Source organism: Neoarius graeffei, chromosome 16, assembly GCF_027579695.1.
Source record: "Neoarius graeffei isolate fNeoGra1 chromosome 16, fNeoGra1.pri, whole genome shotgun sequence".
Taxonomy (NCBI): Eukaryota; Metazoa; Chordata; class Actinopteri; order Siluriformes; family Ariidae; genus Neoarius; species Neoarius graeffei.
The window spans coordinates 6,999,586-7,125,401 of NC_083584.1; the positions used below are offsets into that span (position 1 = coordinate 6,999,586).

Here is a 125,816-nt window from a genome sequence, read left to right on the forward strand (position 1 = left end):
GTCCCCTGTGGAGACCACCTCTCCCCGACCCAACTCACCGAGGTCGCCCAGTTGCAGGCCGAGTTTTCGGATGTGTTCTCGCCCCTGCCTGGTCGCACTAACCTCATAGAACACCACATAGAGACGCCCCCGGGGGTGGTAGTGCGTAGCCGTCCTTATAGATTACCCGAACACAAAAAAAAGGTGGTTCGGGAAGAACTTCAGGCCATGCTCGAAATGGGCATCGTCGAGGAGTCCCACAGTGACTGGAGCAGCCCGGTGGTCTTGGTTCCTAAGGCCGACGGCTCGGTCCGGTTCTGTGTGGACTATAGAAAAGTCAACGCGGTGTCTAAATTCGATGCGTACCCAATGCCTCGTATTGATGAGCTGCTCGATCGACTAGGCACGGCTCGCTTTTACTCGACACTGGATTTGACGAAGGGATATTGGCAGATCCCCTTGACTCCATTATCCCGGGAAAAAACGGCCTTTTCCACACCGTTCGGTTTACACCAGTTCGTCACACTTCCGTTTGGGCTGTTTGGGGCGCCCGCTACGTTTCAGCAGCTGATGGACCGGGTCCTCCGGCCCCACGCCACCTACGCGGCCGCTTACCTTGACGACATCATTATTTATAGTAATGACTGGCAGCGGCACCTGCAACACCTGAGGGCCGTCCTTAGGTCGCTGAGGCGGGCGGGGCTCACTGCCAACCCGAAGAAGTGTGCGATTGGGCGGGTGGAAGTACGGTATCTGGGCTTCCACTTGGGTAACGGGCAGGTGCGTCCCCAAATTAATAAGACAGCAGCGATTGCGGCCTGCCCGAGGCCCAAGACCAAAAAGGGGGTGAGACAGTTCCTGGGGCTGGCTGGCTACTATCGTAGGTTTATACCTAATTATTCGGATGTCACCAGCCCGCTGACTGACCTCACTAAAAAGGGGGCGCCAGATCCGGTCCAGTGGACGGAGCAGTGCCAGCGGGCTTTCTCTGAGGTAAAGGCTGCACTGTGTGGGGGGCCACTTTTACACTCCCCTGACTTCTCTCTCCCTTTTATGTTGCAGACGGATGCGTCGGACAGAGGGCTGGGGGCCGTTTTGTCCCAGCAGGTGGAGGGGGAGGATCGCCCCATCCTGTACATTAGTCGGAAGCTGTCAGTGCGTGAGGGGCGCTACAGCACCATCGAGAAAGAGTGCCTGGCGATCAAGTGGGCGGTCCTCGCCCTCCGTTACTACCTGCTGGGGCGCTCTTTCACCCTCTGTTCGGACCACGCGCCCCTCCAGTGGCTCCACCGCATGAAGGATGCCAACGCGCGGATCACCCGTTGGTATCTGGCACTCCAACCCTTCAACTTCAAGGTGGTCCACAGGCCGGGGGCGCAGATGGTCGTGGCGGACTTCCTCTCCCGTCAAGGGGGGGGGGAGTCGGCTGCGGGCCGGACGGGCGCCCGGCCTGAGTCGGGCGGTGGGGGTATGTGGAAGCGGGGGCGTGGTCAAGCGCCGGTCTGTGACAGGAGGGCGGAGTCAGGGAAGGTAAGTGGCAGAATCGCTTCACCTGAGGGTAATTAACCTGTTTGTGTGTGTTTTCCCCAGTAAACCGCCCTCTACTTAAGGAGGGAGAGGGAGAGCGGAAGGGAGCTCTCTCCCCAGCCAGACGACTTGTGTGTGTGTGCGCGCGTGGCTGAGAGAGTGGTGCATGCGTCTGAAAAGAGCAAATAAAGTCATTGAATTTTACTCTGTCCTGCCGTCCTCTATGCTCCACCCACACGCGATTTTCGCTACAAACTGTTACAGTGGTGCTGAAACCCAGGATCTGGAGCACAGAAGCCGAACAGCCCCATGGAGTCCTCCCCGTTCGCCGAACTGGTCCACGCCCTCACCACGGCCCAGCAAAGCCAGCATCAGGTGCTAGTCACCCTCCAAAAGGAGCAGGAACAGCGGTTCGAGGCCCTGGTGCTGGCCCAGCAAGAAGATCGTCAGGCGTTCCGGCACTTCCTCACATCGGCGGCATCCCCCAATGCTCCCACCGCGGGCCCGTCCCCCCTCACCCTAACAAAGATGGGCCCGCAGGACGACCCCAAGGCATTCATCACGCTCTTTGAACAAGTCGCGGAGACCTCGGGGTGGCCGATGGAACAGCGCGTGGCGCGCCTCCTCCCCCTGCTAACGGGAGAGGCACAGCTAGCCACACTACAGCTCCCCGCCGACCGCCGGCTGGCCTACGCGGACCTTCGCTGGGCCGTCCTCCAGCGTGTGGGGCGCACCCCTGAGCAGCAGCGTCAGCGCTTCCGCACTTTGCGCTTGGAGGAAGTCGGCCGGCCGTTCGCGTTTGGCCAGCAATTCCGGGACGCCTGCTGGCGGTGGTTGAGGGCCGACAACCACGACGCCGAGGGGATCATTGACCAGGTGGTACTGGAGCAATTCGTCGCACGCTTGCCAGCAGGAACCGTGGAGTGGGTCCAGTGCCACTGCCCGGCGTTGCTGGATCAGGCAATCGAGCTGGCGGGGGACCATTTGGCGGCTGTCCCGGCGGCAGGACAGCAGATGGCCTCTTCTCTCCTCTCCTCTTCTATCTCTCTCTCCCCCTCTCCTCCTGTGTCTCATCCTTGCCCCATTCCCCCACTGTGGAGGCAGGGGCCAGCGCCACCCGTGCCGGCCCGCCACACCCGTGGTGCCCTCCTGTTTCTCCCTTCTGTGTCTGTCCCTCCCCTCCCCTCAGGTGAGTGAGCCCCAGAGCACCGGTGCGGAGAGGAAGCCCGGGCCGGTTTGCTGGCGCTGCGGGGAGCCGGGCCACCTCCAACAACAGTGCATGATAATGGAGGTAGGCGCGGTGGTTCGGATCCCCGATGAGCCAGGAGTCGCCCTCGAACGGGCTGGAGCATATCGCATACCGGTGAGTATTCAAGGGGAGACATATCAGGCGTTGGTGGATTCTGGTTGTAATCAGACCTTAATCCAACAAAGCCTGGTGCAAGATGAAGCATTGGGGGGAGCACAGGGGGTGAAGGTGTTGTGTGTGCACAGGGATATTCACAGCTACCCTTTGGTGTCGGTCCACATTTTTTTCCGAGGGGAAAAATTTATAGTGAAGGCGGCGGTTAATCCTCGCCTCACCCACTCGATAATTTTGGGGACTGATTGGCCGGGATTCGGGGAGTTGATGAGCCATTTAGTGGAGAGTGGGTCCTGCCATACTTCAGTAGGGGGAGGTCCCGGTGTCGCCTTGGAGGGAGCAGCTGTCACAGAGCTGTCTACGTCATCTCCGAGTCAGAGTGAGGAGCCACAGGCTCCTCCTCCGTCTCCCGGGGAATCCCTGGCGGATTTCCCGTTAGAGCAGTCACGAGACTAGACTCTGCAGCATGCATTTGACCAAGTGAGAGTAATCGATGGTTAAATGCTCCCGCCGAACGCCACCCCGTCCTTCCCCTATTTTTCTATTATGAAGGATAGATTATACCGAGTGACACAGGACACTCAGACGAAAGAGCAAATCACACAGCTTTTGATTCCAAAAAGCCACCGGGAATTGGTATTGCAGGCAGCTCACTTTAATCCCATGGCTGGACACTTAGGGCAGGATAAGACACTAGCCCGAATAATGGCCCGATTCTATTGGCCGGGGATTCATGGCGATGTCCGTAGGTGGTGTACGGCATGCTGCGAATGCCAGTTAGTAAATCCAGCAGCCATTCCAAAAGCGCCTTTGCGCTCTCTACCATTAATTGAGACCCCGTTCGAAAGAATTGGGCTGGATCTCGTCGGGCCATTAGATCGGTCAACACGAGGGTACCGCTTTATATTAGTTCTGGTGGACTATGCAACGCGATACCCGGAAGCAGTGCCTCTCCGCAATATCTCAGCATGCAGTATTGCGGAGGCACTGTTCTGCGTCATCTCCCGAGTTGGAATCCCGAAAGAGATTCTGACTGATCAAGGCACCACGTTTATGTCACGGACACTGAACGAACTGTATAGGTTATTAGGGGTTAAGCCGATCTGCACCAGCGTGTATCACCCACAAACGGACGGTTTAATGGAACGGTTCAATCGCACCCTCAAAAATATAATTAAAAAATTCGTAAGTGAGGATGCATGTAATTGGGATAAGTGGCTCAAGCCCTTGTTGTTTTCAGTGCAAGAGGTCCCACAAGCCTCCACGGGGTTCTCCCCGTTCGAATTAGTATATGGGCGTAAGCCCCGCGGCATCCTAGATATGCTGCGTGAAAATTGGGAGGAGGGACCTTCACAAAGTACAACAAGGGTACGCGCCTTAGGGAGTTTGCACCGGGAGATAAAGTACTCGTACTGTTGCCCACATCGAGTTCCAAATTGATCGCCAAGTGGCAAGGACCCTTTGAGGTCACACGGCGAGTCGGGGACGTCGACTATGAGGTGAGGCGAACGGACAGGGGTGGGGCGCTACAGATTTACCACCTCAATCTACTCAAACTGTGGAACGAGGAGGTCCCCGTAGCATTGGTGTCGGTGGTTCCGGAGAAGGTGGAGCTGGGGCCGGAGGTTCAAAAGGGCGCATTGGCATCGCATACCTCTCTGGTCCCTTGTGGAGCCCACCTCTCCTTGACCCAACTCGCGGAGGTTACCCAGTTGCAGGCTGAGTTTTTGGACGTGTTCTCGCCCCTGCCCGGCCGCACCAACCTCATAGAGCACCACATTGAGATGCCCCTGGGGGTGGTAGTGCGTAGCCGCCCTTACAGGCTACCCGAACACAAGAAAAAAGTGGTTCGGGAAGAACTCGAGGCCATGCTCGAAATGGGCATCGTTGAGGAGTCCCACAGTGACTGGAGCAGCCCTTGGTACCCAAGGCCGACGGGTCAGTCCGATTCTGTGTGGACTATAGAAAAGTCAACACGGTGTCTAAATTCGACGCGTACCCAATGCCTCGTATTGAGGAGTTGCTCGATTGACTAGGCACTGCTCGCTTTTACTCAACACTGGATTTAACGAAGGGATATTGGCAGATCCCCTTGACTCCACTATCCCAAGAAAAAACGGCCTTTTCCACACCGTTCGGTTTACACCAATTCGTCACACTTCCTTTTGGGCTGTTTGGGGTGCCCGCTATGTTTCAGCGGCTGATGGACAGGGTCCTCCGCCCCCACGCCACCTATGCGGCCACCTACCTCGATGACATTATCATCTATAGTAATGACTGGCCAAGGCACCTCGAACATCTGAGGGCCGTCCTTAGGTTGCTGAGGCGAGTGGGTCTCACAGCCAACCCGAAGAAGTGCGCAATTGGGCGGGTGGAAGTACGGTATCTGGGCTTCCACTTGGGCAACGGGCAGGTGCGTCCCCAAATTAACAAGACCGCAGCAATTGCGGCCTGCCCGAGGCCCAGGGCCAAAAAGGGGGCGAGACAGTTCCTGGGGCTGGCTGGCTATTATCGTAGGTTTATACCGAATTATTCGGACGTCACCAGCCCACTGACTGATCTCACTAAAAAGGGGGCACCAGATCCGGTCCAGTGGACGGAGCAATGCCAGCGGGCTTTCTCTGAGGTAAAGGCCGCACTGTGTGTGGGGCCACTTTTACACTCCCCTGACTTTTCTCTCCCCTTTATGTTACAGACGGATGCATCGGACAGAGGGCTGGGGGCTGTTTTGTCCCAGGAGGTGGAGGGGGAGGACCGCCCAGTCCTATACATCAGTAGGAAGCTGTCGGTGCATGAGGGGCGCTACAGCACAATCTAAAACGAGTGCTTGGCAATCAAGTGGGCGGTCCTCGCCCTCTGTTACTACCTGCTGCAGCGCTCTTTCACCCTCTGTTCGGACCACGCGCCCCTCCAGTGGCTCCACCGCATGAAGGATGCCAACACGCGGATCACCCGTTGGTATCTGGCACTCCAACCCTTTAATTTCAAGGTGGTCCACAGGCCGGGGGCGCAGATGGTCGTGGCGGACTTCCTCTCCCATTGGGGGGGGGGAGGGCGGGGAGTCGGATTCTGTATGCTCCTGCTCGATCAGGGGAAGCCTGTGGTGTGTGAGGAATGCGAATCAGTAGCCCTGCCTCCTTGTAGAATGGCTGATTCCCTGCCTTCCCTCCATGTCGACAGACCTGCCTGGGCTTGTCCTAGTCATGGTGGGCATGGATGAGTCCACCTGTGGAGTGAGATACAGGGTTAATGGTGGTACAGACACAGAAGGAGAAGGGAGAGAAGAAACATGAGGACAGACACGAGTGCGGGGAGTAGGTTTTGGGGGAATTGGTCCATGTTTCTGCAGGGCTGGGGTAGGGGAGGTGTGAGGAGAATGAAAGGGAGGGGAGAAAGTGAAAGTGAGCGAGTCAGAGGAAGAGAAGCTGGAGGAACGCCTGCTCCCAGATACGCCCTCAGGTGGTCCTTGGCTAGCCGGACCGCCTCCTCCAGCAACGCCGCTTGGTGACACCGGGCCCATGTTGATATCTTGCTCAGCAGTTGGGTGATGAACTGTTCCAGCATCATGCAGTTGATGATGTCCTCCATGCTGCATTCTGTAGCCCCAGTTATCTTTGTGATCCATTGTTGACTATGTTAGAAAGACTGCTCTCCCATTTCAATATTTTATGGGCCTCACACCTCCAGTCACACACTGGACACACACACACACACACACACACACACAAACTGTTTTAGCTTGCTAACATTATTTTTCTGAGAGCAGGTTGAAATTTTATTATTTAGCAATAATTTTTATGATTGATATACAAGGTATTTTAACATCAAGTTAAAAGTGGTGGAGGACATCTTGTGTCCTCCACCACAGTTTATCACTGTAAAGACATTTCATCTGACAAACACAGACTCCTCATAAAGTAGTAAAATCTTTAGAATACCAGAGGGTAAATACTATTATGTTGGTTTTCTTTTGAAAAATAAGCAGGAAATATGTTTTAGCCAATCAGAATTCCCATATTGGGGCAGCCACTCAGAAGTCTGTGTTTCAAACAAAGAAAGTCCTTTTACAATGATTTTAGTAGGAGCTGGAATTTTGTTTTGGGGCGGTCTAAGGGTGGGTCTCCCAAAAAGGGACCCAACTTAAATACTAATGGAAGCAAGTCAATGTTCTCCCAGGAAATCACTCACACTTGCATTGTTTCTGTACAATAAAAGCATTTTATGGAAGTACAGTTGTGGTCAGAAGTTTATATACAGTGACATGAATGTCATCTTGGATGTGACTGTCATGGCAATATTTGAGCTTTCAGTAATTTCTTTGAACTGTTCTTTTTCTGTGGCAGAATGTACAGCATACATCATGAATTAAAAAAAACACTCGAATTTGGTGCACAAGTTTTAATTTTCTTTGGGTTTTCTGAAATCAACACATGGGCAAAATTATACATACAGGGTCATAAATATACATACAGTACACCTAATATTTGGGTAAAATATCTCATCACAAGATTCACCTTGACCAAACGTTTTTGTTTACCATGAACAAGATTCTGGCAGAATTCTGGTTGAATATTTCACGACTCTTCATGGTAGAATTGGTAGAGTTCAATAATTTTTTTTTTTCTTGGCATGGACTTGACTTATAAGTATGGTCCATATATTTTCAATAGGGTTGAAGTCAGGACTTGTTTTAAGCTTAATGGACTTGTAACACCAACCACTTGTACAGGAAGGGACAGAGCAGGCTATACTTCCTGAGGAGGCTGCAGTCCTTTAACATCTGCAGGAAACTCCTGTGGATGTTCTATCAGTCCGTGGTCGCCAGTGTCCTGTTTTACACCATGGTGTGCTGGGGGGGCAGCACATCCAAGAAGGACACATCCAGGCTGGAGACTCTGGTGACGGTGGCAGAGAAGAGGACTATGGACAAACTACTGAACATCATGGACGATGCCAGTCACCCTCTGCACACCGTCATCAGCAACCAGAGGAGCCTGTTCAGTGACAGAATGCTCCTTCCCAAGTGCAGGACGAACAGACTTAAAAACTCCTTTATCCCTCATGCCATCAGACTGTACAACTCCTCTCTGGGGGGGGGAGGGGTAACAGGAGGACAGAGGACAGGAAGGAGCACTAGCCTAGCCTGACAAAAAGCAATACTGGACAATGTGCAATATAAATGTGCAATACCTCTCCTGCTGGACTTTTTTTTTTCTTTCTTCTTTTCCCATATCTCGTTCTTTTTTATATTTGTATATGTAAATTGTAGCCCAGGCTGTAAAGCATCATAATTTTGTTAAGACTATCCTCTTAAAATAATCCATTTTATTTGTGAACGAAAAAACCATTCATTGAAAGTAATTGATCAGTTATTTAAATTCTAAAAGCAATTCATTGTGTTTTGAAATAAATAGATGCTTTATAAATAATTCATTGAAATTGATTATATGCACTAAAAACTATTGGAAAGTGTTTAAAATGGAGAAAAGGAGAAATAGAGAAAAAAAAGGAGTTGCTGCAGAAGGCTATGTAGAACGAGCTTCCCGAATAGCCAATTAGTGCATCTTGTGCGCCCCAGGTGATCAACCTCGTAGGTTACGTCTGGTCGTAACTTCCTGTTTTGCGGCCATGTTTATGGTTGCTACCTCGTGCGTTGTCTGATCCAAATGCAGATAAAACCTGTTTTCATCCATGGGGTAAGACCTGAAAATAATGTTTTGAACTGAGTTGGAATAATTCTTAATGATGTTAAACCCTGGTTGACCAGTATATTGTTAATATTTAAACTTTATAGAGCAGTGTGAGACCGGACGATTTCTGCCGATCGGGCAAGGGTAATTGCTGGAACGCTCGTTCCTAAATTGATCACTCGGTGAGTGGAAAAAAAAAAAAACACTCTAACTTGTTTGGTTGATTTGTAAAGCATCTGAAAGTTATGTTAATCAGCACAGCAGCCATGAAAAAGGTGCTAATGGTGCTATAGCCGCCTGAGACTGTGCTGTGATGCTAATGGGCCATTGACCTGAACTTAGCAGTTTAGCTTGTTGATGTTATATCTGAATAATCATTTCAGTGTTGTTTATTGTTATTTACTAAGGAATATTTTTCTAAGCTGTTGTTCATTGCATACATAAAGAAAAAAAAATAAGGTATTGGTGAGACTGCTTGATGAAAGTGTGTGCTTGTGGTACTTAAAGAGGTAAATATTTAGTGCAGTTTCTCATTGTTACCGGTGCAAGGAGAGACAATTAAGCAGGTTAGGCCTTAATGCCTCTAACTACCATGGGGTTTCTGAATTTAATGCAGTTTTCTACCAAATTAAAGGGTACTATGCAATATATTTATATTTATTTCTTTTAATTTTGAAAAATTATATTTTCTTTGTTATTAATGTAACTACAGTACTTGAATAAAAAAAGCACTTTGAATGTATTTATAGTTTCACAACTACAAATTAATACTTGAACTCTTGAACTAGAGATATATTTGATTTTTGTTGTACAACTAAACCTTTTGAGAGCATTATATATACTGGTTAATACAAATTAGTATTATTGCTTGAGGATAATCAACATGCTATTTGGATCTGCTTTGACCTCTCTGTAGGTCAGGTTTTTCTTTTCTGTGACTTCATTTGATGAGGTCCCAGCCAAAGTCCACCGTCTATCGGGGAGTTTCCAGCTGGGTTCGTGTGAAGTTTCCAGAGATCCAGAGAGATTGTCTCTAGAGTCCATGATCCATAGATTCCCAGTGTGAGCTGGGTGGCGAGCCACATTGAAACCACCGATATTGAACTGAGAGTGGTGAAGGATTCCTTCATTCCCCCTTTCTTACGGACTGTGTGGTAGGACATAATACACATACACTGATACACTTGACACGGATCTGAAGAAAAAGGGCCCCAATGCTAACTTTGGGACAGAGGGTTTTATTTTGCTGGCTTATTATTTTTAGTTGTTTTTCATTGAATGCCTTGCAACAAATTGTGTTTTTTAATTTTTATTATTATTGATTATTAATAACAAGTGCATACACAACAAACCTCAAACCATTGTTTCTTGTGTTTTTCCGACTACTCAACGACAAAGGCTCTCACAAGCTTATAGTCTTCTGTTACTGGTCCATCTATTAATATTGACTATTTACCTGTGCCCTGTTGCTACAATCTGTAACAAGGGGGTTACAGATTTGGCAAGCCAGCCAGGAGAGCTGTGTTGAGTGTCTAATTGTTAAATTTATTTTGTGTGTACCAGCTGCTGAAATTAAAGGTAGGTCCCCCCCCAAAACAAAATAATAATAATAAAAATAAAATAAAATTAGAAAAATAAATACGGCAAAATGGAAACAGTAATGCAGGAATCAGTTGCAATTCCCTGCTCTGTAGTGGTTAGTGGATTAACTGAGACAGATAGTGATGAAGTATCTACTTACCTTCAGAAATATGGTTCAATCAAACGTTTTCTTTGCATAGATGATCCCAAATCAGATTTCCACAGACACATCATTGTAGAGTTCACACATAGCACTGCTATGGAAGCCTTAGAGCCCCTATTGCCCCTTAAGCTTCAAAGCCCTACCCAGACCAACATGGTGTATGAAGTGAAGAGCTTGGCAGGTGTTTACACATTAGATGCCTGGAGCAAAGCTACCAAAGCATACATGGAACAACTTTGTGATATTGCCAAGCTGAGTGGAACATCACTAGAGCAAATGCTGAAAGAAGAGCTGGCACATCTTACTTTGTCTACAGCTAGCACACTGTCCTCTTCTCCTCAGCCTCACCAAGATCTCTCACCTGAGCAGAGCCCACTCTCCAAAACGGAATCACCTCACCTGGAAAATGTCTCATCCTCTCCATGACTTTCTTTTGTCGACCCACCTGATCTTGCAGCTAAGAAATCTTCTCACGATGAGGGTCAGCCTCATACCTCTTCAATCTTCACAAAAAACCTGACCAAGTTAACCTTGTCGCCGACTCCTCCAGTTGTGACTGGTAGCATGTCCCAGTCCACCATCGACTTGAATCCCCCCAGCATTCGACGAGTGGTGATTGAACACATTGTCCACAGCAGTGAAAGCCCATCACACCTGGCTACACCAGGTAGGCTTCGAGCTTTCTCAGGGAAATGTCCACGGTTTAATAATGAAGTGGATTTCGACACATGGCGTACCAGTGTTGAAGTTCTCATGAAAGATCCCTCAGTCTCTGAATCATACTGCACGCATCGCATCCTTGACAGTCTCCTCCCTCCTGCTTCTGAGATGACTAAGCATCTTGGCCCACATGCTAAACCTTCGGCCTATCTTGAACTACTGGACTCTGCCTATGGAACAGTTGAAGATGGCGATGAACTATATGCCAGGTTCATGAATACACTTCAAAATGATGGGGAGAAGCCATCTGCTTTTCTGCAGAGGTTGCATGTGGCACTGGGCACAACTATGAGACATGGTGGTGTGTCCTCTCATGATTTCGACCAGCAGCTTTTAAAGCAGTTCTGCCGTGGCTGCTGGGAAAATTCCCTAATAGTCGACCTCCAGCTTGAACAAAGAAAGAGAAATCCACCATCCTTTGCAGAACTGTTGCTGCTATTAAGGACAGAAGAGGATAAACAGGCGGCGAAAGTGAGTCGCATGAAGCAGCATTTGGGAAGCACCAAGCCTGTTTATAGTGCCAGTAAACAGCGTGTCATGTCTCATCTTCAAACAGCATATGCTGCTACTGATTCTGACTATTGCACTGAAGTCGAGATGCTGAGGAAAGAGATATCAGACATTAGCGCCCAGCTTAATAGCATGACAGTTGAGAGTAAAAAACAGAAATTGCCCAAACAGAAAGCAAAGTCCCTTGCTTCTAGTGCCAAAGCCGAGGCTCACCTCGTGAAAAAGAAAGGAACAACTCAGCAGAGCCCCGCTATCAAAATGAGCAGCAAACCACGCCCTTGGTACTGCTTCCAGTGTGGGGAGGATGGTCATATCATCTCGGCATGTGACAATGAGCCAAATCCTTCCCTCGTAGCAGCAAAGAAAAAACAGCTGAGAGAAAGGCAGGCTGCATGGGAGTCTTCCAATCCCCTTGGCAATCAGGCATATTTAAACTGATATCTGCTTCCATAGAGGGACGTATGGGAGTGACACCTGATAAATCCAGTCCCACAATTGAAAAACCTGCCTGGAAGAGAGCTCGAAATAAGAGGAAACCCAGTGCACTTCCTTGTGGCCTTGTGGGAACTAAAACCACAGCTTGGGTAACTATTGCGGGAAAAGACACCAGTTGTCTTTTAGATACAGGTTCGCAGGTGACTACAGTGCCCTGGTCTTTTTATGAGCAACACCTTCCAGATCTGACCATCCATCCATTAGGCAATCTTCTTGACGTGGAGGGTGCCAACGGCCAACTAGTCCCCTACTTAGGATACATTGAGCTCTCTGTCAGATTTCCAAAAGCTTCGTAGGGACTGACATTGAAGTCCAAACTTTGGCGTTAGTTATTCCCCACCTCAGATCTACAGTCCATGAACAGGTACTTGTTGGCACCAACACTCTTGACACCCTGTATGCTGACCTTCGAGATGACCCAAATTTCTCCACCTTCCAGCCATTGCCTTATGGCTACAGGGCTGTCCTCACAATCCTTCAACTGCATCAGAAAGGCTCCACCAGTAGTAGCCTTGGCTGGGCTAAGACTATTGGAAAGGCACCTGAGGTTGTTCCAGCAGGACAGACAGTTGTCCTCGAAAGCATGGTTAATGTCTCTAGTGCTCATTCTGAGAAGTACGTCATTATTGAACAACCATCAGCATCCTTCTTACCCAGCGGCCTCCTGGTCACAGCTAGCTTGGTCAGCTTGCCAACAAAACAACCTTGCCACCTACCTGTTGTGTTGAAAAATGAAACTGAACATGACATTACAATTCCGTCCAAGACAATATTGCCAGATGTTAATGCTGTTGTGAGAGTGTTACACAAAGAACAAAAAGTAAAAGAACCAAACCCCCCTGACCTGGAAAGGGAGTCCCCTCAACCGACAAAACTGAGTTTTGATTTTGGAGACTCACCTTTACCCCCCGAGTGGAGAGAACGGGTAACAAACATGTTGAACTCCATGCCAGACATCTTCTCCCATCACGACCTGGATTTTGGACATACAGACAAAGTTAAGCATCGTATCAGGCTCAGTGATGAAACCCTTTTCAAGTTCAGACCACGTCCGATACACCCCCATGATGTGGATGCAGTGAGAAAACACCTACAGGAGCTCCTTGATTCAGGGGTTATTCAAGAGTCTGAGTCCCCGTTCGCATCTCCTATTGTTGTTGTCAGGAAGAAGGATGGTTCTGTTCATCTTTGTATAGATTTCAGGAAGTTAAACCTTCAGACAATTAAAGATGCCTATGCTCTCCCAAAGCTTGAGGAGGCATTCTCTGCGCTGGCTGGGTCGAAGTGGTTCTCCGTCCTGGACCTTAAATCAGGGTACTATCAGATTGAAATGGAAGGATCAGACAAGCAGAAGACAGCGTTTGTTTGCCCGCTAGGATTTTGGGAGTTCAATAGAATGCCCCAGGGTATTACCAACGCGCCATCAACATTCCAATGACTGATGGAGAAGTGTATTGGAGAGATGAATCTTAAAGAGGTTTTAGTGTTCATTGACGACCTGATTATTTTTTCATCTTCCTTGGAGGAGCACGAACAGCGCCTGAAGCGTGTCTTAGAACGGCTGAAGGAATATGGACTGAAGTTGGCACCAGGGAAGTGGAAATTTTTCCAGACCTCTGTCAGGTATCTTGGTCATGTGGTTTCTGAGAAGGGTGTACAAACAGACCCAGAGAAAGTAAAGGCCCTGACAACGTGGCCTGTCCCCACCAACCTAAAGGAACTCCAGTCCTTTTTAGGTTTTGCAGGGTATTACAGAAGGTTCATTCAGGGGTATTCTCATGTCATCAAGCCCCTAACTGAATTAACCTCCGGTTATCCACCCCTTCGGAAGGGCAAAAAACCTAAGAAAGCTACAGGCCGAGAATATTACAACCCAAAGGAGCCTTTTCATCAGAGATGGACACCCCAGTGTCAGGAAGCATTCCACCTGATAATCCAGAAGTTGACTTCAGCTCCGGTCTTAGGTTTCGCAGACCCCCAGCTTCCGTATGTTCTACATACAGATGCCAGCACCCTCGGTGTTGGGGCTGCACTGTACCAGGTTCAGGATGGCCAACCGAGAGTTATAGCCTTTGCTAGCCGAGGACTCTCAAAGAGCAAAAGGAAGTATCCTGCCCATAAACTCAAATTTCTGGCCCTGAAGTGGGCCGTTACAGAAAAAATTTCGGATTATTTATATGGGACAGATTTCACTGTGGTTACCGATAGTAACCCGTTGACTTACCTTTTAACCTCAGCCAAGCTTGACGCAACAGGTTACCGGTGGCTGTCCAGCCTGTCGACGTTCTCCTTCCGACTTGAGTACAGAGCTGGCAAGCGAAACTTGGACGCTGACGCCTTGTCTCGCCGTTCACATGGACCACCAGAGGATGACCCTGTATCACAAAAAGAAAGTGAGATAATCCGGCAATTTGCTTTGTACCACCTGAGTGATGCTGACACATCACACACTGTTCCTCAGGAGGTGATTCAAGCGATTTGTGATCGACACATGGTCACCAGTGTCGGAGGTGCAAAGGCTGAAAGCTCCAGCCCTGGGTTGACTTTAGTTGAATCTCTTTCTCATCAGCCCATAGCCATTCCAGACTGTTTTCAGGAAGAGCAAATGGATGGGTTTCCTTTTGTACCCTCATTTTCCGAAGAGGAACTAAGGAAAAAGCAGAGATCAGATCCTGCAATCAATGAAGTGATTGTTCAAATGGAGACTGGTAAAACCCCACCTCCCACCCTCAAAGCAGAGCTGCCTGAGCTCCCTTTGCTACTGCGAGAGCTCAACAAGCTGGAGCTACGGAATGGAGTGCTCTATCGACAGCGGCAAGACGGACCCAATGTCACCTTCCAGTTAGTGCTCCCTGAGGAGTTAAGAGCAGCAGCCCTGCAGAGCCTCCATAACGACATGGGCCATTTAGGAGTTGAGTGGACAGTCGATCTAGTAAGAGCCAGATTCTACTGGCCAAAAATATATATGGCCATTGAAAAACTGATCAAAACCTGCGAGCGATGTGTCCGCCGTAAAACTCCTCCTGAGAAAGCTGCTCCACTCGTCAATATAAAGACTTGTCGGCCTCTGGAACTCTTGTGTATTGACTTATCCTTGGAGCCAGATCGATCCAACACAAAGGATGTATTAGTCATTACCGATCACTTCACAAAGTATGCGCTAGCCATACCAACTCCAAACCAGCGAGCCCGTACGGTAGCAAAATGTCTTTGGGATAATTTCATAGTGCATTATGGCTTCCCAGAGCAACTACTCAGCAACCAGGGCCCAGACTTTGAGTCGCACACCATACGGGAACTCTGTGAGCTGGCAGGGATAAAAAAAGTGCATACGACTCCATACCATCCCAGAGGAAATCCGGTTGAGAGGTTCAACCGTACACTTCTCCAAATGCTCGGGACATTGAGTCAACCTGACAAACTGCATTGGAAAGACTTTGTGAAACCTCTCGTGCATGCCTATAATTGCACCAAAAATGATACGACTGGATTTTCCCCCTATGAATTGATGTTTGGGAGACAGCCCAGGCTTCCCATTGACCTAGCCTTTGGCCTGCCCACCAACACCAATGAGCTGTCTCATTCCCAGTATGTCAAAGACCTAAAATGTTGCTTGGAACAGAGTTACAGGATTGCAACATCCAATGCACAAAAGAATGCTGATCGAAATAAGACCCGGTTTGACAGACGAGTTGTGGACTCATCCTTGGAAGTGGGTGATAGGGTCCTTGTTCGTAATGTCAAGCTGCGTGGAAAGCATAAACTGGCAAACAAGTGGGAGGACGATGTCTACACTGTTCTCAGGAAAGCTGGTGACATGCCTGTCTACACTGTTAAGCCTGAGGGCAAAGATGGGCCAGTGCGCACCCTACATCGTGACCTGCTCCTCCCTTGTGGCTTTCTATCTGCAGCTGTGATGAATGAACCTGTCAAACAGCTCCCGGTCAAAAGACCTAGGACAAGACAATGTCCCACCACTGAAAGTGAGGAAGAGGAGGAGGACTCTGACTTGGAAATTGTAGTCACTCGGATGTTTTCCCCTTTCCAGACACCAGAGCCCAAGGTCAATGAGACTTACATGTTGAGGAATCCCCCATGTGCGATCAGACAGTCAAATGAGCCGGATGTGTCATCTGCTCCAGTTCTCTCTGATTCTCCGGCATACGAGCTCCTGGCCGAGAACAGAGATAAGCTATCCATGCGGAACCCACCTGAACAAGTCAATCCACCTGAACAAGACAATCTACCTGAACAAGTTAACTCACCTGAACAAATACATAAAACAGATCAAACAGAAAGTGACTTACCTGAAAATGTAAACCCTGTAGAAGAAGGAAACTTACCTGATAATGTCATCCTGCCATGTGATGTCCATGATGAACAGCTTCCGGTGCTCTCTGATGTAACAGCAAGTGAAGAGGACATGGATAGGACTGGAAGTGGAGAATCTGAGGAGAAAAGAAAGGATGAGTTGGATGAAATGGAGATAGAGAGACAGACAGAAATGGATACCTCTGTCAGGAGATCAGGGAGGACACGACAACCGCCAAAGCGACTTGACTATGCTGAACTTGGGAATCCCTTGGTCACAGTGGTTAAGTCATTCTTTCATGGACTAACTACAGCACTGGCCGATGCTTTGAATGAAGAAGAGAACTCCCTATACCCCTCTGACCTGCCCACTCAGATAAATTATATTTGATTGCTGCCATGTACAGGGACGTACATAAGATCAGGAGGGGAGGGTGTAGCCCAGGCTGTAAAGCGTCATAATTTTGTTAAGACTATCCTCTTAAAATAATCCATTTTATTTGTGAACGAAAAAACCATTCATTGAAAGTAATTGATCAGTTATTAAAATTCTAAAAGCAATTCATTGTGTTTTGAAATAAATAGATGCTTTATAAATAATTCATTGAAATTGATTATATGCACTAAAAACTATTGGAAAGTGTTTAAAATGGAGAAAAGGAGAAATAGAGAAAAAAAAAGGAGTTGCTGCAGAAGGCTATGTAGAACGAGCTTCCCGAATAGCCAATTAGTGCATCTTGTGCGCCCCAGGTGATCAACCTCGTAGGTTACGTCTGGTTGTAACTTCCTGTTTTGCGGCCATGTTTACGGTTGCTGCCTCGTGCGTTGTCTGATCCAAACGCAGATAAAACCTGTTTTCATCCACGGGGTAAGACCTGAAAATAATGTTTTGAACTGAGTTGGAATAATTCTTAATGATGTTAAACCCTGGTTAACCAGTATATTGTTAATATTTAAACTTTATAGAGCAGTGTGAGACTGGACGATTTCTGCCGATCGGGCGAGGGTAATTGCTGGAACGCTCGTTCCTAAATTGATCACTCGGTGAGTGGAAAAAAAAAACACTCTAACTTGTTTGGTTGATTTGTAAAGCATCTGAAAGTTATGTTAATCGGCACAGCAGCCATGAAAAAGGTGCTAATGGTGCTATGGACCCTTTTCACGTGACGTCACGACAAACGCGGCCGCCATTTTGGACGTATACTACCAGTAGTTTACTACAGCCAGCATTGAGGAACGGCAGCAAAGAAAGTGTTTATTTTCAGCAAGACTTCCATCATGCCACTATATTGTTGTGCACCTGGATGTAGTAACCATCAACAAACAAGGCAAGGGTCATCATTTTATCGGATCCTGGTAGATGCTGACCGACAGAGAAGATGGATAGCGGCATACCAACGCTTGTGTAGTGACCACTTTGTTGGAGGTAAGACGAATAAAATTAGCCAGAAAAGGCATTACATTGCTGTTAACATTCTGTGGCGGCGAGTGTGTAACCAAATAGGCTAAAATAACCCATTGTAACCTCTTTGTTCTTCTGTAGTAGCTATTAGCTAACGACATTAGCTAGCGTTGTTTTCCTTTGCTGTTGGTAGACTGTAGGACAGATCAGAGGCAGTGTCCTACAAACAGCGCTTAATTTGAGGGGGAGCAAGCCGGAGCGCGCTCCGGAACCTCGGGCGTTGGCTCCGGCAGCTATTTACACTGGATCCGGTGATCCAACACCTCTTTTGACTATGTAACAAAAAACAAACAAACAAATAATTAAATAAAAAAATGCAAGTTTATTTAGTGTTAATGTCTGATTTTGATATCTGTCTTGTTGGTGATTTCTCTCATGAAACGACATCCACAAAATATCTGCAGATGAACTTAATTTGCAGTGTTATTACAAAACATGCCCAGAAGCGCAGCGCTGCGCCCCTCTCCCCCCCCCCTCTTTTTTTCTGCACCGGAGCCGCTCATCCTCTGTGCTCCGGGACCTCCCACTTTACAAATTAAGCACTGCCTACAAATAAGTGTTCAAAATAAGAGGAACATGTATTTGTCTCTTAAATCCAGGCCGTTCCCTGTAATCTGTAACAACGGTTGGAGAAAGTAATGGCAAATAGTGAGTGCACAAACCATAGAAGGTAAACTGTACACAGCGCCAGGGCAGTGTGATGGTATGTCTACTTTTAGATTGTCTTAGCTTATCAATGAACACACTCGTCACTCGATGAGTTTCACGTCTTTACGACGGAAACTTAAATGTGTGTTAGGTATTATTGTTGCAGTCTAAGCAGTCATTGTAGCAGCTAGATGAGCGAGAACCGAAAGGGTCTGTGCCATAAACCGTTATTTCTGTACGGCGTTGCTAATGTGTCGTTACTGTTGTTATTTCTTCCTCTGCTCGCCCTGTAAATGCCCTACGTCGCTGGATAGTGAAGGTGTTTTCTGCATCTCGCTCCTTTCTCTTGTATGTTCTCCATTTGTCGCCTTCCTCGCATTCAAACCAATTCGAGCCGAAGTCCACTACATGTCCAAAATGGTGGTCGCGTTTACGAAGGTCACATGACTGAAAAGGGTCTATAGCCGCCTGAGACTGTGCTGTGATGCTAATGGGCCATTGACCTGAACTTAGCAGTTTAGCTTGTTGGTGTCATATCTGAATAATCATTTCAGTGTTGTTTATTGTTATTTACTAAGGAATATTTTTCTAAGCTGTTGTTCATTGCATATGTAAAGAAAAAAAATAAGGTACTGGTGAGACTGCTTGATGAAAGTGTGTGCTTGTGGTACTTAAAGAGGTAAATATTTAGTGCAGTTTCTCATTGTTACTGGTGCAAGGAGAGACAATTAAGCAGGTTAGGCCTTAATGCCTCTAACTACCATGGGGTTTCTGAATTTAATGCAGTTTTCTACCAAATTAAAGGGTACTATGCAATATATTTATATTTATTTCTTTTAATTTTGAAAAATTATATTTTCTTTGTTATTAATGTAACTACAGTACTTGAATAAAAAAAGCACTTTGAATGTATTTATAGTTTCACAACTACAAATTAATACTTGAACTCTTGAACTAGAGATATATTTGATTTTTGTTGTACAACTAAACCTTTTGAGAGCATGATATAGACTGGTTAATGCAAATTAGTATTATTGCTTGAGGATAATGAACATGCTATTTGGATCTGCTTTGACCTCTCTGTAGGTCAGGTTTTTCTTTTCTGTGACTTCATTTGATGAGGTCCCAGCCAAGGTCCACCGTCTATCGGGGAGTTTCCAGCTGGGTTCGTGTGAAGTTTCCAGAGATCCAGAGAGATTGTCTCTAGAGTCCATGATCCATAGATTCCCAGTGTGAGCTGGGTGGCGAGCCACATTGAAACCACCGATATTGAACTGAGAGTGGTGAAGGATTCCTTCATTCCCCCTTTCTCACGGACTGTGTGGTAGGACATAATACACATACACTGATACACTTGACACGGATCTGAAGAAAAAGTGCCCCAACGCTAACTTTGGGACAGAGGGTTTTATTTTGCCGGCTTATTATTTTTAGTTGTTTTTCATTGAATGCCTTGCAACAAATTGTGTATTTTTTTATTTTTATTGATTATTAATAACAAGTGCACACACAAAAAAAAACCCTCAAACCATTGTTTCTTGTGTTTTTCCGACTACTCAACGACAAAGGCTCTCACAAGCTTATAGTCTTCTGTTACTGGTCCATCTATTAATATTGACTATTTACCTGTGCCCTGTTGCTACAATCTGTAACAAGGGGGTTACAAAATACTTAATTTAATTTATCTAGAAGTTTTCTCTATTTTCTATTCTCTGTTTATCCTGTGATGATGATGCTGGAATTTTAATTTCCCTGAGGGAACCCTCCCAAAGGGATCAATAAAGTTCAATCTAATCTAATCTAATCTAATCTAATCTAATCTAATCTAATCTAATCTAATCTAATCTAATCTAATCTAATCTAATCTAATCTAATCTAATCTAATCTAATCTAATCTAATCTAATCTAATCTTAGCCTGCTTTATCCTCCACAACCAGCTCTGATGCATGTTTTGGTTCATTGTCCTGTTGTAACTTCCAAATCCCAAGACATGTTCAAGTTTCTGATGGTTTATGCTAAAGAATTCTAAGGTAGTCCTCCTTCTTCATTATTCCATCCACTTTGTGCAATGAACCAGTTCCACTGGCAGCAAAACAGACCCAGAGCATGATGATCCTACCACCACCACCAGCTGGTGCAGTGTCCCTCAGTACATTGTCCCTGTTGGTCATTGTGGCCAAACAACTCAACCTTTGTCTCATCTGACCATACAGCTTTCCTCCAGAAGGCTATTTTCTTTGTCCGTGTGGTCAGCTTCAAACTTTAGTTAAATCGATGACATATACTGCAATGTGCAAGCAGTCATTTACATCCGGCCCTTTGAGGTATGAACACAAGGGCAGCGAGTTTTTCTACCTAAAAATGTAAGATAATCTGTCAATCATTGTAATGTTCGCAAGAAATAACATAAGCATTCTTCAGCTATGTATTTGATTGCATTTGATGGTGATTTCTGTCTAGAAATGCCTGCAAAATTTGCCTTCACTGTGACCTTCGGTGTCTGAGTTATGAACACTTAAAGGCCAACTGGAGCCATGGATCAAATAGAAACTTAAGTTGCTGAGCAGCACTTGTGTGGTGGCGAATAATGGACCGACGCTGTCCTACCGGGCCATGCCCATGCTGGTTCAAGAGGGCTGGGGTAGAGGGAGGTGCCTGTAAAATTTGGCTTTGCTGGCAGCACCAGTGGCCGAGTAATAAACGTTTAAAAGCCGGCTAGAGCCATGGATATTTTTTTTTCATAGCGTAGTGGATGGACCAGGGTGTTCGGCCCTCTGGCCATGGCCGACGACGAGTGCTCTTGATGGGCTTGGCGGCCGATCGCCTGCTTCCTGGAAGTACGATTCAGAAAAAAAAGACAAAGTCCCACAGTTCAGGGGGGAATAACAAAGTCCTACTGCTCCATTATACCTAATGCTTTTATTTAATTTAATTTTATTTTTATATGCGCATACTTTGGTTTAATTAGAAACTTTTTTTCAAGTAAATCAAATTGATTTACTTTTATCACCAAACCCACAGAGATGAAATAATTTGAAAAATGCAGTAAATTTGATGTCTCTCAAAGATAGCCACTATGTATCTGATCACACACTATTAAAGGAGCAAAAAGTAAAAAAAAAAGGCATGCTTGCTTTGCCCTCAAATCACAAGTTTTCCATCCATGTAACATTAGCATTATGATCAAACTTTTAAATCCACTTTTTCACCAAAATATCAGTGATCGAGGTCTAAAATTTGTTTTGAACATTTGTTTTTTAAAAAAATAATGAAATAATTCACAATTATGCCTTTTTAAATTATTATATCAAATTTTGTTCAGTGGGACATCTTGGACACACTTTCTGTGGAATCTGGCCGATTCCTCAGTCATTGCCCCAGGCTTTTATGCACTGGTCAAGTTTTACTCTGCAGCGCAGGCGTCCAAGGCTCAAAGAGCCACCGATAAACAGCATCTGTTCCAAGACGCTCCACTCAAAGTAACGTAGCACTTCCTTTCTTTTCAAGTCAAGTCAGTGTGGTTTATACAGGGCCCTCCATGATTATTGCCCCCCCTTGTAAAGATTAGTAAAAAAGGCTAGAAAAAAAATCCACCTTTTGGTGAAGTCGCTTCATCTCACACTGAAAAAAAAGAGAAAAATCCAACCTTAAATTGAAATAAAGTTATTCAGAGAAAAACAAATCCCTCATCAAGAAATATATTTTCAACAAAAACACATCATGATTATTGGCACCCCTGCATTTAATCATTTGTACAACCCCCTTTACCAGTAAAACAGCACTGAGTCTCTCCTCTAACATTTTATAAGGTTGGAGATCCAGAGCAGGGCATCTGAGCCCATTCCCATTTACACAATCTCTCCACATCATCCAGGGTCCTCGACCCTCTCTTGTGCTCTCTCCTCTTCAGCTCAGCCCACAGGTTTTCACTGGGGTTCAGCTCAGGGGACTGAGATGGCCAGGGCAGAAGCTTGATTCTGTGCTCAGGGAACCATTTCTGTGTTGATTTGGACATTGGATCATTGTCCTGCTGGAAGATCCAATGACGACCCAGTTTTAGTTTCAGCCAGATTCTGATTTAAAATGTCCTGCTATTTCATGGAGGCCATGATGCCATGGATTCTAACAAGGTTTCCAGGGCCTTTGGAGGAAAAACAGCCCCAAAACCTCACAGAACTTCCACCATATTTTACAGTTGGGATCAGGTTCTTTTCATTATAGCCGTCCTTCTTTTTACACCAAAAAAAAAGCTCAATTTTTGTTCCATCAGACCAGAGGACACAGTTCCAGTTAAAGTCATGAGGAGGATTTTTCTTTTCTTTTTTTGCATGGTTGCAAATTTAAAAAAATATATTACATTCTTCAAGGCTGCTTCTAAAAAAGATCGAAACAAAAGCCCAATTGGCCATTTTTAATGGTTTCAATTCAATTCAATGAAGAGAAATCTCCAGTGCAAGCTTGAAAGTCAGAGTGACTGCAGTGAAGATGAAGATGTGATTGTCATTGTACTTATGTATTTGTTGCAGATCAGCAGCAGTGTGGCCTGGAAACATAAAACCCCATTCCAAAAAGAAAAAGATTAAAAAAAAAAAAAAACCAGCATATTTTCCAGACGACATAGTGCAGTGTTTTTTACCTTGTTGTTGCTACAGTACATTATCATATTTGCATCAGGCTTATGCTGAGTCTTATTGTGATTATTTTTCTAAACAAATACAGAAACTGAAATCACACATTTCAACAATCATGCTTAAACAATAGCAGCTGTCCTGGTGGAGACAAATCAGCAACTTTTAGCCAAATGGAAACCACCATGCTCAACATGTTAGGTTTTTTTTTGTTTGTTTTTTTGTTCTTATTTTTAACTTATAGTTGGGAAAATACAGCAAACATATAAGACCCTTAAAATTCATTGTCAATCCAATGATTTTTTTTCTCGTTCCAATTATTTCTCTCTCTCTCTCTCTTTTTGTTATCTTCAGAGGTGGCCATGCTGATTTGTTTCCACTGGGAGGCACTGTGTTAGATGGTTTTTGTCTTTCACCTTTCATTTCTCCACTCATTTGTCCAAAATCAGGCGTCAAAAAAAGGTATTAAGACTCACTCCCCTTTTTGAGCATGTTTTACTAAAAGATTAATGAATGTGAGTGTTAGTGGTTAGTGCATGTCAAGTCAAGTTTATTTGTATAGTGCTTTTAACAATAAATATTGTCGCAAAGCAGCTTTACAGAATTTGAATGACTTAAAATATGAGCTAATTTCATCCCTAATCTATCCCCAATGAGCACGCCTGTGGCAACGGTGGCAAGGAAAAACTCCCTCAGATGACACGAGGAAGAAACCTCGAGAGGAACCAGACTCAAAAGGGAACCCATCCCCATCCGGGCAACAACAGACAACATGACTATAACAGTCCGAACAAAGTCAGCTTCGTTGATGCTATAAACCCCCCACCAACGGAAACCCGAACGCAAAACCGTTCACGACAACGGCAGTCCCAAAGTCAGCAAATCAACTGCAGTCCCCAGCCACAAAAGCACACTGCAAGAGTCCAGAGCGTCCTCTAGGCATGACCCCAACTGTCCACATGGGGCTGCCCTCCACAGGAACGACGCGATGAGACTCCAACCAGACACAGGGCACCAGTGTGGACATGAAGCTCAGCTCTCGGATCCTCAACTTTATCAAAGGCTGTTAAAGCTCATTTTGTTTGGCAATTAATTTATCCTTTAAAAACCAGGTGATTCCCAGTAAAAAAGAAAAAAACACTTTTTTTTTGCAAGGGAGGCTGGCCAAGTTGTTCAAATGAATATTAAACTTATTTCATATTTAACTGAAATTGACTAGTAAGTCCGAGGCCATGGTTCTCGACCGGAAAAGGGTGGCTTGCCCTCTCCAGGTTGGTGGAGAAGTCCTGCCTCAAGTGGAGGAGTTTAAGTATCTCGGGATCTTGTTCACGAGTGAGGGAAGGATGGAGCGTGAGATTGACAGGCGGATCGGTGCAGCCTCCGCAGTGATGCGGTCGCTTTACCGGTCCGTCGTGGTGAAGAAGGAGCTGAGCCAAAAGGCGAAGCTCTCAATTTACCGGTCGATCTACGTTCCGACTCTCACCTATGGTCATGAGCTTTGGGTAATGACAGAAAGAACAAGATCGCGGATACAAGCGGCTGAAATGAGTTTCCTTCGCAGGGTGGCTGGGCGCTCCCTTAGAGATAGGGTGAGAAGCACAGTCACTCGGGAGGAGCTCGGAGTAGAGCCGCTGCTCCTCCACATCGAGAGGAACCAGCTGAGGTGGCTCGGGCATCTTTTTCGGATGCCTCCTGGACGCCTCCCTGGGGAGGTGTTCCAGGCATGTCCCCCCGGGAGGAGGCCCCGGGGAAGACCCAGGACACGCTGGAGGGACTATGTCTCTCGGCTGGCCTGGGAACGCCTCGGTGTTCTTCCCGAGGAGCTGGCCGAGGTGTCTGGGGAAAGGGAAGTTTGGGCTTCCATGCTTAGACTGCTGCCTCCGCGACCCGGTCCTGGATAAGCGGAAGAAGGCGAGTGACTAGTAATGTTGCAAGTATATTTTATTTTAATACTGTCAGAAATAAAAGAATATAAAAAATACCCTATTATATAGTGCAGTATGTCACAGACTGGTTTATGGAAAATTGCCACACAATTTTTCATTGTTTTCTTGTTTTGAGGGGGAAAAACAGTATGTGAGATATTCTTTACCTGTTATAATTATTTTTTGTCTTTCTTCATGGAATGAAAGCTTGTTGTGGTGAATGATTTCAGTCGAGCCACATTATTGAACAGATCTAACTGGAGAGGTCAGACCAAGAGCTATTCTAATGACTCCACCCACCCAATCCTACAACCACACACAGTAGAACATCTGGTGACTGGGCCACCAACATAATCTGGTAGGGTTGAGGATCACCACCTGCAGAATGGAGGGTGGGTGTCAGGGCCAATGCCAGTCCTACAGCAGACTTGTGTTGGACTGATGGACTGCACCCTTTAAATGGAAGCTGGATTGGGGAACATGAGATGGAAAGATAAGGAGATTGATATATTTGGTCTTATGTCCACACACAGTTAGGGCTCTTGTACCAAACCTCTAGATTAGGAGTCGTCTCTCCTACGACAAAGGAGATAAGCCTCAGGTGGATGTGGAGATCCTCACTAGTCTCAGGCTGGGGCCTTAAAGTTGGAGTTTTTACAAGTGGACAAGAGGGCTTCCTCCATACATTTTCAATGCTCAGGAAAGAAACCTCTGACTGTTTTTTGTGCTTCTGCACCCAATCGCACTTAGAAGTATTTAACGTTTGAGAGAGTAAAGGTTTGTGGCTTTTGGAAGAGTAAAAATTGACAGGTCTCAGTCAAAGGCCACCATAAATCAAATCAGTGTTGACAGGTTAATGATGATCCGATCCCACTGAAAATCTAAATGTTTTTAAACACAGATGTAAAAAAAAAATTGTAAAAGAACATCACATTATTTTGTTGACTTTATTTTTTCCCAAGGAATTGTTTCAATTACACACACACACACACACACACACGTACGCACCCCAATGGAATTTAAAATGTATGGAGTTGTGAATGAGGGCTTCATGAACATGAATATTTGTTGATTAGCTGATAAGTGGTGGGTCTCTGATCCACTGTGTACACGTCTCTGCAAAATCACCAAAATGTTCTTCATTCTCCAATGTGAGAGAAAACTGTCCAGGAAATGCTGCTGTGAGTCGAGCACATTTCATTCAAAAATATCTTCACTGGAGTCGGTATCAGATGAAGATTCTTCTTCAGACACTAAACATGAACAAAAACAAAATGTTTTTTTTGTTGTTGTTTGTTTTTTTAAATGAACCTGACAGGTTGAACATGAACATTAAACGCCAAAGTAAAAAGGACAAAGTTTAAAAAATCCCCAGTAACTCACTGAATATGAACCTGTTTAAAATCAATAGCTCTTTATAGAAATAGGACCAGGTTACAGAAACTTTCTTCAATAAATAAACAGCATCAAACAATGTTAATGAGTCTAAATATTTGTGTATATATTTTTGTCAATGTTTAACTGAAACACGAGCAAAATCACAAGTTCCGTAGTTTAAGACTGAAGAGTTTCTTCTTTCCTGAATCTCTGAGTTTATTCCCAGTCAGGTCCAGTTTTCTCAGGTGTGAGGGGTTTGATCTCAGAGCTGAAGTCAGAGCAGCACAGCCTTCATCTGAGATTTCACAATAACGCAACCTGCAGAGAGACAATGACACACTCTTCACTCTCTCAGTTTATATAATTTGCATGGATTACTGCACTTTTATATTTGGAATATACTGTGGAGTTTAAATTACTTATTGTTATTATGTTTACAGCATTTAGCCGACGCCCTTATCCAGAGCGACTTATAGAAATGTGTGTGTGTTTGTGTGTGGGCAACACTACATGCAAATCAGTTGTGCTAGGAACACGCTTCACACATTATGGGTGATCAACTTAAGCACAAAAGTATGAAGAAAATCAGCCTTTCTGTCAGAAATATTTAGTTCAGTTTGGTTTAGACAAATATTTACAGACAATTTTATGAAAAGATTGATAAATAAGGCTGTGTATGTGTGTCTGTGTGTTTGTGAGAGAGATCAAATTTAAAAGATGAATCAGGGCTGAATTTCCAAAAATCACTGCGAAGTTGAGATCATTGTAACTGGGAGAGAGAGAGTTCAAAGTGATGCTCGCTCTACCATTAAATGAGGATGTTTGTGCTTTTGGGAAACTCGGCCCTGATCTGTTTATACTACTACAAACACTGAATACAGAAATACTGTGATCAGATCAGGAAAAAACATCAATGTGGAATTAAATGTAATGATTTTCCTCCTCAGGATATTTGATGCTGAACCTAAAACCTCTGCTTCAGTCTCACTATTAGAGAATGTGTCTTACTGAGGATCAGGTCATGTGACTCTCAGAGAGATGATCTTACCCCAGTGTCTCCAGTTTACAGTGAGGATTCTCCAGTACAGCAGAGAGACGCTTCACTCCTGAGTCTCTGAGTTTATTCTGAGACAGATCCAGTTTTCTCAGGCGTGAGGGGTTTGATCTCAGAGCTGAAGTCAGAGCAGCACAGCCTTCATCTGAGATTTCACAATCACGCAACCTGCAGAGAGATAATGACACACTCTTCACTCTCTCAGTTTATAGAATTTGCATGGATTACTGCACTTTTATATCTGAAATATACTGTGGAGTTTAAATTACTGATTGTTATGTTTACAGCATTTAGACGACGCCCTTATCCAGAGCGACTTATAGAAGTGTGTGTTGGCGTCACTATGTTACTGGTTTCTGGTAGACTCTGCGTTGTGTTCTGAATGAAGACTCCCAAGTGGATGAAGCAGTTTATTCCTGCACATGGGTTGGTAAAATAACGCATTGAGGATGGGAATACATGTGGAGTCCGCCTGCAGCAGTGAAAAGCTCTTCCTGCTTATTGCACACCTTACTACAGCATGAGAACTTTACTGTACTTAATCTTATTACATTACTACAGTTTTCTAATAGTATGGATTGTGTTAACAAAATAAAAATTCCAAAAGGGAAAAGTGTATTATAAAACATGAATATGAAAGTGAGTGTAAATGCACTGAAAAAACAATTATATTTCTTATCTAAATGTATAAATTCTCAAATTGTGATCATATAGTGTAGTACATAATTACATAAAAATATACAGATCTGAAAATGTTCAGAGAAAACAAATCTGACATACACTGTACAAGAAAAGCATTGCTTCATCCATTCTCAATGTCAAAACGTGCAAACAGCGCTCATACAAAGCTAAAGGTACACTCTTGTGGCCACTACTGGTACTGCAGCTAGAATGCAGTTGAGACATTCCAGGCTAGTCACATTCTCGATCGCGGATGCTAGCGAAGCCACGAGGTAAACTTAGAACGTTCATAAAACAAACAACTTAAACGATAAATCTGATTGGTGACCTGCACATGGGTTGGTAAAATAACGCATTGAGGGTGGGAATACATGTGGTGTCCGCCGAAACAAAATCTCATCTCATCTCATTATCTCTAGCCGCTTTATCCTTCTACAGGGTCGCAGGCAAGCTGGAGCCTATCCCAGCTGACTACGGGTGAAAGGCAGGGTACACCCTGGACAAGTCACCAGGTCATCACAGGGCTGACACATAGACACAGACAACCATTCACACTCACGGTCAATTTAGAGTCACCAGTTAACCTAACATGCATGTCTTTGGACTGTGGGGGAAACCGGAGCACCCGGAGGAAACCCACACGGACACGGGGAGAACATGCAAACTCCACACAGAAAGGCCCTCGCCGGACCCGGGGTTCGAACCCAGGACCTTCTTGCTGTGAGGCGACAGCGCTAACCACTACACCACCGTGCCGCCCCGAAACAAAATAAATGTCATATTACCAGATGCACTTTTCAATACAAATGTGTTTCAAGGTCAAACGAGAATACAAAACTACATAAAAACAACAGTGAAAAAGATCACACAAATGCGATTTATAGGTGACCTTTTACATTATACTTAATTGGGCAAATGGCTGACTAATGCAATACAGTGCAAATATGACTTTTATCTCAGACCTATGATATCCCAACCTACCTGCAGCAGTAGAAAACTTCCCGCTGCAAAATGCCCATAATGCAAAACTGTACAGAAAAACTACAAAATAAAAGTCTCAGCCCATTTATGCAGGATTTAATATAAAATTCAAATAACTATTTATTAACTCCATTACAACTGCATGCAAATCAGTTGTACCAGGAACACACTTCAAACATTATGGGTGATCAACTTAACCTTCCTCTAGTGTTCGGGTTGGCACCGACCCGTTTTTCGGTTTAGCATGCATAAAAGTACTACATAAATTTGTTTATTGCATCAAGACTTTTTGACTTTGTCAGGAACTTCTATTTAAACAAAATAAAATCCAAAAATTTTTTTTACTAAATTATAAAATGCTCTGGTGAAAATTGTGACCTTTGTGTTGTTAGGGTCAATTTCGACCCAGTTAAAATATAAGATTATAAAACAATAATAAATGCCAAAACTGAAATCATAAACACACAATCAGCCAACAGCCTACAGCCAGCTCTTCCTCCAACCACTTGAGCTTCAGTCAGGGGCTTTTCTCTTTGCCTGTTTGACAGAACAAACAAAGACAGACATGTCCAGGCATGTAAGGCCAATTGAGTTTAGAGTTGGTGACTTGCAGAGTACACATCTCCAATTTACAGCATGCAACAATGAGAAGAGGACTGAATGTAAGCCAAGCTCTGGACCATATCTTTGCTGATAATGAGGCAGAGGACACAGAGCAGTATAGCGATGGAGATGAGCAGGTCTCTGAGGAGGAAGATGATGTGGCGTACCAACCGGAAGACACAGACACATCTGGAGGAGGTTACCGGTGCTGAAGCTGCTCCTGCTGAAACATTCAGATCCAAAAGTGGCAACATCTGTTGGAGCTCAGTACCTTCTGATGTATATGGCAGGACAGCTGATGCAAATGTCGTCAAAATGACCCCTGGGATCACAAGGTTTGCTGTGATAAGAGTAAGTGACATCAAGTCATGTTTTGATCTGTTTATGCCAGTGTCACTAAAAAAAAAGTTATAATTGCTATGACAAACCTTGAAGGAAAAAAAGTCCATGGCAACATGTGGAATAACATTGATGAGGAATGCCTGGATGCCTACATTGGTGTTCTTCTCCTTGCTGGAGTGTACAGATCCAGCAATGAGGCCACTTATAGTCTCTGGGATGCATCAACAGGCAGGAATATTTTCCGGACAACAATGTCACTTCAGACCTTTCGAATGATATCAAGAGTCCTCAGATTTGACAACAGAGACACCAGAGCAAAATCTGACAAGCTTGCTCCCATCAGGGATGTCTGGGAGAGATGGGTGCAACTCCTTCCACTGATGTTCAACCCAGGGCCAGAGGTGACAATAGATGAACGTTTTCTCCCTTTCCGTGGAAAATTCCAGTTCCGGCAATACATGCCCAGTAAGCCAGGCAAATATGGCATAAAAATCTGGGCATGCCTGGATGCCTACATTGGTGTTCTTCTCCTTGCTGGAGTGTACCGATCCAGCAATGAGGCCACTGATAGTCAACAGAAAAAAAAGACTTGTTTTTTGCCCTTTTCTTGAAGTAAATATATATGGGTCGAAATTGACCCAAAACACCATAGATGTTACTATAGTCGATAATATTAAAATCTTTTTTCTTTTGAACATTTAAGAGATGTGATCTAATACCCCTCAGTAATAGTCAGGTAACAGAACAACCTTTTATTTGTTTACATTATTCTCTTGAGGTTCATTTGACCACTTTTTTATATTGAAAACGAGGGGTATGCTGTTAAAAGAAAGGCCCAGGGGGCCACAACAAAAATATTAAAATCAATCTTTTCATGGATAAGGGAGCCTAACAAGGTAACCAAGAGGTAAGAAACAAATTGGATGATAAATAATTGTTTTTAGGGTATTTTATGGCTGATTTAAGACATGGGTCAAAACCGACCCGTTAACATAAGAGATGGTAACAGAAAGTTAACACCAGGGGAAGGTTAAGCACAAAAGTACAAAGAAAATCAGCCTTTCTGTCAGAAATATTTAGTTCAGTTTGGTTTTCACAAATATTTACACACAGTTTTACGAAAAGATTGATAAATCAGGCCCTGTGTGTGTGTGTGTGTGTGTGTGTGTGTGTGTGTGTGTGTGTGTGTGTGTGTGTGTGTGTGTGTGTGATCACATTTAAAAGTTGAATCAGGGCTGAGTTTCCAAAAATCATTGCAAAGTTGAAATCATTGTAAATGGGAGAGAGAGATTTCAAAGTGATGTTCACTCTACCAATAAATGATGATGTTTGTTCTTTTGGGAAACTCGGCCCTGATCTGTTTATACTACTACAAACACTGAATACAGAAATACTGTGATCAGATCAGGAAAAAACATCAATGTGAAATTGAATGTAATGATTTTCCTCCTCAGGATATTTGATGCTGAACCTGAAACCTCTGTGTGGCAGCAGGGGCGTGGTCAAGCATCGGTTTGTGACCGGAGGGCGGAGTCAGGGAAGGTAAGTGGCAGAATCACTGCACCTGATGTCTGTTAACCTGTGTTTGTGTGTCTCCCCCAGTGACCGCGCCCTATATAAGGAGAGAGAGAGCAGAGGAAGGGAGCTCTCTCCCCAACCAGATGACTGATGTGTGTGCGCGCGCGTGTCTGAGAGAGTGTACGCTGAAAAGTGCTATAATAAAGAGTTTTGGAAACTCAGTTCTGGCCTGCCATACTTCTGTGCTCCACCCACTTGCGCAAAGTGTTACACTCTGCTTCAGTCTCACTATTAGAGAATGTGTCTTTCTGAGGATCAGGTCATGTGACTCTCAGAGAGATGATCTTACCCCAGTGTCTCCAGTTTACAGTGAGGATTCTCCAGTACAGCAGAGAGACGCTTCACTCCTGAGTCTCTGAGTTTATTCCCAGTCAGATGCAGTTCTCTCAGGTGTGAGGGGTTTGATCTCAGAGCTGAAGTCAGAGCAGCACAGCCTTCACCTGAGATTTCACAATTACACAACCTGCAGAGAGACAATGACACACTCTTCACTCTCTCAGTTTATATAATTTGCATGGATTACTGCACTTTTATATCTGAAATATACTGTGGAGTTTAAATTACTGATTGTTATTATGTTTACAGCATTTAGCCAACGCCCTAATCCAGAGCGACTCATAGAAGTGTGTTTGTAGGCGTCACTGCATGTAAATGAGCTGTGCTTCATACATTACGGGGTAGAGAGAGTTCGACAATTGAGCTGCCCTATGATGAGTGTTTTACCAGGGTGCATAAGACCTTTCCTGGGCTGGCGATCAGACAGTGACCTCCCCTGGGGGTTTGGGGCACTGTCGTCATAAGATGTCTGACAGGCATCGACAGGCACAGTACCAGGTGAAGTTAGAGCACGGGCTTGAACCGTGGTGCAAGTATTGGATATCATCATCAAGTTTTCAAATTGCTGTAAAAAACTGGGGTGATGCAAATACTACAGGGATTTTCTGTCTGGGTTTACTCCCATAGGTCCACCACGTTCTGCAACATTGGGGCGGTGCTGAGAGCCACGCGGATGGTCTTCGGCATGTGAGAGGCTAGATAGAGGGACCACTTACTGCAGGGCCGTAACCATGATTTTTCAAATACCGAGGTCAAACATTGCGATACATCTTATTTGCCCCCCCCAAAAAATGTCCTAATATGGTGACTTTTCATACATTTTGGAAACGAGTCAAAATCACAAGCCCAACAAGGAGATGAACATGTAGGTGAACATGTTTATTTTAACAATTTCAAAACTGCACGACCACAACAATATGCAGCATCCTCAGATGGAGAGTACCATAGCCAGGGGTGTTTTTTTTTCCCACTCAGCACTGTATCTCAGAAGCCTTTTCCCAAATTGACGCTGGGGGTATTTATACTGGTCCCTACTCCATCTACCCTGAAGAATGTTCTTTTTCTCCTCATCTGTGTAGGAACTTTTGTTTTTATAGCTTGCCGAATCATGGATGGACAAACTTGTACTTGGAGTTTCTTGAGCTTCACCTGTTATTTCCCTATCTTTATCTCCTGATTCTGTTATCTCTTCCTCTCATGACCCAGTTCTTCCCTTTTCTTCCTCTACTGGCTCTGCTCTTCCCTTCTCTTCCTCTACTGACTCTCTCTCTTCAACTCGCTGATCCTCACCCTCTCCAGTGTCCTCTATTTGATTTTAAAACATTATTATTATTATTATTATTATTATTATTATCTATTATTATCATCATTATTACTACTATTATTATTATTATTGGTGATCGGAGGAGGAGCTGTGAACGCGGCTGGGCTGTTCATGATTGACAGAAAGCAGTCAGAGGTGGTACATCATGTTGTAAATAAAATGTGAACATAAGTTTGCTACCCATTTTCATTTCTGTTCGAAAATACAACCAATGATCAAAACATCTTGGGTTCACGTTAGCCTATAGTCTGGTAAGTTAGCAAACTAGCTCAAGTCTCGTCAGCACCCAATAACTTCATAAACAACAGGTCACGACTGTCCAGCCTTTTCTGATCTGAAACGCACCAAATCAAATCGAGACGAGAGAGACAGAATAAAAGAGTTTGTGCCGCCTGGAAAACGAAAATCCTATCTATAAGTGGCTTCGACTGTTGTTGCTTGAAATGCTAATTAAAACTGCACTGTTAATGATCATAAGCATTCCGGCACATAACTGTCAGTGACTGGCAAAATTAACTCACCTTCTTCCCTCTTTCTTTTTCTCTCACTTGTTGACTTTCCAAAGCTGAGTTTGGTTTGTTTTAGTGTAGTAGACTTCTTCATCTTATGTCAATTTTCAGATTCCACGACTAATTGACAAACTGACTGGCTGCGGAGTCAGACCTTGATGAGAACACTTCTCAACTCTTGTATATCCCGCGGTGCTTAGCTGACTATCGCGAGGCTGCCTAATATGAAATGTTTCCAATGTCGGATATTTCAGCTTCGTTTAAAAATGATTATGTGGACTTTATTTTTAGACAAACAAATGAGAACGGGGGATGCAAGCTGAATTTAGAATTTTCCACCGATCAAAGTCAGAACGATTTTCATCATATATTAATTTCACATTTCTGAGTGAAAAAAAAAATACCGTGGAAAAAAAATGCTGAGGACATGACCTCGGTGTCCTCAATGGTAGTTACAGCCCTGACTTACTGGTGACGAGTTGGTCCTATATTCCGCATCACATGCCGCTGGTATGGGGAGACCAGTCTGGGATCCCAGGATGACGATTGGCAACCAGAAAGGTACTACTCCTCCAGGGACCTTGCCCCAACTGTGAGCCACTCACAAATATCTAATATTGGATCATTTTCATCAATAAATAAATGACCAAGTATAATATTTTTGTCTCATTTGTTTAACTGGGTTCTCTTTATCTACTTTTAGGACTTGTATGAAAATCTGATGATGTTTTTCGTCATATTTATGCAGAAATATAGAAAATTCTAAAGGGTTCACAAACTTTGAAGCACCACTGTAAGTCAAAGAGTTCGACGACAAATTGAAAAAATCTTGATTGATGAAAATAAAAAAGCTATTTCTCTATGTATTCTCCATTTAAGTCTAAACACTTCTGCAAGCAGTGTTTCCATCAGAGAATTCCTTCTTTGTAGAATTCTGGGGGGTGTCTTTGACACATTTTGAAATTATAGCATCTGCCTTCGAACATTTTGACTTACCCTTGTATAAAAAACAAAATGGGGAAAAAAAAACAACTTATAACAGCACTATTTCTTTCACTGTACTGCTTCCTCTGTACCTGATCCCACTGTTAGAGAGCACTACAACTGCAAATTTGTAATCATTGTAACTGGGAGAGAGAGAGAGTTCAAAGTGATGCTCGTTCTACCATTAGACAATGATGTTTGTGCTTTTGGGAAACTTGGCCCTGATCTGTTTATACTACTACAAACACTGAATACAGAAATACTGTGATCAGATCAGGGAAAAAAAAAGCAATGTGAAATTAAATGTAATGACTTTTTCCTCAGGATATTTGATGCTGAACCTAAAACCTCTGCTTCAGTCTTACTATTAGAGAATGTGTCTTACTGAGGATCAGGTCATGTGACTCTCAGAGAGATGATCTTACCCCAGTGACTCCAGTTTACAGTGAGGATTCTCCAGTACAGCAGAGAGACGCTTCACTCCTGAGTCTCTGAGTTTATTCACAGACAGATCCAGTTCTCTCAGGTGTGAGGGGTTTGATCTCAGAGCTGAAGTCAGAGCAGCACAGCCTTCATCTGAGATTTCACAATTACACAACCTGCAGAGAGACAATGACACACTCTTCACTCTCTCAGTTTATATAATTTGCATGGATTACTGCACTTTTATATCTGAAATATACTGTGGAGTTTAAATTACTGATTGTTATTATGTTTACAGCATTTAGCCAACGCCCTTATCCAGAGCGACTCATAGAAGTGTGTTTTTAGGCATCACTGCATGTAAATGAGCTGTGCTTCATACATTACGGATGATCAGTGTAAACACATGAGTCTGAATAAAATCAGCCTTTTTGTCGGAAATTTTTAGGTCAGTTTGGGTTACACGTACATTTGCACACAACTTTATTCCAAGATTGATCAATGAGGCCGTGTGTGTGGGGTGTGTGTGTATTTCAATTTTATCAAATTTACAAGAACAACAATCAGGGCTGAGTTTCCTAAAAGCATTGTGTAATGGTGATGGAGCTGCATCCCCACCATGTTTCTCAGTCTCTGCTCCTCATAATGCTGCCACAGTGGTGCTGAAAGGACAGCTCTCCAAAGGTGTGAGAGTGTGGAGAAGACCACGCCCCTTCAGAAACACTTCTTGAGGAAAACAGCGGACACACAGCCTGAGGGTGGGGCTGCCTAATACAGCCCACAGGGACCTACATTAGAGGCGGCTTAATCTACCCTCCAAGAGGAACCAAGAGAGTATAAAAAGGTGCTGCATTCACCACACAGTGAGTACGATGCTCTCGAATGCTGAGATTGACTTGCTCTGTTCCTGTGCCATCAGACTCCAGCAGAGAAGAGCGACTCCTCACTTCCACACAACCCCACACCAGTTCTCACAGCCTCCCAGCACTCCAGGCACAAAGACCTCATCTCCCTGCACTCTCGGCACCACCACCCGACTCTCACCATTGAAGCATGTCATGAATTTCCACCACAATTCCCCTTTAGGAAACATAACTTCAATTTATGAGGGTACAGTGGTCCTTGAAAGTTTGTGAACCCTTAAGAATTTTCTCTATATCTGCATAAATATGACCTAAAACATCATCAGATTTTCACACAAGTCCTAAAAGTAGATAAATAGAACCCAGTTAAACAAATGAGACAAAATATTTTACTTGGTCATTTATTTATTGAGTAAATTGATCCAATGTTACATATCTGTGAGTGACAAAAGTATGTGAGCCTTTGCTTTCAGTATCTGGTGTGACCCCCTTGTGCAGCAATAACTGCAACTAAACGTTTCTTGGAGGAATTTTAGCCCATTCCTCCGTACAGAACAGCTTCAACTTTGGGATGTTGGTGGGTTTCCTCACATGAACTGCTCGCTTCAGGTCCTTCTACAACATTTCAATTACATTAAGGTCAGGACTTTGACTTTGCCATTCCAAAACATTAACTTTATTCTTCTTTATTCATTAACTTTAACCATTCTTTGGTACACTGTAAAAAAAATTAGTCAAGCCAACTTTAAAATGTAACGTAACCTGCTGCCAAAGGATTTTGAATAAACTCAACTTCGGGCCAAATAGTTGTGCTGACTTGCTCTTTTAAGTCGACACAGATGAGTATTTTATGATATTTGACCTTACTTTATTTAGCAAGTTCAGTGCATTCAAATTGTGATGTTGAAAGAAATTGAAATAATCATTCCAATTAACTTGGAAAAGCAAGTTGGCACAAAAAATATTATCCTAAATTATTATTTTTAAAGATTTTTGAGGCTTTTTCCACCTTTATTGGATAGGACAGTGTAGAGAGACAGGAAATGAGCGGGAGATAGACAGGGAGGGATCAGGAAATGACCTCACGTCAGAATCGAACCCAGGTCCCCAGATTTATAGTATGGCGCCTTATCCACCTGAGCCACAACACCCCAAAATGTTCTTTTTAAGTTGACTTGACTTGACTTGCCTTGCCTTTAGAAGTTCAGTCCAACAAATTGTTTAGTTGAAATAAATTGAAATAATAATGCCAATGAACTTAGAAGAGCAAGTTGGCACATCATGGTTCTAAGTTGAGTTTACTCAAAATCCTTTGGCAGCAGGTTGCGTTATATTTTTAAGTTGGCTTGACTTTTTTTTTTTACAATGATTGTGTGCATTACATTTTTTAGTTAACACAAACCTCTCAACACTTAAGTTCTACTTCACTTTGCCTATTATTACACAAACAGAAACAAATACCGACATACAAGGAGGGAATTCCCTGGCCTCTGTTGAGGAAAGCTTAGTCTATACTCCTATACAACGTCTCGTGTCAGTTTCCACAGACTTCTCACTCCACCCGACCGTTGAAACTTTCAAACTTGTGCGCATGCGCAGTGGCATTGGTTAAGGGGCGTCAATCAGCACTTGAATATGTAAGTTCACTTAACTTAATTTTCCAATTCCTATGAACTTGTGGCGAAGGAAAGGCGTCTCAACTATTTTTTTTAGTTACTTGAACAATTAGAAGGGAAATTTGTTCATTCAACTTAGAATCCTTTTTTCACTCAACAATTTTGCAAGTTACATTTTTTACAGTGTAGAATGACTTGTGTGCTTAGGGTCATTGTCTTGCTGCATGACCCACCTTCTCTTGAGATTCAGTTCATTGACAGATGTCCTGACATTTTCCTTTCGAATTTGCTGATTTAATTCAGAATTCATTGTTCCGTCAATGATGGCAAGCCGTCCTGGCCCAGATGCAGCAAATCAGGCCCAAACCATGATACTACCACCATCATGTTTCACAGATGGGATAAGGTTCTTATGCTGGAATGCAATATTTTCCTTTCTTCAAACATAACGCTTCTCATTTAAACCAAAAAGTTCTATTTTGGTCTCATCCATCCACAAAACATTTTTCCAATAGCCTTCTGGCTTGTCCACGTGATCTTTAGCAAACTGCAGATGAGCAGCAATGTTCTTTTTGGAGAGCAGTGGCTTTCTTCTTGCAACTCTGCCATGCACACCATTGTTGTTCAGTGTTTTCCTGATGGTGGACTCATGAACATTAACATTAGCCAATGTGAGAGAGGCCTTCAGTTGCTTAGAAGTTACTCTGGGGTCTTTTGTGACCTCACCGACTATTACATGCCTTGCTCTTGGAGTGATCTTTGTTGGTCAACCACTCCTGGGGAGGGTAACAATAGTCTTGAATTTCCTCCATTTGTACACAATCTGTCTGACTGTGGATTGATGGAGTCCAAACTCTTTAGAGATGGTTTTATAGCCTTTTCCAGCCTGAAGAGCATCAACAACGCTTTTTCTGAGGTCCTCAGAAATCTCCTTTGTGTGTGTCATGATACACTTCCACAAACATGTGTTGTGAAGATCAGACTTTGATAAGTCCCTGTTCTTTAAATAAAACAGGGTGCCCACTCACACCTGATTGTCATCCTATTGATTGAAAACACCTGACGCTAATTTCACCTTCAAATTAACTGCTAATCCTAGAGGTTCACATACTTTTGCCACTCACTTCATCTGTCATCTGGCAGGCCAGTGACTTGGTAAGATATCCTATCCCAGATCCGCCGGTCGAGCATAGCTGCTCTGAGTTGTTCTTCCTTCAACCCCGTCTCTCGCTTGAGGACCGTTTTCAGGGTGGTATGTGGTCGACTGACTTTGCACTTCACCTCAGGCTCCCACAAGAGAACTTGTGCGGCAGGTTGATCATGACGAAACACATGGCCACACAATGCCAGACGGCGTTTAGCAGTTATGGTCGAGAGGTGTGGTAAGGAACCATACAGGCGGTCGTTTGTCCAATGGTCCTGCCAGCTGACGTTGAACACTCTGCGGAGCATGCGGGTGTATGTGCCAGCCAAGGATTGCTCTTGTGCTCTCGTTAGAGACCAAGACTCGGATCCGTAGAGAAGAATGGATTCTACTGAGGCCTTGAACACTCTGACCTTTGTGTCTCTAGACAGAGGGGCAGTCCACACCTTGATTAGAGAATTTAGGGCGCCCCAGGCTTTGGCCTTTCTGGAGTTGATGTCATGAGCAGTGTTCATCCAACTGCCAAGGTATTTAAAGTTGTCCACCTTCTCAACAGCAGAGTTGTCAATCACGTGGAGAGATTGGTCTGTAGAGGAATTTATATGCATCCATTTAGTTTTGCATGTGTTCAACTGAAGGTCAACTGATTTAGCAGCCAGTTCTACTCAGTGGAGAAGATCCTCGCCCAAATTCACCGAGTCCTCGAGAAGAGCAATGTCATCAGCGAAGTCAAGATCGGATAGATGGACAGCAAGGTGGCGAGAACTTCTACGGCGTTTAAGAGTGAGCCCATCATCCATGCGAAGGGCTAAATGCAAGGCGTAATCAAGAACAATGATGAAGAGCAGAGGAGCTAGGGGGTCTCCTTGAAGTACGCCTGAGTTGATAGAAAACTCCTCAGTTACACCATCAGGAGTTATAACCACAGCAGTGTTATCGATATACATTGTCCTGATTGCCTCAACCATGCTAGAGGGGATGCCATATGCTTGTAGAATGGAAAACATTGTGTCACGTCTGATGGAATCAAAAGCCTTCTTGAAGTCCAAAAAGACTATCACACCTTCTTTATGATGGTTCACGAGCTCTTCGATAATGCGCCAGAGGGCTAAGATATGAGCGCTAGTAGAACGCAGTTGATGGAAGCCATTTTGGTTTGGACGCAAGAAGTTATCCATTACCGGCCTCAACCTATTGAGTAACAGTCGGTTATACACCTTAGAGGCGAGCTGAGCTAGACTAATTCCCTTGTAGTTGTCAGGCAACGTCAGGTTGCCTTTCTTAGGGACAGGGACGATGCCTGCTAGACCCCATTCCTTGGGCCTATTGCCTGCAAGGGTTTCATTGCAGAACGTGAAGAGGAAGTCGCGGATGTTTGGGAGCTTCCATAGCTCAATAGGGAGACCATCCATCCCAGGAGCACAACCAGATTTCATCTCGTCAACAGCAGAGTTAACTTCATTACGGCCGAACGGCCCAGTGAAGATTTACTCATTGAGTTCAAAGATTTGGAGGATCTCAGTTGGCCTTTCTGGCGTAGGGCTATCAGGTGATAACACACGTTGAAAATGGTCCTTCCAGGGCTTCAAACAATCTTCGCCTTGGATGAATACTGAGTTTGAAGATTTGTTGGATAACTTCTTCACTAGGTTCCACGCACGTTTTGTGTCCGTCAAGGTGTTACTAGAGTCAAACCATTCAAGGATGGCTCGGATTCTTAATTCTTCCTGCATACCATACGTAGAACAAAGGGAAGCCTGGGCAGTTTGAATGAGCTGAACACTGGCGTTAATAGTGACATGGCGCACCTCCGCCACCACAGGGCAATCGGAAAGTGGTGACTTTTTGGGATGTTCTTTGGGTAAAAGAGATGACCCCACTTTATTACAGACTCCCACGAAGGATGAATAAGATTGGTCTTCTTCAGGAAGACTTCGGAATTCTTGGGATATTAAAGCATCGACGGAGGAGGCGAGATTTGGGTTGGAAGTCAAGGAAGACCAGTTGAGCCGTTTCATTCACGGGCACCTGGTTGAACAGACACTCAATTTGGTAGACACAATAACAATTCTGTGATCACCCTGGCGAAAAGTATAAAGTATATTCATATTTTCAATAGTATATTGAAAATGTACTTACACAAATTGTACTTTTTGTAAATATACAGTGGTGCTTGAAAGTTTGTGAACCCTTTAGAATTTTCTATATTTCTGCATAAATATGATCAAAAACATCATCAGATTTTCACACAAGTCCTAAAAGTAGATAAAGAGAACCCAGTTAAACAAATGAGACAAAAATATTATACTTGGTCATTTATTTATTGAGAAAAATGATCCAATATTACATATCTGTGAGTGGCAAAAGTATGTGAACCTTTGCTTTCAGTGTCTGGTGTGACCCCCTTGTGCAGCAATAACTGCAACTAAACGTTTCCGGTAACTGTTGATCAGTCCTGCACACCGGCTTGGAGGAATTTTAGCCCATTCCTCTGTACAGAACAGCTTCAACTCTGGGATGTTGGTGGGTTTCCTCACATGAACTGCTCACTTCAGGTCCTTCCACAACATTTCGATTGGATTAAGGTCAGGACTTTGACTTGGCCATTCCAAAACATTAACTTTATTCTTCTTTAACCATTCTTTGGTAGAACGACTTGTGTGCTTAGGGTCATTATCTTGCTGCATCACCCACCTTCTCTTGAGATTCAGTTCATGGACAGATGTCCTGACATTTTCCTTTAGAATTCGCTGGTATAATTAAGAATTTATTGTTCCATCAATGATGGCAAGCCGTCCTGGCCCAGATGCAGCAAAACAGGCCCAAACCATGATACTACCACCACCATGTTTCACAGATGGGATAAGGGTCTTATGCTGGAATGTAGTGTTTTCCTTTCTCCAAATATAATGCTTCTCATTTAAACCAAAAATTTCCATTTTGATCTCATCCATCCACAAAACATTTTTCCAATAGCCTTCTGGCTTGTCCACGTGATCTTTAGCAAACTGCAGATGAGCAGCAATGTTCTTTTGGAGAGCAGTGGCTTTCTCCTTGCAACCCTGCCATGCACACCATTGTTGTTCAGTGTTCTCCTGATGATGGACTCATGAACATTAACCTTAGCCAATGTGAGAGAGGCCTTCAGTTGCTTAGAAGTTACCCTGGGGTCCTTTGTGACCTCGCCGACTATTGCACACCTTGCTCTTGGAGTGATCTTTGTTGGTTGACCACTCCTGGGGAGGGTAACAGTGGTCTTTAATCTCCTCCATTTGTACACAATCTGTCTGACTGTGGATTGGTGGAGTCCAAACTCTTTAGAGATGGTTTTGTAACCTTTTCCAGTCTGATGAGCATCAACAACGCTTTTTCTGAGGTCCTCAGAAATCTCCTTTGTTCATGCCATGATACACTTCCACAAACATGTGTTGTGAAGATCAGACTTTGATAGATCCCTGTTCTTTAAATAAAACAGGGTGCCCACTCACACCTGATTGTCATCCCATTGATTGAAAACACCTGACTCTAATTTCACCTTCAAATGAACTGCTAATCCTAGAGGTTCACATACTTTTGCCACTCACAGATATGTAATATTGGATCCTTTTCCTCAATAAATAAATGACCAAGTATAACATTTTTGTCTCATTTGTTTAACTGGGTTCTCTTTATCTACTTTTAGGACTCGTGTGAAAATCTGATGATGTTTGGGGTCATATTTATGCAGAAATATAGAAAATTCTAAAAGGTTCACAAACTTTCAAGCACCACTGTATAAAAAGTATACTAACATCACGCTTTCACGCTAACACTTTTAACACACTTCAAAATAATTATGCTATATTACACATTATAGAAATATATTATACTAAAATATACTTTAAGTAAAAGTTGTGTAATTTCTAAAGTGTGCTTATTTAAAGTACTTATAATACAAACAAAGTACACTTTAATTTGACTAATTAAGCATATATTAGTATATATAAAGTCATATACTTAAAGTATACAAAATATACTTTAAGTTGTTCCACTTTAGCATATAAAAGTACACTAAATACACTTCAAGGTGCACTTTTCTACAATTTAATTACAATAAAAATATATTTAGTACAAAATTAGTTGTTCCAAAATAGCATGCCTCAAGTTAACTAATCATAAACACACTTGAAGTATATTGTACTTCAAGTACACAAAAGTATGCTAAATTTTAGTACACTTAGCACATTTATTTTTCACCAGGGCACTGCCAACAGGATTGGATGATGAGTGTGCTTGAGAGTCTCTAAGGCTGTTTCGCCAGCGCTTACGACATAGAATGAAGTCAATTTGAGAGAGATCACCTCTCAGGGACCTATGAGTCCAGAGTTTACACCTGGGCTTTTGGAAACAAGTGTTAGCAATGATAAGACTGTGCTCGCAAGCAAATTCGGTCAATAGCTCCCCGTTCCGATTTTCACTCATGTGATATGAATGTCGTGCCACGATATGGGCATTGAAGTCGCCCCCAATTACAAGGAAAGCATGCGCTGGTATAGAGGCAACTGCCTCATGCAAAGAACGGTAGAACTGCGTGACTTCCTCCTCGGGGGAAACGTTATGAGGTGAGTAGCATGACACAACATTGAGCCTTGGATTGCCTTTGAAAACGGTGAGAATAATTCGTTCCGAGACCTTCCTGATGTAGAAAGTAGTGGTAAGAAAGACGAAAGTATAGCTACTGTATACCTACTCCATGAATGGCTGTGCCTTGGGCGTTACAGGAAGCCGAGATGGTAAACAGCGTCACTGCACCTAGTTTATGGGTTACAATGTCTGAGGACTTGTCGTTATGGACTAAACGATGTTCTTGGATGCACACTATAGGTGTGTTATAGTGGCACATAAGGAAATTCAGTTCCTCCTTGGATGATGTAGTCGAGAGAGTTTGACAATTGAGCTGCCCTATGATGAGTGTTTTATCAGGGTGCATAAGACCTTTCCCAGGCTGGCGATCAGACAGTGACTTCCCCTGGGGGTTTGGGGCACTGTCGTCATAAGATGTCTGACAGGCATCGACAGGCACGGTATCGGGTGAAGTTAGAGCACGGGCTTGAACCATGGTGCAAGTATTGGATATCATCATCAAGTTTTCAAATAGCTGTAAAAAACCAGGGTGACGCAAATACTCCCGGGATTTTCTGTCTGGGTTTACTCCCATAGGTCCACCACGTTCTGCAACACTAGGGGTGGTGCTGAGAGCCACGCGGATGGTCTTCGGCATGTGAGAGGCTAGATAGAGGGACCGCTTACTGGTGATGAGTTGGTCCTATATTCCACATCATATGCCGCTGGTATGGGGAAACCAGTCTGGGATGCCAGGATGACAATCGGCAACCAGAAAAGTACTACTCCTCCAGGGACCTTGCCCCATCTGTGAGCCACTCACAGATATCTAATATTGGATCATTTTCATCAATAAATAAATGATCAAGTATAATAGTTTTGTCTCATTTGTTTAACTGGGTTCTCTTTATCTACTTTTAGGACTTGTATGAAAATCTGATGATGTTTTTTGTCATATTTATGCAGAAATATAGAAAATTCTAAAGGGTTCACAAACTTTGAAGCACCACTGTAAGTCAAAAAGTTCGACGACAAATTGAAAAAATCTTGATTGATGAAAATAAAAAAGCTATTTCTCTATGTATTCTCCATTTAAGTCTAAACACTTCTGCAAGCAGTGTTTCCATCAGAGAATTCCTTCTTTGTAGAATTCTGGGGGATGTCTTTCACACATTTTGAAATTATAATATCTGCCTTCAAACATTTTGACTTACCCTTGTATAAAAAACAAAATGGGAGAAAAAACAACTTATAGGAGCACTATTTCTTTCACTGTACTGCTTCCTCTGTACCTGATCCCGCTGTTAGAGAGCACTACAACTGCAAATTTGTAATCATTTTAACTGGGAGAGAGAGAGAGTTCAAAGTGATGCTCGTTCTACCATTAGACAATGATGTTTGTACTTTTGGGAAACTTGGCCCTGATCTGTTTATACTACTACAAACACTGAATACAGAAATACTGTGATCAGATCAGGGAAAAAAAAAACAGCAACGTGAAATTAAATGTAATGACTTTTTCCTCAGGATATTTGATGCTGAACCTAAAACCTCTGCTTCAGTCTCACTATTAGAGAATGTGTCTTACTGAGGATCAGATCATGTGACTCTCAGAGAGATGATCTTACCCCAGTGTCTCCAGTTTACAGTGAGGATTCTCCAGTCCAGCAAAGAGACGCTTCACTCCTGAGTCTCTGAGTTTATTCCCAGACAGATCCAGTTCTCTCAGGTGTGAGGGGTTTGATCTCAGAGCTGAAGTCAGAGTCGCACAGCCTTTACCTGAGATTTCACAATAACAGAATCTGCAGAGAGACAATGACACACTCTTCACTCTCTCAGTTCAGGACACACAGATCAGTTCAGCAGGAACTTTTTCATCAAAGACACACTGCAGTCTTTAATCACAATGAAATACAGAAACTTAGTCATGAATTATACAATAGCAATCGCTAAATAACATTCTTTTGAGTGTGTGTGTGTGTGTTTGCCAGCTCCATGAGAATTATTCGTCTTGACTGTAAAAACTCGGTAGTGAAACATGTCGTATCTTTTCACATGCAGGTTTTTATGTTTCTTAATAACTGAGATGAAACCCTCGATATAAGTTTTAAATGTAAACATGGTGATAGCAGCTACACTGTGTTCACCAGGACTGAAAGCCTGAGATGTTTCCAGTGTGGGGACATCGGGGATAAAAAGTTGAGTTGGTGACACAGAGCTGTGCAGTCGGGGAGCTCAGGGGGCGACACGGCCGAGATACAGCACCAGCAGGGTGGACACAGTCAGCAGGAGAGCAGAAGAGGTCAGTGCTGAGCCCAGCAGTAATGCTGACGATGCTAACACTGCAAATAATCCTGACGCTAATGTTCATGCTTGTACAGTTGCTACTTCTAACACTGGTGATGGTGATAGCATCGCTGCTAAACCTGAGGTGACTCCAGATGTTAGCAGTAGCACTAGTGGTGATACCGGCCTTAATGCTGACACTGAGACTGTCACTAATCCCACAAAGCTGCAGCAGGAGAACACACAAGACTCCAACTAAAGAAAAATGGAGTCAAGAAACTTGGCAAAGGTGGAGAAAACTTAGTTAAAGAAGAAAAAATATGGAAAGAGTAAGAAGTTGAGAAAATGCCAATCGTCTCAAAAGCCCCAGTGAATCAGTAAAGAGTGTAATGTGAGACAGTGAAAGAGCAGAGTGCAGTCGAGGTGCTACAGGAGAACAGCTCACACACATGGAGGAGGGTGAGATCTCCTCAGATGAGGTGAGTTACTCTGACTGCTCAGGTGTGTCAGAAACAGCCAGATGACATGAACTCCATCACTCAGATCAACCGCTTTCTAGAACAGACTAAAGGAAAAAGGACTATTTCACTGTCGAGTTCCTTCCCTGATAAGTCCAAGTTCATGAAATCAGCACAACACGTTACCAAGAAAGAGAACCTGAAGGTGCTGTCACTGTGAAGAACATTTCAACTCAGGAAATGGACGAGTGGTGTTCTCATCTCATCTCATTATCTCTAGCCGCTTTATCCTGTTCTACAGGGTCGCAGGCAAGCTGGAGCCTATCCCAGCTGACTACGGGTGAAAGGCAGGGTACACCCTGTAGAAGTTGCCAGGCCATCACAGGGCTGACACATACACACAGACAATCATTCACACTCACACCTATGCTCAATTTAGAGTCACCAGTTAACCTAACCTGCATGTCTTTGGACTGTGGGGGAAACCGGAGCACCCGGAGGAAACCCACATGGACACAGGGAGAACATGCAAACTCCACACAGAAAGGCCCTCACCGGCCATGGGGCTTGAACCCGGACCTTCTTGCTGTGAGGTGACAGCGCTAACCACTACACCACCATGCCGCCCATGAGCGGTGTTCTGTTATTTATATTTGCAGTGGAGTAATATCTGGAGGCTTGACACAGGACGTATGACAGACGCTTCATGTTGGTTTACTCCGTACTTTCTTAAACTCCCCATGCAACACAATACAACTCCACAAGGTTCCTACCCAGGTATTTTACCTCATGCTACATCCCCTTTTCCAAATAAAGAATCTTCTCTGGGAGGATGCATGAGTAGGTCTTAGTAAACAGTATGAAAACTGTTAATAGAGAACTATTCACTTTCTTTCACAGATGAAAGTGAAACTTTATTTTCAGTGTAACTTCAGTAAACACATCTAGCATTGCAAAACAACAAGATAACAAAATAGTCCTTTTAAAGAGTCAAGTCAAGTCTATTTGTATAGCGCTTTTAACAATAAAAATTGTCGCAAAGCAGCTTGACACAATCTGAACAACTTAAAACATGAGCTAATTTTATCCCTAATCTATCCCCAATGAGCACGCATGTGGCGATGGTGGCAAGGAAAAACTCCCTCAGATGACATGAGGAAGAAACCTCAAGAGGAACCAGACTCAAAAGTGAACCCATCCTCATTTGGGCAACAACAGACAGCATGACTATAATATTAACAGTTTTAACAAGAAGTCAGTATTGTTGATGTTATAAACTCTTCACTGATGGAAACTTGAGTGCAAAACTGTTCATGACAACTGCAGTCCTAAAGTTAGCAAGTCAACTGTAGTCCTCAGCCATAAAAGCATTACTGTAAGAGTCCAGAGCATCCTCCAAGTGTGACTTTCAACTGTCCTCATGGGGCCGTCCTCCACAGGAGTGATGCGATGAGACTCCAACCAGACACAGGGCACCAGGATGGATCAGGCAGGTCCGAGGAGCAGAAGAGGTCAGCATCTCGATCCCAGGACCAACATGTAACTCAGAGGGACAGATTTGGGGGAGGGGGCGAGGGGGAGAGAGAGAGGGAGAGAAAACACAGGTTGTTAGGTATGCCCAATGTCACCTGAATAAGTAGGAAGAGGAATGCATATTGCACAAGCAGAGTACAAGCAGGGACTCCGGCAACTAACTATGACAGCATAACTAAAAGGAGAGAGTCAGAAGGTAACACAGGCATGAGGGAGCCCCAGGACATGAAGCAGCCAGCCACTACACTGTCAACAAACTCGAGTGAGCAAGCGAATGGGGACTGACAGCATCCATACATCCCAGTTTACCAAAACACTCTATGTCTGAGGACCCTCCAGATCTACACCTTTACCTCATAAACACCATTAACAAAAGGCTTGACTAAACAGATATGTTTTTAGCCTAGACTTAAACACTGAGACTGTGTCTGATTCCCAAACACTACTTGGAAGGCTGTTCCATAACTGTGGGGCTTTGTAAGAAAAGGCTCTGCCCCCGATGTAGCCTTCACTACATGTGCCCAAATCCAGAATCCAGGGACACATGTCCAACCGGGGGCATTTTGAGTTATTGACAGATTCAGAAAGTACAGTTTCTAAGCTTTCCAATGATGCCTTCCATGTGGAGATCTGACAATATTTGAAGAATGTGTGGCCTTTTGAAAGTGTATACCTCTTAAAACAGAAAAGGGAGAAAATTGCCCTCAAAGTTTTCCATCTCAGCTACTCTGGGTGCAGGGCGGGCACATAATGGTGCTCATTTGCATGATATTAAGGAAACTCTACCCCCTACTCGCTAGCACGATGCTACTTTCATGTAAACAAAGATCACCACGTCAATTTTCCTTCCATGCAAAGTATGCCCAAAACAATTATGAAGTACAAAAATAAGTCCTAAAGTATACTTTAACGTTTTGTGGTTGAAAAATTACTCACACCGTAAGAAAGATAGCACGATGATAACACAACTAACACAACGCTAGTTTCATGTAAAGCCTCAGTCACAACCAGCTGTACATGCTCCTATGGCCGGTCTACATGCAAAAAACGCAAGAAACGCATGGAGGGCGCGCATGAAATGCACGAGAGCGCGCGTGTGATGTGCTGATTTTCGAGCCGCAGACCGGCCGCAGAGGTTCTTTGTCATGTCAAACAAACTCTACGGGCGCTTACGTTTTTTTCAGGTTGCAAGACAAACATACGGCCAACGCGCGTCTTTCTCCATGAACAAAAAAAATGCAGCGATTTGGGAAACACCAAAAATCACACGGCCAAAAAATCATACGTCCGGTTGTGACCTAGGCTTAACCAAACCACAACACTCTCCGTTACATGCAAAAATAACCACACAGCCTTAGATTAATAAACTTACCCCATCAGAAAGAGAAACATCGCCTTGCACACACCAATGCCTCCGATGGAATGTAATCCTCGCTTCCTTGAAATGGCGCCTTGCACACACCAATGCCTCCGATGGAATGTAATCCTAGCTTCCTTTTGGTTGGGTTTTTTGCTAGAAATGGTTATCTCTGATGTAAAAACCGTGTGTCTGTTTGCTTCGCGGTGTTTTGCTCCTCTGCGCTCTGTCTAGCTTGCTTGTTCCATAGTGAAATTACATGCATGTATGCAGCTTAAGTAGCCATGCGCTCAGCTCGTATCATGCAGCTGATTGGCGAAAAAAAAAAAGGCTTAAATCATCATGTGAATGGCCCATATGGTAATTTACCCACACCCCCCAGCAGGCTACAGTCCTGACAAAAATGAGACAATTTGCAACAAAAAATGTATGCTTTTCCAACAAAACAATCTATTATCTGAAATACTGATTGCATTCTTCAAGATCTCAACTTGCACATGATGGAAAAAAACAAAAATCACAAATTTCGAAAAAAAAATGCTTCTTTTGCAATTATCTCGGATTCGTTTCGGCCGACATGTGTCCCTGGATTTGGTGAGGCGTCACATATGAGATACCAGCAGATAGCCTGCACCTTTTGATCTAAGTAGGCATGGCGGGTCATAGAGGAGCAGAAGTTCACTCAGGTACTGTGGTGCGAGACCATTTAGTGCTTTAAAGGTCAATAGTAGTACTTTATAATCAATACGAAATTTGATTGGGAGCCAATGCAGTGTGGATAAGACAGGGGTGATGTGGTTATATTTTTTAGTCTGAAAAGAGTCTTTTCAGCAATCAGCTGTTGTTCTCCTCCTATCTACGAGGGATGGGGTGGATGACCAAAACCCTCCAACTGAGTGTAGGAATTATTCTGCCCCATAGCTCACGCAGCTGCTAAGTCTATGAATAAAGAAAGTCTTTCAGGTACACTGGAGGTGCCCTGATTCTGGGAGGAAAGTGTCTCTCACACACTGGAGTCTGCTGACTGCCATCTTGCTGGACCTCAGGTGTGACAGAAGTAGTCACTGCAGTATTTTCAGGTGTTGCCTCAGGTAAGTTAGTCAGTGTTTCAGGTGCTCCAGGGGTTGGTGAGAGGTGGTATCTGTTTCTTTGCAAGGTGCCCCTAGGCATCTCGATGACGTAGGACCTTGGCGTATCTGCTGTAGACAAAACTGTGCCTCTTTTGAGCATATCTTTGACCCACACCTGATCTCCAGGTTGCAGGTGTGGCAAGTCATATGCTCAGTGTCTGCAGTCATAGTTTTGTTGCTGTTTTTGTCTGTATCTCTGTTCTTTTGTTTTCAGTTTTTCCATGTCTGCACATCTTGGTTTGAGTTGGGATGGAATGAGAGGAACAGTTGTTCTTATTCTCCTCCCCATGAGGAGTTCTGTGGGACTGCATCCATTCACCAGTGGTGCAGTGCAGTAGACCAAGAGGGCTAGGTAAGGATCACTGGATTTCTTGAGAAGACTTTTAATTGTCCTTACAGCACACTCAGCCTCCCCATTGCTCTGTGGGAAATGGGGACTGGATGTCACATGTTTGAAGCTCCAATCCTGTGCAAACTTTCTGAAGGGCTCAGATGCAAACTGTGGCCCATTGTCAGAGCACACTTCTTTTGGTATCCCATGACATGCAAAGACAGACTTGAAGTGCTCGGTCACTGCTTCGAGTCAAGTCAAGTCAAGTTTGTTTGTATGGCGCTTTTAACAATAGACATTGTCCAAAAGCAGCTTTACAGAATCTGAATGACCCAAGACATGAGCCAATTTTATCCCTAATCTATCCCCAATGATCAAGCCTGTGGCGATGGTGGCAAGGAAAAACTTCCCCAGATGACACGAGGAAGAAACCTCGAGAGGAACCAGACCCAAAAGGGAACCAATCCTCACCTGGACAACAACAGACAACATGACTATAACATTAACAGTTTTAACATGAAGTCAGTTTTGTTGATGTTATAACTCTTCATTCATGGAAACAAGTGCAAAACTGTTCATGACATCTGCAGTCCCAAAGTTAGCAAGCCAACTGTAGTCCTCAGCCACAAAAACATTCCTGTAAGTGTCCAGAGTGTCTTCCAAGTGTGACTTTCAACTGTCCATATAGGGCCATTCTCCACAGGAGTGATGTTATGAGACTCCAACCAGACATAGGGCATCAGGATGGATCAGGCAGGTCCGAGGAGCAGAAGAGGTCAGCACCTTGATCCCAGGATTGACATGTAACTCAGAGGGACAGATTGGGGGGGGAAGAGAGAGAAAACACAGGTTGTGAGGTATGCCCAATGTCACCTGAATAAGTAGGTATCATATACATTTTGTGCGGAGTACAAGCAGGGACTCTGGCAAAACTAACTATGACAGCATAACTAAAAGGAGAGAGCCAGAAGATAACACAGGCATGAGGGAGCCCTGGGACATAAAGCAGCCAGCCACTACACCATCAACAAACTCAAGTGAGCAAGTGAGTGGGGAACTGATGGCATCCATACATCCCAGTTTACCAAAACACTATGTCTGAGGACCCTCCAGATCTACTCCTTTACTTCATAAACACCATTAACAAAAGGCTTGGCTAAACAGATATGTCTTCAGCCTAGACTTAAACACTGAGACTGTGTCTGATTCCCGAACACTATTTGGAAGGCTGTTCCATAACTATGGGGCTTTGTAAAAAAAGGTTTTGCCCCCTGATGTAGCCTTCACTATATGAGGTACCGGCAGATAGCCTGCACCTTTTGATCTAAGTAGATGCTTCTGATGTCATGAATGTTAGTCTGGCCATTTCAAAGTATCTTGAGAAATAGTCCACAATGACCAAGTAATGCTTGTTTCCTGTCTGAAACAAATCTGCTCCTACAGTGGACCATGGCCTTGATGGGAACTCTGTTGGTAGTATCATTTCTCTGAGATTTGTTCTCTTGTGGGCATATGTGTCACAGTTCTCTATCATTTTTGTCAGCTCTCTGCTGAGGCCTGACCACCACACCGAGCATTTAGCTCTCTCCCTGCATTTGATTATTCCCAGGTGGTCCTCATGCAGCTTGGACAACATGTCTGCTCTGAGTGATGTTGGAATTACTATCCTGCTGCCATAGAGTAGCAGACCATTGTTGACCGTGAGCTCACCTGAGAATGGCAGATGGGGCTGGAACACTCTTTCAATAGAGAACTTATCTGCCATCCCACCACAGAGAATTTCTTCAGTTGCTGGAGAATGGTGTTGTTGTCCTGATGTTTCCATATTTCTTGGAGTCTTTTTTCTGTAGCTGGCAGGCTTGCAATGACAGGATCAACATACAGGTTGATTTCCTCCTCTTGCAGACCCTCTGCTGTGTTGCTGACAGGAGCTCTGGATAGCACATCTGCAGATACGATATTTTTCCCGGCCACATATGAGATTGTATACAAGAACCACATTCGTCTCATGCACAGATGCTGCATGCATGGTGGGAGTTCATCCAAGCTCTTGGAGCCCAGTAGGGGAACTAGAGGCTTGTGGTCGGTTTTAATATGGAATCTTTTCCCAATGAGGAACTCAGCAAACCTCTCACAGGCCCATGTTGAGGCGAGTGCCTCCTCCTTGATCTGGGTGTATTGCTGTTCAGTACTGCTGAGGGCTCTCGAAGCATATGCCACTGGTTTCCATCCTGTGTCTGCCTGCTGCTGGAGAAGTATGGTGCCCAACCCGAATGAGGACAAATCAGCAGAGACCATTGTCTCAACATTCAGGTCATACAGTGGCAGCCCTGGAGGTGATGTCAGTTCTGCTTTGATGCTATCAAAAGCCTGCTGCTGCTGTGGCCCCCAGGTCCACATGTTGGACTTTTTCAGTAGGTCTCCGAGAGGATACATTTTCTCTGCCAAGTGAGGCAGGAACTTCCCTAGATGGTTTGTCATCCCCAGAAAGCATCTCACCTTGCTGATGTTGTTTGGCTCTTTTATGGCTCTGACAGCATTCACCTTATCATGGTCTATGCTGACCCCAATGCCTCAATGACCTGCCCCAGGAATTTTATCCTGCTTTTTGAGAACTCACACTTGTCACTGAGTGCTACTTCCACTTCCTACAGACGTGATAGTGCCCTATGCAGTCTCGCATTGTGCTCACTCTGTGTGGCTCCCCAGATGAGCACATCATCCATCTGACACAGAACACCATCTAGACCCTCCAGAATGCATGACATGTTTCTGGAAGTGTTCTGGTGCTGATGAGTTTCCAAAGCACCAATGGTTGTAACAGTACTGCCCGAATGGGGTAATGAAGGCGGTTAGCAGGGAAGACTCCTTGGACAGTGGAATCTGCCAAAATCCAGTGTTGGCATCCAATTTTTAAAACAATTTGTCTCCAGCAAGTTGCCCTAAGGTGTGTTTGACTGAGGGAAGTGGGTGTTTCTCTCTCATCACTGATTTATTCAGCTCAGTGTGGTCAGTGCATATTCTCACCCTGCCCGAGCCTTTGCATCAGCTGACAGTAAGCCCAAGAATGCAACTTCATCATCATAATCCTCTGTTTCAGTAGCAACACTCACTTCATTCAGTTTTTGTCCTGCACACTCTCGTATAATGTCCCTGTTTTCTGCAGTGATTACACACTGCTTCTCTTGCTGGGCATTGTTGCCAGCTGTCCTTTTGCATCTTCACATCTTTTGCATTGTATTTGTCTGTCCTGCGGTGCTTTCTTGCCTGTCTGTCTGTATTGTGGTTTGGTTTCCCAGATAGCAAAAATCAGTTGAATCAACACTGAAATAGCGTTTGGCAGAAAACATTGAAATAATGTTGAAATGATATTGAAAGTGTCCCCTTGAATTTGGGTTGAATCAACGTTGAATTTTCAACCCTATCAGCATTGAATCACTAGTGATTCAACCATCATCTAAATAGAAATTTCTATTTAGATGATGGTTGAATCACTATTGATTCAATGCTGATAGGGTTGAAAATTCAACATTGATTCAACCCAAATTCAAGGGGACACTTTCAATATCATTTCAACATTATTTCAATGTTTTCTGCCAAATGCTATTTCAATGTTGATTCAACTGATTTTTGCTATCTGGGGGAGCACCCAGAGGAAACCCATGCGAACAGCATGCAAACTGCACACAGAAAGGCCCTTGTCAGCCGCTGGGCTCGAACCCAGGACCTTCTTGCTGTGAGGCGACAGTGCTAACCACTACACCACTGTGCCACCCGGATGCAGCCTGGAGTTACCAAATATAGTCTCGTCGTCAATGGAGCTCGAGCTCTTCTGAAAGTTCTTCTGAGAGACGGTTATTTGGACCATTCCAAATAGCGGCCGGTACGGTAGAAAATGGAGATGTTTGTTTTTCTGTTTGTTTTTTCCTTACATGTTGCACACACAAGATTTGCACATAACCATAAATAATAATCTATTCTTCATAGTTCCTTGTGCTCTATTAAAATTCTAAATTAAATAAATGAAATTCAATGAAATATAGGAAACCCCCCTCCCACAAAATGGTCTCACCCAGAGTGCACCCAGGCTCCTGTCCAGTGGTGCAGTGTATGATGACAACAAAATCAACATATATTCAACATTGATCAAATGTTTCCTTCAACCATTACATTGATTCGAACACATTTTTTCAACTTATTTTATCAGTGGTTGATTAATGGTTGATCCACCATCAGTGTTTAACTATAACTGTAAATCAACCATCTTGACCAAATATCAACAATGAAATAACATCATTTGCTATCTGGGTTGGTTTGGTTTGGCCGCGCATCACCACGTGCACGCTGTCAAGCTGTGTGTTGGATATGTCTGCTTTAAAGTTAGTCTTTAACATTTCGTGTTGCTTCTTAACCTGCTCGCTTTATTGAGCTCTGGTAACTGCTTTCTCTAGCGTCAGTTCAGGGTCCACTTGTAACTGTTCTGATAAGTGTTTATCTCTCAAACCCACAACAAATCTGTCTTTCACCATTTCATCATGTCAAGCTCCATATCCACAGTGCTCCACAAGGCAATGCAGTGCAGTATGGAAGCTGTCTGCCAACTAGCTCATTTCTTGCTGCCGCTGATTAAACTTTGCTCTCTCAAAGATGACATTTCTGCAGGCCATGAAATGAGCATCCAACTTTCTTTTCACCATGTCATACTCACTTGCCTCCTCCAGGCTGAGGTGTAGGGAAACCAGTATATCCTCTGCCTCCTCTCCCATGGTGCAGATAAGCACATTCACCTGATTCTCGTCTGCTTGTGTCTGCAATCCGGATGCAATGCGAAATCTTTCAAAGTGCTTTATCCACTTTGTCCATTCATCTGCATTGAACACGAACTTCTCTGGTGGGGAGACTTGAAACTGACTCAAGCTGCCACTTTGCGGGCTTCCTGCCATAGCCTGAAGTGTATCGCTCCGTGAAAAAAAAAAAAAACCTCATGCACTAAACTTGACTCACACCGGCTTTTAGTCTCTAACAGCCTAACTTTCTTCTGATATCACTTCTGACACCATGTTCTGACACCAAGTTCATGAAATCAGCACAACACATCACCAAGAAAGAGAACCTGAAGGTGCTGTCACCATGAAGAACATTTCAACTCAGGAAATGGACATCAGTGGGATGAAAGACTCTTCTCAGTTAGTTGTGGACACGCTCTATCTGGTCCTCTTTCTGGTGTTCTGGATTTTTCACTGTCTTTTCTGTTTCCACACATGAGACTGTACTGAAAACTCTGTGTCATGGACATTGAGAGACTGGACATGTCAGTGTGGAGTCAGTACACTCCTACATCCTGAGCAAACACTGGACAAACACTTGGATCTACAAATTTTTAAAAGTCATCCTCTCTCTGTGTGCGTATGGACTGAGTGAGTGGGCGGAGCCGGGGCGTGGTGAGTGAGTGTGAAGCTGTGGCCGCTGTGCCGGGAACGAGTGTTCTGTTTAAATCCTTATTTTTCACTTTCTTTCTTTCTTTCTTTCTTTCACTTTCTGCTGAGCTTCTAAAAAGCTTTGTTTGAGTTTATTTTCAGGTAATAAACAGGGGGTTTCCCCTAAAGCGACTGCCTCCAGTCTTTGTGCTGGAACCATGGCAGGGGTTTTTGATAAACTGACTCGGCGTCATGCTGTTAAAGCAGCATCGACAGCCAGTGTAGAGGATTGGAATTTGGCTGCCAGTGAAGTTGTTGGTCATGAGAATATCATGTCAGCGTCTCGCATGAATAATGTGATTGTTTTGTTTTTAAAATCAATCGAGCTTGCTAATCAGCTGATTGAGAAGGGTGTGGTGATAAATGGCGTTTTTACTCCTGTTGTCCCTCTTTCTAAATGTCCCCCCATTCATTTCTGATGAAGTCCTAGGACAAATACTGTCGCGCTATGGCAAATTGGTCTCAACAATTAAGAAAATTCCGATTGTGAGTAAATCCCCTTTCTTGAAACATATAGTGTCCTTCAGGCATTTCGTGTATATGATCCTTAAAGATAACAAAGATGAATTGGACTTGACAATGAATGTGACTGTGGACAACTTTAATTATGTGATTTATGCAAAAACTTGCATTATGAAATGCTTTGGTTGTGGACAAATGGGGCATCTTGTACATATGTGCCCTGACAAAATGGATGACGCGAACAATATTGGAAACAAGGAAAATAGTAATGGATCTAGGGGTGATGTGGCAGAGGGAGCATCTAACGAAAATAACATGAGTGCAACTACTGAGGGGGAGGCAGCTGCTTGTGTTAGTGGGCCTGTGAGTGAAACTCCTGACACACATTCCCCTCAAGAGCAAAATGCAGGGCATGGGTCTGACCAAGCGCATGCAGAGAACCACAATGATAAATCTACTGATGGGGAGGGTCTTTCCACACCTTTGGGGGAGATTATCACTGATTCTCAGCAGTGTCAGGGTAGCAGTGATGAGGCCACTAATGGTGAGGAGGTTCCCACCTGTGCGGAAGACATGGGAACCTCTGTATTGACTGAGGGCGATAATGTTTTTAAAGTACTGTCAAATAAAGGAAAAAGAAAGCGCCCTAAAAAGAGCAAAAAAAAGGCGAACAGGCTCTTATTGACCTGAGTGATAATGAGAGTGAGAACAATCTTTCTGACTGTAGCATAACCTGCAGCTTGTGACTAAGCGGCTATCTCATCTCATCTCATTATCTGTAGCCGCTTTATCCTGTTCTACAGGGTCACAGGCAAGCTGGAGCCTATCCCAGCTGACTACGGGCGAAAGGCGGGGTACACCCTAGACAAGTCGCCAGGTCATCACAGGGCTGACACATAGACACAGACAACCATTCACACCTACGGTCAATTTAGAGTCACCAGTTAACCTAACCTGCATGTCTTTGGACTGTGGGGGAAACCGGAGCACCCGGAGGAAACCCACGCGGACACGGGGAGAACATGCAAACTCCACACAGAAAGGCCCTCGCCGGCCACGGGGCTCGAACCCGGACCTTCTTGCTGTGAGGCGACAGCGCTAACTACTACACCACCGTGCCACCCCGACTAAGCGGCTATCGCACTCGCAATTACAGAGTGGAGGATATAAAGAAATTCCTTAAGGATACAAAGCATTCTAGGCAGGTCTGGGTTGACGAACATTTTCCTGATATTGAGCAGTTTATGATGAAAGCACAAACATTTATGCGTGAGGGTAGCTTCACTGATCAAGAGGGCTATCGTCTCAGGAAAATTCTTACAAAACTCAATGTTTTATTGAATGCCAAAGATGTTTAATGTTAAACACCTTTTCCACATTTTTCTTTCTAATGATGGGTGAGATTCGTGTTGCTTCATTAAATATAAATGGCACTAGAGAAAGAAGTAAGAGAGTTGCTGTTTTTGAAACAATTAGACAGAACAAATTTGAAGTCCTTTTTGCGCAAGAAACTCAGTGATGTGACTAATGCAGCCGATTGGGCTCAGGAGTTTGACGGTCTGTCTATTCTGAGTCATGGTACATTTAATAGTTGTAGGGTTGCAGTTTTGTTTTCTAAGTCCTTTATTCCTATCACCTACCATGTTGATGAAATTATAAAGGGTAGACTTTTAAAAGTCAGAGCCCAGTTTCAGAATTGTCTTTTTGTGTTTATTTGCATTTATGCTCCTACACTGGCAACAGACAGTATGCTGTTTTTAAATACTTTAGGAAATGTTATAGGTAATTGTTGTTCTGAAGATATTGTAATCCTTGGAGGAGATTTCAATTGTACTGCACAAAATATTGACAGAAATCATGGGGAGCCACACATGCCCTCTCGTAGATGACTTGGAGAGATTATGAATTCCAATGATCTTAGTGATATTTGGAGAAACTTTCATGGTGGGCAGAAGCAATATACCTGGGTACACTCATATAATAATTCTTTGTCTTTGGCAAGACTTGACAGATTTTATGGTTTCAAACATCAGCTTAGTCTATTCAGGAATTGTTCTATTATTCTAGTTGGCTTTTCAGATCACAGTTTGGTTTTCTGTTCTTTATATTTAGAATCTGTAAAACCAAAAAGTGCCTACTGACACTTTAACACAAATTTGTTGGCTGATGGTCATTTCAGAGAAGTCTTCCTTTTTTTCTGGAAGGAATTTAGAACCACAAAATCTTGTTACAAGTCTTTGCAGAAATGGTGGGATTGTGCTAAAGTTCAAGTAAAACAACTCTGTCAAGAGTATATGGCCAATGTCACAAAGAGCATAACACTTTCAATGAGAAAACTCGAGGAGGAAAAAATTGAACTTCAAAATCTGGCAGAACAAATTGGTAATCAGGCATCCACTGAAATTCTCAAAACAAAGAAGAAAACATTGGCTGATTTTTTAGGGTTAAGGGCACAGGGAGCTCTGGTCAGGTCCCGCTTTCAAAGTGTGGAGTTGATGGCTGTACCATCAAAATTGTTTTTTTAACTTGGAGATAAAGAATAGCCAGAGGAAGTTCATTCATGCTTTGAGGTCTGAGGATGGGAAAATTTTTATCTGATCCTACAGGAATACGTGAGAGAGCAGACAATTTCTATAAGGAGCTGTACAAGTGTGATATTCCACAAGATCAGGCGACTGACAAAGCTTTCCTTTGTGATCTACCTAAGGTATCTGAAGAGGCAAATACAGCCCTTGGAAGGGTGTTGACCCTAGAGGAGCTGGAGAGAGCCCTCCAGAGTATGGAGAGTGGTAAAGCACCTGGAGTACATGGCCTGCCAGTAGACTTTTATAAGTCCTTTTGGCCAGAGTTGGGCACAGATGTGCTTGCTGTTCTGAGAGACAGTATTGCCAAGGGGAAGCTGCCACTGAGCTGCCATAGAGCAGTGCTCACTTTGCTGCCAAAAAAGGGAGACCTGACAGACATAAGATCATGGAGGCCGGTGTCAGTCCTCTGTTCTGAATATAAACTGCTTTCTAAAGTTTTAGCAATTAGACTGGGGGAGGTTTTGGAGCAGGTAGTCCACCCTGACCAGACCTACTGTGTGCCAGGCAGACTGATTCATAATAATATTTCCTTCATTAGAGATGTTTTTTATATTGGCAATTCTTTTAGTCTTGATTTTGGTGTGATTTCAATTGATCAAGAAAAAGCTTTTGATAGGGTTGAGCATAGTTATTTGTGGAACACTTTATCAGCCTTTGGTTTCAGCCCAAATTTTATTTGTATGATTAAAGTATTGTATTGTGACATTGAAAGTATCCTCAAAGTTAATGGTGACTTGTGTGCTCCTTTTAAAGTATACAGAGGTGTCTGTCAAGGATGTCCCTTGTCGGGTATGCTGTATAGTATGGCTATTGAGCCTCTCCTTTGCTCCGCCTACTCAAGCAAGTAGGACGCTTCTTTGCTTTGCTCCTGCTTTACTCCTGCTTGATCTTTATTTTATTTTACTTTTTCACTTAATTTCCACTATTTCTTCATTTTATTTTTCACCTTTACAAGATAAGTTAGCTTTTAAAACAAAATGCCAGGAGGCAAAAAATCCAGGAGATCCTGTAGAAAATGCACAGAACTAGAACAGAGGATTTCTATCCTGGAATCAAAGATCGATGCCCTGCCAAAGACAGACGAACTAAGAGCGATATCTCAGGAAAGGAGTACAGAAACAGTGGCTGAGAATGCAGAGATTGCACCCTGACAGGCCGATGGCATTGCAGATCGAGTGGATGAATACATCGATCTAACAGAGCAAAACGTGAGTACAGAAAACTGGCACACGATGGGTGGCAGGCCCAAAAATAAAAACAGAAGAGGAATTACCTCAAAACCAGTTCGTTCTGATACTATGCAACCCATGCTCCACAGCCATGTTATTAGAAATAGAGCCAGGTCTACAAACTACAATAGGATTTACAATCCTATGGAAAATCCACAGCCCATAAGGCTTCAGAACAAATTTGAATGCCTCAGGGATGTGGAAGCGGAATTTTCAGGCAGACAAGCGCATCATAGAAAGAGATCGCACCACAACCGAAGAGCTGTGGGAAGAGGCAAAAAGCAGCTCATAATACCACCTGATCCCACAACCCTTGTTCTTGGTGATTCCACTGTAAGACATTTAAAAGGACATGGGATGATTATTTGCTGCCTTCCATACACATCCATCTCTGACACCAAAGACAGCATTTTGAAACTCATGTCCGAGCATAAAACTATCAAACGTATTGTTGTGCATGTGGGAGCAAATGATGTTTTCAGAGAACAGCTGTTTGTCCAAGATGATTTCAGAAAACTTTTTTCTGATCTCTATAAGACTGGAATACAATCTTTTATCAGTGGCCCACTCCCTGCAAGGGGAAGCTTTGCATTTACTAGGCTCTTCAGTTTTAACACCTGGCTTGGAAAAACTTGTTTTTTATTTGGTATGAACTTCATAGACAATTTTAACCTTTTCTGGAATCGTGGAGAATTCTTCAAGCCAAATACGTAGCACTGAACTCAGCCGGATTGGGACCAAAGTTTTAGCTGATCACTACAGTCTCTCTCTCCAGCATGCATTCTTTTCTCAGCCAACATTGAGCAGAACTGCTGATAAGTGCTCACAGACTGACCCAGTTAAAGATATCAACAATACCTCTGCAAAGTCAAAACAACCATCCATGCAAGCACAGCAGAGATGCTTCAACAAGGACACACAGCCATCTGGGGCAGACTGCCAAGAACCATCTGGGGCAGACTGCCAAGGACATCAACAATCACATGGAGAATGTGAGCATGTTGTTAACAATGGGCAGCCACAGATATCTGCATCGCCCATCCAGATTGAGGACCTGACCAAAGACAATCATGCCAAGGCTGCATCATCCACATCTCGACCCCATGCAAGTATCACAGAGACTGTCAGGGAGACAGTCACCACAGAGACAGTCATGGAGACACTCACAAAGACCTCACCAAAGTCCCAATCTCAGTCTCACTCTTCTGACTTTGTTGTACCATCTCCATCTCCCCCCTGCATGGATTTCCCTAAAAGTATGCAGAGATTGCTGCCAATGGCTGCACTCTCTTTTTCCAGCCCAAATCATTCACGACAAGCAGTGTACCCAGTTCATCGAAAATCAACCAACAGACTGAACTGTGTTCGCCCAGGACTTTCAGCTGGCTACCAATCTTTTTCACCATCTAAAAAATACATAACATCTCCAATCCTTCCCCCTCCCAACCTCATGGAACATACAGAGAGTCTTGTATGATGTGCTGTGGGTCCCTGCATTGGGTGTAGTTTTGAAAACAGGCTGGGACCCAGTATGCCTACAGTATGCCATTCTCTATTCCTGTGTTGATAAGAAATAGAAAACATAGAGCATATTTAACCCAGGGGGTAAACCAGTCTAGTCTCCTTCCTGTTTCAAAACAACAGTGCGCCCAAGCGGATATTACTTCTAGACTTTCTGTAAAGCTAGCTCTTCATAACGTTAGATCACTTTCAAACAAGTCATTTTTAATTAATGATCTTATTTGCAAACACAATCTTGATTTTTTGCTTCTAACTGAAACATGGCTGGATCAAGCAAAGACTGCTACCACCCTTATTGAAGCAGCCCCCCAAAATTTTAATTTCATGAGTGCTACCCGACATGGGAAAGGTGGAGGGATCGCAAATATATTCAAAGCCTCTTTTCAATGTAAACAGTCCTCACTTGGTGATTTTACATCCTTTGAACACTTACGTATGTGCACTTGTTACATGCTCTCCTAACATATTGTTATTAACTATTTACAGGCCTCCGAGACATTCAGCCAAAGTTTTTCTGGAAGAGTTTGGTGAACTGTTGTCAGTCATTTGCTTAGAGTTTGACTGTCTTATTATATCTGGGGATTTTAACTTGCATGTAGATAATCCTGAAAACACTTATGCCAGAGAACTACTTGCACTTATTGACAACTTCAACCTAGTACAACATGTACAGGGGCCGACCCACTCTCGTGGTCATACCCTTGACCTCGTTATCACAAAGGGTCTTATTGTTTCTACTACTGTTGTTGACCTGGCCTTATCTGATCATTTCTGTTTTCTCTGATGTTTCTATGTCCCCTCACATTCAGAACAGCTCAACGACTATGGGTAGGAGAGTCATAAACGACAACACGTGTTCTCTTTGAGCAAGCTCTCTCTCGGATCTCAACTAAAATGTCAGACTCTGTAGATGACTGACTGGAAATTTTTAATTTAAATATGACCCAAATTATGGATGATATTGCTCCATTCAAAATCAAAAGAGTCAATGACAAGCAGAAAGCACCATGGAAGCAATACCCAGCTGTTAAACTGCTAAAGAGAGAATGTAGGAAGACTGAAAGAAAATGGCACAAATCTAAACTTCACATCCATTATCAAATCCATAAAGAGATGCTTTGTAAATATAATTATGAAATTTCAGTTAATAAAGGCAATGAGTTTGCATCCTTCTTCAAAGGTAAAATTGATAAAATACGGCAGAATATTGCTCATAATATATCTCAGTTGCAAATAACTGAAAAGCTGCAATCACCAGTGACACAGACAGACAATTTCAACTCAATGTCAGAATTTTGTCTGATTATGAGACTCTTGAAAAAACTGTACAAAATCTCAGTTCCTCAACATCTGAATTGGACATTCTGCCCACCAACTTTTTTAAGTCTGTTCTTCACCTTATAATTACAGATGTGCTTCAGATCATAAATACATCCCTAGAGACTGGCATTTTTCCTGCGTCCCTGAAAAAAGCTGTTGTAAAGCCCCTACTTAAAAAGAATAATCTGGATGCTTCAGTATTGAACAACTACAGGCCAATATCAAATCTACCATTCATCGGGAAAATCCTTGAAAAAATTGTCTTCAATCAATTAACTGCCTTCTTGATATCAAACAGCTGTTTTGATAACTTTTAGTCAGGATTTCGTGCCAATCATAGCACTGAAACAGTGCTGATTAAAGTTATAAATGGCATACGTCTTAATACTGATGCAGGCAAAACATCGGTCCTGGTGTTACTGGACCTCAGTGCAGCTTTTGATACTGTTGATCACAACATACTGCTATATTGACTTGAACACTGGGTTGGGTTGACTGGTAAAGTTATCAATTGGTTAAAATCATACTTAAAAGATAGAAGCTTCTTTGTTACCATGGGAAATCGTACCTCAACATCAATGTCCTTGACCTGTGGTGTCCCCCAGGGGTCGATCCTTGGACCATTATTATTCAACCTTTATAGGCTCCCACTTGGACAAATTATCAAGAACAACTCAATTTTGTATCACTGCTATGCAGATGACACCCAAATTTATTTTGCTCTATCACCTAATGATTATGCCCCCCTTGAATGTCTCTACCAGTGTATCGACCAAATCAACAACTGGATGTCACAAAATTTTCTTCAGCTGAACACAGATAAAACAGAAATAATTATATTTGGGAAAAAAGATGAAAGACTCAGGATTACCACTATTCTTGACACAAAGGGGATTAAAACAAAAGATATGGTTAAAAATCTTGGTGTTTTCATTGACAGCAAGCTAAACTTTGACAGTCACATGAAAGCAATCACTAAATCGTCATTTTATCACCTAAAAAACATTTACAAACTAAGAGGACTTATGTCAAAAAATGATCTGGAAAAACTTATACATGCCTTCATCTCTAGTAGGGTTGATTACTGCAATGGCCTTTTCACAGGCCTGCCAAAAAAGACTATCAAACAACTTCAGCTGGTTCAAAATGCAGCGGCGAGGGTTCTCACACGAACAAAAAGAACAGAGCACATTACTCCAATTCTAAGGTCCCTTCACTGGCTTCCAGTAAGCTACAGAATTGACTTTAAAGCATTGCTGCTGGTGTACAAATCTCTAAATGGTACAGGGACCAATTACCTCTCTGATATGTTGCAGCAGCCTAACCCAATCAGATCTACCAGATCGCAGCAGCAAAATTTACTGGTAAAACCTGTTGTTTAAACAAAGTGTTGTGAAGCAGCTTTTAGCTACTATGCAGTACAGCTATGGAACCAACTAATAGAGGACATCAAAAATGCTCCTGCTGTTCGCAGCTTCAAATCTAGATTAAAGACCAAGCTATTTTCAGATGCTTTCTGCTAATTGATAAATATCATCATCTTTACATGTTTTAAACTTTACTTAACTTTTACAGTCTTTGCATGTCTTAAACTTTACTTAACTTTTATTCCATTTTATTCTGCTGTTTTTCCTGAACTTTCTCTCTTCTTCCCCCTTTATTGGCATTGACTAGGAGACCAAATCTGGCCACTGGGAGACTATTTGGTCTCCCAGTAACTATGTTGAAAAATGCTCTGGCTACCTACATACTGATAGTTTAGTTTTTCTGGTCCCTATAGCTGCAACTGGTAAATCTTTGGATAAACTGTGTGTTCTATCTCTAAATAAAAGGTCTCTGGACAAGAGGGTGGATACACCCTGGCACGAGGTTTTGCAGGTTGGAAATAATGTCAAACCACAATGGCGAGCTCTGTACAAGTCACCACTAACTAAAAAAGCTGGGGATCTACAATGGCGTATTCTGCATGGTGCTATAGCAGTGAATGCCTTCATTTCTGTATTGAATCCAGGTGTGGATCAAGGGTGCCCTTTTTGTTCTTTAAGGGAGACTGTATTCCATGCTTTTATGCACTGTCAGAGGTTAAGACCTCTATTTGCTATATTGCAGACACTTTTCTTTAAGTTCAATGAAAGTTTTTCTGTGGAGATTTTCATTTTTGGTTTTAAATATGTTTTAAACATATTTAAACATATGTTTTAAACATTTCACTTTAAATGTCAGCTCTGAAACTTTCTGCTTGGGCAAGCAAAAATAGCGATATATGTAAGTCGTAAAAGGAAAGTTGAACAGGATTTAAATGTTGATCTCTTGATGGTGTTTTCTACTCTTGTAAGATGTCGTATTTTGATTGATTTTTATTTTTATAAATCTATGAAGATGCTTGATGTATTTGAGGAAATATGGTGCTACAAAAGTGTGATGTGTGCGGTTGAAAATGACAAGCTACAGATTGCACATTTTTTTTAAAATAGACTTTTAACTTTTTTTCTTTTACATTTTGAATACAGTGCCAAGTTGATCTTGATGGTTTTTTTAAGATTGTAATAAAGGGATCTTGAAAATTCAATTCAAATTCTCTCTCTTTCTCTCTCTCTCTCTCTCTCTCTCTCACAGTTTGTCTCAATTCACCACCAGAAAAAGAAAAAAAAATCTGGGCTCACAAAAAAAAAAAAAAAAAAAATCGTGTTTGCTTTAAGTCATGTACAATCCAAAATGATGTAGCTAAATATGTCTTCGCAAGGATTGGGTCATGTGACTCTCAGAGAGATGATCTTACCCCAGTGTCTCCAGTTTACAGTGAGGATTCTCCAGTACAGCAGAGAGACGCTTCACTCCTGAGTCTCTGAGTTTATTCCCAGACAGATCCAGTTCTCTCAGGTGTGAGGGGTTTGATCTCAGAGCTGAAGTCAGAGCAGCACAGCCTTCATCTGAGATTCCACAATAACGCAACCTGCAGAGAGACAATGACACACTCTTCACTCTCTCAGTTTATATAATTTGCATGGATTACTGCACTTTTATATCTGGAATATACTGTGGAGTTTAAATTACTTATTGTTATTATGCTGACAGCATTTAGCCGATGCCCTTATCCAGAGCGACTTATAGAAATGTGTGTGTGTTTGTGTGGGTGGGCGACACTACATGCAAATCAGTTGTGCCAGGAACACACTTCACACATTATGGGTGATCAACTTAAGCACAAACTTACAAAGAAAATCAGCCTTTCTGTCAGAAATGTTTAGTTCAATTTGGCTTCGACGAGTACTTACACACCACTTGACTAAAAGATTGATAAATGAAGCCCTGTGTGTGTGTGTGTGTGTGTGTGTGTGTGTGTGTGTGTGTGTGTGTGTGTGTGTGTGTGTGTGTGTGTCAGAGAAAGAGAGAGAGAATTCAAAGTGATGCTCGCTCCCCTTCGGACAGAATGTGTACAATTCTACACATGAAGTTCCATAGCATTTTCCCTTTTGTCGAAAGGGGTTATACAATGATGTTTGTGCTTTTGGGAAACTCAACCCTGATCTGTTTATCCTACTACAAACACTGAATACAGAAATACTGTGGTGCTTGAAAGTTTGTGAACCCTTTAGAATGTTCTATATTTTTGCATAAATATGACCTAAAACAGGGATGGGCAACTGGCGGCCCGCGGGCCGCATGCGGCCCGCCTCCTTACTCAGTGCGGCCAGTAGATCATTTATTAATTATCAGGGGAAAAAAAAATTAACTGCGGCCTTTTTTTTTTACACTGTTGTAATTGCACTGTTGACCGATAGAGGGCGCTTCCTATGCAAACAATATCGGGGCCCTGGGCCTTACTCCCTTCAGCAAGGAAGAGAGACAAGAGATCCATGGCTACTAGCAGTGCAAAAAAAAAAAAGAAAACTCGATCAAGAAAACCATACCTTTCAGTCAAAATGGGAAGCAGATTATCTCTTCATAGAATTCAAAGGCAAACCCATGTGTCTGGTTTGCTTAGAAACCATAGCAGTCATGAAAGATTTCAACTTAAGTCGCCACTACAACACTTTGCACAAAGTTAAATATGAGCAGTACACTGGAGCTGCAAGGGCCGCTGTCGTAGCTGACCTCAAATCAAAAGTAAACCAACAACAGCAACTTTTCAGAGCCACAACTACACAGGAATCAGCACTCAAAGCCTCTTATGCTGTTTCACTTGAGCTTGCCAAAGCAAAGAAGCCATTGTCAGATGGGGAAATTGTCAAGGTGTGCACCGTGGAAATGGCTAAAGCTTTTGGTGACGATAAGATGGTTAAACACTTTGATACTGTCTCTTTGTCCCGACGCACAGTGACGCGCAGAATTTTTGACATTCACGATCATGTCGAAATTAAGCTGAGAAAAGTCATGCATGACTGCAAGTACTTCTCTTTGGCTTTGGATGAGAGTACAGATGTGATGGATGTTAGCCAGCTACTGATTTTTACGAGAACTATTGACAGTTCATTTGAAGTGCACGAGGAGCTATTACAATTGGTTTCTCTGCATGATACGACTAAGGGCACCGATATATTCAACGCCGTTGACAGTGTTGCAAGTGGATATGGTGGCTTTGACAAGCTGTCAACTGTTGTTACGGATGGCGCACCTGCGATGCAAGGAAGACACAGAGGTTTCGCAGGGCTCCTCCGACAGAGCGGGGTAAACTGCCCTATACTGCACTGTATCGTACATCAGGTGAGTAGCCTCATATTAACTGAGATGTAGGCCTGAGTTTGACATGGCAGGACAAAAATATTTTTTTTAACATGCCATGCATTTTATCTCTCCAGGAAGCGCTCTGCATGAAGACACTGAACTTTAGCCACGTTATGGATTTAGTGACCAAAGTAACAAATCTCATTGGGGGGGGACAGGTCCCTTTGTCACAGGAGGTTCATTGCCTTTTTGGATGAAGTGGACGCCGCGTATGGGGATTTACAAATGCACACTGAGATCAGATGGATGAGTCAAGGGAAGTGTCTGGAGCGTTTTTTTGCGCTGAGCTCTGAACCAGTGCCGTATTAAGCCAATGCGGTGCCCCTGGGCGCTATACCTCAAGTGCCCCCCCCCCCCACCACCACCACCCTTCGGCTTCAGCGCTGGTAGTGACAGCAGTTGTCGATGTTTTTATAAAAAAACGATCTAACACGGGAAAATTTTTAATTGCAGCTACACGCCTGGAGTCTTTCTCTTTTTTTTATTTTCTCTTCGCACAACCACTCAATTGATGTCTGTCCATTTTTCATTTCTACCGTGGTTTTTAAAAAATTTATACATTTCACCGTAGGTGGACTGGCTCAACTAACAGGTTGAGGAAAGCGGGTTAATGGTCACATAGGCCACTCTTGCTCAGAATTATGATTATTGTTGTTGTTCTTATGAAATTAGTGTTCATAATGAATTATATATGACTATTTAACAATGTCAAGTGTATAACCATTTTAAGTGTACAAACATTCACGAAAAATATTTTTAAAGTTTCTGTCATGTGGTGCCCCCCTACTGGCTGTGAGTGGTTAGTGCCCCTGGGCACTGTGCCGCAGGCCCATATAGTTAATCCGGCCTTGCTCTGAACTACCAGTGTTCTTGGAGAACAGTATTAGTGGTGATACAAGCACCTACTGCAGAAAACTCAGACACACACAGTTTATTTGCGACATGGCCTTTCTGACAGACATCACCTCGCATCTCAACCACCTTAACACACACTTGCAGGGGAGAGACCAAACTGTTTGCGATCTGTATGCACACATAACCGCATTCCAGCGTAAACTCAACCTGTTCATAGAAGGATTTTCTTCCCATCGTCCAAATTTGGCACACTTTCCCGCTTGTGAGGAGATGCGAAAAGATAACCCCAGGTGCGAGAAACTACTTCAGAAGTATCGGGCTGACATCGAAAAATTGCAGGAGCAGTTTAACGATCGTTTCCAAGATTTTCATGTGATGAAACCACGAATTGCGCTATTCACGGACCCCGTCTCTGCTGCTGTCAGTGAGCAACCATCAGAACTGCAGCTCGAACTCTGCGAGTTGCAGTCAGATCCGTATTTTCAAGCAAAGCGCAATGAGAGGGGAATTTCATTTTGGAGACTGCTACCAGAGGCACGTTTTCCACTCCTCAGAGATTTTGCTCCATCAATGGCCAGCATGTTTGGGAGCACTTATTTTGTGAGAGCAGCTTTTCAACAATGAAGCACATTAAGTCAAAAGAGAAGAACAGACTCGCAGATGATGCTCTTTTTCATTTGATGCGGATTGGATGCACAAAGATTGACATTGATATCCAGTCTATTGTGAGCAAGCAGGCAAAACCACAAGCATCTCATTAAGTTGCACTTAATGTTGGGCCGCTGTTTTTTTTAGTTTTGTGCCTCATTGAATGTGAGCCCTTTGCACTTTGTTTCTTTTAAAACAAACTTGTGTTTGTTGTTTAACAAGATGAGCATTATGTTAAAAATGCATTTCAGTGTGGAAAATCTCATCTCATTATCTCTAGCTGCTTTATCCTGTTCTACAGGGTCGCAGGCAAGCTGGAGCCTATCCCAGCTGACTACGGGCGAAAGGCGGGGTACACCCTGGACAAGTCGCCGGGTCATCACAGGGCTGACACATAGACACAGACAACCATGTGGAAAATATTAAATAAATATATGTTGGTTCAAGGCGGCACGGTGGTGTAGTGGTTAGCGCTGTCGCCTCACAGCAAGAAGGTCCTGGGTTCGAGCCCCATGGCCGGCGAGGGCCTTTCTGTGCGGAGTTTGCATGTTCTCCCCGTGTCCGCGTGGGTTTCCTCTGGGTGCTCCGGTTTCCCCCACAGTCCAAAGACATGCAGGTTAGGTTAACTGGTGACTCTAAATTGACCGTAGGTGTGAATGTGAGTGTGAATGGTTGTCTGTGTCTATGTGTCAGCCCTGTGATGACCTGGCGACTTGTCCAGGGTGTACCCCGCCTTTCGCCCGTAGTCAGCTGGGATAGGCTCCAGCTTGCCTGCGACCCTGTAGAACAGGATAAAGCGGCTAGAGATAATGAGATGAGATGAGATGTTGGTTCAATAAACATACAGACATAAGAATATACAAATATTTTGTTCTTATTTAAAATTCTTTTGTAACTTCTCTCATATCTGATTAGTTGAAGTGCACAGTCATGTGGCCCTCTGATGGTGAAAAATTGTGGCCCTCTTTATCATGCAAGTTGCCCATCCCTGACCTAAAACATCATCAGATTTTCACACAAGTCCTAAAAGTAGATAAAGAGAACCCAGTTAAACAAATGACACAAAAATATTATACTTGGTCATTTATTTATTGAGGGAAATGATCCAATATTACATATCTGTGAGTGGCAAAAGTATGTGAACCTCTAGGATTAGCAGTTAATTTGAAGGTGAAATTAGAGTCAGGTGTTTTCAATCAATGGGATGACAATCAGGTGTGAGTGGGCACCCTGTTTTATTTAAAGAACAGGGATCTATCAAAGTCTGATCTTCACAACACATGTTTGTGGAAGTGTATCATGGCATGAACAAAGGAGATTTCTGAGGACCTCAGAAAAAGCATTGTTGATGCTCATCAGGCTGAAAGAAGGTTACAAAACCATCTCCAAAGAGTTTGGACTCCACCAATCCACAGTCAGACAGATTGTGTACAAATGGAGGAACTTCAAGACCACTGGTACCCTCCCCAGGAGTGGCTGACCAACAAAGATCATTCCAAGAGTAAGGCGTGTAATAGTCAGCGAGGTCACAAAGGAGCCGAGGGTAACTTCTAAGCAACTGAAGGCTTCTCTCACATTGGCTAATGTTAATGTTCCTGAGTCCACCATCAGTAGAACACTGAACAACAATGGTGTGCATGGCAGGGTAGCAAGGAGAAAGCCACTGCTCTCCAAAAAGAGCATTGCTGCTCGTCTGCAGTTTGCTAAAGATCACATGGACAAGCCAGAAGGCTATTGGAAAAATGTTTTGTGGACGGATGAGAAAAAAATAGAACTTTTTGGTTTAAATGAGAAGCGTTACATTTGGAGAAAGGAAAACCCTGCATTCCAGCATTCCTTATCCCATCTGTGAAACATGGTGGTGGTAGTGTCATGGTTTGGGACTGTTTTGCTGCATCTGGGCCAGGACGGCTTGCCATCATTGATGGAACAATGAATTCTGAATTATACCAGTGAATTCTAAAGGACAATGTCAGGACATCTGTCCATGAACTGAATCTCAAGAGAAGGTGGGTCATGCAGCAAGACAACGACCCTAAGCACACAAATCGTTCTACCAAAGAATGTTTAAAGAAGAATAAAGTTAATGTTTTGGAATGGTCAAGTCAAAGTCCTGACCTTAATCCAATCGAAATGTTGTGGAAGGACCTGAAGTGAGCAGTTCATGTGAGGAAACCCACCAACATCCCAGAGTTGGAGCTGTTCTGTACGGAGGAATGGGCTAAAATTCCTCCAAGCTGGTGTGCAGGACTGATCAACAGTTACCAGAAACATTTAGTTGCAGTTATTGCTGCACAAGTTATTGCTGCACCAGATACTGAAAGCAAAGGTTCATATACTTTTGCCACTCACAGATATTTAATATTGGGTCATTTTCCTCAATAAATAAATGACCAAGTATAATATTTTTGTGTCATTTGTTTAACTGGGTTCTCTTTATCTACTTTTAGGACTTGTGTGAAAATCTGTTGATGTTTTAGGTCATATTTATGCAGAAATATAGAAAATTCTAAAGGGTTCACAAACTTTCAAGCACCACTGTACTGTGATCAAATCAGGAAAAAAATACAGTACATCAGTGTGGCATTAAATGTAATGATTTTCCTCCTCAGGATATTTGATGCTGAACCTAAAACCTCTGCTTCAGTCTCACTATTAGAGAATGTGTCTTACTGAGGATCAGGTCATGTGACTCTCAGAGAGATGATCTTACCCCAGTGTCTCCAGTTTACAGTGAGGATTCTCCAGTACAGCAGAGAGACGCTTCACTCCTGAGGCTCTGAGTTTATTCTGAGACAGATCCAGTTTTCTCAGGTGTGAGGGGTTTGATCTCAGAGCTGAAGTCAGAGCAGCACAGTCTTCATCTGAGATTTCACAATCACTCAACCTGCAGAGAGACAATGACACACTCTTCACTCTCTCAGTTCAGGACACACAGATCAGTTCAGCAGGAACTTTTTCATCAAAGAGACACAGCAGTCTTTAATCACGATGAAATACAGAAACTTGGTCATGAATTATATGAGAGCAATAACTAAATAAATTCTAGTGTGTGTGTGTGTGTGTGTGTGTGTGGTGCTGATTTTATATCTTTAATGTAGCCATACACACATGCCTTGATGTCATCATACAAGTAATAAATTGGTTTATGATGATTGTATTTTGATTCATATGTAATCACACACATGCTGATGATATATTAATTCAAAGCCAAGTATACTGATTTTCAGGAAAGAATAAATGAAGTTAATTCAATTAAAAGTAATAATCAACTGATTTATAAATGATCATAATTACAGTAAAATACAGTAAAGTCATTGAGATTGCTTATACTGAAAGGTTGTTTTCTGCTAAATCACAGGTCTATTCAAAAATTGTATTCTCCTAATTCCAGTGCCTGCAGCATTATCATATGTTGTAAGGAGTGAGCCAAGGCCATTCTGAATTCAGCAACTGTTCGTTCTGGAGTGTTTTGCATGCTAATATAATGCATTTTATCAAGTTATTCTGAATCGGGTTTTGTTACAACACAAATGCTACAGCTGAGAAGGGCATCATTATTTTTAATCATGTGTTGTGGTAGACTGGCCAAGGCCACAACTGTACCCTATCGAGTGTTGTGCTCGTTTACACCTGCAACCTGTATCAATCTTCAAGCTGATTTGACTCCAGTCATTTTGAATCATGTATTGTTCACTCTGAATGCTGTGTTGTTCACGACGTCCCACTTTTTATCATATGTTTTGATTCTTCCTGAATGGACCGTTCATACTGGAAAATTTGGCTCGGTTGGTACAAAATATAAGAAGTGTGAGATGTACTGCCCAGTAGAAAATGCTGAATTGGTATGATGTGACATGTTAACCAATGAGATTATTTTTATACACTTATTTTGAAGCTGTATAAAATGGGAACTTTGTAATTTTGACTCGGTTCACTCGGCAGACTGAACTCGGCTTTTATTGGTTGAATAAAAGTCTAAACTTTTCTGCAACCTCTTTAACTTTGAATCATTTTTACTTGGGAGAGTTTAAGTTTTGAGACTTTCCATGACAGTGTGTGTGTGTGTGTGTGTGTGTGTGTGTGTGTGTGTGTGTGTGTGTGTAAAATGAAATTTACAAGAACAGTCAGGGCCGAGTTTTTTAAAATCACTGCAGGAACCATTAAGAAAATAATATCAATGTGGAATTAAATGTAATGATTTTCCTCCTCAGGATATTTGATGCTGAACCTAAAACCTCTGCTTCAGTCTCACTATTAGAGAATGCGTCTTACTGAGGATCAGGTCATGTGACTCTCAGAGAGATGATCTTACCCCAGTGTTTCCAGTTTACAGTGAGGATTCTCCAGTACAGCAGAGAGACGCTTCACTCCTGAGGCTCTGAGTTTATTCCATGACAGCTCCAGTTTTCTCAGGTGTGAGGGGTTTGATCTCAGAGCTGAAGTCAGAGCAGCACAGCCTTCATCTGAGATTTCACAATAACGGAACCTGCAGAGAGACAATGACACACTCTTCACTCTCTCAGTTCAGGACACACAGATCAGTTCAGCAGGAACTTTTTCATCAAAGAGACACTGTAATCTTTAAGCACAATGAAAATTCTATTTATTGTGTGTGTGTGTGTGTGTGTGTGTGTGTGTGTGTGTGTGTGTGAGAGAGAGAGAGAGAGAGTCTCTTCATAAGAAAATGGAACTTCATGATGAAAGACTAGCGCTGTCGCCTCACAGCAAGAAGGTCCGGGTTCGAGCCCCGTGGCCGGCGAGGGCCTTTCTGTGCGGAGTTTGCATGTTCTCCCCATGTCCGCGTGGGTTTCCTCCGGGTGCTCCGGTTTCCCCCACAGTCCAAAGACATGCAGGTTAGGTTAACTGGTGACTCTAAATTGACCGTAGGTGTGAGTGTGAATGATTGTCTGTGTCTATGTGTCAGCCCTGTGATGACCTGGTGACTTGTCCAGGGTGTACCCCGCCTTTCCCCCGTAGTCAGCTGGGATAGGCTCCAGCTTGCCTGCGACCCTGTAGAACAGGATAAAGCGGCTAGAGATAATGAGATGAGATGAGATGATGAAAGACAATTCCTCTATAAAGGAGTAAATGTCCCCAGTCTCTCCATCCCTCACTTATTTAAGACTGCTTCCTGCATTCTTTATGACGGAGATTGTAATTATTGTACCAATCCGAATACGTGACCGATGCAAACACAGCTACAGTGCAGCAGCCATTTTGAACATAAAATAAACAATGGCGAGTAGTGCGTGTCCGGTGTTAAATTTTCATGAATATTTGAAGAGAATTAGATGATAAAAGCAAATTGAAATACACTGTACATTAATAAATAAGTACATCAGTAAATAAATGTACAAATGTCAGCCTTGGAAAAACAGACCCATATTCCATCACATCAGCGATGTCAAAAGCCCTAAAGACAAAAAGTATTGTAGAAATGGCCAACAGAACACTGGGTTCAAAATGAAAAGTCCCCGAGGTCACAGATATTGACATTGTTGATTATTTGGTTCTGACACCATTTTACTACACTAACAGCCAGTTTAAAGCTTACAAAAGCTTTGACACTTACAAATATTTTGTTTCTGGCTGGGTTCATGATGTCAGATTGTGGAAAATTTATGACACATCAATCTCCCTTTCTGGGCGGCATGGTGGTGTAGTGATTAGCGCTGTCTCCTCACAGTAAGAAGGTCCAGGTTCGAGCCCCGTGGCTGGTGAGGGCCTTTCTGTGTGGAGTTTGCATGTTCTCCCCATGTCCGCGTGGGTTTCCTCCAGGTGCTCCGGTTTCCCCCACAGTCCAAAGACATGCAGGTTAGGTTAACTGGTGACTCTAAATTGACCGTAGGTGTGAATGTGAGTGTGAATGGTTGTCTGTGTCTATGTGTCAGCCCTGTGATGACCTGGCGACTTGTCCAGGGTGTACCCCGCCTTTCGCCCGTAGTCAGCTAGGATAGGCTCCAGCTTGCCTGTGACCCTGTAGAGCAGGATAAAGCGGCTAGAGATAATGAGATGAGATGAATTTCCCTTTCTGCTCAAAATTACATATAAAAATAAAATTTGCCAACACTGATTAATGATGAATGCACTGGAAATTAATTAATTAATTCAATAAATTTTCTTTTACAATTGTTTTAATTTAATTCATAATTGAATTTCTAAATGAACTAAAGTATTCAAATAACTAAAATGCACACTGGTGGTTGCTGGTGGGTTTGCTGAAACTGCTGAGAGGCATGCATGTCTTCTTATTTATTTAAAAGCAATAACTGATTATTTAAACTATATTTGTCATTTTTCAAATTTCAAGTGCAGAAACTAGATAACTACATCTCGACCCAAGTTTTTAAAAACAGTTTTACTGACCAACTTAACTATATTTTGTAAATATAAACAAATCCAGCCATTGAAGTGCAGAAGCCAGTGCATACTTGGTGCCAGTCCGAAGCCCAGATAAATGGGGAGGGTTGCATCAGGAAGGGCACCCGGTGTAAAACTCATGCCAAATCAATTATCTGGATGATGAAGAGGACTTTCAAACTGGATCAGTTGAGGCCCAGGTTAACAACGACCACGACTGGAACTGTTTCCCAGTAGGGTACCAGTGGAAACTATGCTACTGGTGGGAAAAAGAGAAGAAAGAGAGGTGGAAGGTGAATATGGAAGAAACATGAGAGTAGAAAAGGCAGGAGAGTAGAATTGAAAGTCGGAATATTAAATGTTGGCACTATGACTGGTAAAGGCAGAAAACTGGCTGATATGATGGAGAGCAGAAAGATTGACATCCTGTGTGTACAAGAAACAAAGTGGAAGGGAAGTAAGGCAAGGAACATCGGAAGTGGTTTCAAGCTTTTCTATCACAGTGTGAATGGGAAGAGAAATGGTGTAGGGGTAATTCTGAAAGAAGAGTATGTTAAGCAGGGGCGGAACCAGGAAAATGGGGACGTCAACCCAGTAAGGCCGTGGGTCTGGGGGCTGCCACAGGCCCCCAGAAGCTCTGCAGTTTTTAAATGCCCGGAGATGCGTTTTGAGCTGCCAGAGACATGTTGTAAATGAAATCTCTTTCAGAAAATTACCATATCAAAATATGTTTTAAAAATAGGAACTTTCAAAACCATTTTATTAGTCACTGAAAATGTTATTGTCAGAGTTGCAGGTATATGCATAGAACATAATTACAAGTGATATATGGTAATATTTATGAAAGTTGCACTGTCATATAATGCATTACCACATGGCACACTAGAGTGTAATACACTGACCTCAAAACACCTATCAATAAATTATTACTGTTTTAGCAACTGCAATCTGAGCTCCTGCTCAGGACATTCAATGTACATATAAGACAGTGAATATACCCTGGTACACTGAGGGAATGTAAATGGCCACTTAAGACAGAGCTTAATACTGAGAGAACTATAAACACAGACTGCAGGAGCTGCAAGTCTACTGTATAATACAAAGTCAGTAATTGCAGTCTGAGCTCCTGAGTCTAACAGACTGAAAGAATGATACAATGATTGTGTAAGTTGCATGTGAACAAGTCTTATAATAAAGTCTTAGTTCCCAAGACTCAGGGGATTTCAAGCAGATCTTCTTTAGAGCCATTGCAATAATCAACATCTCTCACAGACCTGTCCAGCCTCTGTAGTAAAAATCAAAGTGAGGCTCACCCCCAAAATGGCACGTGTCCCATGTACATACACAGGGTATAGTGAGTACAGGGAGACACTATTAATGAATACAAGCAGAAGCTGGACAGCTGACATGTGTGTGTGTGTGTGTGTGTACGCAGTAAACCTGGTGCAGCATCGTATCATTTTGGCTTGTGAACATGCGTGTTAACAATACCATAAACATAAAAGGATGGCACACACCCTTTACATGTAATCTACAGTGCAATCCGGGAATACAGTGTGTTATTACAATGTGGGGAACTAAGGAATTTTAAGCAGACTGTCACAGAACAGACGAGTCTGAAATGTGGTCTTTCTGTCCAAATTTCAGCCTGTCCGAATGATGGGCCAAAAGCCCAGAACAATGCAACTGGGGATCCAGGGCCTGCCTTAAGGCCCTGGACATGGAAGGGCTTTAGATGCCTGGAGATGGCTTCTCAGCTATTTCCAGGCACATTTTTGTGATTTTCAAAGGGCAAATTACACTAGACATGAGTTGCTAATGACACTCCAAATTGAGTATAATTTACAAGAAAATGTCAGAAGATTCAAGAAAAACATGCTGGAAGTGGGTGGCACAGTGGTCTAGTGGTTAGCGCTGTCGCCTCACAGCAAGAAGGTCCGGGTTCGAGCCCCGTGGCCGGCGAGGGTCTTTCTGTGCGGAGTTTGCATGTTCTCCCTGTGTCCATGTGGGTTTCCTCCGGGTGCTCCGGTTTCCCCCACAGTCCAAAGACATGCAGGTTAGGTTAACTAGTGACTCTAAATTGACCGTGAATGTGAATGGTTGTCTGTCAGCCCTGTGATGACCTGGTGACTTGTCCAGGGTGTACCCCGTCTTTCACCCGTAGTCAGCTGGGATAGGCTCCAGCTTGCCTGCGACGCTGTAGAACAGGATAAAGTGGCTAGAGATAATGAGATGAGACATGCTGGAAGTTTTACATGTGTGCTACTGTTTTCTTGAGTAGAACTTCCAGCATGTTTTTCTTGAATCTTCTGACATTTTCTTGTAAATTATATTCAATTTGTAGTGTAATTAGCAACTAATGTCTGGTGTACACATACAGGTCAGTTCCATGTCTAGAAAAAAGTATGGGGGGGCAAGGATGTTCCAGTTGGTTACAACTTACTGGTTACTGGTCATTATATATAGGTACTATAACAACACTCACAAAACATTATGTCAATGACTTTTGCCTACGTTCATAATGTCTATAAGAAATTTAGTAATTGACAATACAACTATCCTTATGTAATGGAGTTAAAATTTTGAGTACAAGATTCCAAGTAACTTTGTAACAAAATGACTTAAAATGACTCAATACTAGACATGGGAATATCATTTGGCATTCAGACTAAGATCTTCTGGACTAGAACTTAGAAAATAGAAGAAAACACCACAAAAGAGAAACCAATCGAAACTGAAAGAGTGAAAGTGACCCGTTACCACATGAATAGTCTTTTATGTTTGTGTAAGTGGGTGCTCAGCGCTCCAACTCCAGTGTGACTGAAGAAGGTGACAAGTTTTATGTTTCATCTAATTTAGGTCATTTTAAAAATATAATATTATTTGGCAGTGGACACATAGGAAAGTGTAAAGTATAATGTTTGTCAATATGTTTATCATGCTTGTGTGATAAAAACTCACAAAGATATTTATCTAAATACATGACCTACTCATTCTAAACCTGTCAAGCTTCGCCGGAGAAGCTCTCGACCCCAGAGGGTTAAAATACGATGGAAAAAAAAAAAAACACTTTGTTAGGGTCCAAAGCCTGTAGTAGTCTATTTTCTTTGAACATTAGTGGTAAATCTACTCAGCTGATAACAGTGTTGCGTGGTGTCAGGCCAGAATGCTGTCCTACTCGCTGATGAGAGGCGACTCGTCATTCATCGAGAGCATCCGCAATCAGCCAATCACAGGCTGTGTTACGACATAATGGATTCAGCCAGTGTAACATTTAGAAGAAAATTAGAAGTAAATTAGACCCATATCTTTACAATTTTTCATGGGCCATCCGGTCCGAGGCTTTTGAAATACAGACAGACAAATGTGAAAATTATCGGTAAATGTCTGCTGGTCCGGCCTTATTTCCCACACTGTTATTATGTTGATGCACAAAATTCCCACACCCTGTTAAAATCCAACAGGACTCACCCAGCTTGCCTTTCACTGCATTCATGTCATGAGCAAAAAACCCTAAGCTCGGACCTACTGTTAAATATACATTTATACCATAAACTCTTCAGCTCAATCCCACATAATGATTTATTTTATTATTTTTTAAACCTTAATAATTAAATAAAAAACTGGCAGCCATATCTCGGTATCTGCAATGCTAAAAGTATTTTTTTATTTTTTTTGGATGGGGGGCACGCGCCGGGTGCACCCCCCTTAAATCCATGCCAGTTAAGAGTATGTTGAAGGTAAAGACAGTGAGTGATAGAGTGATGAGTGTGAAGCTCGAAATTGAAGGGGTGATGATGAACATTGTCAGCACATATGCCCCTCTAGTGAGATGCAAGATGGAGAAGAAAGAAGAATTCTGGAGTGAGTTGGATGAAGTGGTTGAAAGTATACCAAAAAAGGAAAGAGTGGTAATTGAAGTAGACCTAAATGGGCATGTTGGAGACAGGAACAAGGGTGACGATGAGGAGGTATGGAGTGAAGCAGAGAAATGTGGAAGGGCAGATGGTGGTGGATTTCACAAAGAAGATGGAAATGGTGGTGGTGAATACACACTTTAAGAAGAAAGAAGAGCATAGAGTAACATATAAGAGTGGAGGAAGGTGTTCTCAGATAGACTATATTTTATATCAGAGATGCAACCTGAAGAGGATTGGAGTCTGCAAAGTGATAGCAGGGGAGAGTGTAGCTAAGCAGCATCGGATGGTGGTTGTGTCAAGAACCAGACAGGAGAGGAGATCAAATGCACTCAAACCACAGTTTAATAATAACAGGGGAAAAGGGAGTTGGGAGAATGTGTGTGAAGTTCAGTGGCAGGAGGACTGAGAGGCAGGGATGGCTGGTGACGTCTGAGGTCTCCCATCCAAGTACTGAACAGGCCCGACCCTGCTTAGCTTCTGAGATCAGACGGGATCAGGCGTTGTCAGAGAGGTGTGGCTGTAGGCTGACAGCACTTGGGTTTCAGGCAGTCTCCCAGCAGTAGTCCCTCAGCAGGCTGGAGTTAGTGAGCAGGACTGGGCTGATGGAGAGGCAGGCGAGCAGCAGGGCTGGGCAAGCTGGAGATCAGGCGAAGGTACAGGAGAGGCAGGCAAGAGGCAGAATTGACAGGACAGAAGGCAGGTCAGGTTACCGGGGCTGGAGAGCAGACAGAGTCAGACGGAACAGAATATCGTCAGGAGTCACAGTAGTAGGAACACAGAGCAGGTTATCACGCTGGAAGTTGCAGACGATCTGACACTGAGGCTTGGGAGAACTGCAGCTTAAATACACCCAGGGGGGAAGCAGGTGATCGGCGACAGCCAATGACAGTCACTGAAAGTTAATAAGAGGAAGTGAGAGCGGGCGTGGCCGGTAATGCTGAGTGGAGATGTTACCTGAAGAGAGAAGCCCACAGGTAGGACCATGACAGAACCCCCCCTCAAAGGATGGCTCCAGAAGTCCCTAGCCACAGATCCACCAAGACGGGCAGGAGGAGGGGGAATACCGGTGGAGGGTCAGAACTCCTCTGACCGGTCAGTGTCCAAGGCCTCAGGATCTGGTTCAGAATCGGACTCAGGGACAGTAGCGGTTGGCACATCGTCATTCCGACAAGGACCCCTTGGTCGAACCCTCTGGTTGGCCGGCTGGTCCGGATGCAGGCGATGAAAGGTGCTGATGTGGGTACGGTCTAAAATTCTCCCAGCAGGAACCCACATCCTCTCCTCAGGACCATAGCCCTCCCAATCCACCAGGTATTGGAGGCCCCTGCCCCTGCGCCGTGACTTCAGCAGTTGCTGGACGGAGTAGACCAGGCCACCATCGATGAGACAAGGCAGAGGAGGAGAAGGTGCAGCTGGGACCAGCGGGCTCTCGTGCACTGGCTTAATCTTTGAGACGTGGAAGGTGGGGTGCACTCTCATAGACTTGGGCAGTCGGAGCTGGACAGCAGACTGGCTGATTATCCTCTGGATTGGAAATGGTCCGACGAACCGAGGTGCCAGCTTACGAGACTCCACCTGGAGGGGCAGGTCCTTGGCTGACAACCACACCTTCTGGCCCACCCAGTAGGTGGGCGCAGGCGTCCTCTGCCGGTTGGCTCCAATGGAGTAGCTGGTGACTGACTTGAGGAGAGCAGCGCGGGCTTGAGACCAGGTGCGGCGGCATTGGTGTGCATAGGTGAGGGCAGACGGGCAGGTGACCTCTCCCTCCTGGCTGGGGAACAGGGGTGGTTGGTAGCCATACACGCAGTGGAATGGGGACAGTCCAGTGGCTGAGCTGGTGAGGGAGTTGTGGGAGTATTCCACCCACAGCAGGTGCTCACACCAGGCCCTAGGGTTGCGTGACGCCATGCACGGAAGTGCCTTCTCTAACTCCTGGTTAGTCCGCTCAGACTGGCCGTTGGACTGGGGTCGGAATCCGGAGGTGAGGCTGGCGGTGGCCCCGAGCAGGTGACAGAATTCCTTCCAGAAAGAGGAGGTGAATTGCGGCCCCCGGTCCGAAACGATGTCCCTGGGCAGCCCATGGATGCGGAAGACCTGCTGCAGGATGATCTGGGTGGTCTCTTTGGCCGACGGTAGTTTTGGGAGGGGAACAAAGTGTGCCATCTTGCTAAAACGGTCCACGATGGTGAGTATGACAGTCATCCCGTTAGAAGGGGGCAGACCTGTAACAAAATCCAAAAGAAATGTGGGACCAGGGTCGCATAGGCATGGGCAGAGGCTGGAGCAAACCAGCAGGAGGCCGGCTGGAGGATTTATTCTGATTACAGGTAGGGCAGGCTCGGACAAAGTCTCACACATCCCTGCTCATAGACGGCCACCAGAACCGTTGGACGAGCAGGTGGTAGGTGCGAGTGGAACCAGGGTGGCAGGCTAGACAGGAGTCGTGTCCCCATTGTATAACCTGGGATCGCAGGTCTTCAGGAACAAAGAGGTGACTTGCAGGGCATGCACTGGGGCTGGGTTGGTCACGGAGGGCTTCCCGCACTCGTTCTTCGATGTCCCAGGTCAGAGCAGCAACGATACAGGGGTCAGGTAGGATGGGAGCCGGATCCTTGGAGGAGGCATCATCCTTCTGGAACTGGCGGGAGAGTGCATCAGGCTTGGTGTTGCGAGATCCGGGCCGGTATGAAAGGGTGAAATTGAGTCTGGTGAAAAAGAGAGCCTGTCTGGGGTTGAGTCATTTGGCGGTGCGGATGTATTCCAGATTCTTATGGTCTGTCCAGACCAGGAATGGGACTACGCACCCCTCCAGCCAGTGACGCCATTCCTCCAGGGCAAGCTTGACCGCCAGGAGTTCCCGGTTGCCTATGTTGTAATTGCGTTCGGCCGGCGATAGCCGGCGGGAGAAGAACGCACAGGGGTAGAGTTTTTTGTCATCCACTGACCTCTGTGAGAGCACTGCCCCAACTCCCACATCCGAGGAGTCCACCTCAATGATGAATTGCTGCTCCGCATCTGGCATCTGGAGGACGGGAGCAGTGGTGAACCGAGCCTTGAGGGTAGCAAAGGCTTCGCTGGCAGCCGGAGTCAAGCTGAAGGGCTGTTTGGTGCTGGTCAAGGCGGTGAGGGGTGATGCAATAGTGCTGTAATTACGAATGAATTTCATGTAGAAATTAGCGAAGCCCAGGAACTGCTGAAGCTTCTTCCTGCTCTCTGGTACTGGCCATGAAGTCACTGCTGAGACTTTGGCAGGGTCCATCTGGATGCTCCCCTCTGCCACGATGTACCCCAGGAACACCACAGACTTGGCGTGAAACTCGCACTTCTCTGCCTTGACGAAGAGGGAGTTTTCAAGGAGACGACGGAGCACTTGCTGGACATGCTGGGTGTGTTCGGACAGGGTCTTTGAGAAGATCAGGATGTCGTCGAGGAAAACGAACACGAACTTGTTCAACATATCTCGCAGGACATCATTCACCAGAGCCTGGAATACTGCTGGCGCATTGGTAAGGCCAATCGGCATCACCCGGTATTCATAGTGACCGGTGGGGGTGTTGAACGCGGTCTTCCACTTGTCTCCCTCCCTTATCCAAACCAGGTGGTAGGCATTCCGGAGATCAAGTTTGGTGAAGACCGTGGCTCCCTGGAGCAGCTCGAAGGCGGAGGTAAGCAGTGGGAGAGGGTATCGGTTCTTGACGGTGATGTCGTTGAGACCCCTGTAATCGATGCAGGGGTGCAGGGATCCATCCTTCTTTCCCACGAAGAAGAACCCAGCGCCGGCGGGAGAAGAGGATGGACGGATGAGGCCAGCAGCCAGAGAGTCACTGATGTAGGCCTCCATTGCCTTCCTTTCTGGGGCGGACAGAGAGTAGAGACGGCCCTTGGGTGGTGCAGTGCCTGGGAGGAGATCAATGGCACAGTCGTAGGGCCGGTGAGGAGGCAAGGAAGTGGCCTTGGCTTTGCTGAATACCTCCCGAAGGCTGTGATAACACTCTGGGACATTAGTGAGGTTGGGGGCAGAGCTGGCAGGTGGAGTACGAGGGGTTAGAGTGGAGGCTTGTAAGCAGGTCCGGTGGCAGTCCTTGCCCCATTCTCTTATCACTCCAGTGGCCCAGTCGAGGTGAGGACTGTGCTGGCGGAGCCATGGATAGCCCAGGATGAGAGGTTGGCCGGGGGAACGGAGCAGGTGAAACTGGATGGTTTCATGGTCGTTGCCTGACAGAGTCATCGGGATGGGGCAGTGAGGTGGGTGACGGTGCCAAGGAGATGGCCATCCAGCGCCCTGGCTGTAATGGGAGAGGATAAGCGATGGCTTTGCAGACCCAACTGGCATGCAAGCTCGGTGTCCATGATGTTAGCCTCGGCGCCAGAGTCAACCAGGGCGGCCAGGGTGTGGGTGGAATCCGACAGACGAAGGCAAACTTGGAGCATAGGTTTCTGGCTGGTGGAGGATTGGATGATCATTGAGCTCAGCCGGGCCCCTCCTATGTCCGGTGAGCTCGGGCTTCTCCGTGCGCTGATGACTGACTGAGTCTGGCGGGCCCTCTCTCGTCGACGGGTCTGGACCCGACGGTCAATGCGGACGGCCAGGGCGATGGCCTCATCGAGTGTCGACGGTTGTTCGTATGAGACCAATTCATCCTTCATGTAGTCGGCCAGGCTGTGCAGAAAGGCGTCCACCAGCACCTGCATGTTCCACTTGCTGCGCTGGGCCAAGGTCCGGAAATTGATCAAGTAGTCAGCCACTGTTAGTCTGCCTTGGCGAATACTCATCAGTCCTCCGGATGCCTCTACCGCTGACGAGCCCAGGTCGAAGACCTTAATCATCTCCGCTGCAAACAGGGAGAAGGAGGCACAAGCCAGTGTCCGGCATTCATACTCAGCAGTCCCCCACAGGCGGGCGTGGCCAGTCAGACGAGTGATGACGAAGGCCACCTTCGCTGCCTCCGACGTGAAGGTTCTGGGCTGCAGGTCGAACATCAACCGGCAGCTGGTCAGGAAAGCATGGACTTGGGAGGGGTCACTGTCAAAACGCTCCAGACTGCCGACCTTGGGTTCTGGGGCATCGAGTGCAGCAGGAGCACCTCCCAGAGCTGCCAGTCAGCAGCGGATATGACAGGGGCTGATGCAACAAGGGGCAGCGATGGTTGACTCAGAGGAGCAGGGGGTGCTAGGGCGGTGAGCAGCTGGAGTGCTTGGTCCAGTCGCTGTTGCTGATGATGATGACCAAGCTGGATCAGGGCTGCAACGTCGGCAGACATCTCCTTCGGTGCGCTGCAGCCGGTCTAGGCGCTGACTCCATGTCTTGGTCAGATTGTTCTGTCAAGGACCAGACAGGAGAGGAGATCAAATGCACTCAAACCACAGTTTAATAATAACAGAGGAAAAGGGAGTTGGGAGAATGTGTGTGAAGTTCAGTGGCAGGAGGACTGAGAGGCAGGGATGGCTGGTGGGAGCGTGGTGGTGACGTCTGAGGTCTCCCATCCAAATACTGACCAGGCCCGACCCTGCTTAGCTTCTGAGATCAGACAGGATCAGGCGTTGTCAGAGGTGTGGCTGTAGGCTGACAGCACTTGGGTTTCAGGCAGTCTCCCAGCAGTAGTCCCTCAGCAGGCTGGAGTTAGTGAGCAGGACTGGGCTGATGGAGAGGCAGGCGAGCAGCAGGGCTGGGCAAGCTGGAGATCAGGTGAAGGTACAGGAGAGGCAGGCAAGAGGCAGAATTGACAGGACAGAAGGCAGGTCAGGTTACCGGGGCTGGAGAGCAGACAGAGTCAGATGGAACAGAATATCGTCAGGAGTCAGAGTAGTAGGAACACAGAGCAGGTTATCATGCTGGAAGTTGCAGACGATTTGACACTGAGGCTTGGGAGAACTGCAGCTTAAATACACCCGGGGGGAAGCAGGTGATCGGCAACAGCCAATGACAGTCACTGAAAGTTAATAAGAGGAAGTGAGAGCGGGCGTGGCCGGTAATGCTGAGTGGAGATGTTACCTGAAGAGAGAAGCCCACAAGTAGGACCATGACAGGTTGGGATGATGAACTTGGAGGTAAAAAAAGAGGAAGAAACCGAAAGCTAAACCAAAAATCATATGGTGGATGTTGAAGGAGGAAGATTGTAAGACAGAATTTAGGGATATGGTGAGACAGACATTGGGTGAAGAGGTATTAGATGATTGAACAACTATGGCAGAAGTGCTGAGGGAGACAACAAGGAAGGTGATGGGAGTGACTTCAGGACAAAGAAAGGAAGACAAGGAGACTTGGTGGTGGAATGAGGACATCCAGGTGAGTATAAGGAGGAAAAAGTTGGCAAAGCAAAACTGGAATAAAAAGAGAGATCAAGAAAGCAGACAAGAATACAAGGAGATGTGAGGGAAAGCAAAGAAAGCAGTGGCAAAGGTGAAGGAAAAGGCATATGATGAACTATATAAAAGTATCTGTCACTCCTGCCTCTGAATCTTTCCCCATAGGGAGGAAGTATGTACCCACTCAATGCAGGAACAAATTAATTACATGGGCCCACTCCTCGTTGACTTCTGGCCATCCGGGGGAGACACGTACTCACCAGTTATTGTCTGGCAGATATTGGTGGGAAAATTTGCTGTCAGATATCCATGGATTTGTCTCCTCATGCACCACCTGTTCAAAGTGCAAAACACCCAAAACTCTCCCTGCCGGTAAACTCATGTCCTTGCCTGTCCCTTCTCGTCCATGGTCACATATAGCAGTAGACTTTGTTACTGACTTGCCCCCTCACAGAACTACACGGTCATTCTAACCATTGTTGATAGATTCTCATGAGGAGTTAGATTTATTCCCTTCGTTAGCCTACCTACTGCCTTTCAGACAGCTGAAGCCCTTTTTAACTATGTGTTCCATATATTTGGTATTCCTGAGGATATAGTATCTGATCGAGGTCCTCAATTTACCTCTCATGTATGGTCAGCATTTTTTGAGAGACTGGGAGTTAACAGCAGTCTCACCTCTGGTTACCATCCCCAGTCTAATGGTCAATGTGAAAGGGTCAACCAAGAACTGGGAAAGTTTTTGACAATATACTGTCACAATAATCAAGCCGACTGGTCAAACTATTTGTCCTGGGCAGAAATGGCTTAAAACTCATTAATCAGCTCTGCTACGAGGCTAACACCCTTTCAATGTATGCTGGGTTACCAACCCCCCTTAATGCCATGGTCTGCCATGCCCTCTGACAACCCAGCTGTTGACAGTTGGATGCAACATAGTGAGCAGGTCTGGGAACAGACCCACCAGTGGATTGAAAATGTCCTTCGTCGACACAAGAGGCTAGTGGATCATCATAGAAGTGACACACCTACCTACCTCCCCGGGGACCGAGTGTGGCTGTCGACCTGGGACTTCAGGTTTCCTAAGGGAGGTAGAAAATTATTGCCCAAATACATTGGTCCATTTAAAATTCTCCAGCAAATTAATGAGGCTACTTACAAATTAGATCTGCCTGTGCATTACCGTGTTTTTAACTCATTTCATATATCTCTCTTAAAACCTGTTGTCTCAGGTCCGTTGGATGAGGCCACACCCGATGTCCCACCCCCACCTCCGGTGTACGTAGAAGGCACCCTGGTGTATGCTGTCTGCTGGTTGCTGGACTCCAGAAGGAAAGGAGGGACTCTGCAGTACCTTGTGGACTGGGAGGGTTATGGGCCCGAGGAGCGTAGCTGGGGTCCCGCATGAGATATCCTGGTTCCGGTGTTGGTGGAGGAGTTCCATCAGCGTCATCCAGAGAAGCCCGTGCCTCAGCCTAGGGGCCATCCCAGGCACCATGTGTCCAGCCCTCCCAGCAGTCTGTGCAGCAGTGGTTCCAGAGGTCGTCTGTGGTGAAGGCCCTCTGTCCAGCACCATAGCAGTTCTGATGGCTTGCTCAGGAGTGTTCCCGGCAGCATGGGTGGCAGTTGTCATGGTCATCCTCATCCCTCTGCCTCCTTGGGGGGGGGGGGGACTGTCACACTCCCGGGCTCATCCAACACTCAGGACTCCACTTCCCACAATCCCCCTCACACACCAGTCACTACCACGTGCCAACCCAGAACCACTTCCGAGGAGTGGCTCCCCTAAGCTCTAATCACCATCACCTGTACCTTTTTGTTTCCATTTATTTATGCCCCTTTGTTTGTCGCACAGTATTGCTTCTACATTTCATGAGCCTACTGAGCATTATTATTCTGATTGCTTACCTGTGTATGACCCTTTTTGCCTTCCGTTTTTTTCCGTTTTACCTAGCCCTTGTGCTTGTTTGCCCGTTTCTCTTGCTTCCCGGTTTTTCAATCCTCACCTGTTTCCCAATTCCGATTTGCCTAGCCCTTGTGTTTAGATTGCCCGTGTCTATTGATTCCCGGTTCTTGGACTCTTGCCTGTTTACTCATCATGATTTGTCTAGCCCTCGTAACTGTTTTGGATCTCTCGGTATTGACCTGGCCTGGCTTTTGTACATTGTCTTTTTTCATTGTGCTCATTAAAACCTTGAGTTCATTCACAATCCGCGAGTGTCTGGTTTGTTACAGCCGTGTTACAGAGATGTGCAGTGGGAATGATGGTGGCATTTAAAGTGGATGTTGGACTGCACCAGGGCTCAGCCCTAAGACTCTTCTTGTTTGCAGTGGTAATTGACAGGTTGACAGATGACACCAGGCAAGAAGTCCCATGGACAATGATGTTTGCAGATGATATTGTGATCTATAGTGAGAACAGGGAGCAAGTGGAAGAAAATTTAGAGACATGGAGATATGCACGAGAGAAAGGGGAATGAAAGTCAGTAGGAACAAGATGGAGTACATTCACATGAATGAGGGTGAGGACAGTGGTATGGTACAGCTACAAGGAACAGAGCTGGTCAAAGCAGATGAGTTCAAATATCTGGGGTCAACTGTACAAAGTAATGGTGAGTGCAGAAGAGAAGTGAAGCAGAGAGTGCAAGCAGGTTGAAATGGATGGAGGGGAGTGTCAGGAGTGATTTGTGGCACAAGGTTGCTGACAAAAGTGAAAGGGAACATGTACACGGTGTCATGGTGGTGTAGTGGTTAGCACTGTCACCTCACAGAAAGAAGGTTGTGCATTCAAGCCAAGTGGCCTACAGGGGTCTTTCTGTGTGGAGTTTGAATGTTCTCCCTGTGTCTGTGTGGGCTTCCTCCAGGTGCTCTGGTTTCCCCCACAGTCCAAAGACATGCAGTGAGGTTAACTGGCTATTCTAAATTGCCCATAGGTAAATTTGTCAAAATTTATTTTTGATATATTTAATCAAAATATATTGATATATTCATTAAAAAAAGAATCCTTCCATATGAATTTCAAGCCCCATGGTCTCTGAGTTTATTCCTGGTCAGATCCAGTTCTCTCATCTTGGAGGATTCAAAGCTGAGCACTGAGGCCAAAGCTGCACACCCTTTCTCATTCAGACCACGATTATTAAATTCTGGGAAATACACCACTTGTGATTTTCATACGAGGTACATCTGGGACATGGGCAACCAAAAGTGTGACACAAATCTCTGTCACTCATGAGGAAATCAATGAATATTTGTTTGTGTGTGTGTGTGTGTGTGTGTGTGTGTGTGTGTGTGTGTGTGTGTGTGTGTGTGTGTGTGTGTGTGTCTGTGAGAGAGAGAGAGAGAAATAATTCTACAAGCAATTCACTAAGCTGAAATTCTCGTCCATCCTGAACAATGATTGCAGTACAAAGGAGTAAATGTTCCGTCTTTCGAACCCTCACCTGTTTCAAAGCTTATTTTGAGCTCCTTTGATTAATTCAATTATAAGATGCAGGAATCATATCATATTCAAAAAGATGTTAACAAATTCATCCTAATAATTTGTAATGCCATAACAATAATCATAAAAGCTCTTTTCAGTCCCAAGACAAGCAAAGATCAGTAACATCAAATACACATACAAAACACAACTAATTTATTTATCACATAATGACAGGGGAAGAATACAGAGCAAAGCCCCAATTGATTTTCAACCCCTTTAGCAGAGATTTTGTTTTTTACACTAGATGCCCTTCCTGATGCAACCTTCCCTAATCTTTCCGGGCTTGGGACCAGCACTAAGTATGCACTGGCTTGTGCAAACCCACGGGGTGGGTCTTTTTACCAACATGTACGTCTTTGAATCATAAGGGAAACCAGAGCACCCAGAGGAAACCCATGCAGAGCAAGAACATGCAAATTCCACACAGAAAGGCTCCCTTTGGCTGTGGGGCTCAAGCCCAGAACCTTCTTGCTGTGAGGCAACAGTTCAAACTACTACACCACTATACTGCCCCATACACCACTGTGCTACCCTAAACGAATGTTGTGATCAGAAAATTACAACTCAAATGATGCAGTGAAATGAAATTATTTTCACCCTCAGGACATTGATGATGAACCTACAACCTCAGCTTCAGTCTTAATAAGGAATGTCTTATTGAGGAGCAGGTCATGTGACTCTCAGAGAGATTATCTTACCCCAGTGTCTCCAGTTTGCAGTGAGGATTCTCCAGTCCAGCAGAGAGATGCTTCACTCCTGAGTCTTTGAGTTTATTCCAAGACAGATCCAGTTCTTTCAGATTGGAGGATTCAGAGCTGAACAATGAAGCCAAAGCTGCACACCCTTTCTCATTTACACTGCAATTTTTCAACCTGAAGGAAAGAACAAAATACATTACCTGTACAGTATTCAACTCGTTCTCTTTAAAATGTGAACTGTACAATCAAGGTATGCAAGGGGTGCAACATGCTGCAACATTTATTATGTAATGTGTCTTTACTGAATGTAGATTAGAGACATTTATACAACAGCACTCTTGAGTCTGGATTCTGATTGGTCAGAAGGTGCTGATTAATTTTCAATAACAGCAGCTCTGACAGTAGTGCAGCTGAATATCACAGGTTTATATTAATGCACTGGAATACACTTTTTTTTACACTAAAAGCTCGTTCACACGGAATTTCATGGAGGATCTACATAACCTAAAGCTAAAAAAAAAACCAGGTTATTATAAAAGACAACCTATTTAATAAAAACAAAACTATCATGGTGATCTGGTATAGATTTCTGTATGATGGTATTTATGTCAGATTTATGGAAGGAGTCTTCAGTGTAAGCACTTTGTAATATTCAGTGAGCTTTTCCACCATGGGAGAGTCTTCACAATGGAGAACGTTACACCTTCTGGTTTCTTATTCATGTAATTAGTTTTTTTGTTGTTGTTGTTGCTTCTTTTATAAAATTCAAGTGAGCAACTTTGGAGTTGTAAAGGCCAAATATGAAAGTCATCTCTTAAATTCTGGTTTCAAGAGAGTTAGATGTTGTATGGGAGTGATGGTCAGGAGTCCACAATCTTTTTGACATATTGTACATACAACTCTTATTTGAGTGCTTATCTTATGAGGTCTAACAATGTTCTTCCATCTTAAATATTGTAAGAGTTTTCCAATTATAGTCACCATTACTTACTGAGCTTTTCTGGATGCTGCAACCACAGGCAGGAGCTTCAGAAGAACCTCATTTGATTTACTCTGACCTTTGGTATATTTCTGAAGAACAAATCCATCCTCTTCCTGCATAGATGTCAGTAACACAAACACCACAGCTGACCACTGAGAAGAAGAAAGATTGATTTCTTCTAAATTTCCAGATTGCAGGTACTGTTGGATTTCCTCAACAAGAGAATGATCCTCCAGTTCATTCAGACAGTGAAACAGATTGATGGATTTCTCTGTTGAGGGATTCGCTCTGATCTTCTTTTTGATGTAATGAACTGTTTCCTGGTTACTGTGGGAACCTGTCTGTGTCACTATGGACTGTAAGAGGATCTGATTGGACTCCACTGAGAGGCCGAGAAGAAAGCGAAGGAAAAGATCCAGATGCCCATTTTTACTCTGTAAAGCCTGGTCTACAGCACTCTTGTGGACATCCGTGATTGTAATTTCTCTGAGCAGTGTTGACATTTGAGAAAACAGACTCTGCTGAAGAACATTTCTCTTTCCCTTCATAAAAACCAGGTGCACACAGAGAGCTGCAAGGTGTTCCTGAATGCTCAGATGAACAAAGCAGTACACTTTACTCTGGTGAAGCCCACACTCCTCTCTGAAGATCTGTGTACACACACCTGAATACACTGATGCTTCCATCGTGTCAATGCCACACTCCATCAAGTCTTCCTCATAGAAGATCAGGTTCCCTTTCATCAGCTGCTGAAAAGCCAGTTTACCCAGTTTCAGAATCATTTCTTTATCTGCCTCTCTGCTCTTTGTGTACTTTTTCTTTACGATGTTTGTCTGAATGAGGAGGAAGTGGGTGTACATTTGAGTCAGAGTCTTGGGGATCTCTCCACTCTCTGCTTCACCCAACAATTTCTCTAGAACAGTGGCTGAAATCCAGCAGAAGACTGGGATGTGACACATGATGTAGAGGCTTCTTAATGACTTCAGGTGTGTGATGATTCTGTTGCTCAGGCTCTGATCACTGATCCTCTTCCTGAAATATTCTTCCTTCTGTGGGTCATTGAACCCTCGTACCTCTGTGACTCGATGGACACACTCAGAGGGGATTTGATCAGCTGCTGCTGGTCGGGAGGTGATCCAGATGAGAGCAGAGGGAAGCAGATTCCCTTTGATCAGGTTTATCAGCAGCACATGCACTGATGATGATTCAGTTACGTCACACACTCTCACTGTGTTCTGGAAATCCAGAGGAAAATGACACTCATCCAAACCATCAAAAATGAACAGAACTTTGTGCAGATTGAAGATGTTCATTTCTTTTATCTCCTTAAAAACAAAATGAAGGAGCTCCATCAGACTCAAGTTTTGATCCTTCATCAAATTGAGCTCTCTGAAAGGAAGTGGAAATATGAGATGAACATCCTGGTTTGTTTTCCCTTCAGCCCAGTCTAGAATGAATTTCTGCACAGAGACGGTTTTTCCAATGCCAGCGACTCCCTTTGTCAGAACGCTCCTGATGGGTTTGTCTTCTTCAGATAAGGGCTTAAAGATGTCATTGCATTTGATGGGTGTTTCCTCTGTTGCTGCTTTCCTGGATGCTGCCTCGATCTGTCTCACCTCATGTTCATTATTGACTTTTCCACTGTCTCCTTCTGTGATGTAGAGCTCTGTGTAGATCTCATTGAGAAGTGTTGGGTTTCCCTGGTTTTTTATCACGTCATTTACATGCTGAAACTTCTTTATCAGATTTAATTTGCATCTCTCCTGAAGATGAGGTTCAGTAGTTAGAGACTTGCACCTGTAAAATTGTAACAGACATGTGGTGAGATATCAGGGACAATCTCTGTGATTTCACTTAAATCTGCTGAATATGTACTTGATAACCTCATCAAGTTGTCGAAATACTCAGTCGGATATGATGGGAGAGATGTTTATAATCCAAGGGGAATTAAAAAAAACTGTTCTGGTTTCACTTCTTACCCTTCTCACTTCTTACCTTGTATCTGTGATTATGATCTTCTGCTCAGTTTTGCTTCTTGCTTGTTGTGGGACACTGTGAAAACAAAATATTTTATGTACAATATATGATCAAAATTATGTACACACTTGACCATCACACCTCTATGACTTTGTTAGACATCACATTCCGAAGCCATAGCCATTAATACAGAGTCCTCCCTCCGCCTTTGCAGATTTAACATCCTCCCCTTTTTTGGGAAGATTTTCTACAAGATTGTGGAGTGTGTCTGTGGGAATTTGTGCCCATTCAGTCAAAAGAGCATTTGTGAGGTCAGGAACAGATTTTGGATGAGAAGGCCTGGCTCATGATCAATGTTCCAGTTCATCCCAAATGTGTTGAATGGGGTTAAAGCCAGGGCTGTATACAGGGCAGTGAAGTTCCTCCACCAAAGTCATCAAATAATGTCTTTATGGACCATGTATAGTGCACAGGGGCACAGTCATGCTCAAACAGGAAAGGGATTTCCCCAAATTGTTGCCACAAAGTTTACAAAGCAAACAATTGTCTAAAAATGTCTCCTCCACCCCACTTTACTGTTGGCACTATACATTCTGGTAGGTCTCATTCTCCTGGTATCCACCAAACCTGGATTCATCTATCAGATGGCCAGATAGAGAAGCGTGATTCATCACTCCAGAGAACACGTTTCCACTGCTCCAGAGTCCAGTGATAGTGGAAACCCATTTCATTAAGCTCCTGACACTCAGTTCTTGTGCTGATGTTGCTTCCAGAATCAGTTTGGAACTCTATTGTCAGTGACGCAATCGAGGATAGGTGATTTTTTTTTAAACATTCTGCATGCTTCAACACTTGATGGCCATGTTCTGAGAGTTTGCATGGTCTACTGCATTATGACTGAACTGTTGTTGCTTCTAGATGCTTCTACTTCACAATAGTAGCACTTACAGTTGACCAGAACTGATCCAACAAGGCAGAAATTTCAGTAACTGACTTGTTGCAAAGGTGGCATCCCATAACAGTGCTGCATTTACTGAGTTCTTCAGTGTGATCCATTCTACTGTCAGTGTTTGTCTGTGGAGATTACATGGTTATGAGCTTAATTTTATGTACCTGTTGGCAACTGATGTGGCTGAAACACCTGAACTCAGTCATAAAGAGGGGTGTCCACATACTTTTAGCAATATAGTGTGTCATACACGTCTAAGTCTTTATTACATCATTATCCACAAACTTAAAATTACAGTTTGAACAGTTTGAAAATGGTGAGCCTGAAATCTGCTCCAAGATTTCCACATTTTCACAAATGTAACTAAACCTGATGGAGATGCCTCAATATACAAGATCTTTAAATAATCTTCATGTGTTTATAGATGTATTAGAATAAAATTGGCAAATAAATAGCTGTTATCTTAATCTAATGTTTATTTCCAGTGTATCAGTGAGGATTCTTCCTTCCTTTTAAATGTTAATTCCATAAACTCATTACTCTCCATAAATCACGCAGCTGGGTCCTGATGAGTCTGATCCTTTTATCTGGGTTTCACTACACAACAGAACACATCATCTATTGTACTGAAATTGAAACCACAACAAATATATTTACTCATAAGGACACAAATTATTCAGTCTCAGATTGTAACAAATACAGGCACACACATTTACACACACATACTTGAGCCATAAACTAAAACATTGTGACTTTTTATGATGCATTTCTGCAGGAATAAGCTGCAGTGCAACACACTGAATTAGATATAAGGAGATACCTGTATCCAGCTGTGGATTCTCCATCTTTAAAATTTAGTGGGAACTTCATTGAGAAATCACTCTTCATAGACACACAGCTGGGCCCTGGTGAGTCTGATCTCTTCATCTGAGTTTCACTACACAGCAGGACACATTATAATTTGTTGTATTGCAATAAAAACCAGAATAAACACATTTTCTAATAAGGACACCAACATTATTCATATTAAGATTATTACAACACACACGTTAGCCATAAAATATATCTGTCTATTTATTTTGCATTTCTGCAGGAATAAGCTGCAGTGCAACACACTGAATTAGATATAAGGAGATACCTGTATCCAGCTGTGGATTCTCCATCTTTAAACTTTAGTGGTAAAGCCATAGACTTGTCACTCTTCATAGAGACACAGCTGGGCCCTGGTGAGTCTGATCTCTTCATCTTGGGCACACTGCTTACACACAACACCAGATGTGTAATCTTCAATGTCCATTTGTGTTGTGCTAATTTTTTTATAAAGTTCTTCTTGTGGGGCGGCACGGTGGTGTAGTGGTTAGCGCTGTCGCCTCACAGCAAGGTCTGGGTTCGAGCCCCATGGCCAACGAGGGCCTTTCTGTGCGGAGTTTGCATGTTGTCCATGTGGGTTTCCTCCGGGTGCTCCGGTTTCCCCCACAGTCCAAAGACATGCAGGTTAGGTTAACTGGTGACTCTAAATTGACCGTAGGTGTGAATGGTTGTCTGTGTCTATCTGTCAGCCCTGTGATAACCTGGTGACTTGTCCAGGGTGTACCCTGCCTTTCGCCCATAGTCAGCTGGGATAGGCTCCAGCTTGCCTGCGACCCTGTAGAACAGGATAAAGCGGCTAGAGATGATGAGATGAGTTCTTCTTGTAAATGTAAGGAATTATGTTGTTTTTGTTTTGTTTTTTTTTTTACTCCATGGGGAGGCATTATTTTTTTCAGGTTGTCTGTGCGTCTCTCAGAGATTCTCATTAGTGTGATATCTCAAGAACAAGGGGTTGACAGTTTGTTGGATTTATATTAAATTATCATTGTAACCAGCAGATCAACTGATTAGATTTTGAAATTGATCCACACAGGGTCAAGGTTCAACCAATCAAATTCAGGTCACAAAATTCAATACAAACAAACAAACAAACAAACAAACAAACAAACAAACAAACAAACACACACACCTGGGGTTCTCAGTGGGAGACAAAAGCAATTGATCCTGAAGTGTGTTATGCCATTTTTACATCTCCTGTATGTCCCTATCTCACTATATCAACAGAACACTGCAAAGCAATCATAGATTTGAATCAGATTAATAAAGGAAATCTATCTTTTAACTCTCATGTGTTCTTTACAGAAGTCTGCAGTGGGAGTTTGAGTGAATTATAACATGGTATGCATTTGTATGATTTTTTTCTTTGTGTCAAAGCAAGCTGAAAGACAATGTACACACTGAAAATAATTCAGCAGTTTATTCTTTATCATGAGTAAATTATCAGGACTCAACATGACGACTTTACCGAGTGGCTGAGAAATGCAATAAGGGGACAGACTCAGAAAATATTACTGAAACACTGAATATTACAAAACATTTCATAACACACACCCCTTGGCTTTACACAAAACAAGAAATGCTGGAAACAAAATTAAATCATTTTAAAATTCCTTACATCTATATACAGATTGTATACAAAAAAAAAGCCGCCCCTCACTTTAGTATGGCACGGACTGGTGGAGGATCTATAGACACATCGCTGTACATGGAGACACAGCTGGGTCCTGCACATTTTGATCTCTTTTCCCAGGTTTCATTAGAAAAAAAAAACACCACATATTCTACTCCTAAAATATTACTTAAGGTTAATCATTTATGTACAGCATTTAGACTATCATTAACACACACAGACAGTCAGTAGAGAGAACAGTCAAAGTCTCACTATAAAGATTTTGAATAGAAATTAAAGTGTATTTTAGTAGTTTACCTCTTTTTTAATTGTGGAAATCCATCAGATTGGTCAGGATTACACTGATCCATCTTTCACCATTCATAAAGAAAAGTTATTCTTCATGGAAAGACAGCTGTGTACAACCAGGTCTGATCTCTTCTGCTGCAATGTTCAGAGTTCACAGAACAGTTTCACTCCTCCTCCCCCCCGCCATTCTCCATACCTGACATTAAAATAGAAAAATCTTTCACTTTTCACCAAAAGTCCTTGTTCCCTTGGAATTAATCTCGTTTTTTAAAAAACAAAACAAAAAAAGTTTTCTGTTTGTTCAGCCACAATTTGAAAATGGAGTCGAAGCTCCAGAAACTCTTTCACTGTTGGAAAGGTAGAACATGTTCAGGCAGATTCACAGCCACATGGAATGTAAACAGGTTGAACAGGTGAGGAGACTCAACTTCCCAGAAGATTCCTTGAGTAAAGTCATGAATAATGAATGACACAAGGATTAAAATCAGTGTGGTTTTGCTTATTTGCTTTTGTAGCAGGGTTCTCTGGTTCCTCTCAACCTCTGTTGTTTAACTGCAGTCACACCATCTACACCTGGGAGAAGCTCCATCATACAATCTACTCTTAGGAATATTTCTGCATGTGCATTACATTTCATGGTAGCTCATTAAGAACTATGGTTTGGTCTTTCAGGTTCATTAAATGGATAGATAGATAGATAGATAGATAGATAGATAGATAGATAGATAGATAGATAGATAGATAGATAGATAGATTCAATCTCACTATAAGAAAGTGAAGACCTCCATATTTATGCTTATTACACAGAAATCTTTAATAATGAAATGTTGCAGAGGTTAAAAGAACTAAAAGTAATAAAGAGTTTCTAAGAAGCCAATCTAAGACTCAGCTTAAAGTTAATTGCAAAGAAAAGTCCATAATATTCTGAGAAATTAAAATGAATTCTTAGTGATTTTTTTATTAAATCACATTAAACTCCAAAGAATTCATGAAGAGGATTTCATCATGACCCGACTTTCATATTTCACTCCTGATTAATTCCGTTCTGCATGTTCAGATACATATATGTTATTTACCAGCTGGGAGGTCTGTATGGTGAAATACCGTGATCAAGGTCTTGAAAGTACTGTAGGTATCATGCGCCATCTTGTGTCTAAGAACTACAACTCCCAGCCCACTTCCGCGTTGACTACATCACGCCTGGGCGGGATCACTTACATCACCTCCATGAGATTCAAAAGTGCTTGGAATACACCATTTTCTTTGTCTCTGAGTCTGATCCCGAGCGGAACGGACCTAAAAAGAGACACTCACCCTCGGACCGTCTGAAACCACATTTCAGCATGTTTCCTCTTCTGGCCTACCTCTGATCAAGGTAAAGTTCAGAAACACGCGATTTTTAACTCAAGTGAGTTATGAACCGGTTTATTTCTTTCAGTTATTTTTCAGTACATACTAGACTGCAACCAAATAGGCAGTTTTATTGGTGTTGGGAGCGGCTGGACCATCCTAACCCTGTCTGATCAGAACTTTCTTCTCACGAGCTACGAAGATCTTCAAAGAAAACTTCAGAGCAACCGTTCTCTCTCTCTCTCTCTCCGTGGACCGAAGCGCTTCCACGCAACCTTCCGCCTCAAATTTCTTCAGACTGAAGACGAGACTCTTTGCAGTAAGAAGGCATTGGGCAAACAGAAGTTTAAGTCTTAGGAATTAGTTATTCACTTAATATGAAGTTATATGAAGTTAAATGAAGTGTATACACTGAATTTTGGTTCTCTATCATTTGTTTGTTGATTTAAAATTGGTTAAGCCATAAGTTTGTGCGTCTCTCTCTCTCTCTCTTATTCTTTTACTAATATCCTCAATCTCCTTAACACACATTTTGACCTTATTAAGATTTCAGGGGGTTTGATAATGTTATGAGTGTAGAATTTCTTTGTTACTTAGAAAACACGTGCTCACTAAATCATGAGGATTCCCCTCATCCAAGATTGCAGATAAGACACCCTGGCTCGTCCTTGCACGGACACATTCCAACTTCAAGAGAGACCCAAGGTGTCTCTCTCTCTCCCTTCACACACACACACACACACACACACACACACACACACACACACACACCAAGATTGCAGATAACAAAATTCCTGTGTCTCACATAGCTCACAAGCTAAAACTGCTTATACACACACACACACACACACACTCTGTTTACAGAAGATTTCAATTCCGCTGCTATTAAATTGTTCAATTTTTCCTTTTCTTTTTATTAAAAATTTTTTATTATCTTTGTTATAATAAACTCCACTATTATTGAAATTGTGTGTAGTGTCTATCTGCTGTTTCAATATTTTGAAGTTGCCCAATCGCAAAGAATTCAAAGGTGTAGACAATTTTATGTAATATGGTAAGTGATCAATAATGATATACCATAATTTAGCTGTTTGGTAATTTAACCAGGATTAATGGTATGATTCACTAAATGATTCACAGATTCGATTCACTGAATGATTCACTTTAAACGATTCAAATGAGACTGATTCTATGGTATGATTCAATTCAAATGAGTCAAATTAAACGATTCAATAGGATTGATTTATTTTAATTATTAACCTTCAAATTTAATGAGACTGATTTCATGTAATTATTAAAGATTGATCACTTATCCAATCCTAAATACACAAAATCATTAATTACACCTACAGTACTGAGTGAGGCCCTCTGGGCCGAGGTCAGTATTCAAGGCCGAGGTCACGGTATTTCACCATACGGACTGACCTTAAGCTGGTAAATAATATATTTATTTTTTTCTTTACCAAATTCAAACAGAAAACGAGAGCACCCGAAAGGGAAAACCAAACCTAGCCGAGCCGCCATTTTGAATCCTCATTCGCGGCTGTAATGCAAATTGCTTCCTCCTCAGTATACAAGTGCACTTCCATGGAAGGAAAAAAAATGCATTTTGCCACCTATGTAGTCCCCTATTTAAACAAATAGGAGTCATTCAGGATTCAGCCATGTTTTTGCTTGGCATTAGCAAGTTAGAGGTTTTTAGCTTTCTCCTGAAATGTTTTATTTTGTCTTCCTCAGGGTAGTAAAACTCACTTTTGCTGTGAACACTGTCGTTATCATAATCCATGATGTAAAATTAATGCTATTTTGAATCCTCATTCACGGCTGTAATGCAAATTGCTTCCTCCTCAGTATACAAGTGCACTTCCATGGCAGGAAAACAACTACATTTTGATGCCTACACTGTAAAAAATGATTTGTTGTTTTAATTTAAAAAAGTTAGTGTCCGAGCTGCCTTAAAATTTTGAGTTCATTGAAATCCATATAGTAAGTTAAATTGTTCACCTCATTGTGTTAACTTACGATATTAATTTCAATGAGCTCAACATTTTAAGGCAGCCCAGACACTAACTTTTTTAAGTTAAAACAACAAATCATTTTTTACAGTGTATGTAGTCCCCTATTTATACAAAATTGAGTCATTCAGGATTCAGCCATGTTTTTGCTCGGTGTTAGCAAATTACAGGTTTTTAGCTTTCTCCTGAAATGTTTTCTTTTATTTCTTCTTCCTCAGGGTAGTAAAACTCGCTTTTGCTGTGAACACTGCCATTATCACTATCCATGATGTAGAATTAATGCTATTCTCCTGAGAAATGCTGGCAAAAATTTAAGATTTTTGATAATCGTAGAAATAAATCTTATAAAAAAAAAGATAAATGTTGACAAAAAATGCTACTATGTTTGTTGTTGTGAACGAGCAAGTTGCCAGAGGTCCATAACCGGGGTCCATACCATAGGGTATGGACCCACTCGACAGCCAATCAGAGCGCAGGATTTCGACCACGAAAAAAATAAATACATTTATTTTAACTTAGTTCTTAAATTTATTTCTAAAAAATGTAATAGATGCATCAAAAGCAGATTCTACAGTAGTCATGACATGACTTTCATGCATTTCTACTATAACAGTTTACAATAATGCCATTTTAACATCTCCAAAAAATATCAGATTATGTTACATTTGTGCCACATTTTAAAATCCCATAAAATTATGTCAAATTATTTTCTGAAAATTGTGCTATATTTATATTGCAAAAGCAGATTCTACATTTCTCACCACATGACTTTCTTCCTTTTCTATTGAGTGGAGACTTTTTATACCCAAAGTGTAATGATCACATTCCCAATTACTAAGAGCAGAGAGTGTGACGGAGCTTCTCCCAGCTGCAGATGCTGTGACTGCAGTCAAACAGCAGACGTATCCAGGAACCAGAGAAAACCCTGCTACAAAAGCAAATAAAACCACACTGATTTTAATCCATGTGTAATTCATTATTCATGACTTTAATAGAGGCATTTTCTGGAAACAAATCATTATTTTTCTTTTTTCAGACATGTAAAAGTTTTTTCCTTTACCTGATGAAGACGGAAGTTACACCGTCGAAACATGTCAGGTAAAGGAAAAAACTTTTACATGTCTGAAAAAAGAAAACTAATGATTTAATTTAATAAGAAGACATAATGAACGTAACACATCCATCTTCTGGAAAGTTGAGTAAATGCCACATGCAAGAGAAGAAGAAAGCAGAGTCACTGTAGCATGTAGAGATCCTGAGGCTTACTGAGGGGAAAAACAGCTTTCGCATCCTAGCAGTATTACTGATAATAATGTTCTTTCACAAAACAAAGTGAATCTAATATTTTCGTCAGTGGAGCTGTCTGTGTCCTGTACAATATACATTCAAATAATAAAGCTTTAAATCCTCTTAAGTCACAGTACGGTATATTGGTTTACTGCAGAGGTTAATCACAGTACAGTTAGAAAACTATGCTAATCTACAGTGGTGCTTGAAAGTTTGTGAACCCTTTAGAATTTTCTATATTTCTGCATAAATATGACCTAAAACATCATCAGATTTTCATACAAGTCCTTAAAGTAGATAAAGAGAACCCAGTTAAACAAATGAGACAAAAATATTATACTTGGTCATTTATTTATTGTGCAGCAATAACTGCAACTAAATGTTTCCGGTAACTGTTGATCAGTCCTGCACACCGGTTTGGAGGAATTTTAAGAAGAAACCTTTATTTGTCACATGCACAGTTCAAGCACAGTGAAATTCATCCTCTGGATTTAACCCATCTGAAGCAGTGAACACACGTGCACACACCCAGGGCAGTGGGCAGCCACACTAGAGTGCCTGGGGAGCAGTCAGGGGTTAAGTACTTTGCTCAAAGGCACTTCAGCCCAAGGCCACCCCATGTTAACCTAACTGCATGTCTTTGGACTGTGGGGGAAACCAGAGCACCTGGAGGAAACCCACGCAGACACAGGGAGAACATACAAACTCCACACAGAAAGGCCCTCGCTGGCCACTGGGTTTGAACCCAGAACCTTCTTGCTGTGAGGCGACTGTGCTAACCACTACACCACCGTGCCGCCCAATTCCCAATTTAGCCCATTCCTCCATAAAGAACAGCTTCAACTCTGGGATGTTTGTGGGTTTCCTCACATGAACTGCTCGCTTCAGGTCCTTCCACAACATTTCAGTTGGATTAAGGTCAGGACTTTGACTTGGCCATTCCAAAACATTAACTTTATTCTTCTTTAACCATTCTTTGCTCAAACGACTTGTCTGCTTAGGGTTGTTGTCTTGCTACATGACCCACCTTCTCTTGAGATTTAGTTCATGGACAGACGTCCTGACATTTTCCTTTAGAATTCGCTGGTATAATTCAGAATTCATTGTTCCATCAATGATGGCAAGCTGTCCTGGCCCAGATCCAGCAAAACAGTCCCAAACCATGACACTACCACCACCATTTTTCACAGATGGGATAAGGTTCTTATGCTGGAATGCAGTGTTTTCCTTTCTCCAAACAAAACGCTTCTCATTTAAACCATTTATTTTGGTCTCATCCATCCACAAAACATTTTTCCAATAGCCTTCTGGCTTGTCCACATGATCTTTAGCAAACTGCAGACGAGCAGCAATGTTCTTTTTGGAGAGCAGTGGCTTTCTCCTTGCAACCCTGCCATGCACACCATTGTTGTTTAGTGTTCTTCTGATGGTGGACTCATGAATATTAGCCAATGTGAGAGAGGCCTTCAGTTGCTTAGAAGTTACCCTGGGGTCCTTTGTGACTTTGCCGACTATTACACGCCTTGCTCTTGGAGTGATCTTTGTTGGTTGATCACTCCTGGGGAGGGTAATAATGGTCTCGGATTTCCTCCATTTGTACACAATCTGCCTGACTGTGGATTGGTGGAGTCCAAACTCTTTAGAGATGGTTTTGTAACCTTTTCCAGCCTGATGAGCATCAACAGCGCTTGTAAAGGTTCGCTAGATGTGGGTGGAGCACAGAGGACGGCAGGACAGAGACTGAGTTCGCAAAACTCTTTTATTTGCACTTTTCAGTGGAAACGTTTCTCTCTCAGCCACACACGCACGCACACACATTCCGGTCCTCGGGTTGTGGAGAGAGCTCCTCTGCTCTCACTCTCCCTCCTTAAATAGCCCGGTTTACTGGGGAGAACACACACAAAACATAGATTAATCACACTCAGGTGAAGCGATTCTGCCACTTACCTTCCCCAACTCCGCCCTCCTGTCACAGACCGGCGCTTGACCACGCCCCCGCTGCCACATACCCCCACCGCCCGACTCAGGCCGGGCACCTGTCCGGCCCGCAGCCGACTCCCCCCCCCCTTGACGGGAGAGGAAGTCCGCAACGACCATCTGCGCCCCCGGCCTGTGGACCACCTTGAAGTTGAAAGGTTGGAGCGCTAGATACCAACGGGTGATCCGCGCGTTGGCATCCTTCATGCGGTGGGGCCACTGGAGGGGCGCGTGGTCCGAACAGAGGGTGAAAGAGCGCCCCAGCAGGTAGTAACGGAGGGCGAGGACCGCCCACTTGATCGCCAGACACTCTTTTTCGATAGTGCTGTAGCGCCCCTCACGCACCAACAGCTTCCGGCTGATGTATAATACTGGGCGATCCTCTCCCCCCACCTGCTGGGACAAAACGGCCCCCAGCCCTCTGTCCGACGCATCCGTCTGTAACAAAAAAGGGAGAGAGAAGTCAGGGGAGTGTAACAGTGGCCCCCCACACAGTGCAGCCTTTACCTCAGAGAAAGCCCACTGGCACTGCTCCGTCCACTGGACCGGATCTGGCGCCCCCTTTTTAGTGAGGTCAGTCAGCGGGCTGGTGACGTCCGAATAATTAGGTATAAACCTACGATAATAGCCAGCCAGCCCCAGGAACTGTCTCACCCCCTTTTTGGTCTTGGGCCTCGGGCAGGCCGCAATCGCTGCGGTCTTATTAATTTGGGGACGCACCTGCCCGTTACCCAAGTGGAAGCCCAGATACCGTACTTCCACCCGCCCAATCGCACACTTCTTCAGGTTGGCAGTGAGCCCCGCCCGCCTCAGCGACCTAAGGACGGCCCTCAGGTGTTGCAGGTGCCGCTGCCAGTCATTACTATAAATGATGATGTCATCCAAGTAAGCAGCCGCATAGGTGGCGTGGGGCCGGAGGACCCGGTCCATCAGCCGCTGAAACGTAGCGGGCGCCCCAAACAGCCCAAACGGAAGTGTGACGAACTGGTGTAAGCCGAACGGTGTGGAAAAGGCCATTTTTTCCTGGGATAATGGAGTCAAGGGGATCTGCCAATATCCCTTCGTCAAATCCAGTGTCGAGTAAAAGCGAGCCGTGCCTAGTCGATCGAGCAGCTCATCAATACGAGGCATTGGGTACGCGTCGAATTTAGACACCGCGTTGACTTTTCTATAGTCCACACAGAACCGGACCGAGCCGTCGGCCTTGGGAACCAAGACCACCGGGCTGCTCCAGTCACTGTGGGACTCCTCGACGATGCCCATTTCGAGCATGGCCTGAAGTTCTTCCCGAACCACCTTTTTTTTGTGTTCGGGTAATCTATAAGGACGGCTACGCACTACCACCCCCGGGGGCGTCTCTATGTGGTGTTCTATGAGATTGGTGCGACCGGGCAGGGGCGAGAACACATCCGAAAACTCGGCCTGCAACTGGGCGACCTCCGTGAGTTGGGTCGGGGATAGGTGGTCTCCACAGGGGACCGGAGAGGTGCGAGATGCCAATGACCCTTTTTGGACCTCCGGCCCCAGCTCCGCCTTCTCCGGAACTACCGACACCAACGCCACGGGGACCTCCTCGTTCCAGAGCTTCAGCAGATTGAGGTGGTAGATCTGTAGCGCCCCCTCCCTGTCGGTTCGCCTAACCTCATAGTCGACGTCCCCGACTCGCCGTGTGACCTCGAAGGGCCCTTGCCACATGGCGATTAATTTGGAGCTCGACGTGGGCAGCAGGACGAGTACCTTATCTCCCGGAGTGAACTCTCTAAGGCGCGTGCCCTTGTTGTACAGGCGGGTTTGCCGTTCCTGGGCCTGCCGCAAATTCTCCTGAGTTAAGTGGGTGAGTGTGTGGAGTTTTGCGCGCAGATCCATAACGTATTGAATTTCATTTTTGCTCTGCGAAGGTCCCTCCTCCCAATTTTCCCGCAGTACATCTAAGATGCCGCGCGGCTTACACCCATACAATAATTCAAACGGGGAGAACCCCGTGGAGGCTTGGGGACCTCTCGCACTGCAAACAACAAGGGTTCGAGCCACTTATCCCAGTTACGTGCGTCCTCACTTACGAATTTTTTGATAATATTCTTGAGGGTGCGGTTGAACCGTTCGACTAAACCGTCCGTCTGTGGGTGATACACGCTGGTGCAGATCGGCTTAATACCCAGTAGCCCATACAGTTCGGCCAGTGTTCGTGACATAAACGAGGTGCCTTGGTCAGTCAGAATCTCTTTCGGGATTCCGACCCGGGAGATGATGTGGAAGAGGGCCTCTGCAATACTACGTGCGGAGATATTGCGAAGAGGCACCGCCTCCGGGTATCGCGTTGCATAGTCCACCAGAACCAATATAAAGCGGTACCCTCGTGTTGACCGATCTAATGGCCCGACGAGATCCATCCCAATTCTTTCAAACGGGGTCTCGATTAATGGTAGGGGGCGCAAAGGCGCTTTTGGAATGGCCGCGGGATTTACTAACTGGCATTCGCGGCACGCCGTACACCACTTACGGACGTCGCCGCGAATCCCCGGCCAATAGAACCGGGCTATTATCCGGGCGAGTGTTTTATCCTGCCCGAGGTGTCCCGCCATGGGATTAAAGTGAGCCGCCTGGAATACCAATTCCCGGTGGCTCTTTGGAATTAACAACTGGGTGACACGCTCCTTCGTCTGAGTGTCCTGCGTCACTCGGTACAACCTATCCTTTAAAATGGAAAAATAGGGGAAGGTCGGGGTGGCGTTCGGCTGGAGCGTTTGACCATCGATTACTCTCACTTGGTCAAACGCGTGTCGCAGAGTTTTGTCTCGCGATTGTTCCAGTGGGAAATCCGTGAGGGATTCCCCAATAGAAAGAGGAGGGGCCGGGGGCTCCTCACTCTGTCGCGGAGATGACGTAGACGGCTCTGCGACCGCAGCTCCAGCCAAAACGACACCGGGACCCCCCCCGCTAACCGGCAGGACCCACTCTTTACTAGGTGTGCCATCAACCCCCGGAATCCCGGCCAATCAGTCCCCAAGATCAAAGAGTGGGTAAGGCGAGGATTAACCGCCGCCTTTACTATGGATTTGTCCCCTCTGAAATGTATGTGGACCGACACCAACGGGTAGCAGTGAACATCCCCATGCACACACAACACCTTCACCCCTTGTGCTCCCCCCAATGCCTCGTCTTGCACCAGGCTTTGGCGGATCGAGGTCTGGTTGCAACCCGAATCCACCAACGCCTGATATGTCGCCCCTTGTACACTTACCGGTATGCGATATGCTCCGGCCTGATCGAGGGCAGCCTCTGGCGCGTCGGGGATCCGCACCACCGCCCCCACCTCCATCGCGACACACTGTTGCTGCAGGTGGCCCGGTTCCCCGCAGCGCCAGCAAACCGGCCCAGGCCTCCCCTCTGCAGCTGTGGTTTGAGGGTCACTCACCTGAGGGGGGGGGAGAGACAGACACAGAAGGGAGAAATGGGAGGGCACCACGGGTGCGGCGGGCCGGCTGGGGTGGAGCCGGCCCCCGCCTCCGTGGTGGGGGAATGGGGCGAGGACGGGACACGGGAGGAGGGGGAAGAGAGAGAGAGAGAGAAGAGGAGAGAGAAGAAGATGACAGCCGTTGTCCTGCCGCCGGGACAGCCGCCAGATGATCCTCCGCCAGTCCTACGGCCTGATCCAGCGACGCCGGGCGGTGGCACTGGACCCACTCTGCGGTTCCGGCGGGTAGGTGGGCGATGAATTGTTCCAGCGCCGCCTGGTCTATGATCCCCTCGGCGTCGCGATCTTCCGCCCTCAGCCACCGCCAGCAGGCGTCCCGGAGCTGCTGGCCGAACGCGAATGGGCTGCCGACTTCCTCCATTCGCAGCGCGCGGAAGCGCTGGCGCTGCTGCTCCGGCGTGCGCCCCACGCGCTGGAGGACAGCCCGGCGAAGGTCGGCGTAGGCCAGCCGGTGGTCGGCGGGGAGCTGTAGTGCGGCTAACTGCGCCTCTCCCGTCAGGAGGGGGAGGAGGCGCGCCACGCGCTGCTCCATCGGCCACCCCGAGGCTTCGGCGACCTGTTCGAACAACGCGATGAATGCCTCGGGGTCGTCCTGCGGGCCCATCTTAGTCAAGGTGATGGGAGACGGGCCCCCGGCCGGTGCGCTGGTGGACCCCGCCGACGCGAGGAGGCGCCGGAACGCCTCTCGGTCTTCCTGTTGAGCCAGCACCAGGGCTTCGAAGCGCTGCTCCTGCTCCTTCCGGAGCGTGACGAGTGCCTGGTGCTGGCTCTGCTGAGCCGTGGCGAGGGCGTGGATCAAGTCCGCGAACGGGGAGGATTCCATGGGGCTGCAGGACAGGTGCTCCACGATCCCGGGTTTTGGCACCACTGTAAAGGTTCGCTAGATGTGGGTGGAGCACAGAGGACGGCAGGACAGAGACTGAGTTCGCAAAACTCTTTTATTTGCACTTTTCAGTGGAAACGTTTCTCTCTCAGCCACACACGCACGCACACACATTCCGGTCCTCGGGTTGTGGAGAGAGCTCCTCTGCTCTCGCTCTCCCTCCTTAAATAGCCCGGTTTACTGGGGAGAACACACACAAAACATAGATTAATCACACTCAGGTGAAGCGATTCTGCCACTTACCTTCCCCAACTCCGCCCTCCTGTCACAGACCGGCGCTTGACCATGCCCCCGCTGCCACAGCGCTTTTTCTGAGGTCCTCAGAAATCTTCTTTGTTCGTGCCATGATACACTTCGACAAATGTGTTGTGAAGATCAGACTTTGATAGATCCCTGTTCTTTAAATAAAACAGGGTGCCCACTCACACCTGATTTGTCATCCCATTGATTGAAAACACCTGACTCTAATTTCACCTTCAAATTAACTGCTAATCCTAGAGGTTCACATATTTTTGCCACTCACATGTGTAATCTCTTCTCGTCTTCTTCCACTAATCCGGGGCCGGGTCGCGGAGGCAGCAGTCTGAGCATGGAAGCCCAAACTTCCCTTTCCCCAGACACCTCAGCCAGCTGCTTGGGAAGAACACCGAGGTGTTCCCAGGCCAGCTGAGAGACATAGTCCCTCCAGCGTGTCCTGGGTCTTCCCCGGGGCCTCCTCCCGGGGGGACATGCCTGAAACACCTCCCCAGGAAGGTGTCCAGGAGGCATCCAAAAGAGATGCCTGAGCCACCTCAGCTGATTCCTCTCGATGTGGAGGAGCAGCGGCTCTACTCCGAGCTCCTCCCGAGTGACTGTACTTCTCACCCTATCTCTAAGGGAGCGCCCAGCCACCCTGTGAAGGAAATTCATTTCGGCCGCTTGTATCCGTGATCTTGTTCTTTTGGTCATTACCCAAAGCTCATGACCATAGGTGAGAGTCGGAATGTAGATCGACCGGTAAATTGAGAGCTTCGCCTTTTGGCTCAGCTCCTTCTTCACCACGACGGAACGGTAAAGTGACTGCATCACTGCGGAGGCCGCACCGATCTGCCTGTCGATCTTACGCTCTATCCTTCCCTCACTCGTGAACAAGATCCCGAGATACTTAAACTCCTCCACTTGAGGCAGGACTTCTCCACCAACCTGGAGAGGGCAAGCCACCCTTTTCCAGTCGAGAACCATGGCTTCGGACTTGGAGGTGCTGATTCTCATCCCAGCCGCTTCACACTCGACTGCAAACTGCCCCAGTGCATGCTGAAGGTCCTGGTTTGAAGAAGCCAACAGGACACAGATGTGTAATCACGGACTCTGACTCTGACTTCCTGGTTTACGCACTTCCTGCTTCCTGAGTTGTTTGCGCCGAGTCCTTTTTCCCGCGAGTGCCGGCGTTAATTACTAATCCTTTTTTAACTTTTTTTCTACAAATAAATTTCCAGTATCCTCTTCATTTTTATTGTACTGTCGCTTTCATTTTTGTACTTTTCACTTTCGCTTTCCTTTTTCCCTTTCTTTTTTAGGAAGAACGCCGAGACCGGAAGCTTTCTTTTTCTCTCCTCCTCTGTAAAGTCCACAAGCGGAGGCCATCCACATCTGATCTGCTTTACTATCAACAGATCTTCATTTAAGGTACGTGAATCTTTTCATCATGGCACACCTTCTGCCTGTTCAGTGTGCTGAGTGCAGGATGTTTAGTCATTCTTCCTCCGTCACTAGCGATAGCTCTATTAGCTTTACTTGTGATAAGTGCAGATTAGTTAGCTCTCTGACGGAGAAGATTACAGTGCTAGAAGCGCGTGTCCAGGCTTTAGCGCAGGTTAGTGAGCGTGAGAACAGTGTAGTTTCTGTAAGGGAAAGTCTGGACGCCCTAGGTGGAGTTAGCAATCCCCCAACTCCGGCATTAGAGCCCTTACAGCAGGGCGAATGGGTGACGGCTCGGCGGCATAAGCGTAGAGCCAAAGCTACCGCTGAGGCTCGCCCACGGGAGCACCACTCCTCTCTGCGTCACGTGTCGAACAGGTTTGCTCTCCTTAGTGATGCACCCACTGAGAAACCTGAAAGAGCTCTGGTTATAGGGGGGACTATCATACGGCACGTGAAATTAGCTCAGCCTTTAGGGGCACCAGCAGCTTTAGTCAGGTGTATACCGGGAGCCAGGGCGCCGGACATAGCAGGTAATCTTAGGGTCCTAGGCAAGCACAGGTTCTCAAAGATAGTTATCCATGCAGGAGCTAATGATATACGCCTTTGTCAGTCTGAGGTTACTAAGAGTAACTTTGTAGACGTGTGTAAATTAGCGAAGGCGATGTCCGATGCTGTAGTATGCTCTGGCCCCATCCCAATGCAGCGTGGCGATGTAGCTTACAGCAGGTTATGGTCGCTGAACTGCTGGCTGTCAAGGTGGTGCTCTGAAAACAGTGTGGGCTTTATAGATAATTGGGCTAATTTTGAGGGCACTGCTGGCCTGTTAGGGCGGGACGGTATCCATCCCACTCGGGAAGGTGCTGCTCTCATTTCCTGCAGCATAGGTCATAGTCTCAGAACAGGCCTAGTTAATTTCTGACAATACAGAGTCAAGGCCAGGGAGCAGACGAACAGGCTAAACCGACTGTCTGCTAGCTGCACAGAGTCATCACTCAGGGCCCACTACATCGAGACTGTGTCTGTTCCCCGAGCTCAACAAAAAGGTAGAAATTTTCAGACAGTTTGTTCCAGTAATCTAATCAATATAAAAATAGATCATACTGACTGTACAGCTGCTGCCAGCACCTTTGATCTAAAGGTGGGGCTGTTAAATATTAGATCTCTTACATCTAAAGCGCTAATGGTTAATGAACTCATTACTGATCAGGAGTTTAATGTACTGTGTTTAACAGAAACATGGATTAAGCCAAATGAATATATAGCATTAAATGAAGCGAGTCCTCCTGGATACAGTTATATACACCAGCCTCATCAAACTGGCAGAGGAGGAGGCGTCGCGGTTATTTATAACAATTATCTAGGTGTAACATACAAACCTGGTTATAAATTTAATACATTTGAAGTTCTTCATAGTCATATAATGTATGTAGCCTCGAAAAATAAGTTTACCCAGTTAATTCCATTGCTTATTATTTACAGGCCCCCGGGGCCATATTCTGAGTTTCTTTCTGAATTTGCAGATTTTATCTCAGATCTGGTTATTTCCTTAGACAAAGCTTTAGTTGTCGGAGATTTTAATATTCACTTCGATAACCCAGAAGACCCTTTAAAAACAGCGTTTGTGTCCATCTTAGATTCAGTCGGGATTAAGCAGAATGTCATAGGACCGACCCATAATGGTGGTCACACCCTTGATCTAATACTAACATTCAGATTAAACGTAGACAATATAGTCATACTTCCACAGTCTGAAGTTCTCTCAGATCATTATCTCATCTCATTCAAAATATGTCTGAGTAATAATATATGCACCTCACCACGCTACTGTATTAAACATACTTTCACGTCAACTACTGCACAGAGCTTTATAAATGATCTCCCAGAGCTGTCAACTTTGATTGGGTCACTGTCAGCCCCTGCAGAACTTGATCAGGCAACTGAATGCTTAGAGTCAACATTCCGCCATACTTTAGATAATGTAGCTCCTCTAAAAAGGAAAATGGTCAGAGACAAAAAATTAGCACCCTGGTATAATGATGACACTCGCAGATTAAAACAGACCACTCGAAAATTGGAACGTAAATGGCATCAAACAAAATTGGTAGTGTTCAAATTAGCTTGGAAGGAGAGCTTCCTGAAGTATAGAAAAGCTCTTAGTGCTGCGAGATCAACATATTTCTCCTCCCTAATAGAAGATAACAAAAATAATCCTAGATTCCTATTTAATACTGTAGCAAAATTAACCAGGAATAAGTCCACTATCAACACATGCACACCTGCAGTATGTAGTAGCAACGACTTCATGAATTTTTTTAATGACAAAATTGAGAATATCCGACAAAAAATTCAAACTACTAATTTAAGGTTAGACAATGAAAGTGACCTTGTAGTTAACAATATAACTGTATCAGATCATCAGTTAGAATGTTTTACTCCCCTAAAAGAAACTGAATTACTTTCATTAATCTCTACATCAAAAGCCTCAACTTGCGTACTAGATCCCTTACCAACACATCTATTCAAACAGATAATGCCTGGAGTAATTGAACCGCTTCTAAAAATAATAAATTCTTCTCTTATGATTGGCTATGTACCCAAATCCTTTAAACTAGCAGTTATCAAACCCCTGATTAAAAAAACCTGACCTTGATCCCTGTCAGCTGTCCAATTATCGGCCAATATCAAACCTCCCCTTTATCTCCAAGATCCTTGAAAAAGCTGTGGCACAGCAGTTATGCTCATATTTACATAGGAGTAACATCCATGAAATGTATCAGTCAGGATTTAGACCTCATCATAGCACAGAGACAGCACTGGTTAAAGTAGTAAACGACCTACTGTTGGCGTCTGATCAGGGCTGTGTCTCGCTACTTGTGTTGCTTGACCTTAGTGCAGCATTTGATACCATTGATCATTCCATTCTTCTGGATAGACTAGAAAATGTTGTGGGAGTTAAGGGAATGGCCCTCTCCTGGCTCAGGTCTTATCTAACTGATCGTTATCAGTATGTTGATATAAATGGTGATATTTCTAGACGTACCGAGGTAAAGTTTGGTGTTCCACAAGGTTCTGTCTTGGGTCCACTGCTTTTTTCTCTATATATGTTACCTCTGGGCGATATTATTCGTAAACATTGTATTAGTTTCCACTGTTATGCTGATGACACACAGTTGTATGTCTCTGCAAAACCTGATGAGAGACACCAGCTTAATAAAATTGAGGAATGTGTTAAGGACATTAGACACTGGATGCTTATTAATTTCCTTCTGCTTAACTCTGACAAGACTGAAGTACTTGTGCTAGGACCACATACAGCTAGAAGTAAGTTTTCTGATTACACAGTAACTCTGGATGGCCTTTCTGTTTCTTCACGTGCAGCAGTAAAAGACCTCGGAATGATTATTGACCCCAGTCTTTCATTCGAAACTCACATTGATAACATCACCCGGATAGCTTTCTTTCATCTCAGAAATATTGCAAAGATAAGAAATTTAATGTCATTGCATGATGCAGAAAAACTAGTCCATGCTTTCGTTACCTCCAGGTTGGATTATTGTAATGCCTTACTGTCTGGATGTTCCAATAAGTGCATAAACAAGCTCCAGTTAGTTCAAAATGCAGCAGCAAGAGTCCTTACTAGAACTAGAAAATATGACCACATCACGCCTGTCTTATCCACACTGCATTGGCTCCCAATCAAATTTCGTATTGATTATAAAATACTACTATTGACCTTTAAAGCACTAAATGGTCTTGCACCACAGTACCTGAGTGAACTTCTGCTCCTCTATGACCCGCCATGCCTACTTAGATCAAAAGGTGCAGGCTATCTGCTGGTACCTCGTATAGTGAAGGCTACATCAGGGGGCAGAGCCTTTTCTTACAAAGCCCCACTGTTATGGAACAGCCTTCCAAGTAATGTTCAGGAATCAGACACAGTCTCAGCATTTAAGTCTAGGCTAAAAACATATCTGTTTAGTCAAGCCTTTTGTTAATGGTGTTTATGAGGTAAAGGAGTAGATCTGGAGGGTCCTCAGACATAGTGTGTTTTGGTAAACTGGGATGTATGGATGCTGTCAGTCCCCACTTGCTTGCTCACTCGAGTTTGTTGATGGTGTAGTGGCTGGCTGCTTTATGTCCCGGGGCTCCCTCATGCCTGTGTTACCTTCTGGCTCTCTCCTTTTAGTTATGCTGTCATAGTTAGTTGCCGGAGTCCCTGCTTGTACTCGGTGCAATATGTATACTGTTCCTACTTATTCAGGTGACATTGGGCATACCTAACCACCTGTGTTTTCTTTCCCTCCCCCCCACCCCAAATCTGTCCCTCTGAGTTACATGGAGTCAACAGGAAATATTTTGGTGGAGAGGGTGGAGACCTCGACTGGCTATCGTAGCCTGCAGGGAATCGGCCGTCAGACATTCTGTCGCATGTCCCAGACCCGGTGAAATGTAACTGAATTGTCTTGGCCAGCCCTAAGGGTCCAATCTGCATCTCATCATTGCTGAGGAGTGTGCTCCCATCACCCAATCAAGCATCCAGCCAGAGCAGGTCATGATATATTTTACCATGTTAACATGCCATTGTTGTGTGTTATACCTGATGTCAAGACTCTCGTCTCTGTGAGCCTACCACACAGATTTAATACTTGTCATTTTTAGGGCATACCTAACAACGTGTTTTATTTCTCTCTCTCTTCCCCCCCCCAATCTGTCCCTCTGAGTTACATGTTGATCCTGGGATTGAGATGCTGGCCTCTTCTGCCCCTCGGACCTGCTTGATCTATCCTGGTGCCCTGTGTCTGGTCGGAGTTTTATCGCACCGCTCCTGTGAACGATGGCTCCATGAGGACAGTTGAGGGTTATACCTGTTAAACCTGTTAATATTATAGTCAGGCTGTCTGTTGTTGCCCAAATGAGGATGGGTTCCCTTTTGAGTCTGGTTCCTCTCGAGGTTTCTTCCTCATGTCATCTGAGGGAGATTTTCCTTGCCACCGTCGCCACAGGCTTGCTCATTGGGGATAGATTAGGGATAAAATTAGCTCATGTTTTAATTCGTTCAAATTCTGTAAAGCTGCTTTGCGACAATGTTTATTGTTAAAAGCACTATACAAATAAACTTGATTTGATTTGACAACATCATCTGCAAAAAGCAGAGATGAAATCCTGTGGTTCCCAAAGAGGATTCCTTCTGGCCCCTGGCTGCGCCTAGAAATTCTGTCCATAAAAATTATGAACAGAACTGCTGACAAAGGGCAGCCCTGCCGGAGTCCAACATGCACTGGGAACAGGTCTGAATTACTGCCAGCAATGCGAACCAGACTCCTGCTCCGTTTGTACAGGGACCGGACAGCCCTTAGCAAAGGGCCCCAAACCCCATACTCCCGAAGCACCCCCCACAGAATACCATGAGGGACATGGTTGAATGCCTTCTCCAGATCCACAAAGCACATGTGGACTGGTTGGGCAAACTCCCATGAACCCTCGAGCACCCTATGAAGGGTATAGAGCTGGTCCAGTGTTCCACAACCAGGACGAAAACTGCATTGTTCCTCCTGGATCCGAGGTTCAACTATCGGCCAAATTCTCCTCTCCAGTACCCTGGAGTAAACCTTCCCTGGGAGACTGAGAAGTGTGATTCCCCTATAATTGGAGCACACTCTCCGGTCCCCTTTCTTAAAAAGAGGGACCACCACCCCAGTCTGCCACTCCAGTGGCACTGTCCCCGACCACCACGCGATGTTGCAGAGGTGTGTCAGCCAAGATAGCCCCACAACATTCAGAGACTTGAGATACTTGGGGCAGATCTCATCCACCCCCGGTGCCTTGCCACAGAGGAGCTTGCTAACCACCTCAGTGACTTCGGCTTGGGTAATGGACGAGTCCGCACCTGGGTCATCAGCCTCCGCTTCCTCAATGGAAGACGTGACTGTGGGATTGAGGAGATCCTCGAAGTATTCCTTCCACTGCCCGACAATGTCCCCAGTCAATGTCAACAGCTCCCCACCCACACTGTAAACAGTGTTAGCAGAGTACTGCTTCCCCCTCCTGAGGTGCTGGACGGTTTGCCAGAATTTCTTCGAGGCCGACCGATAGTCCTCCTCCATGGCCTCACCGAACTCCTCCCAGTTCCGAGTTTTTGCCTCCGCAACTGCCCGAGCTGTGGCACGCCTTGTCTGCCAATACCCGTCAGCTGCCTCAGGAGTCCCAGAGGCCAACATGGCCTGATAGGACTCTTTCTTCAGCTTGATGGCATCCCTTACTTTCGGTGTCCACCACCGGGTTCAGGGATTGCCACCACGACAGGCACTGGAAACCTTGTGGCCACAGCTCCGAACAGCTGCGTCTACAATGGAGGTAGAGAACATGGTCCACTCAGACTCAATGTCCCCTGCCTCCCTCAGAAGCTGGGAGAAGCTCTCCCGGAGGTGGGAGTTAAAGACCTCCCCAACAGAGTGCTCAGCCAGACGTTCCCAGCAGACCCTCACCATATGTTTGGGCCTGCCAGGTCTGTCCGGCTTCCTCCTCCGCCAGCGGATCCAACTCACCACCAGGTGGTGATCAGTTGACAGCTCAGCCCCTCTCTTCACCCGAGTGTCCAAGACATAGGGCCAGAGATCCGATGAAACGACAACATCGACCTCCGACCTAAGGTGTCCTGGTGCCACGTGCACTTATGGACACCCCTATGCTTGAACATGGTGTTCGTTATGGACAAACTGTGACTAGCACAGAAGTCCAATAACAAAACACCACTCGGGTTCAGATCGGGGAGGCCGTTCCTCCCAATCACGCCCCTCCAGGTGTCACTGTCATCACCCACACGAGAGGTGAAGTCCCCCAGTAGAACAATGGAGTCCCCAGTCTGAGCACCTCTCAGTACCTCTCCCAGGGACTCCAAGAAAGCTGGATACTCTATATTGCTATTTGGCCCGTAGGCACAAACAACAGCAAGAGCCCTCTCCCCAATCCGAAGGCGCAAAGAGGCGACCCTCTCATTCACTGGGGTAAACTCCACCATATGGTGGCTGAGCTGGGGAGCTATAAGCAAGCCCACACCAGCCCACTGCCGTTCACCATGGATGACTCCAGAGAAGTGGAGAATCCAGCCCCTCTCGAGGAGCTGGGTTCCGGAGCCCAAGCTGTGCGTGGAGATGAGCCCGACTATCTCTAGCTGGTACCTCTCAACCTCCCGCACAAGCTCAGGCTCTTTCCCCCCCAGCAAAGTGACATTCCATGTCCCAACAGCTAGCCGCTGTGTCCGGGGATCAGGTCGTTGAGGCCCCTGCCTTCGACTGCCGCCCAATCCACACTGCACCAGCCCCTTATGGCTACCTCTGTGGGTGGTGAACCCACAGGAGATCGGGCCCACATCACCACTTCGGGCTGAGCCCAGCCGGACCCCGTGGGCAAAGGCCTGGCCACCAAACGCTCGCATACGAGCCCCAACCCCAGGCCTGGCTCCAGGGTGGGGTCCTGGCTGCGCCATACCAGGCGACGTCACGGTCCTTGATTGATTATTCTTCATAAGGGGTTTTGATGAACTGCTCTTGGTCTGGCCTGTCACCTAGGACCTGTCTGCCTTGGGAGACTCTAACAGGGGCGTAATGCCCCCAACAACATAGCTCCTAGGATCATTCAAGCACACAAACCCCTCCACCACAATAAGGTGGCAGTTCTAGGAGGGGACACATGTGTAATATTGGATTATTTTTCTCAATAAATAAATAAATGACCAAGTATAATATTTTTGTGTCATTTGTTTAACTGGGTTCTCTTCAGGGGCGGACTTACCATTAGGCAAACCAAGGCGGTTGCCTATGGCCCCCAAAATTTGGGGGCCCCTAACAGTCAGCCCCGTCACGGTAAACACCAAAGAATATATATGTCATCTTAATTTGTCTCTGATATTAAGTAGTCAACAATATAAATGGAAAAACACACCAAAATAGCATCAGAATATCGAATTCATGTGTATATAGTATTTGTCCCAGCACACACACACACCCTGGTTGTTTTACATTGGACTAGTCCATGATCTGACGACGTAGACAGGTGCGCGACGGAAATTCAAACCAAAGCAGAGGGAACTGTAAACAAGATGAAGCGCAGTTATGAGAGTGGTTGCGCTAAACAAAACAAAAAAAAAAGGGCACAAAACAAAAAGAATGCAGCTGCACTTCTGAAACTAACTACATTTTTCAAATCGCCTGAGTCTGCTACAGCCTCAACCTCCGCTGTTGACTCTGTTGAGGAATGTGTTCCTTGTGCTCCAAAAGACTTTGGAGAAGCCAGCAACAAGTAGGACTTTCTTTCTCATATGATTATGATGAACAATGGACATTTGGAGATTAAGGACTTTTCAGTAATGTACTGGTTGCAACCTTTAAAAACTCATACCTCTCTCTCTACCCCCCCCCCCCCCCCCCCCGCGCGCGCGTGCGCACACACACACACACAAACTCTCTCTCTCTCACACACTCACACACACACTCACCCACCCACCTACACCCCATTATGGAATGGTGATGGAATACATGAACAATGGAATTTTGAAGATTAAGGACATTTCAATAATGTACTGGCTGCATCCTTTACAAACTCACAATCCCTCTGTATCTGTCTCTCAACTACTGTATTGCCGGTCACTAAATGGCTCCCTCCCTCCCTCTCACACACACAAACTCTCTCTCTCTCATACATTTATCTTGGCATCAGTCTTATCCCATTGAAATGTAGAGGTTTCGATAGAGTAATATCCATTTGTGGGGATGACCATTATTCTGTATGTGTGTTTCAAGACTGACTTTTGAGGGCCCCATGTCTGTATTTCGCCTAGGGCCCCAAAATGGCTAGAACCGCCCCTGGTTCTCTTTATCTACTTTTAGGACTTGTGTGAAAATCTGATGATGTTTTAGGTCATATTTATGCAGAAATATAGAAAATTCTAAAGGGTTTGCAAACTTTCAAGCACCACTGTAACTGCTGCAAGTCTCAGCAAGTTCAGCTGCCCAATAATTTTATAGGAAATAGGCATCCAAATAACAAATAAAATCAATTTATATGAAAAAATATAGTGTTTACAGCTGTCCTACAGAAGCAGTAATGTGGATGTATATGACCACATCAAATTTGTAGTGTGATGCTTTAAAAGCAGACCTGAGAGCAGCTACTTTTCATAGTTTCAGTCATCTTCTCATTTCTTATTTAAAGTTTCTTCAGCAGATCACATGATTAAAACATTTGAAACAGTCCATACAGATACACGAGAGAGGATTTGCGGGACATTTCTGTCTGAAAATAAATGCATGAGAAAATTATTGAAGGGTTTAAAAATGATGTTCCTCAAAGAAAGATAGGAAGGGATTTAGATATTTCATCCTTTACAGTGCATAAATCTGTTCCTCTGAGTTACATGTTGGTCCTGGGATCGAGATGCTGAACCTCTTCTGCTCCTCGGACCTGCCTGATCCAACCTGGTGCCCTGTGTCTGGTTGGAGTCTCATTGCATCGCTCCTGTGGAGGGTGGCCCCATGTGGACAGTTGGGGGTCACGCCTGGAGGACACTCTGGACTCTTGCAGTGGTGCTTTTGTGGCTGGGGACTGCAGTTGACTTGCTGACTTTGGGACTACGGTTGTCGTAAACGGTTTTGCGCTCGGGTTTCTGTCGGCGGGGGTTTATAGCATCAACAAAGCTGACTTTATGTCAGGACTGTTAATGTTATAGTCATGTTGTCTGTTGTTGCCCGGATGGGGATTGGTTCCTGTAGGATATAATGATGAGGAAAGTACTGGTCGTACACCCGCTGGCCTAATTCTTCGGTCAGAAAGAATGCAGCTGTTCTAGAGGTTGTATCTTGTCATTTATTAATTGTCTCTGTGCATATCTACATCTGTGTCAAAGGTTCTGAAGTTGTGTTGTGTTCTCTAAAACAAAGACAGAAATAAAAGGAAAAACAGGACAATGCTAAGTTATTCACATTACAAACATGTCCTATCTCACTCTATTCGAAGGTAATAATTACAGCAAAGTACAGAATACACAGCAATAATTATACGGTGATTAACAGTACAAAACATCATTTACAGCATGAAAACAACACAGGAAAATCGTACCGCCTTATATATCCATGTGCTAACATAAAACACCGTTGATAGGATTGCTAACACAATATTGCTGAGTCACGGAACATTCTAGACATTTCCAATTACAAAGAAAGATTGTCTGGCCCAAACACAAACCCAGAAATGGCTACACCAAAAAAACAAACCGCTGCACAAATGAAATGAAGCCCAACAAGGAAAATAAGGACACTTACATTTACATTCACGCACAACAGCACCGAGAGACTTTCAAACGAGATATGAGACTCCGAGAATGCGATGGCATGAAAGAGAAACGTCCGTGCCGGTTTCATATCACGCAGCTAAACATGCATTCGAAGCGTGATCAGCAGCTCCTTAAAGGAGCGGTGCCGCATTTTTTTAAAGGCAAAGTATTTTACATAGGACAACAGGAATTTACACAGAAGGCGGCAGAGAATTTTGTACAGCTGCCCCCAAATTTACCTAGTAAATTTGTAAACAACATAAATTAACTGCCTATCAGTTATTACACTAATCAGCTACATCACTGGGCATTTCAGGTAACTCAATTAGCTTGGCCACAGGTCGTAGGTAGGTGCTACCTTTAATGTCCACTGCAGCAGTCCGGACTTTACCGTCATCACTAGTAATGACCTTACTGACCCGTCCTACTGGCCACATAGCTCTTGGCAGCTGACTGTCCATTACCAGGACAACCTGTCCAACCTTTAGGTCTTCTGATGAACCCTTCCACTTCTGTCGCAGTTGAAGGTTGGGAAAGTATCTCTGGATGAACTGGTTCCAGAAGTGGTCGGCGATGACCTGGCTGTGTCGGTAGAATCATCGTCCCAGCAGAGTTTCAGGCCCGTACAAGGCCTGTGGCAGGGAGGCATCCCGCCACCCCATAAGGAGTAGGTTTGGTGTGATCGGGTCCAGGTCCACCACGTCTGATGACACGTAGCCCAGAGGTTTTGAATTAAGAATCCCTTCCACCTCCACCAACACAGTGGCAAGGACCTCATCTGGAACAATTTGGTCGCGTAGCACAACCTGGAGAGAAGCCTTGACAGACTTGATCTCTCTTTTCCATGCTCCTCCGAAATGAGGTACATGAGGTGGATTGTATCTGAAGGAGATGCTCTGTCCGACGAGCTGCTCCCTCAGGGAAGGTTCAAGTTGAGCAAAGGCTTCCTTGAGTTCTCTGTCTCCCCCTCGGAAGTTAGTGCCCTGGTCACAGAGAATCTCAAATGGCTTTCCCCGTCTTGCTACAAACCTCTGTAGGGCAAGGAGGAAAGAGTCACTGTCCATATGGCAAAGGAGGTCTAAGTGGACACACCTTGTAGTCAGGCACTTAAATATGATGCCCCACCTTTTCTCCTGTCTTCTGCCTATTTTGACTGCATAGGGCCCAAAACAATCAACCCCTGTGGACCAGAAAGGAGGCTTATTCAAACAAAGTCGTGCAGAGGGTAAATCGGCCATTTGGGGAATCCCCGGTTTCTTGCGCCACTTGCAACATTCTGTACACTGCCTCTGATGCTTACGGATGGCTTGCTGTCCACGCAGTATCCAATACGATCTTCAGACCTCTGGTCCAGGATGAAGGAGACGATTGTCATAGTCTCTAATCAGTAGGTGTGTGACCATGTGATCAGGTGATAGTACAATAGGATGAAGAGTGTCGTCCTCTAGATCCTCAGCCTTGCGAAGCCTCCCACCAACTCTTATCAGTCCAAGTTGGTCGAGCATTGGTGAGAGTGAGCTCAGTTGGCTATTGGTTGGTATGGCCTTTCCAGCTTTGAGAGCTGTCACCTCCTCTGGGAAGCTCTCTAACTGTGTTCTCTGTAGGACAGCCAGTTCAGCTGCAACGCGTTCAGAAGCGCTTGGGGGTGTGGAAGCCGCCCCATGAAGAGCCTGATGCGTGGTAAGTAGGAGGTCCTCCCAGGTCTCACAGGCAACCAAGTCAGGTAATGGCATGTCTGTAGTGGAGACTGTACCACAGAAACTGCCATGTCGGAGCTCGGTCACATCATCCAGGACAGTGGAGGGACAGACAGGCCAGTGCTCTGGTGAGAACTGTAGGAATGGAGGACCGCAATGCCAGTGACCAAGCTGTGAGAGCTGAGACAAAGTTAGACCTCAGGTTATGTCATCAGCCGGGTTATTCTTTGAATCAACATATCTCCCGTTACTAGTCCCGACTAGGTCTTGGATTTCTGCAACACGTGTTCCTATGAACACTTTGTATTGCTGGGACTCTGACTGAATCCATTTCAGAACAGTGGTGGAATCAGACCACATGATGGAGCGTGTAATGGGTACTGTGAGCTCAGTACTCAGTAATTTGGCAAGTTGTGCTCCAGTTAGGGCTGCACATAATTCCAAGCATGGGATTGAAAGCTGGTGCTTGGGTGCAACACGGAACTGAGCCAGGATGAAGGAGACATGGGTCTGACCAGCTGGATCTAACACCCGGAGGTAAGCTACAGCTCCATAAGCTTTCTCGGATGCATCACAGAACACATGTAACTCCATGTCTTCAGTTGTGATGTTGAATGGGGTGTAACACCGAGGAATGGTAACATCCTGGAGGTCAGTCAGCTCAGATTCCCATGCCTTCCACAGTGGGAGCAAGTCATCCTGAATGGGGTCATCCCATTGTCGCTCAGTCTGCCACAATGCCTGCACTAGTACTTTAGCCCTGGTGGTGTATGGGATAATGAACCCCAAAGGGTCATACTGGCTAGCAAGTACGCGGTACACCGTCCTCATGGTCACTTCGGTGGTAGAGACTGATCTCTTCTTGTAACCGAGGACATCAAATAGGCAGTTCCACTTCAGGCCGAGAGTGGATTCTTGGGGCTCCGTTTTGTCTGCAGAGAGCAAAAGCTCACAGGCCTCGGATCTGGCTTCAAAAGGAAGATGAGCTACCACCTCTGGTACATTACAGGCCCACTGTCTGATGTCGAAGCCACCTTTGGCGAGAACTGCTCTCAACTTGCCGATGAGTGCTGCGGCCTGCTTAGGACATGATAAGGACTGGAGACAGTTGTCTACATAAAAGGCTGTCAAGACTGATTCCATCACATCTTCATTGCCTTTCACATGGTCCTTGACATGCCTCTGGACTGCATAAGTGGCGCAACAGGGGCTGCATGTAGTCCCGAACGGTAGTACACGCCACTCATAAATGTCCGGCAGATGGTCTTGCTCCATGTCTCTCCACAGGAAACGCAAGAAAGGCTGGTCTGAGGACAAAAGCCTAACTTGGTGAAACATTGCACGAATGTCACCACTGATAGCGACAGCATGCGCTCTGAATCGGAGCAGTATTCCTAGTAAAGGAGGGCCTAAGGTAGGGCCAGGCAACAGGTTGGCGTTGAGGTTGTGCTCCTGATATGTGAAAGAGCAATTAAACACTACTCTTGCCTTCCCATTATGGAACACCATGTGATGGGGAATATACAGTGGCAGCCATTGAATTTGTTCCATGTTTCTGTGACTGGCCCTCTGCAGGTCCTTGGCCGTCCCCTGACTGGTTCTTGACTGTCTGCCGATTGGTTAGTGCAGATAATTTATCCCCCACAATGACGTAGTCAATGCAGTCCTGACTGTGTGAAAACCAGCTGCTATCCCTCATTTTTCCACGGGGAGGAGCAGTGATTGTCCGTTTCACAAAGCAGGTTTATCAAACACTGAGAACAGCTGATTTCAGTTAGTTAATTCAACCCGGAGGAGTTTCACCGTGAGTTAAAAAGCCATAAGATTTTAGTGCGCTCATACAGCAAGTTTGAATATGTTTTCTGAAAGAAGCGTAACACTGCTGCAGCTGCCAATCACACTGGGAAATCCTAATAGAAATGAAATTACTAATCGGTTACAGCACAATGTCAATATAATTAAAAATTAATTCAACAGATCTGACAGGGGCGGCACGGTGGTGTAGTGGTTAGCGCTGTCGCCTCACAGCAAGAAGGTCCTGGGTTCGAGCCCCATGGCCGGCAAGGGCCTTTCTGTGTGGAGTTTGCATGTTCTCCCCGTGTCTGCGTGGGTTTCCTCCGGGTGCTCCGGTTTCCCCCACAGTCCAAAGACATGCAGGTTAGGTTAACTGGTGACTCTAAATTGACCGTAGGTGTGAATGTGAGTGTGAATGGTTGTCTGTATCTATGTGTCAGCCCTGTGATGACCTGGCGACTTGTCCAGGGTGTACCCCGCCTTTCGCCCGTAGTCAGCTGGGATAGGCTCCAGCTTGCCTGCGACCCTGTAGAAGGATAAAGCGGCTAGAGATAATGAGATGAGATGAGATGAGATCTGACAGGTGATTTATGTATGGTATGTGAAGGGAAAACGGCAGGGACTATATGCGCCTTGGTAGCCTGGGGGTTACACTGCATGCCTGGGTTTTCTGTAGAGGTCTGCGCGGGACAGAATTTTTAGTCCCGCTCCCGCAAAGAATTATGATTTTCAGTCCCGCTCCCGCCCGCAAATCCCGCATGATGCAGACGTTCACGTTATTTCTCACGAAAGTTCTTGTCATTGGCTTGGGGAATTAAACATGCTGAGCTTAGCTGAGCTCTCCACTGACCGATCCTTCACCTAGCGAGGGTGCGCGTTGCCAGGCAGCATGCGCAGCTGAGGCTTTACATGTACATCTATCTATCTATCTATCTATCTATCTATCTATCTATCTATCTATCTATCTATCTGTCTGTCTGTCTGTCTGTCTGTCTCTCTCTCAATCCGCATGTTGTGTGTGTGTGTAAAACCCTGACAGCGTTTGGCCAGTGTCATATTACACTGAGGCTATTCATTCTCTCTCTCTCTCTCTCTCTCTCTCTCACACACACACACACACACACACACAGAGGAAATGAAGAAAATAAAAAGGAATAAGAAAAAATAAATAGAAAGAAAGAAAGAAAGAAAGAAAGAAAGAAAGAAAGAAAGAAAGAAAGAAGTTTGAAAGTGAAAAAGAAGAGTGCGTGAGAGAGAGAAGAGAATGAGAGTGTCAGTGTATGAACAAAATAAAAAATAAGACTTTACACACACGCACACACATATATACACACACTTATGCGTGCGCACACACACTTATGTACGTGCACACACACACACACACACACACACACACAGACACAAATATTAGAATTGCACATTGGCAGTAGTGCATTGGCATTGTGTGTGTGTCCCCTCTGAAAAAACGTGTGGAAAGGAATCGGAAACGTACGCGAGATTAGACCACATCCACAAATTTAGGCATCTTAAAATGTTTTTATTAATGCCAAATAAAATATCCAGCACAAATGATATATGATAGACATAAATTAATATTTAATTTGGTTTATCCAAAGTATAATTTTTTTCAGTGTGTGTTCTGAGTGTTTGCCCTTAGCAGTTTACAGGAGACAGAAAAACAGGTTCTGAAATGTTCTGTTTTGGGGGATGCCTTTTGCATTGTTCAAAGAGAATGGTCCCTTTTCACTGAATGGGGGGGTAGGGCAGCTTGCGCATTCCAGCCAAAGGAGCTGTTACGCATTACAAAAGGTTAGACGCCATACTGTAGTTTACCCTGTAAGACCCATTTTTTCAATATTACAACATCACTTTTAGGCCAAGTTTACATTAGACCGTATCTGTCTCGTTTTCTTCGCGGATGCACTGTCCGTTTACATTAAAACGCCTGGAAACGCCGGGAAACGGGAATCCGCCAGGGTCCACGTATTCAATCCAGATCGTGTCTGGTCTGGTGCTGTGTAAACATTGAGAATACGCGGATACGCTGTGCTGAGCTCTAGCTGACGTCGTCATTGGACAACGTCACTGTGACATCCACCTTCCTGATTCGCTGGCGTTGGGATCACACACACAGCGGCTCAGTCCCGAATCACTGCTCGTGTGCTTCACTCGCGCGCTCTGTGAGCTGCACAGGGCCGGAGTGCACACCCTCCAGAGGGCACTCGCTGTTCAGGGTGGAGTGATTTGGAGCGCAGGAGGAAGCGCTGAGCCGCACTGAGGTTTATTTACACATTTCAACCTCTTTCAGGCGCTTAAACTCAGTGAGAACATGAACATCACAGCCAGGTGTGTTTATCTGCTGGAGAAGGTGTTCGCTTGCCATCCTTCCACTTGCAAGTGGTGAGTGACTTGCGCATGCCCGATATGCACTGGGATCCTGTGACGTGCCATCTAATTAGTCATGTGATTAGTGTATCTGTGTATTGGCGTTGCTGTGTGCAAGCTAATCGTTTTAAAAACGTTAATCTGA

At 44.5% G+C, this 125,816-nt stretch overlaps 2 protein-coding genes across 8 annotated transcripts; one reads left to right on the forward strand and one right to left on the reverse strand.

Moving 5' to 3' along the window:
* The first annotated feature begins 10,867 nt into the window (after positions 1–10,867).
* On the forward strand, positions 10,868–11,971 carry LOC132901031 (zinc finger CCHC domain-containing protein 12-like). Its single transcript, XM_060943442.1, has one exon. It carries the CDS (start codon positions 10,868–10,870, stop codon positions 11,969–11,971), a length of 1,104 nt encoding a protein of 367 aa, XP_060799425.1.
* Positions 11,972–25,936: 13,965 nt separating this feature from the next.
* On the reverse strand, positions 25,937–97,172 carry LOC132900380 (NACHT, LRR and PYD domains-containing protein 12-like). Of its 7 annotated transcripts, XM_060942440.1 has the most exons (15): positions 96,811–97,171; positions 96,013–96,111; positions 95,152–95,268; positions 94,834–94,950; positions 93,083–93,139; positions 91,097–92,884; positions 90,106–90,279; positions 73,653–73,826; positions 72,051–72,224; positions 65,889–66,062; positions 45,049–45,222; positions 35,198–35,371; positions 31,909–32,082; positions 27,429–27,602; positions 25,937–26,698 (listed from the first exon to the last, which is right to left on the reverse strand). In XM_060942440.1, exons 3-15 carry the CDS (start codon positions 95,256–95,258, stop codon positions 26,542–26,544), a joined length of 3,618 nt encoding a protein of 1,205 aa, XP_060798423.1. In that variant the 5' UTR covers positions 95,259–95,268; positions 96,013–96,111; positions 96,811–97,171; the 3' UTR covers positions 25,937–26,541. The 7 variants fall into 7 exon arrangements, 6 of the variants coding, with proteins under 6 accessions (XP_060798423.1, XP_060798421.1, XP_060798420.1 ...); XM_060942438.1 differs by lacking the exon at positions 96,013–96,111; XM_060942437.1 differs by lacking the exon at positions 96,013–96,111 and having other exon boundaries at positions 95,152–95,271.
* Positions 97,173–125,816: the final 28,644 nt, after the last annotated feature.

What these genes read in the sequence shown, in the direction of transcription:
- LOC132901031 (XM_060943442.1), top strand. Translation starts at nt 10,868, where the DNA reads ATGTCCCAGTCCACCATCGACTTGAATCCCCCCAGCATTCGACGAGTG.
- LOC132900380 (XM_060942437.1), bottom strand. Translation starts at nt 96,863, where the DNA reads ATGGATCAGTGTAATCCTGACCAATCTGATGGATTTCCACAATTAAAA. An exon ending in TGTAAACTGGAGACACTGGG is followed by an intron (nt 66,063 to 72,050) that starts GTAAGATCATCT and finishes GTCTCTCTGCAG; the next exon opens with GTTGCGTTATTGTGGAATCT. An exon ending in TGTAAACTGGAGACACTGGG is followed by an intron (nt 27,603 to 31,908) that starts GTAAGATCATCT and finishes ATCTCTCTGCAG; the next exon opens with GTTGCGTGATTGTGAAATCT.